Source organism: Myiozetetes cayanensis, unplaced genomic scaffold (assembly GCF_022539395.1).
Source record: "Myiozetetes cayanensis isolate MyiCay16 unplaced genomic scaffold, myiCay2020 scf3, whole genome shotgun sequence".
In the NCBI taxonomy this organism is placed as follows: Eukaryota; Metazoa; Chordata; class Aves; order Passeriformes; family Tyrannidae; genus Myiozetetes; species Myiozetetes cayanensis.
The window spans coordinates 54,266,215-54,395,290 of NW_026087521.1; the positions used below are offsets into that span (position 1 = coordinate 54,266,215).

Below are 129,076 nucleotides of genomic sequence, written 5' to 3' on the forward strand. Positions count from 1 at the left end.
ATAGCATTTCTAGAAAGGCTCTCCTGGACACTGTATACAGGGAGTGAAGAAGCTGCAAGGGAATGAAAGCTTTACGGTAGTTTTCTAGCCACGCACAGCTCCCTTACGCTGAAGCCTTCAGATTTTGCCAAGCGTTGCTCAGAACATCGTGTGTAATTCGGCAGCTAGACAGAGTCATGGCAGGGTTGATTTGGGCAAGTGTGGCTACGGCCGTACAGCCGTGAGCTGACATAAGACCTCTTTGTGAAGGCATTCACGGTATAAAAAGAGGGGGAGGGGAGACTGTCTGGGAAGATAATTCAAAGGGCTGCAAAGACGAGGCTCACCAGAGGAAAGCAGTGTGACAGCTCTGGGGTTCTGAGAACGTATTTTACCTCATCAGTCCACACAACATAATTTTTCCTGACTGCAGTAAGATTCCTTCCTTCAATTGCCACTTTGACCAACCATGTTCTAGGAATCCATAGTGGTTTATTCCATTCCTGCTGCTGGTTTTGTAATGCTTATTCCACTGCCAAGAGATTACTTGAAGGTGTCCGTTATGAGGGAACGTAGGCAGACTCTTAGAGAGAGGCAAAACTTAAAAAATCAGAGTTTCAACTCAAATTTACATTCAAATAAGCCTCCTGTGTATGTACAGGCTTAGGTTAGGCAGCTATGATGTGTAAATGGAACTGATATAGGTATCACCAGATTAGTTAATAGTGGGTGACCCCCATTTACTGCCAGACACATCTCATTTCTATGTTCTACTGGATGCATCATTCTTAAGGTTGCCCTTTTCTTCCTAAACTTCAGCTGTTACAGAGGATTTCCTTCAGCTTCACATAACCATTCATTCCCATGCTTTCACCAGCTTGAGGTAATCTAGCTGCAAGGTTCCCCCTCAAGTCCACACACAGACCAGTTCTCTCAACGGAGTTACTCATGAGCACACTCCTTTGCTCCTCCTCCATCTCTGCTGTACCTGATTAGATTTTCACATGTGTAACTGTACACACTGCACAGTCTTTCACATCCTGTAGCTCCAACCACCCAACTTGGGAGACCACTTTAGAGAGGACTAGCAAGCAAGAATCCTCAGCGAGGTTTCCTAGGTGCAGGTCAGCACGTAGCCTTAGAGGCTCACTCCCTCTGCTGGTGCTGCCGAGCCGCAGCTGGGCCATCTCAGGCACCAAAGCACAGGTTGTTCATTTGGTTGGGGCTTTTGGTTAACCTCTTCCTCCAGTTTGAAGCAGTCACTCTCTTATAACTCTTTGTAAATAACCCCGAGTTATTCAGATGCTGGTAGAGGTGCTTCAAGAGCTTTTCCAATCCAAATGTGCTGTGTTGACATCTGTGTTGTCACCAGTCCAATTGCAAATAAAAAGGGAAAAAAAAATAAGAGAAGAAAAGTAGAATTTCTTTCTTCAGACTTGATTTTTAAGCCCAAACACAAAACTACTAGTTCAAGCATTTTGGTGGAAGCTTAAAAAACAAGCCTACTCAGGCTGATGCTCATCTGTGCTCCTTAAGCAGTCAAGAGAACAGCAGCAACATGACTGCATGAACAGCGTCAGGATCACCAGGATCGGCAGGATCAGCATGCACAATTCAGCCATACGAGGAGCCAAAGAAGACTTTCAGATGATAGGCACTGTTCTGTATCCTCACTGATCCAGAGTGCTGCTTTGCACTGACGCACATGAGCATGCACAGACTTCATGTGGACTTCAGTGGGACCACTCCTTTGCTTAAAAAGTTAACAGCATGCTTTGCTGAGTAAGGGCTCAAGTGAGTTTAGGGTACTAAGTGACTCTTAGTTCATCCACTGCTTCAGTTCTAGGCTTAGACCTCATGAAAAAAATTCAGCTGTTCCCTTTCTAAATCCTTTCAGGTCGTTCAAACCTGCTTCACTGTCAGTGAAGGATTTCTTGTTCTTCGTATGTTTGGTTTTGTTCTTAAAAAGTAGCTATACCCATACTTAACAAAGTTCTGCAGCCTTATGACAGCATACATCATTACTAGTGTTTGCAGCCTGTCATTTTGGGGCTTTGAGCCAGTGTATTATCAAATCTACTACACTCAGTAGAAGCTGAAAGGGTATCTGTAAGCTGTATTATGCACTTGCTATGTATGCAGTCAGCTCCTCCCTTGAACTTCATGGAAACTGAGTACATTCAGCTGAAAGCAGATTACCTGCACAATCACACCACTGCTTGCACACAAATGCACCTGCACGTTGAAATTTCACTTAAAACGTCTGATATCAAGTTCTTGAGAAAGCAGTTTAATTTCTCTAAGCTTGACACTACTCAGGAAAATTTCAATGCTTTAACAAAACATTTTAGGAACAGGAAAAGGGTTTAGACAGTATAAGGCTTTACCATCCTCACACAACCATGAACATATTTGGCCAGTATTATTTAAAACATTTATTAGTCTTTCATATTACACTGGTCTGGAAAACACTTTTAACCTCTATGAATAAGATGTGTATTTGGCTCAGCTTGAGCCCTAGTCCAGCAAAGAACTTTTCAAAAGCAAGCATGGGATTGTCTGAAGTAATCCAAATGCTTTGCTGGATCATGGCCTTATTCCACAATTCCCACATGTCCTGTTCACGACTAATCAAGGCTTTTGGAACTGCTCCTAGTGTATTTTACTGATGGACTCTTCCATGTCAATTAAAAAATGGGGAGGATATGTAAGAAAGATTTCTTACTGTCTTGCACTTGCCTTCTACCCACTCAGGTTTCAGAGCTATTCCCCTTCACCAGAAAACCTCCCAGTTGTATATGCTGGATTTCAATTCTTAAGGTACGTTTTTCCATCTTTTTCGTCTTGTTCATTCATTGTACTTAGCTAGTTTTAGCCTAGGTATGATGTTCATTGACTGCAGTTCCTGGAATAAGAGTTTACAGGCATAAGGTATGCGCAGGGAAGACACGTGACACGACGATTTGCAGTAGTGGCACCTAGAGAAACAAATAAAAAGAAAGTCAGAGTTGGTCCATAAATTAATTTCTGCAGGAAACAATTGCCATTAGCTACTGGTTTCTTTGTCCACCTTCATTTAAGCAGTGGCCTCAGTCCTAGAAAGTGAAAAGTGCTTGAGACACATTTTAGCACGTAAGTTAAGTCATAACTTTAAGCCCTTGAATAATCTGACTACAGTCAACAGAAGCTTAAAGTTAAACTTGCACTTTTCTTGGAGGGCAATCACAATGCTCAGGAGCTGAGCAGGACTGACTTCTACTTCTTCACCACTCACTTAACTGTCAACACAAATTCAGCACTGCTTAATGACAGAAAGGAGGTGAACAAAGCAAAGTGTTTCTGAAAAATTAATTAATGGTCTGGTTTCTGTCTTATATATAGGTCACAAAAAGAAGACACAGGAAAAAGGAACATTCTTTATATGCAATTTCACCCTATAATTATCTCAAATAATTCTGCTTTCCAGAAAAGAGGCACCTCTCATCTTACATCTGTGTGAATAGCCACAGCTTTAGTCAAGCTAGAAAAACAGTAAAACTGCTTTAACACATATTCTTTGTGCTCTTTGCTCACATAAATTCTGGAGGAAAGGGATTTTCTGTCATATAAACTTGACTACATTAGGAATATATAGGTTAGTCACTCAGCCATCTTTCCAGTATCAGGACTCAAATTCAGTGGTGGCAGAAACTGTTTAAATGATTTATTTTCTTATTTTGTGAATAAGCAAAGGAAATTAAATATATTTCTTATAAATATAATTTTCCAACCTCCCTAGTTCTTCTTTCTTCTGTATATTCCACCTTCTAGTTTTGGAGAGTTGCAAAACCCAAAGAACTGGTTATTTTCCAAGAAAACTGTGGTTGCCTTGACTTTCAAATGTTTTGTTTTTTTTTTTTTTCTTTAAACCAAGAAAACTTTTAACCAATGGTACAGAAGTCTGAATTACATTTCTGCAGTTTGTGATGAGGAATTTAGCTTTATTTATTTCCAGTAACTGCTTTAGCTTTGTCTAAATCCGACTACAAGCAGAAAGAAGGTAATAGACTGAATTAGGTGTTTCCCTGGAACGTGCTCTCTGCTGTAGACTCTGTTAGGCAAGGGAAATGTTAGCATGCCTTTAAAACAGAATAGACCTCAACTGCAGGTTTATTGCTGGACTACTGTCCCAGTCCATATTTATAGGGATAGGTACATTTTTTTGATGGTAGGGAGCGACCTACACAGGAGCTGTTCTCCGATGACAAGAAGCAAGCAGTTGTTCTCAATAGGAACAACCTTTCAAGCTTTGGAAGCCTGATGAGATACAACTCTTCTGCTATGAGGAGATGTCTGGCATCTGATTACAGCTCCTAGAGACTGAGAGCAGAGACTACTCACTACACCATTCTGGGCCTGCTTTGTACTTTGATGGGGACCAGCCAGAAAGGTTAAGGTGCAGTAAGCACAAAACTCTGTCAAACAGAGATCACAGAAACAAGTACTTGAAAGACCATTTGGTACTAGAATTGATACTAAACTGGTTAGGAAAAGGCAACTGTATCAAGGCTGAATCTGAACCAGTAACAACATTTTTCTTCATGTGTATATTTAAATGCTCACAGTCAGAGCAACTCCTCAACGTATCACCAAAAAAGGACCAAATTCTCTTCATTGCATTCAGTGGAGTTCTGCCCCTGAGCATCTGTACAACAGCAAAGTTGGAAAATTTGCATAAAACCAGTACATCATAGTAAGTTTCAACTGCAATTTTTACAGGGACAAATTCTGTCACTGCCACAACAGCCTCCTCCTCCTGCAAAAATACCAGTTCAGGCCCCAACACTGATCTGCTGTCTTGCAGAAAAACATACCCAGCAGCTAGTCCTTGTCTGAGAGGAAGGGCTCATCTTCCTTAAGATGAGTGTCCTTAATGCTAGCCACCAAACAATGTTTCTAAAAGGTTTCTTGCAGCAATGCCTTATAAATGCCAGAGTCACTGAAAAGGCCCATTTGGAAGTTTCTCTTAATGACCTGGTCTCTACTGTGATGCTCATTATAGGGCCACTTGCTTCAGCTACTGGTAGACACAGCACATAATTTAGCAGAAACTTCCTCTTATTGATTACTCTCACACATCAGACAGCTTTTCATAGAATCAGATTGCAAGAATGTCTGGCTCTGTTTTAGACAGTAGTTTCTTTCACAGTTATTTAAGACGTTACTAAGCTCTGCTACAAACTTTAAAAAATAAAATGTATTTACAACACCTTAAAAATAAAATGTAATATTACTCTGAAGTTCAAATTCCTAATTTTCTTCAAGGCACCCTCACTTCCTGTGGACTCTGAAAATCTTCAAGGACTGCTCTGACAGTCAAGGCCTTATTAAAAAAATAATTGAGCTACATCTGCACGTGAGGGTTTTTTTTTAAGGCAATACTTTACACTGTTACAAGTGGTTGGTTGTTTGACTTACGGCATGTCCCTCCTTTCACACAATTTCCTTCAACTGTTATTTGCATTGCAGTAGTTTTAAGAGACGTGGATCAGGAAAAGGCTTCAGTACTGAACACACGCTCAAGCAAAACAGGACTCTCAAAAAGAGTTCTCGCACAAGAGCCAGCAGGGCCACGCCCAAGTAAAAATCACCAACCACAACAGGATGCACAGAGTAGGCCTCATTCAGCCTCTGGATTACACGTGTTTACCTACCTGTGTCTCAGCTTATGCTTGGTTTCTGGCCAGAAGCCACATGCTTAGAAGAACAGGCTGACCAAGGGCAGAAACAGTGGCTGTCACTCTTACACACCTACAAACTGAGAGCACACCTTACTTTCCTACTTCATTATATCATGGAAAAATCACTCTTGAAGCACTAAAGTGAATAGAGTCCAATTTCCTGCCTCTCCCAATAGATTGATATTGATATCCAAGATGTGGCAAGTTTCCAACAGTGTTTTTTTGAGGCGTTTAGAAATGAATCTTTCTCCTGCTCTTTCAAACCCTCCATCTTTCCCCGCCCTAAATATTAGAGTAACTTGTACCTTGAACTCACACCATTTATTGTTTCCTCCCTTAGTCATGGGATTCCAGGTCACCTGTTTTAACAAAGCTTGCAAGAACGTAGTATCTCAAATTTCTATCAGTCTCATAAGTCTGTTTTTCTGCCTGGCTAAAACAAAACCAAGCTAAAGCAAAATATTTCCCTCACCTCTAAAGAACATAACCAGAAGTTTGCCTATCTTCTAATAATAGTGATGAATTTTCAGCATGCTACAGGGCAGCATTAAATCTGGCATCTCAAAACTCCTGAAGAGAAAAGAAGGCTAAAGCAAAGCCCATAGTGTTACAAATGGTGAGCTCCACACAGCTTTGACATCCAGTTTTATGCTTCCCTTACATGAAAAAAGTTTGATTGTTGGAGACAAACTCAGTACTGGTTTAGGCCTCAAATTAAGACACCAAAACCATTAGCTAGTCTAGAGAGAAGCTGCTTAGGGACAATGGAAGTGGGCAAAGCCATCTGAATTTTCAAACAGCTGCTTGTCTCTCAAGTTCCAACATGGGATTGGTGCACTTCTCTGATGCTTCAAAGAGGAACTCATTGTTTTACAAGACTACAAAGGCATTTGGAAGGAGCACAACATATGCATGGTATGATGAACTCCACAGGTAGAGAACAGGAAAGCAGGGGATGTTGCAATTGAGTGCTTTGATTACATAGATGATGTAATTGGGTGTTTGATAATCCCTTGCATGGGTGGGATGGAAGTCAGCAGACAGACTGAAAGGAATCTTTCCCACAAGCACAGCTGGGTCCATGGCTGTGGATGAGAATACCTGTGCTCCCACAACAGGAGAGATCCCTGGCCCATTGACTACACACTCAATTTAGTACTAACTTCAATCAGACCACAACAAAGAACCCTCCCCTACCACCAGTCTTCCAAATATCAATTTAGAACATTGACACTCTTTTGATTAAGATGCATGGGACTGTTAATTGGTGTCTGTGAGCACCTGAAAACTGAGAAGCACTATAACCAAGGAGAAAGTTCTGTTGCACAGAGGCATATTTACTGTGTAGCACTTGACAACTTACCAGCCAGAGTACCCCAGCAAGCCACACTGTCCACAAACATCCACTTCAAAGGCATCACTTGAAATCATCAGTCTCTCTAATAGAAGCATGCTGGCTCCATAACCTATCAAACAATCCCGTTCCATCTCTCCAAGACGTAAACCACCATCACGGGATCGACCTTCAGTGGGCTGCCTTTGAAATAAATATTCAAAAAAACGTAGTAAGTATTCCAGAATATACATTCTATCACTCTAGGAATGCCTGTCTTCAAACTGCAGGAACAGCACAAGATCAATGGACAACTGCAGTCTACAAACCAGAGCTACTGATCTCACAACTGTGTTGCTCCTGCACTAGCAAAATCATGTAGTTTAGTTCCGTGAATGGCAACTGCAGCATCAGGTCACAACTCTTTACCTCACAGAATGTAGCTGAGCCAGTGAGAACAAGAAGAGACAGAACAGTAGCCAAGGCAATCCAGACACAGATTTGGCATTATTTTTTGACTAGACGTTCATTATAGTCGTAGCTAAATAATGAGTCAATATTCACCAGCTAATAAATCAATCATCAACCTAATGTTTCAGCTGAACTACAGCTACGTCTAAATTCTTAAAACAAAAATGTTTTTGATCTGGGAGAGAATATCAAAATAAATCAGCAAACAAGTAGTACACGTATTGCTAACTCATTGTTGAAATCCTACTCTTTTTATTTTTTAAGTAATATTTATCTAGTGTGTTTTTCTTTTTTGTCTTTTTTTTTTTTTTAAAGTATGATGGCTAACAGACTGATTTTTGTATTGTATAGGTTTCTGGTTTTCTAGTTCCGCAACACAAGTCAAACTCTTATTTATTGTTTGGGAAGATTCCCTGTCCTTATGGTGCTACAGGAAAGTTTTAACAAAGCAATGTATGTACACACTAAGAATGTTGAGGTAAAAAGGTGAGGTACAATATATTATTTAATATTAAGACTGCTTAAGCCATTTTTTTTTGTTGGACACAGTCAAAACCTTTAACGTGTTGTTTGTCATACTGCAATTTTGTACAGTATCAGTTCTACTCTCATATACTAGCACAATGTTGTAATACTTAAGCTGTAAATATTAGAGCAAACTATGAGGCAAAACCAATCCTAAATTCCTGAAGCACTGTTATATTGAATACATTTATTATATATTTATTAATATTTCAATCTCAGTATATTCCCTGAAACATGACAGGAAGGAGAAGAAATTTAAAAAACGTTACTGAGGCTTAACTGCTCAGAGAAACCTCCTTTTTCCGGGCTGTTCCTGATGCCTGTAGCACTGTACCCCACCTAGAATATTCAATGACAGATCTGGCCTATAACTTTTGGAGTATATTTTGTTTATATTATTTCAAACAACTGAATTTTAAAAGACATTTAAAAAAAAGGCTTTGCCAACTTATTGCAACTCAGAGAAAAGGATTTATAAAAGTTTTCAACATCTGTAACAAGTAAAAAATATATCTAATTATCAGACCGAAATATCTTCTAAAAATATAAGTTGTATTTGTTTTTAGGGAGAAGTAGTTTCTCTTACTTTGACCACAATGGAACTTTAAAACTAATCTGCTTGTAATTCAAATCATCCTTTTCATTCATGCAACCTTGTGTTTTTCCACTGTTGGGAGAATGGATAGAAGTTGTTTACATCCTGATTAAACTCCTCAGGGCCCCCTCCCCAGAGGATGGCACCATCACTGTTCAGATGTGTTTTAAAGGACTAACCCTGTGCTGAATGCAGTTTCTCTTCTGAAGTCCCAAGAGGCAGATTTTAAAAGCAGTTTGGACCTCCAGTGATACAGGCATTTGCTACAGTGCTAGAAGTGCCTGACTTCTTTTTATAAACAGACTTTTATAATATTATTTAATGCATAAGTCTACATGTAAGAAGTTTCACCAGCTGCTGTTCCACAGCATAAGATGGCAAAATAGCTTTATAAACGTGAGCCCAAATAAAGGTTCAATCCAACTATGGGAGGATAAAATCTCTTGAAAAATTATGGTGTCTCAACTCCATGGGTTGATATGGCATGGGTTTTCCAACAGATACAGGATGAAGATTTTCTAAGGTTGATAAAATCCCATTCAAAAAATACAAAAAGGCCCCCCCCCCCCAAAAAAAAACCCAACTTGAACCTTTAGCTTTTTTATCTTTCACTTCCACAGTCAGTATTACCTCATTAAAAGAAAACAAAACAAAAACCTCCCTACCTAAAAATTAGTTTTCTAAAGTACCAAAAATTTCAATGTTGAGACTCGGCCTTTGAAAGTTTATCTTCTGCTTCCTAAGTCTATCAGATGCTTCTTCCAGATCACATGACTTTGAAAATTCCTCACAACCAAAAGTTGTTTATTATGTTAAAACAATATTTATAAAGAATCTGAGCTTCCCCTCTCCCTCTGTACATATGTACACTGCAGCTGTTGCCCTGGGCAACTAACTTCTTTCTTTATTCTAAATATAACACCAGAAAACAAAGCAGACTCTTGAAAATAAGATTGGGAATATCACTAAAAAGAGACATTTTTAATATTAAGAAAAAAAGATAACTTCTTAAAATCCTTAAATGCTAAATAAAACACAGTGATTCTTTAAATAAAAAATGTGATCTTCATTCTATTTAACTACTGCCTTTAGAAAAAAGCATAAAACAATTAAGTTCAGTGTTTTTAAGCATGTTAAGAATTTATTGGCACTAATTCTGCATTTTCTGCAAGAACAGTGGGTTCAGCTTAATGGTCTTGTTCCTTGTTTCATTGGGTAGTGGGGAAAAATAAGTCTACCCTCATGAACAAAAGTAGGCCTCGTAGGTCTCAGCAGATCTCCCTTGTGGCTGTTAGGGAAAACCAGTGGCTAATTCAAAATGGAGTAGTTGGCTGAAACACTGATGTCCAAGAAGTGAAGTATTACCTAAAAAACACTTCCTGAAGCAAGAGGGAGTACTGTCCTCTCCCAGCCCCAGAGCACACAGAGGAGCCCTGATCAGTGTCATCGCATTGCTCCCCTGCAGTAGAACAGGAACTGGCTCTGACAATGTCCATCAGAACAACCATGCATGCAGAAAGCTTATATTGCTCTCTTGCAAGAAAAGCTAAAAGCAGTTTATCTATTAAAAAGATTTAGCAGGACTGGGTATCCGGGCAACACCATTTATAGAACTATGTTATAAATTAGTTGTCAACTACTCATGGCACTGAAATTAAGTATTGCAGTTTATTTAACAAGTACCAATTCAGGGGCAACATCCTGGTGGGTTTTGACTGTGTTGACAAAAAGTGCTGCTTTGCAATTCTACAAAGTCTTGTTTTAATCAGAACAATAGCTAGAATCAGTGATATTCAAGAAGCTCAAGTCTTCTGCCTTATTTGAGATGGAAATATAGCTTTGCTCTGTCAGTTAAGGTACATTTGATATATAATAAAATGCATTTTAAGACAGTGACAGCCAAATTCCACATTGGAAGCTGTTACAGGATTACTTTCAAAATCAAAAAAGAATGTTAGATGAGATCTACTCTCCAGGAAGTGCACTGGATGATAAAACAATAGTGAGTATGAAAGCTGGCAAAGCAGACTTTTTCCGCAGAGGCAACACCAATAACAAATGTTTAATTAGTTGAGGAGAAAAAAGAAAATTCCTAAAAGACTAGTCAAGAGGCAGCATAGATTGAGCATCCACTGGCTTTCCTGAAAGTCAGATAGAGAGTCGTAGTTACACAGTTATGATGCTACTGACTGGAACAAAGACTTCGCAGAAAGTAAGGGGTGGGGGAAATAACACCCCTTCATCTTTACATATAAACATCATGTTGACTTGGAATTTAGGTTTCATTTAAATTCAGTATCTCTAAACAGCTGAGAAGTTGGGAAAACAGTACAAAAGCAGATCGAGGGATTTGGTTAAGCCAGGAGTTCCAGTGAACCCTGTGCACTGTTAGCTAAGAAGACAGAGTTTTAATTTTCATGTGAAGCACCAGTAAGATGCCTAACACACTAAAGAAGAGAAAATGGGGTAGAGAGCCTATTATTTAGGAATATCATTTATGTTCATATAAGTAAGCAGCTGTGGTAGAAAATAATGGTTGTGCTTTCTCGATGGTTGCTTTTCTCGATGTGGTTGATGGAAAAGTTCAGACAAGAATTACGAAAACTTGCCATGATTTCTTTCCCTGGTATTTACTCTTGCTCTGTCTGTCTGCACAGTAAGTTAGCAAGTCTGTCCTCTTAGTGGGTGCAGTTTTAGATCACATATTCTGGACATTCATAACAACCTCCTGTCACAGTCTACTATTAGAGTTTTTAGTCTGCAACAGTGTAGTAACAGGTCATAGTATTTTGTGTCAAGTATGAGAAGGTAAACAAACTTTGGTTTATATGCATCAGTCAGCTAGGCACACTTCTGATCGGACACAAGAATTTTGTGCTTAGCCCGTAACAATACCTGGTGAGCACTGCTCTGGGTCCTCGAGCTCTTGCATGCATTTTATCCAACACCATGTGCTTTAGTTTCTGGTAATACACAGGGCCAAAATATATATATGCTTCCAAAGGTTCCCTGAAAGAATAAAAAACAAAAGAAACCCAATATTCACAGTTATCACATGCCAACATAAGAGAGACAAGAGCGTCGTGCACAGGAGAAATTCAAAACAATTTGGAAATCATGAGTCCTACAAAAATGTGTTTGGGCTTTTTTTTGGGCAACCAGTCTGAACCCTGCCCCCCAGGGAACCCTTCTGAACACTTCCAACACTGTATGCTGCTGTCTCCTCTCCAGAGAGGAACAAGCTCCTGAACTCTGGTCCTGCACTGGGCAGACACGTTGCTATAGCTGTGCCTGTCTCAGCTGTACCATGGTAAGTCCCTTCTCTCCCTGTACAAGAGTGTTTCAACAGTGTCCTCAGTAACCAATAAGGGCTGTAAATGTGTCAGACCCTGAAGAGTGACTTAGGGTATTTCTATTTACATTCTTTCACAAAGGTAAGCATACATGTAAACAAACATATGCAGCATAAATGCTCAAAACACCCTTTTTGTAGGAGCACTTCGAGAAATTTGCATTTGCAAGAACAGCTTAGCACTGGCACACTGTGAGCCTGACAGTGTTCTCACATCCACTAACTCTCCCTGCACTCCACTCCTTGTACAGCCCAAGACCCAAAGGGGCGAAAGCTCTCCTGGAGTGGCTGTGCATGAGCACAGCTGCCCCTGCAGCCCTGCTCAGCATCTACAGGACAAAAACTGCTGCCCTGGCTGGCACTGGGGGCTCAGATGAGCTGAGTAAAGGGCTCTTGAGGACCGTGTTTAGGCACTTGCATCAGCTTGGGAACATCTGTAAGCAATACAGAGGGTGTTACTCCATTCTATAAACTGGAGTAATGGCTAAAGATTTCTGTGTTAAAAACACCCCCAACTGTAAGAACTGTGTAAGCGCCTAAAGATCAGAAAGCAACAGTGAAAAGCACTCAGCCATTTCCCAGCTACCACATTCAGCCCAACTACCACCTTCAGCACTAGGAATGACCAGATTTAACACAGACAGACTCAGCACGGCCACTGGTTCATGTAAAAAAAAGAAATAAATGTCCGTGCAATGTAAAAACAAGCAGGAGACAACAGCATTGCACCTCCCTTTCAGAGTCATTAGTGACATTATGCAGCCTTATTCCAAAAGCTGATTAATGAAGAAAATAATGAAAGTTGATTAGACATTTGAAATTTGCAAGCTTTCACATTGTTATGAAATCTGCCTTCAAATTTCATAACAAACAGATTAAGCCTGTCAAATTTGAAAAAAATAACAACAGTATCCTTAAGCAAAGTCTCTACAAAGTTGAAGTTTTGGGATGGGGGATTTTTAGAGTTAAATGATTTTATTCTCCCTAGGAAACATGATTAGTCAGATTTTTTTAAAAGCTACCATGCCACATCAATAGAAAGTATTTCAACACCAGAATATTTAATATACAATTTATGGAATATGGAGTGAATAAGGAAAACAAAATCATATCTCTGAAACAAAAAGTGACGCAACATATGGAATAAGTTGGTAGGAAAGGCAATTAAAATAAAAAGTATATAAAAAAAACTTACAAAAGAGACCTGAACTCCTTCCTTGAGAAGAAGGGGACTGGAAGGATAATAAAAATAGCAGGAAGGTAGGATTAAGATACATTTTGGAGGGGCAGGCATGTGAAGCCATATGGCCTTTTCCTGTTCCTAAACTATCTTATGTTCTTTGAACTCTGTTCTCAGAAGCCAGTCTGATCAACACAGCAGGAAGTTTCCAGACTAGAGTATTATGCCAGACTGAAACACTGTATAATTGAAAGAAGAAAAAAAAAAAAAAAAAGAAAAAAAAAAAAAAGGCGTGCACACAGAATATTCCCAAGGAACAGATGCTTCCCTCCAAATCTATATTTACAGTATTATTAAAGTCAACATGAAAATGCTTATCTCATTCCGAGCATATAAGACTTTCTGCCAACACAAACTTGAAATTTCTTACAATCTGTCAGAAAGAAAACCTTGATTTTAGCTTTTTTGTCAGGCAGTAAAAGCTGGGAAATTTTCATATGTACCACAAGGGCCATTCCCATCATGCAACATATACACTAGTAATTCTTAAAATGTGGAACCACAAAATACTTCTAAGAAAAAATAAACTTCTGCCATTCTTCATCCCCTTTTCTCCATCTCACAGAGCAGTTTGCAAGTAAGAGAAAGTTCCTGCTCTGAGACATAAGAAGATTTTTCAGATGTGTCCCAACAGGATTTCCCACTTCTTCTGAAAAATCTAAATCTATACAGCAGATTCTTACCCAGTGATACCAGATGTTACGTAGTCCTTCCCTAGGTAGTTATAACCATGGCGAATAAGATCTTCACACACATCCTTAACTTTACTGCCGCCAAAAGCTGTTCCATAGTGAAATCTGCCATCGAGGACCCCGGCCTTTCCAGCTAGGAGTTCAATTAACTTTCCTACCTGTGCAAAGAAAAGCAGAGTTAACAGCCTGGTCATTAGTATGGGTACAGTGCTGGACAGGTCACAGCATGAGTTTGTCGGGCAAAGTGACTGACATGGCAGTCTGGGTTATTGCAGGTAACAAGAGGAGTGGAAGAAACCCAAGAACAGGGAAGAACCTGTGTGAAGGGGGGGAAACTGGACTCCCGGTAGGGTTCTGGGAACACCTCTTAAGGTCCAGAGTCAGGCAGTTCCACTTTTTTCAGTTGTGTGGGAAATGGGCATCCTCCAGCATGGCTGTCTGCTGTAGGAAACAGCCTCAGAGACTGACACGCTGCAGTGCAGCAGGGGGAACAGAAGGGAAGATGCCAACAAAGGAATAAAGATCAGAGGCTGTACTAAGTAATTGGTGAGATCCCATACAAAGGCCAGGTGGTGAGGTATTTAGTGTGAACCCCGCAGCACAGGTGCAAGACTTGCATCAGTTCCAGGAAGGCAGATATAATGTAAGAAGTCTAGATATACAGATATATAGGTCTAGGACTGTAATCGAAACTCCTCTCCAACCTTCACCTCACAGTCAGCCCCAGCCAACTTAGTGGGCACTGGCAATAGGGAAGGAGGTGGGAGAGCAAGAAATTTTCAAACAGAAAGGGTGCAAGTGAAGTATTCAAGTGCATTCCTCTTAGCTTGATACAGAACAAAATGAGAATGATGCATAAACATCCTGCATCCCTACTCCTTTTACAGTCAGATGTTTCAAAACATGTGAAAACAGAGGGCTGAACACTTATAGCAGAGCAAGCGTGCAGCATGATGACTGGAGAATACTGTCAGTGAAACATGCTTTGAGCTTTTTTGTCTCTTCTGGCTAACCTCCTTCTCTTTCCCTGTTAGGCGACACTGTCTCTTTAATTGTAACATAACCACTGACCGTCATACGCGATGGGAAGCCATGAGGGTTCATTATGATATCTGGACAGATTCCTGTATCACAAAATGGCATGTCTTCCTGAGGAACAATCAGTCCACACACCCCTGCAGAAGAGAAAACATTTCAATTCACAAAACAGCAAACCACCAGCAGGGCTGACGCTCATCACCAGATTTTCTTTAGTGTTTTCCTCCTCCTCTCTTTCTCATGGATCACTTTTTACCCAGATTCATTACCATGACCAGTGCTCCCAACCTGCAGACTAGAAGAGAGCCCTTGTGATAGGACTCGCAAAATTAGCATGCCCTTACATAATGCTCTCAGTGATTTGTGAGTTGGCAAATTAGGAAAGAAAGCTTTAGGTCCAGTTTTCAGAGGCAATCAGAAACTGCTGTCCAGCAGACTGGAACATCTAAAGTTGATGCTATAATTTCCTGGGAAGAAAGTTAAGAATAGTGGCCTCTTACAATATGCCTTTGGACATACAAAATTATTACTGATTTGAAATATGGTTATCAGATGTATCTTTGCTAAATACTGTCAATAAAAACATATCAGGTTGGGACTTTGACAGAGACTGAGAGGAGATAAGCAGAGGAAAATACATAAAAAAACCCAATAAACATTTTTTCAGGTAGCATTCATTTGCTGAGCACAGACTGCTTTTGAGAATTACAAAGTTACAATCCACTCCACAGACTGTTTTGATTTTGTCAGTCCACGAACACAAACTGTTCCTTTAAAAGTTTTGGAAGCTTTTTTCAGTCTCTATCAGTATTGGATGTAAAACAAACAAAACCCTCCAAACTCTAAAACTATTGAGGAAAGAGCAAACAGAAACATGAAAACTCATTTAAAATGGTCTATCACACATCCCAAGATTTTCTTTCCAACTCTTACAACTGTTTCTACAGTGAATTCTACAGATCAGCATACTGCAGCTATAAATGATCAAGAGATTTGACATTCAAATTCAGGTGCTAAAATGCAGCTGCTTAAGCCCATACTCCTTTGAACCAAAGCTACTGTTTCAGCTGGACAATTTCTTCCAGAAGCCCTTAGAGCTGAAAAAGTCTGCAAGCTATTTGAGATCAGCCTGCTGCAACTGTGCCAGAGCACGCTTTGGGAACAGTCCTGGAGTGGAGGGGGCTCCTGGAAGACTGAGGGTACTGGTTACATCCCTAAAAAGGCATCCCCCGACCAGCCAGTTCACAGGGGGATATTGGCGTCTGCTCAGGAGGGAGCTCCTCTTCCACTGTCCAAGCAAGACAGGGATAGGTGTATGGGACAGTAGTTAATAGAATGAGAATGGTTAAGTGTGGGGGAAGGGAGCAGAAAAAAAAGGATTGGAGAGTCTGGGGCAAAGGGGTGTGTGTGTGTGTGCTGTTGTATTTAGTTTTTAAACCTATTGAAACTAATTTTCATTGTTCTACTGTGATAAATCAATAACATCCTTCCAGCCCTCCCTTGCCAAGCAGCAATCATTTGCTGAAAATGGAGGAAAAAAAAAAAAAAAAAAAAGCCAACCAACTCCAAACAACCCGCTATCTCTTGTGTGCACAGCTTTTTGTTTTGTCCTAAAATTTTATACATAAATACTTTCTTGTATATGTGTTATGGTGCATACATTTTGCCTTATTTGCATTTACTTCTAAGAAAGCATTAGGTTGCATCTGGACTTCACGGCACCTGTAAGCCAAAAATTAAATCTTAGCTAACTTAAAATTACTTTAGGCTCTGAAAACCTTTTATATGCCAAGCTGGTTCCCATAGCAGACAGCCACTGTGTTGTTTGTTTTGTGTGAAAGTGAATGATAAAAGATCCATGAAATCGACACAGAAAGGCAGAACAGCAGAAAGAACTGAGGGCTCTCCATCATAGCGGCTTCTACCCTCCGCTGACTTGTGTAACAATAGGACCTACACACCCAACTGCAGATCTAACACAGCTGTGCATTTCATTAGATGAAGAGCACTAGTGACACAAGTAAATAATTAACTTATTCTGGTCCGCTGACTGTGGTTATGAGACCAGTCATAGCTGACAGATTTTAATACAAGTTAACACAAAGACAGCATAATGAGCTTAGAAGTTAAAAACAAAATATTTAGACAGAATCCAGCAATGTGAAGCTCACTAGGCCATTTATAAAGTTTCTATTTTATGGGGTGGGGTGGGGGAAAGAAGAAAGAAAAAAGGGAAAGTTAAAGAGCCTCAGTTCTAAGCTTCTGTATTTTAAGAAGTTGCTGAGTTTATAACAGATCTATAGCAAGTGTATTTAGAGGACAGAGAGAAGCTTCTTCCTCCCCTACGTCTCAAGAAAGTTCATTCTTACTCAAAAAACCTGTTAAAAAAGCTGAAAGGTACTTTTCCTATGTACAGTGCTACTTGTAGAAGCAAGTAACTTCAATTCACTTCAAAATGTAAACCTGATTTTATTTTGCGATTGCTTGCCTTCAGAAGCTCTTTGAGAGACTAATGCTTGCAGGTCTGCACTTTAAGCTCCTGAATTCACTACTCTTTTTCATGCCTGATCACTGAGCCGGGTTTGCAGCAGGGGAGTATCAGGCAAGCCAACAGCTGCAAAAAAAGCAATCAAGTGAATTAATCCACGTAAGTGGAATTATCATTCGCAACTGGCTAATAAAACAGTAAAGAGAAAAGAAGAGGCTGGATTTAAGACAGCCTAAAGTTCCAAATATTGCCCTGTCCAACTATGAACTGCGTTTCACAACTGAGCTGCCCAAGTACTCCCCATACAACATTCATAAACAGGGTACACTAAAACTAATAGGCAATTTTGCTCTGTGGTTTTACTACAGGCTAATATTTCTTAACTGTTACTGATTTAGACATCACATGAAAATTGATCCCCAGCATTCACAGAGAACATACAAAATCATTTGGTTTAATTTACTTCCCTTCCTCTCACAGTTTTTATACGCTGCATCTGAAATCGAGCGATACGATTTGAGACTAAATGCTATACTGCAGTGGGCCTGAATTGGCTCTCATCTATACACTCTGGAGTCTCATCTAGTACAAGAATCAAATATTAACAACCAGAAAAGGCTGCAGACAAAGCAAAAAACAAATTTTTTTTAAAATGTGGATTAACTAGAAGGTTATATGTTTGAGCAAGAAAGCATCTAGCAGTTTGCAACATCTCGTTTCTTTCCAATTGAAGAACAAATTAAATTCTAGAAAAAAACTTTATATATCAATTTCATAATGTCATCTTAAGAGGGAAAATCAGTGAAAATGCTAAGAAACTTTTACAATATCAAAAAGAAAAAAAATGCATTAATAAGCATGGCAACTTAATGCAAGGGTAACAGCTTAAATTAGAATAAACCTCAATCAGACATCTACAGTGGTTTAACATGCAAGTATAAAACAGCCACTGGCAGTGTTTTTCAGTGCTATTGTATGCCAGCCAGTAAATGACAGCCCCCTGACTATGCATGATGGCCCCCAGCTCCACACACGTTATCAGCATCAATGCCGACAGCATCTCCAATCCATGTACCTCCACAAGGCCCTGACAGAGCATAAAGATCCTCTCACCCCCGTGCTTTTGTCCTCTAAGAGTTTCTTTTCTTAATCAGCAGAAACTTGGGTTTCCAGGATTGCTACCTTTCATGTGGTTGGTTTTACAGTTTGCTGACAACCACAAACATACCCAGACTTGTAAAACCCCAGTTTAGCAGAGGGGGAAGGGGGGCAGCTGGAAGGGGGCAGGGACAAAACACAACAGTATGGGAAAGTTTTTCACCGGGCTATGATAAGATGCCTTCTATACACACACATGCCAAATGAAAAAAAAAAATCATCAAATAAGTCAAAACAACCTAATATAGAAAACTAATTACTACCAGCAGGAGGGACATTAGAGAGCAAAGGAGACGCAGTGAATAGAAGCAGCAGTAATACCAGTTTCTATCAGCAAGATAAAAAGAAGCACATTACTAAATGTGCTTGTTTACTTATTCTAATGATATGGTGTTAAAAGAACTAAAACTAACTTGAAAGGCATCCATTTTAGGTTTACCAGATTTGCCAGAATTTGGGAATGCTCTTGAGAAATAAGACTACGTCACATAATTAAGCGAAGTTGTAGCTGTAACACAGCGCCGTATATTATGGGCAAGTGACAAACAGATCTGCAAAAATCAGTAAACTAACTAGCTAAACAAAAAAAGTACAGCTGCTTCAAAACTCTCTAATTACATACTGTGTTGGCTAACTAAGCATAAAACAAGTCTAGAAGAAAAAAGTGCTGCATCACATAAGCTTTGTTCAATATTGAATCATTCACTGATCTATCATATCACTTGCTACATCCCATTTGACATAAGAGGTAAAGAACAGAATTAAAATTAACAGATAAATAATGCATAAGTAAACTTGATTAGTTTTCTTATTAAAAACATCACTCTAAATGAGAGGAGGTGCTAGAAGACAATACAGTTTGTACACTGCTTTCCCATGAGCTGCTGAATGGTCTGATGTGATAAATTTGCATAGTCTGAAGCACACAAAGAGCTGATTAATTGAAACCCTTACAATGCTTCTGGAAGCAGCTATTGTAAAACAATAACCATAGGAACTTTACAAAATACACATGGCTGAATGAGTCAGGAGCTTAATAAAATGTGTGTTCAGGATACACTATTTGGAAACAGAATTAGAGATTTTTATTCTGTGCCATAAAACGCTAAATCACCCTAATTTCAGAGGTTCAGTTGAGGATTTACTGAAAAGGTCAGAAGGTTACCTGTTTGCTGCTTGAGATAAAAAAATGCTGTAATTTTCTTCTTAAGACAGCAAGCTAAGCAGTGGTTTTGTTAAAAATAAATAGAAAAAATGGCATGAGAAGTTTTAATAGTAGTCTTACATTTTCTCATATTCAACTTCTGAAGATAAAAATAAGCTAAGAAATCCCTACCTTTCCTGATGCCTAATAACTACTAATCATCACACATTCCTGCAGTCGATAACACCAAATTCTTCTTAATGCCACTTCAACCATTTAATTACTATAAACCCACTGATGTTCTATTAGAGATAAGTACTAAGTCTGACTTGTAACATGGGGGAAAATGACACAAGTAGCCATTTAAAACTAACATCTTATTTTACATGTTCTGCTTATACACACTGCACAAGTGCCCATTAAAAGAAGAAAGATAAGTTGTTCTCAACTATGAAATTCAGTGAGCAGGAGAGGAGGCAGATGCTCAAACTAGTAAAAATTTCAGAAAGTAAGCAAGGTCAGACTTTGTTAGGAAAGTGGTATTGTCATGAAGTTTATGTAGTTGACAATGCTGTGAATGGATTTTGTTTTGACACTAAAGAACATGGTTCATTTAGGAAAACAAAGACCATCTTTCATGAATTTAAACTCGCTTCCTTGTCTTTAGAGTTGTTTAAGTGCAGATACTTCAGAAAGGTTTAATCCTTTATCTTAGATCTTCAGCTATTAAAAAGCTTCTGTTTGCCAGTTCAAACAATCTCTTGCTTAAATACAGTTTTTCCACTCCTCAGGAATACTGTTCAGTATTGCTTCTTAGTTCTGTGATCTACAGGACCTTTGTTGGAGGTGTTAATCCTTTTTCACATGAGAGACTGAGAAATGTTCTTTCAGAGAAGTGTTATATTGCTTTTTTTCACATCAAAGGAGCCCAACTTTTTCCTCATTGTGACTTGTAGCAAAGCAAGAGGAAATCTGGAAATATAATAATTTAGTTTGTATGGAACTCAGAAGAAGCTTCTTTAGCTTAACAACTCTTTAGCCTTCTGTGCTTTGAAAAGTGACTTTGCTTGAAGAATACAAGATTAAAACAACAAAATAATTAATAAAAAGTTTCTTTATCCTTCCAAAAAATATATGATGCAATATACCTGCAGCTCGGGATAAATCCTCTCTGGTAGGTTGCTGTTTACTTGTGAGACGGTAGAAGCTTAAAGACTTTACAGACTACAGGGACAGTCCCAACCCCAAAGATCTTCCTGCAAAACATCTAGTTTGAAGATGAATATTGAACTAGAGCAAAATATTTGCATTTCAGAACACAACATGGTGGCCTCACTTGTTTTGTTTTGTTTTTTCTTTCTGCCCATATACTTCTTTCTTGACAGGTCTTGAAGGAAAGGCAACCTTTTACAGGCAGTTTGGAAGGAGTGTACTTAAAGCACGGACTCGCGTGAAAAGAGGGTGTGGTGGACACGCCAGAAGTGGTGACCCTTGCCAATACCATGTTGACATGTGAGAGGACACAAAGAAGGTAGCAAATACAGAGGCAGTGACATAGATCTGTATCATTACAGAGGCCTACAAAATCTACCTACCTATTTAACGAAAGGCTTTTCTGTAACAAAAGGCTAAAGCTGGTTTGTGAGATTTAATCTGTTGTATCCCAGACACTTTCTAATTCCCTTACTCTGCTTCCTTCTGCCCCAGTGACAAAGCACAGCTTTGAAATACAAATCAATTTGGAATACAGGAAGAAGACCATAAAAAAACTTGAGACACAGTTTGTGCAATCTCTTGTTTTGCATGTATTTAATTATTTTAAAACTACTACTACAATTCCATAAAATGAAATCTCATCTTCATGCACTCCTTCTGGAAAATAAAAATATTTCACCAAAATAAAATTGACAATACAGATCAAAATGTGCTTTCTCTCTTCTTACTGAACCATGGTACTTGTTAGATTAAGCTCATCATAGGTTTAAATGGCCCTATAACAGGCTTAAAGCTAACACTCACAAATTAAACTTAGAGTGGTAATAGCCGGCATTCATTCAAAGATGAGAGAAGAATTCAGGGCTAATTAAAAATTCTCTCAATGGAAAAAGTTAAACTGTAAATATTATGATTTCTGTTTCATGATTCTCTATATTCTTCTGTTATGACTGATCCTTCCCTGGTTTGATGTCAGAGAGGGCTGATACTAGATATAATTTTAAACAGCTATCAAAGGAGACTTTTTTCTTTCCTTTTCACACCTTTTCTCCAGTTTTGTCATTGTCAGTATTTGGTTCTTCATTGTATATACAGTGAACTTCACTGTTGTTTTCAGTATTTTTTCTTAGTATCTATCAAAGGTATCTTATCTTTATTTCTCCTTTCTCCCATTTATTGTTATTTATTTTCCCATAACGCACTACAAGCCAGTGATCTGGGAGGTTCACTGCCAGGAAGGCTACGTGTCCTAGCAGAATGTAGTAATTTAGAATATGATCACTCCCCTACTCACAAGGGATCGCCCCAGACTGATGTACTGCACAGACTACAAGCACATGCCTGCAAACTCTGCAACACAACAGCTGCAATGTTCCTGATGCAATGCCAGGATAATCATGGGTGCTCTCAAAGTTCCCTACAGCATTTAGGATATTGTTTTTCATGACCATGGGATTTCCACAGTTATTGTTTGCTCTGGACTGTGAGATGCCTTATGTACACTTAGTGGTATGTAGGGCCCTTGGCACCCTAAAGGCACACTGCAGCCTGCCTGACACAATTATGTTTCCTTCTGTCATTCTTCCACTTTTTCTCCTCTGATGGTTCTAGATTTGTGGAGTACCCTTCTTCTTAATTTTTGAAGAGATATGAAAATCAGTTCCATTTAAATTCTGTTCAACTATTTCAAGAGGTGCACATCAATAGCCCAAATGAGGAGAAAAACTTAACCTGCTTAATTTTTTCATGTGAATCTCCATACATACTTCTCATGATTAACCAAGCAGCTTCTTTAATATAATTTGTAGGGTTTTGGTATTTTTTTAATTCTAGTAAGAAAAATCGTCCTGCAGAGTACCAACTGTATTGTTATATAATAACTTGCTGCTAAAATGCTGCTTACCACTTCTGAGGAGAAAGGTCTAATTACGTGAAGCTCAAAATACATCAAGAAATAGGCTTTGCTTTAACAGCAGTCATAGGCTTTTAAGCATTGCACAACTTCACTGTGCAGGAGACTAAAGAAGTACTTAAAAGAGACTCTACACAAAATCTTCCTGAAGGAAGATCCTCCTTGAGAAATGGAAGGAATGGGCCAGTTGAACCACTGCAACTGTTCAACTCTTTCTGTTCACCTCTGGAGCTAATGATCTTCCTCTCCTCCCCCTACCAAAACTATCCTATAAAGCTAAGAACTAGTTTGGATTTCATAAGGAAAGCCAAGAATGTACTGTTGCTTCTTTAAGTTTTTGAAACCTTCAACAGTACTGGTTTCCAAATCGCTTGGGCACTCAGTGAGAATAGTTTGCTACTTTTAGATCAAAAGACATCTTAAAAATACAATCAGGAGAAGTGTTTCAATGTTCATCAGAAGAGTTTCTATTTCTTAATGACAACAGAAACAATGGAAGCATTTCTTGAGAGTATAGAGTTTCAAGAACCAGTTTTGTGGGTCTGTGGAAAGACACTGTGAAGTATGGGTAATCTTGGAGAGAGCTGAAGGGAAACTGCATTGACTAGTCCTATAGATAACACACAAACTTGAGGCAACATCTGGTAACAGCTGATACTATGATGAACTGCTGCCTTCTGCATCCATTTTACCTCTTCTAACTGACAGGTTTGCTCTAGGTAGATGTCCTGATACCCTAGTCTGGAAACTGCAGAAATGTGGATTACTGTGGTTAGCTCTGCATCTCATGACAGAGATAGAGTCTTTCACTTCAGTTACACCTGGCCATCTCATTGCCACTGCCGCTTACGTACTTCCATAGTCCCAGAAAGTCATAAAGGAGTGCAAGTTTGACTTCAGGCTACAGACATGAGCAAAGAAGCGAACAGTGGCACAGAACACTATAAAAATGTCACATTCCATAGGAACCACTTCTTGCTGGTGCCTGGGGTCAGTTGTAAGCAACCACTCTTCATACCTCTTTCAGTCACACAAGCACTAAATATTCTGGAGGTGATTCTGTTTAAGCTTCATTTAAGAGAGCTCCAGTGCTGCACAGTGCCTGTCTACTAGTGACATATGCTGCAGTTTCATCTCTTATCGGGCTCAGATCTACATATGGATGTTGTCAAGTACCAGATCTCTGCTGACTCCAGGGCATAATTGCTCACACAGTTTTTTGGTTCTGCTCCAAGAATACAGGATCACAACAAATGAACTGGTGTATCAGCACAAGATCAAACTCAACGTGATGCTGGGAGCGGAGTGGGACTGTGTCACAAGGTGCTGACAGGGATGCTTTCAGGGAGCTCCTCCTAACAAAAAACACTCTCTCCCATGTGTCTTCTGACAAAGAGAACGCTGCTCACGTAAGGCCAGCTGGTTTGCAAGACATCCCTTAACTAGTACTGCAATTCAACTTATTTCTGCAAAGTTCATTAACCACGACTGGTTTTAAGTACTAGCTTTCAAATCTAAACAACCTCCTCTGTTATTTCCTCAGTTCCCTCCCTCTGCTTTCCACACAGACCTAGAAGACACTTATGTCACTATATGTCAGAGGCTGGTGTACTTTACACTCGATGTTCTGCTTCCGGTTCCTCAGAAGTCAAAGCAAGGAAGTAAGTTTTTATTGCAGTAGTTATTAAGGCAGGATCACAAGGGGTGTATGTGCTGCCATGAAAAGGATTTGGTAATATCAAACTCTTTGCCTCCCCACCACATCTGACAAGAGACCAAGCAATGCTCTCAAACCAAAATAAGACCTAAAAATGTAACAAGATTACAACATTCAGGTAATGCCTTACAGAAGATACTGTAAGGTAGAAAGTCATGCTACAAATACTAAAAATCTAGATTTTCCAAGTGCACAGAGAGATAAGAACACATCAAAACCTGTCTCCACACGGAGACCAATCGGATCCAAACATGTTTTTAAATCAGTCACAGTCAGACTGTTTTCAGTCACTTCTTTCTTAACACCCCTCTCACACCTCCCAAGTCTTTGAGATTCAGAGAGGATGATTTGAAACATTTTTTTTGACATTAGGGTCAAAGGGAGTCCAATGTAGATAAGGGAACAGGTTACTGATTTTCATCTTACTATTAACATTAAAATTTGAGACCTACATGTCACCAAGCAGCTTCCTAGCAGGTACCCATATTCAGTTTTTGCTGTGAAGATCCAGAGGTGCTCTAGATCATGTCCAGGTATATTTTCAAAAACATTTTCCCTTTCTTTCCAGTTTCTGCTGATGCACTCCTAGTTGTGTTTCTGACTTGCTCCCCTTTCACACCACTGCTCTGAGCTGCCTATCTGCAGTCTTTAGAGCAGTATGTCTGCACAGATGACTTGCAAACCTCCCAACCTCCCATTTGATCTCTCGTCTTTTCTATCTGTTAAGAATAGGCCCTTTCACTCTTTTCTCCAGTCTCTCTCTTGATAACCCATTGACAAACCTACGACCTAAACCGAAATTCTCACCTCAGAAAAAAACCACAACCAAACCTCAAACCCCCTTTTTTATTGTTGCTGTTTGCTTGGGGTTTTGTTTTGGTTTTTTGTATTTTTAATATTTTCCAGATTCATAAGTCAACTGAGAGCTGTGTTTGTCCATACCTGTCCTCAGTTTCAGAAACATCACTGCTAAATTAGTGAACTCAACCAAAAAAAGGAATATGGTTTTCTATCACTGTATTCATAAAAGATCTGAACCAAACCATTGATGATGATGTTGTGTATGTACAGTGGGCATACGCAACATGAATTTACTTTTATTAAATGTGTAGCTTACCTTTCTGCCCATGACGGCTGCTAAATTTATCTCCAATTTCTGGACGTCTAGTTTGCCTCAGCAACATTTTGATCAAGAAAGCATCCTCTGCATTTGATGAAATCATTACTTTTTCAATGTAAGAGTCAGTGGCACCTTTGTAGCTAGTAGAAGAAGCCAAAAACATTAGTTTTACTTCAGTGAACCAAACACAAGTTACAAACAACTATCTGTGTATTGGTAAGCTTCTGGCCAAACTATAATCTTCATGGAACTTTTATATATATATATATATAAAATCTTTACTCCCCATATTTAAGTTTACATATAACTTCCAGAGTACAGTATGTTTCTGGAAAATAAAAGGTTCAAGAGATACAACAGAAACTAAGGGAGAATTAAGCTGAGCTTGTAAAGAACAAGGTATATTTTTTTGTCACATGGGCACTTCTTGACAGCAAAAGCTTCCTTATATATTTTAAATTTCTGGATCTTCAGTTAAACAAAAAGTGCCAAATATAGATCTATAATTGAAGAAGGGAGTTTAAGGAATTTACCTTCAGTATTTAAAAATTACAAAAATTACACTGTTGCCTCACTTCTTAGTAATAAGCTTGTAGCAGTAAAACTAGAGCTTTCTACTGTTTATGAAACACAAAAATGTACAGCAAAGCTATTTCTGCCTTTCTGATCTGGGCACCAATTGCTTGCATTGCTCTCTGCTAATTTACCAAACTGTCAAGGCTACTCCTGACAAAACAGTGACAAACCCTTCATTATTTATTTATTTTTACATTTAATACGAAATTTTAATCTCACACCTCAGAAGCCCTTTCTGGTTCTTTCAGGACAAGATGGGAAAAACTCTTACTGATTGTTCTTTCCCATTCACTGGTGTCTTTCCAGCTGGAATGGCCATAATGAGCTGACTGTCAGTCCCTGAAATAGGAAGACTTCCATCTCCTGGCCTTCTGCCTGGCAAGGTAAAGGCTGAGCACCAGTCAGCACTGGTCATTTTCTGCAGGAGCCAGTATGGAGGAGATGTGCCACCTCACTGAGTACACACGTGTTCTCTGCCCTCCCACTCCTCCTGCTTTTCTCCTGTTTCTTCATCATTTCATCATGAGTGACATCTCTCCCCTATTCCACTGCTTTACCTCTCTCCTCACTTTCTCCTGAAAACCTACTCAGGGATGCCTCTCTATGCATCCCTCTTCAGGAGAGTTCCTCCCTTTCTTCACAATCGCAGCATTCCAGGTGTCAGTACCTAACTTCCTAAAGAGTAAGTAAGTGGCTACACACTTCTGAGAACAACCGAGGCCCTGAAAAATCCTGTGCAAAATCAAGGCCCAGAGAACTTGATCTAACTTGCAGAGGGAAGTTTATTCCTTTAAATTTTCTAGAATTTAGTATTTTCCCAGATACTTTTCCTCCATGTACCTTCCCCAACTATAAAGTTTGTTGCAACCTACGTTACTGGCACATCTTTGTACTGTGGCTGCTGAGGCACACTGCTTCCTTCCAGAGGTGTCTGGGTCACAGTTGGCATAGATTTGTTCACAAGGACTTGCTTATTTTCTACCTTTTCACCTACAAAGATCAAGAAAAAAAGCACCATGAAACCATATCCAGCTACCTGTGTTAGAAATACATTTTAAGTTTAAAAAAAAAAAAAAAAGGTAAGCTGTAAAACAAACTGAGGGGGAACATGTCCATGTTATTTTACTAAATATTGCATGTTAAGGGAATCATTAAACTAGCTTTCTTTAGTAAACCAAAACAGAACAGCTTGCATGCTGGGTGCACTGAGAGAACAGCTATTCAACATACCTTGGTCAAAAGCCATCTGTTTTAAGTATGGAGAATACTAACAAGCAACATTTTAACTGACAAATTTTAGAAATTTGCATCGAACTTCGTGACATCAGTCTCTCCTTGCATTTACATATTTCTGTTGATTCTGGTGTCATACATAGCTTTTTCCCACTCCACTCCCTTATCCTTCCTTTCACACAGAAAACTAGATCAGTAACATGCCTAATGATACAACTGCACACCAAGTACCTACCTCCCACTTTCTCCACAAAATTACACTGAACTTCAGTATGTGTCTCTTCTGTCCACATGAACCATCTCAAATAGGTTTTTACCTACATGCTGAGAACAGACTCAGTCTGGAGTCCAACCCAGTCCTATCTATCCTAATACTTCAGAAGATTCTTGCCTTTTTTTTCTTAATTAACTTTGAAAGCTCCATTGTGATGTGTTAAAGAGCAAAACCGACTCAATTGTGTAGCTATAATGGAATTAAGTTTAGTGCCTTTTACAACACCTTTCTTACTAGACCTCAGCAGATCTATTAAGCCATTTTCTAACTGAAGGATGACAGCATGAGAGGATTCCTTCTCAAATCCATTACCATTGGAAAGTTATACACCTATCCTCCTATGTAAATGTAGTTGTATTTATTTTCTTATCTCTCCCCAACCACCTTTCTAAAGTGTTAAAACCACACAGTTTTACTTCCTCAAACAACTTCATTGACTGACAGTATGCAAGGAAATTTTGACACATGAAATCAAAATAACAAGGAATTTATTTCTATCCTTAAAAAACCAAAAGGACATGAGAGACAACCCGCAAAAAACTGCAGTACTAAGAGTTTGCCAGTTTGGGGATATGTGAAGAATACAAGCTCTAATGCTTCAATAGATTCTCACTGTTAAAGACTCACTCTTCTACTTAAACATAAGGCTCCCTTTTCTAACGTAGAAAAAAAACAAACAATGACTGGTACCACACTGCTTTCAGCACCCGTTTTTAAATTTTCCATTACAATGCTCGTCAATCTTCACAACAAAACCCCAAAACACTGAGTGTAGAACAAGGCGCACAAGAAATACTAACGGAGCACTAATTTCTACTACGATTCTGAACATGCCATGGATGAACACGCAGTTTGACATACCTGGAGAGCAGATACCATCAGCATCTAAAATTTCGTGGCGCCAGATTGGTTTCCGGGTAGCTGCATCCAACATGGGACCCATAACTTTGTCAAACGTCTGGTTTGTGTAGCGCTTCAGCGTACACTTGGCGTTCTTGTATACAAGACACCTTCCAAAACCTAAAATGTAACACAAACAAGAAGGCTGATATGCCTACTGAGCTACAGAATATAAAATATTTTTTAAATTAGGTTATTCACTGGCTTGAATATGCACAGCATGGTACACGGACACCTAGTGGTTCACAATTTAAACGTCAGACCACATATGCTACTTTTTTCACACACTGGACTACAGTCCAATTCTGAATTGTGCTCATCTGCTTCTATAACTCTGCACACACGTGCACACACCATTTCTCTTACCTTTGGCGGTCCCCAGTGAGACCAAACATAGGAGAAGAGACTGTAACAGGACAAGAACAGCACCTCTTCCTTTCATGAGTTCTAAGAAACCTGAACTTTTACTCATGTTTGTGGCTGACACAAGCTAATCTACCAAGAAAGTACTGATTGAGTGTTCAGCATAATCATCCCATTACTCACTTGTTTTTATCCTCATTGAAAAAATTCTGAATTACATATACTATTATAAAATAAGGGGGTTTTGGTCTTCAGATGAGAAAAGTAGCATCTCTGGAATTTCTCTCCAAATACAGCAACTAATTATGATACCAAAGACTTTAATCGCATTTAGAATTACAGATGACCAAGAGCAAGGCTTTCTAGTAATCCTGTGTTATTTTAGCTTATCTGAAAGATGGTTGTGGCCACATACAGTACACCAATATTTTTAGATTATGTCAAGCAACTCCTGACAAGCACTACAGTTCTCCCTGTAAATGTTACCAGTCTACCAGAAAAGAAAACATTCAGTTTTAAATCATGCCTGTTGTTGTTTTAGAAAAGAAGGCATAAATTAAATGCAGCAGACATTAATGCCAAAGATACATGTCTAGGAATACTATCATTGCTGCCTAGCAACTAGGAGGAAGGGAGTTGGAGAGGGGGGAATAAAGTAATGGACGAATCTGATTTTGGCCACCCAAAACTAAAACCAATTTGATCACTGCACTGGGTCTGCTCTCAAAGGAATTTATTTAGAAAACAGAGAGAAGAGAGACTGAGTTTTCAGGCAACTCTCCTCCAACCCCAGCAGCATTAAGAGAAAGCCCCGAAAAAGTGTGGAGAGAGAGCAAGATCTACGCACACATGGGTTTCACTTAGCTAACCTTCTCTTTGGTGCTTATGTACTTTTACTTAAAATACACTGTGCTGCAGAGTTGATATTTTCTTAAGGAAGTGGGTCATTAGTTTAACTCTGAATAAATGCTGAATTACTTTGCTTTGGACAATACTATTAATTTCTCTCAGAAACTAGGCAATACTGCCATTGCTCCTTCAGAGCACCAAGCTCACAATGACACAAACTGCCTTGGGTTCTATTCCTTTCCTAAATATATTTACAAGTCTAATTTCATCTATTGCTTTTATTACTGGTGAAAATAATGAGACCTCTCTGTTAGTAAACAACAAAGGTTCAGGTAACCATCTAAAAACCAGCTCAACACAACAGACTAATTAATACCTTACATTTTTTGTAAACTAAGTATTTACACTTTTTTATTTGAGGTCAGAAGTTAGCCATTTTTTCTTATAATAGCCAGGCTATTTAAGTGTTGGTAACTTCACTGCACTACTGCAAGCATGGATTACAGTCACTATTCATACAGAAAACAAACAAAAGCATTCAAACCAGTTTTGGAATTCGATTTCTCAACTAAAGATCTAATGCTCATAATTGTAGTAAGAGTTATTCCAGGACAACACTACGAGACAAGAAGTTTATTAGAATATGTATTAGAGCACACACTAGAGAAGTGGGAAAGAATTGATGGTTCTTACCTCTGTCTAAAGAGGCCTTATTTAAGACAAGAGCATCTTCAATATCGTAACCACTGTAGCTCATCACAGCGACTGTGGCATTCTGTCCAGCAGGCAGTTTCTCAAAATCTATCAGTTCAATTGTTTTTGTTTTTACCATTGGCTTTTGTGGATAGGCTAGGAGATACATAAGAGTATCTATCCTGTTTCTTTGATTGTATCCAATAGTACCTGCATGTAAGAGAAAAACAAAAGTATGTGAACATTTGTGAGTTTTCAAGCAATGTTTTGGCAAAAAAATTACCTAAATACAAATTAACCAAAACCACACAGGAATTCTTCAAGAAAAGAAGGGGAAAAAATTCATAAAACAGACCAAATCAAAACAACTTTACATTATTATATTTAAATAAACATATAAGTAGTTTCTTAATTTAAGCTTCCAGAAAGAATTATTTAGTTTTTCTTGAGAAGGGAAAACCTAAGCATCAAAACAGAAAGAAGAAGAACAACAACTAACTAACTAACTAACTAAATAAAAGCCCTTTGACTGAATGCAAATAAGACATTTTTTAAAATCACGACACCGAATACTGCAAGTAGGAAGTTTGCCTTTACTGTTCTCACACACAAGTGAGGTTTTTTTGTGGAGCAGAACTTGTGTTTCAGAGACCTGAAACATCTGATCCAAAATTTCATGAGAATCAACAGAAAGACTATCACTGAGTTCAAGAGGAACAGTGGATCAAGCTCTACATCTTCCACATCATATTTCCTTCCTTTTTCTGGGCAATAATTAGTTCAAGAGCAGCCTGTGTTAGAATGTGACAAAGCATGAACAAAGCATACCACTAGCAGTAGCCAAGACTGATTTACTTTCTGAAATTAGAAGCATCATTGCTAGAAGGACTACAGTAGAAGTTAACTCATAATATATTTGTCTTTTTACATGAAATTAATTTTAAATTTACAGTTCAGAATTCAACCCTTTGTATAGACCTCCCAGCTTGAGACTGAAATTTTTGGCCCTGTCCCATCAGACTGCCAAAATGTCTTCTGAAATCTGAGGAAAAAATAATTAACACCCAGCAGGGAAACATAAACCGTTGTGTAGCAGAACAAAAGTTAAGGCAATGGTGTGTTATTAGAGTTTGCTGTACCATGACTATGCTATGTCTCTAAGCAATTAAGAAATTATAGTCTGAAGAGTTGTTTTAAAGTTTTAAGTGCTAAATATTCTGCAGTACTTGTGCTTAGGATGTAAGTCTTTCAAAGGCTTATTCTATTTTCTCCTGCAATTTCAGAGCCTGGCTGCATTCTCAGAAAGGTCAAAGTAGCCAGTGCATAGCCAAGACTTCACATAGCCAGAAAACAGCACATCTGAACACAAATCTGCTCATAGCGGAGGTCAGCTTCACACTTTATATGCAACTACTTGCAGTTTCCAAATGCCTGCATTTACACAAAATGTCTACAAAATTGAATTTCTAAAACTAGGCAGCATTACAGGCATTTCCAAAGACCTATCCTGTCCTTGCTACTAAGTTCTCTGTCCTAAACCACAAGAGGTCCATCCTTCCCAAGGATGAGAATGGAGAGATAGCTCGACAGATACTGTCTGAAAATGAACTGTTACAGTAGGCTCTTCCACACCTGGCTTTTTTTTAGTTCTAGCAAGTAGGTTTGAAGCCACAGACATAGCCTTTTCAAATTACAAGGAAAATCTGGTAGACTTGATAGGCTTTACTTGTTTCTTGTTTTTCAGCAGTTGCTTTTCTATCTTTGTCTTGGATAAGGAAATTAACCATCCTTGAACAGTATTTTTTGTCTCCAGTAAGACATAAGTTGGTAGGGCTGGATTCATCAGCACTGAAGACCTTTGCGGTAACCCCACTATTTGAATATATTTCTATTATTCTTCTTAGAATTCAATTAGACATTGTTTTCATTGTACTTTGATTAAAAAACCTGCTTTTTCCCAGTATACAGATAGGAAAAATCTACTTCCAAATTAAGAACTTAAAGATTTAGACCATATTTCCCTCTGCATCTAGAATGAATCATTTGTATGCTTTCAGAACAGGCTGTCTACTGTAAAGCTCAGCTTAAATGTTTCACAGATGGGTACATTTTCCTGATGTTGAGAGAAATCTTTTCCAGAGCAAGTCAGCCAAACCTCACTTTTGAAATTCTTGCAATTCTTCTCTCCTCTGAGGTGCTTATATGCAGCACCTGCTATGGTTCACTGGTTAGGGATGCTAAGACATGATGAAGTCTGGAGCTAAACTTGTTCTTTAGAACCCAGTAACAATAAGTCTCTTACAAACCAAAGATTTCAGATGACACCTTCACATGTTTCAGGTAATGCAAATGATTTCTCTTCAGATGTTTCACATATTTCAAAGCTGGTATTTTTATCAGAGGTTCAGATAAGTCCAACAGAACTGCTACTGTTCAGGAGACACGAGTGACTGACATTACTGAGATTTTAATCCTCAGTAATAAACTGTATTCAGGCAATTCTTCAGGAGTCGAATACCACATCAAATGGAAAACATAAACATACATATCTATGACAGATATCCTAGCAGGAAAGAAACTGGTTAGAGAGTGATTCAAGAGCACAAGTGAAATAAACTGGCCAAAAAAGCATGCCATATATATGCAACATTATTCCTAATTGCTAGGATTTAATGGTTATACAAATAATGTTCTCTCTCAACTGGGCTAACAAACCACAGCCTTAAACCACAATCTGTTTATTTAAAATAAAGCAGTAGCTCTCTTCTTCTGAGGACTGGTGTGTTGGGATGAGACCTCTGTGTGAGCATTGAAATGAAGGAAGTCACCAGCTTTATTTCTGTTTTCTCTCTGAAAGAACAGAGCCCTTGTTTGCTCCAGCCAAACAGCCAAGGAAAAGTAAAGTATAATTAAAGTTCACTATAACAAACCCTGCTCACAATGACTTGCATTTATAATTATCCCAACTGCAAGAACCAATTTTTTTCATTGGTAATTAGCCCTGGTTAAAGCAAAACACACAAGGTTGACCTGAATACAACAAAGATAATTTTCTTGCTTTTCTCAATACTTGATATATTGTGAATGCACGTGTGCATTCCTTCCTTTTTTTTCCATTTCCTGTCAGGTTTTTTCTCTTTTAAAGTATCGTTTGATCATCCTTCAGTGTGAATTACTCACTATAAAAATGCTATCTACTGATATTTAGCATAAATGAGGCATTGTTATTCTGATGCAGAAAGTTTTGAGAACACACCAGAACAAACAGCCAGCTAAAATGAGTGTTAATCCAATTCTCTGGTGTATTACTTAGAGCAACATTAAACTGTACAGTCACAATTAACAAGGATACAGAAATCAACCTACTTGAGTCGAAAGGGCTATTACTGCACATGCCAAGAAAAGAATCGCTGTATTTCTGTATTTCCCCTGTTTTCACTATGGATTTTCTACTATTCTGTCCTTTTATATGAGCACAAACCAAGACAGGAAGAAGTACAGTTTTTAAATGCTGCAGTAAACCTTGCGGAGGGAGTTCCAACTCAGCTCAGAAAGATTTTCACAGTACATGTCTTAAGTGAGCTGGATGTTAAACATCAGCAATTCTCCTTTCACTGTATAAAGATTAAGAAGTCAGTTAAAAAGATTATGGGTAAATGGGGGGAAGCAGTTTGGCTCATTTCTGCCTCAGCACTTCTGTGCCTGCTACCAGGGAGAGATGTCAAAATGAGACTGTCCCAGAGCACAAACACTCCTCAAAGAGCAGTGGCAGAACAGAGCTGTGGCCACAATGCACCCAGATGCAGCTGTGATGACCAGCAACAGCTGTTTTTGCTTTGAGGTTGTTTAGATTCTCTGTCCATAGGACAGCCATACAAAATTAGGGAGCACTCCGGCTCTCAATCCATCAACAAGCCTTTCACAAGACGAAAAAACCACCAGCCCTCAGTTCCTTGAAGCACATTATTTTTCTCTACTCAATTTTAACACATTCTGCATAACACAAAGCTGCATAAAAAGGGCTCTGTTACCTCACAGAAGCAAAGCAGAATGTACATGATACAGTAAGAGTTGGTTTTTTTTTTTAATATCACAACACTTCACAGTCATAGAGGTAGTGTGTAAAAGCTTCTATTTTTCCATGGAATTAAAAAGATCAATTTAAAACTACTTCTCTAACTGTAGAAGCCTTTGATCCTCTTAAGCATTATTTTAGCAACCCATGGTATGCAAACAGTATAGCATCTTGTGTTTTAATCTTAAATACTGCTGAGATTTTAAGCTACAACTGTTAACCTTGTACTGAAATGTCAACATTCAAGGTCCTTGCGGCTGCTGTTGTATTTGCCACCTAACTTCCTCTCAGTCTTACAGTTCAACCTATGATAAACATATGATAAATTATCTAGGCTATAAGTGAAGGATTTAATTTCAATTTAATATTACTGAAATCCAGTTTGCTCACTAAGTGCAGCCCTCGTCCTCCAAGATGATCACTCATCTACCCACGAAAGGGAGGTATTTTTCAGGACATTTAATGCCACCCTAAAGAAATATTAATATTTTAGGGCTTGTCAGGGATACCAGATTTCAGACCCCATTGCAAGCTCTGATGTCCATTCTCCATTTATTTGTGCCTTCACACCTTTTCCCGGCTTAATGTTGCTTAAAAAAGAGCAAAGACTGTCCAAAGCTGCTGGCACAGCCCCGTGATGTAGTCAGAGGGGATGGGTCAGTGTTGAGAAGCTCAAGGCTTTCTTTTCCCAGTCTGAACCCTGGGGCTCCTTCCATTCCCCCAGGTTTTGACAGCTGAGGGAGTGACACAGAGGTCTTGCACATACCAATTTCCACACATTGGACCAGGACCTGCTCTGCAATTTCAGTGTGGGGAAAGAAAGCACAAAAGGCAGATGGTTACTTAAAGGTGAGGGTTTGAAGCATCTCTTCATAAAAATAGAGAAAAGTATGTGCAATGTTTCAGGAATATTCCCTACGTCTCATTTGGTCAGTAAGTGTAGAGAAAATCTCTTCTGCCCCTATATATTGCCACTTATGGTGGCTTTTCTTAAAACAGTTATTAAAAAAGCTTCAGGTGTTTGCAGATGCTTCAGACAGAGCAAAATATAGCTCAAGTCATGTGCCAACTTTTAAAATGTACTTTTATCTAGCTGCTTATTCTTTCAGTCAGGTGTTTTGTCATAACAAACTGAAACAAAGGCTTTTTTTTATTGCACAAGATATTCAATGGCTTTTGTGTTCCTAGCGTCAGCAGGAACGTCAGAGGATTGTATCCAAGGAGCTAAATGTGCAAGACCTAGGGTCAAAGCAGCTGAATACACCAACCTCAGAAAACACAGACAATGAATTGCAAATGACACTCAAAACAAAACGGGGAAAAAAACCTTCACACAGAAAACTACAAAAGAACTCCACAGATACTGAATTGGCTTTCTGTACACACTGATCCTGCTTAACTGTGTGTGGTAACTAACCAAACCTTCTGAGACTAATAGTCATAAAATAGAGACTCTGGGGTGGGGGAAAGATAATGGGATGGGGGAGAACTGTAAGGAAAAAGATTGCATTGCTCCTCTTCCCCCCTCCTTTTTTTTTTTTTTTTAATTTAAAGGGAGAACATACATCTGTTGCTATTTTCTGCTGTTTTGATGCGCTGAACATGACAGTTCAGCATAAGGCAGTTACTTTGCTATTAATTATGCTGGAGAAGCCTCACAAAAGGTGCAGTGTTTCAGTTTTGAACACACAGAACAAAACAAAAGGTTTAGTAAACCCAACTGAAGTGTTAGTTTCTTCACGACACAAAGTTGTGCTACTGTAGCTCTCAACTTGCAAGCAAGCCATCAATAGGAGACATGATGAACATGGTATGTACAGCACCAGGCTGAATCCAGCTGTGTGAACTGATGTGTGACTGCTCAGGTCCTGCGTGGGACTCACTCTGGCTTGATCACAGGCTGTTATGACTTGGATGCTTTAATGCTACTTTAGCTGTGTATTAAAAGAAGGATTAGAACTTACTTGATGTCAATTACCCACAACAGCAAATTTACAAAACAGTTGGTTTTGAGTGGCCAGATAATAACACTGTCAAATTACACGACAGGGAATTAATTTTGTTTCAGTCACTTAGCTGTGGCATTAGTTGCCCTTTTCATCCAAACCAGAAAAAGTCTAAACTCTAAACTACAGCTGCAGGAAGTGTTCAAGTAACTAACCACTCTCTTTCACATTTTGATTCTTCTTATTCTCTGATGTCAATGACAACTATTCATATATTTATTTTTAGCTCACCTACTCAATATTCAGGGAAATGCTCTTCAATCTCTGCTCTGCCTCTCTTTGTGATTACACTTTTTAACTCTTTTTGTCTGGAAACACACAGTACATCACAGCATAAAGAGAAAAAATTCCAGTCCTGCAGCTATGCTGAAAACTTGAAAGTTATGATGATCATCAATAAAATCCAACAAAAAAAGCAGAGGTGTCCCAGTTTATCCAATTTTTCTTTTTAAGTCTTAAGACCTGCATATACGGTTTTCAATAAGTAAAACTGACTGGCATTTTTTTCATTTTAATTTTTCCAACTTTCAGAGGTAAACTCTTTTTTCCTCAAAGCTAAAGAAGTGCTCTTTTACTTTTCCTAGCGTAGCTTTCACGTTAACAATTTCTCTGTTCGTCACTTTTGCTACATAGCTTCAAAAACTATATAACACTTCAAAAAGGAATAAAAAATACAGTCTTACCCATGGCTTGTTTCCCCATGGCACACTGATAAGTGTTTCTTGGGGACTGGTTGTGGTGAGGATATGGAATCAGCCCAGCACAGACACCAAGAAGTGTGAAAGGCTCAATCTCCAAATGCGTTGTATCTCTTAAAAGAAAGAGTACTAATTATAGCAGGCTTGTGAACAAACAAGTAGAATTTATTTAATTTAGTAATATCTCATAATACTTCAATTCTGTTCAGGAAAATGTAAGTCAGTAGGACTCTAAAATATGGACTCACTATGAGATTTTTATTTTTATTAAAAAAAACCCCAACAGCAATTTTCTTCTGACTTTAGTTATTTCCATATGAGAAGAAATGAAGGACAAATAAATGAGGGTTTATTCCATCCTGAAGAGAAAGCCTCCAGATAACAACCATCTGAGGGAGCTCAGTAAGACAATAAAACATAGTTTATACAGTAAGACCTAAAATGCCTTTAGGAATGTCTTCTCACGTAATGACAGTCATTAGATTAGATTACTAAGCTCAAAGATCCAGAAATCTGATGAGGAGATGGAAGAAGGAAGAGCAAGACAAAGTGTGGTATTGAAAAAAACCAGAAGTGTAGTTCTGGTTTTCCCAGGTTAGTTATATAGTATCAGTTAAAGGGAAAACAGCTGTGTCCAAAACAGACCCAGTGCCACAGCTGATACAGCATAATGAAACAGTATTTGAAAAGCTCTGCAAATATTTTGGAAGTGATTATATTGTTAAAAGACAGTAGTGATGAGAAGTAAAAAGACAAGGGTAAAGGAGTAAAGACTGAGAGATGACAAAATTTGTTCTACCTGGCATGATGTTCAGAGGAGAAAGTCCATACTCAATAAAGACAATTAAATCATAGCATGCATTGGGATGCAAGTGGAGTGACTAATAACTAAGGATGAAGTGTACAATAAAGCTTGGCTGCAGCAAATATGAATTTAAATCAAGATAAGTAATTAGGAAATGGGGAATTATGAAATACAGATAATTATAACCAAACCTATTCAAAGCCTATCTTTCATGTCCTGGATTTATTACACAGAGCTTGGGTTTAGGCATACATTGCTTCTCCCACACATCTAAATCCAGTGCATTCTGAAAACTCCATCTTTAATGTTTGACTTCTCTTGGAAGTTTTTTTGGAAGACTTTAAGTATTTAAACACATTCATTTTTTTACTAAACTTTGAAACCTTGCAAAGGAAATGACTGGAAAAATCTTTATTACAACAGCACTACAAGCTCACAAAGGCTGAGGAATTACCCACAAGTACATACAGGCCTAAGATAAGTGCCAGCAGGAACTTACATAAACAATGTATGTACTACTGGAAAAAAATGTAATCTGAAAAGTGGAAAAAAAAATCTGGAAACCCTGAGGAGTAAGCCAATCAAACCCTCTATCAGTCCTAGAAATCTTCATAAATCACAAATATGCTTGAGCAACCTAAAAATCACCTGCTGGGCAGAGGATAGCCACTATTTCCTTCACTTGACAGAAAGCAGCCGTGTTAACTTCAGCCTTTCTTAAGAAAATAGAAATGGTAGAGTCCCAGTTGCAGTCAAGTAATTGCAAAATGGTCTCAAGAGCCAGCAGCAAACTTAAAAGCAGAGCCTGCTCCCCCATTCCTCAGAACCTCACAGACCTGCTGACACTTCTTGAACAATAAAACAAGAGGCTTAATTGAAACTTACTGATAGTGAAGTTCAACAATCTCTTCAGAAGGTACAAGTGCATGGAACTACATATTACAGACAGGGTATTCAACACAAGCCTTTTTCCATTTAGGTCAACCCTATTTCAATCAAAGATGATGCAACATATGCAGATTCTGGTATCTTATGAAGTATTCCACAGTGCTAAACAGAGACCTTCAAACTTTACAAAGCAGTTCAATGTCTGCAGGTCAAAAATGCCACTGGTGGAAACGGGCCCAAGAAAGGAAGGTAACCTTGTGAGTTTGAAAATCAGAGTTACAGATGTGTAAGGAAGAAACTGAACATGTTAAATAGAGTCAAATCCTCCAAAGAAAAGCCCCCTAATTGGATTGGAAAAGTAAAGAGAGGATACTGTAGCTAAAAAAACCCCTACATTACAAAAGCAGGAATGTTAATGGAATACTTCACAAAAGCGGAGAACAAGTTGTAGCTACATGGCCATGCCATTTCAAATGCAAGATGGTCATTGGGAAAAGGGAGGACACAAATTAACTACTCGGGATGTAGGGAATATCATTACCAAACACAAGGAGCAATGTACTCATACGATGCAAGCTCAGATACTTAGGGCACGTTAGCCACAAGCATTGAAGCTAACCTCAAAATGGACAATACAAAAATCTCCCAAACTTTTTGCCAGTTGTTTTGAAGTAATTTCCTCACACTAGTCCATTGCAGTTCACCGTCTCCTCCTACTTTTGCCTCAGCAGTGATTTCATGGGATACACTCCCATTAACCTTCTAAGCTGAGTCAGGTGTCCTGTAACTTACATTTTTCGGCTCTGGTATTCTGTGGAAATTACTTAATTTTGGCACAAATGACAGCAATTGTCATTTTGTGCGTGCTTTATTCATGTGCCTTTACTCATGTATATAGAAGTCAGTCAAGAGCATGCAAGAGTAAGTTCTTAAAGTGATAAAGTCTTCATAAGCCTGGGCAGGAGCAACGCAATTTAATTAGCAGAGTTAATGCATTTCATCTGGCAAAGGTTAAAGATAATTGAATCCAGCTCCACTGAAATCAATGGTGTATTCCAATTGGCTTCCAGGAGCACTTGACCAAGACAGATTATTCGGAAAATACATTTTCTGCATAAATCTACTGATCAAACATTTCAGGAGATAACTTCTAAAACCTCCTACATAGCCTTCAGTTTACAGAATATTGTCAGAGAAACATTAAAAAAATAATTAAAAAGACAGGACTTAAAAATTCTTTAAAAATTCTTCCTTCCTTTAATGTGGGCTCTTCAATCACAGTGAGAGGGGAAAAAAACGCACCAGGTCCTTCAAATAGGTGGAAAACACAATAAATCTGGAAATGTTTCTGAATCAAAATCACGTATCAAAAATGTTTTTAACACATGGGGTAAAGAATACACAGAATGATATAGACATTTTTATCGGGGCCTATTATACACCCAACAGTCAAAGGGAAGGTCTCATTCCCTTCTTGTAAGGTGGCTGTCTAAGGTCACTGTATAGACACAAGAGAAATTTCCAAACAATGATCATGACATGCTAAGATAATAATTTAACATGTGGAAACATTTGCTTTCCGGATACCTATTGTATAAAATTACTTACAATGAGCAGCCCAATGATTAGAATGAAAAAAAAAAAAAAAAGCCATATCAAAAAAACCCAAAAACGATAAACCTTGAACTATTCCATATTTTTAGGAGTTATTGGCAGGAACAGATCTCCCAGAACCAAAATATTTTTTGGTACCTATCCTGTGATAATTTAGGATGTGTGTGAACCGACTTCTTTCTTTAGCTTTCACCTGGAGTGGTTTCAACCACTCGCAGGGAGCAGTGTGTACATGTGAAAACAGTAACATTATTTATATGCTTGCATTTCAGAGGGTCACCCTATGAAAGTTTCCCCTGTGTCAGTGTCTGAATGCATACTTACTTAGTAATTGTATTTTCATATAGTGCGATGTTACAGTCATTTTCTTCATTCACATCCAAATATTCAACGAGGCCTTCATGCAAGAAGTCTTCGAAATTCCTACCGATAAATTAAAAATTACACTAGAAGTACTGTCTTATATTTCTGCAAACATAAAATCATAGTATGTATCTAAAAGAAGTGTATAAACCAGATAAATACTTCTACAAGAAAATTTCTGTGCATATTACATATTAAAAGAAAAATGTATTTTTTAAATAATCCTGTTGCCCATTCACTGCTTCAGTCTGACTGATGAATGTTACTTATTTGAATAAGCAATAAAATCTTCCTGTATGCACTTATCATCTCTATAAATGTAAGGAAATATAGGGGTAATCGGGTAAGTTTTTTTGATGGTTTTGTGAAATGTAATTAAGAGTTAAATTTAAATACTTCTGTGTGTGCTTTTTTCAAACAAACAAACTAAGAATTTGCAAGGACTTCCAAGACTAATTCTGAATGTGCCCATTTTAGGATGGTCAGGTCGATATTCCCTCAAGGTGTTAAATTTTTCAATCAGGAGAAGGATGACACTGCCTCAGGCCTTCCACTTGCAGAAAGATGAGGCTGTCAAAAGCATTTATTCTTTACAATCACCAAATTTCATAGTGGTAACAAAATAAGAAGAGAAGACTTAATTTGACTTAAATAGAAAATCTCCCTTATAGCAATGATTAATTTATAGAGGAGAGCAGACTTGTTCTCTTCACAGTGAACCCCACGATTGTGAACTAACGACTGGCTGAAGTATTTCGACACAGTATTTACTTAGTGAAGATTAATACGGTCTACTTGAGTTGTGTACCTGTATCCCTGAGCCAGTTCTTCCATATGCTTGTTTGTAACCGCAGGTTTTTGCTTCTTGACAATTATGTAAGGTCTGCAAATTAAAAAAAAAAGGATTGTCATAGCAAATTCTTTGGCAGGTAACTTAATATACACTTATATATTAAGAACTTATGCACCATCTATTTTATAAACTACTTTTAAAATTTGTTCATCTTTAACTCATACATCCACATAAATACAATCAGTAATTATTCAGACCTTAGTTTGACATATTGTCTATGAAGCACTTAAAAAGAGTACCAGAAAAAAAAAATCAAGATTTCCATTTTGAGGTGGAAGCTGTTTTTTTCCCCTTTAAATTTTTAAACTAACCTTTTTTTAAGTTTTACCTACAGATTTTGATGATGGCTTTAAAAGACTTGAGATTTCCCAATCAACAAAGCTAAGAACAGCATTAAGTACTATGGCTATTGCAGAGACTTTATAGAAAACTGAATGAACAGTTTGTGCTCAAGCGTCCACATGCAAGAATGCATTTTGTGGTTACCCACGTGATGTAAAGTACAAGCATTTACTATGGGTGATCTCAGATGAATCCATAAATTTCAACAGCACATGGATCTCTGAAGGCTTCCTTACTGAACAAAAACACTGACACAAAGGATGGGGTGCAAGAATGAAACGTCGAGGGCTGTTGCTATTTGGACAAGTTGCTTTTATAAAGAGCAGCAAATAGCTACAAGATACTCGTGGAGTCCCCTCTAAAGTCTAAATAACAATTAGAAGACTAATAAGTACTTTTAAATGGTTAATAGGGGTATCCGAACAATTGTAGGGTGAGGGGTGCCACAAAGCAAACTTGGTAAACTCCTGAAAATCTGCATAATTTCCCTTGTCTTTATCTTACAAATTGGAAGCTTTACTGCATCTCCAAAACTGGAGATATGAACCCTGACTGGAAAACGACTTCTCTGCCATTGAATACACCCCTACTCTGGATCTCTGGACCTGGTATGATAAATTGATGGTTTGTACATTTATTATTTTGGAGCCTCTAGCATGCCTCAAACTGTATTCAGCACACTCTGAGATTCAATTAATGGATAAGGTGGAATGCCACCTGCTGCTTTGTTAAAGTACACACAAAATATGCACATGTTAAAATATGTATATATTCATTAACTCATTTTGCCTCTCCCAATCTCTGCTTTGTTCATCTTTTATGCCTTGTTCTTTAGGCTGATTACTTGGGCCTGGAGATGTTTTACTTGTAAATAACCTAGCGCAGTGCTGCCGTAATCTGACTGGGGTCTCTCTATCTGCTACTATAAATCAACCTGATCTTCTGCCTCAAAATATTGTTATGTTCCACTCCTCCTCATTTTAGCCAGCCAATTCTTTTGCTTTCCTCCATGACATGACTGCTACTTGGGCACTCTTTCTATCTAATAAAGACCACAAGCATCTCAAGGTGATGACCTTCCTTACAGGCTTATCAAATTCCCTGTTTACTTAAGGGTAAGCAATGAAATAATCCAAAATTGTGAGACATCCTTCTTGGTATTACAACAAACAGGTATACATGCCTGAGGAAGTTCTGCACTCTCTGAAGACAAAGAGCAGCTTCTCAGTCTAAAATGTGATATGACACCCATGGAGTATCAGGTAAGTGGCTGCTTGTTTCTCACTTTACAGGAAGTTACAAAATGTTCCTCCAAGGACACTGAACATTACTGGAGTTGTCAATCAGGTTGATTATAATTCCCCCCCTTTTTTATTTTTAAAGAAGACAGAAGAAACATTTTGGTTTGACTTTTGTTTACAGGTAAAATGGATTTATTTGGACTTCTTTGTTTTATAAGCTGCTTGACTATATAGTATGTTTTCAGACCTGTCCATTTTGAAAGATGGCTATTTAAGGACAAAAAAGATGCTCAAGTCTTACTGAATTTGCTTGTATCTGTACAGTGCATGAAACAGTGCTTACAGTAAGTTCAGTAGTGAGATAATACTGACAGGATGTTTACCTGCACAGTCTCCCCCATCAGAGGAAATGTAGACACATCTGTCAGACAGGTTGGTAGAGATGGAAACGAACTCATTGATATAACCCGCTCGACGCATTATTCGAAATGTGTTGACTAATTTCTGATGATCACGTATGACACCAAGGATGTTACCTATTCAGAAAGAGAATAAATACCTGGTGCATCCTTTGCACATCTAAAACTCTATTTACATGCATAGAAGTACTTCCTGCTTCTTGCAAATAATAAGAGTTGTTGTAAAATTTCTCTTTGCTTACATGTGTAAGAATGGGCTTTTTTTTCCTCTCAGTAAAAAAATTGTCAGAATTTCACAGGTCATCTACCTGCACATCTCCAAATAGCTTCATAAACCAAATGATGTGCTTCATCCAGCTTTCTTCAAATCTGTTTCTGCTCCAGTGGCCATTCACCAGTTGGCATACAAATAAACAACAATTCTGAAATCTGCAATTTCACCTGAGACAGATCCAAGGTCTACAAGAACAGACCAAGGCACTGTCCTGTTGCCTGTCTGAAATTTTAGAAAGTCCTGGTATTTTTAATATATGTGATCATTCACAACAGCACCACAATTCCTCCTTCAGGTACTTCGCTCAACTTAGCTATCTTAGCAGGCTCATACTTGAGTATTCTGATGCATGATGAACAAATAGGAGAGTAAAATTCAGTTACAGAGTCACCTAACCAAAGTAATCTCAATATATAAAATAAACTAAGTGTAGTCACATTTGAAACAAAACTTCAAAAGAGAAGACAAGGGATGATAGTTTGGGGAGTTTATAAGACAGTACAAAGGTTTCTATAGCTTAAAGGATTTGTACTTAACAGATTTGCTGCCCTCTTCGATCACAGGTTTAAATCAGGATCAAGTAAGCCATTCACAAGTCTGAAATTTTTTATGGATTAAACCCACAAACTAGTAGATTGAACAGTAACTTGTTTTGCCTCACTTAGTACTAGTTCATCTATATTTGGGAAAACACTATCTTGTTCCATACCACATACTTCCTTGTGAAGGAAGAGTCCAATATTTTGGCTCTGCACTCCCCTTTGGACCACAAAACAAGACAGCAGAGAGTGCATATGGTTTCACTGAATCTTATCTGTAACATACTGCTACAGAAAAGCAGAGCAAAGGAATGCAGTTTGGTCAAGTGTTGCTTTTATGTTATTGGGAAAAGACAGAATTGAAGAACAACTTTTGTTTAATTCAAAGGCAAATGGAAAACTTATTCATGGTGACAGACATTACATACTAGTCCCTGGAAGTGGATGCTGTTGACAAAAGGCTATTTTTAAATCACAGTTGTAGTTTTAAAAATGTCAACACTTTGAAATCTAATATCACAGTACCTGTTGTTTTAGAAACACTAATATATCTACTGATACTAAAATATCAGTAGTAAAAGAAACACAAATGTACAGACGCAAAGCACATGTGCCAAATCATCCCTTTAACAGAGAAGAGAGGGCTGTTTTCCAAAGTCTAATTTTTTCTAATCATTCCCAAAGCAAAATGTCCCTTAAAAGGTGATCTTAAAGAGAATAGCATTGCTAAACTTTGCAAACAACAGATGCTTCTGTTCTTAAAGGCACTTTAAAGTGCATGAATATAAATAAAAACAAAGATTACAGAATACTAAACACATTCTGTAAACGAAGCTCTGAATTTGTAAATGTATTACAAATTTAGCAGTAGCTTTCTCTTAAAAGTACTTTATGAATGGCACCACCCTTGGTCAACGTCTGAAAAAAAATTCTGTAGTTCAATGTACATATTTCTGCAAGGAGGCTTAAAAACAGGGCTGAAATTTGAAAAAAGTTTCAGTTTCTCAGCTACAGACATCTGCAGTCAGAGTTCTGAAGACACAACTTCATGCAACTAAGTGTCATGATCTGGCCTGTCTACTTTGCCCAACCCTATCGAAATATTTACAGAGGACATTATTTACACGTGGAAAACAACATCTGCAATTGACTGTGCTCCAGAAATTGTCTGGAGGGTTTCCGAAGCCCAACTCTCCATCAGCAACACATCAGAGTCAAGATTGCTGAGAAGTAACATACCGTTAAGGAAAACAAGGAACACATTTGGATATGAAAGTTCTTCACCACAGAGCAAGTTGACATCTTCAACTCCAAGATTACTGGCTAATTTAATAATTGGGCCATCTTCCATATCTGTAGTAATATGAGTCATGAGGGCAAGATTTTTAACCAAACCACAAGCCTAAAAAAAACAACACACCACACATATTTTATTCCTTCTATTCCAGTGTTTTAGCATTTACAAAATAATAAAAATGATAAAAAATATAGGCATTGAAGCTGTAGTTCTTAAGTTATCCAAACATGCATAACCCTGTATTTCTCTCTTCATAGCAACAGCTACTCAACAACATAATGGAAATACAAAATCAGTCTATTTATCAATTTTCCAGATATTCTGTAAGTTCTGACACAAACATTGATGCTTTTAAATGAAAAAGATCCAATTATCTTTTACAGTGCAATTATATTTCAGCTGCTTAATGACACTAGCTCATATTGAGTACATACTAACACAGAAAGTTCACAGTTCCCCCCTTCCCAGTATATTAAAAAAAAAAAAAAAAGAGAGAGAAAAAAAGGAAAACAAAACGACTGTCAGCATCAATTGTTTGATTGAAATAAATGGATGATATCATTAAAGTAAAATATACAAAGGTGGTTTTGTTCCTCAAGTTAATGGCTACACAAATAATGGTTTCTAGAAAAATTGCAGGTTGACACTGCAACTTCAAAACAGAACTTTTATTACAGAACAAAGTGATAGGAGTTTAGGACTCCCTTCTTTCTGCTCTGATCAAAAGAGAGCAAGTAGTTCTGCAGCAAAACTGGGGGGGGCCTCATGTTGTTCTCATACAGCCAAATGATTTCAGAACTGTTTTTGGACAAGTCACTCAGGAGAAAAAAGGTGATATAGTAAGGAAGACCAGAATGTAAACAGGGTTGTCAGAAGACAGACAAGTTGCATTTTCAGGCTGAGGATAATCTACCTCTCCAGAAATTTCCTCTTCAGAATTCTTCCTCTGATGGAGGATCACCTGCTTCAAAATAAACAGGTGTCTCCATTCCTCAGGATAAGAAACACAAGAAGCAAAACAGCAGTTCCTCACCTCTCCTTCAGGAGTGTCAGAAGGGCAGAGCATCCCCCACTGAGATGGTTGTAGTGATCGAGGACCACTCACTTTCCTTGTCTTTTCAAACTGAGAAGAGATTCTAGTCATCATTCCCAGAGCAGATATATAAGACAAGCGGGACAATACTTGCGTCACACCTTGGCGGTCCATTTTGAATCTCTTTAGAGACCAATTACCCTGTAGAATAAAATTCATGTTCCAAAAAAATTATTCCAGTTTATCCCTGTCTCGACTTTTTACGGTATCTAGACAGAATGATATCTGAGAAGCTTTGCAAAGCAAATGTTGCCCATTTATATAAAACAACTTTCTAATTACCTATCTGCATATAAACTCCTAGTTACAGCGAATCTGTACTAAGTATTAAAAAAGAGTTGAAACCAAAGAACTGCTCTTTCAGATGACAGGATACTTTCGCTATTATAGATTCAATCACACAAAGATTCTTCTTCATCTGTCCCTCACAGATAAATCCATACTCAAATTTAGCTAAATTGAATTATTTTCTGTTCTCTTTTTATAGTTTGTTGGGGGTTTCTTTGTAAAAAAAGGTCTTTTGAGTGAAGTAACACTTTTACAATCGATCCCACCAGCTTTCACTTTTGCCTTTTTTGTGATTTATGCTGACATCAAAGCCCTCTGTACTTTCTTGAAGCCTTTTGTTTTTAGAATCCAGAGGGGAAAGACTCACTGATGTGTCTTCTCACAGAAGAGCGTGTGTGTGTGTGTGTGTGGTGCGTGTGGAGTAGATGTACCCAACTTCTCTGGTAGGATTACAAAAAGCATGAAATGCAAGATCCATGCACATATCAGAGTTTTCACGTTCCAGGACTGTCACAAGTACTATCACTTGTGGTTTTCATTAGGAAAACAGAGGAGTTCAGACAATGTTCTAGGACACAAATATGTTTCAATGCTAAGTAGATTTAATAGTCTCTACTGTAATCTTGAAATTTGGCACTACAATTTTTGCCTTCATGACATCTACTCCAGATACAGTTCTCACCACCTGAGTCACTGGGTACAGAAAGTTTCTGTCTGAAATACTACTATTTACCCCAGGCACCACGTTACTGGTCAGTTCAAAGATAACATTTCCCCAAGGATTGCCTTTGGCTAGTTCCTATAGCCTTTTTGATACACTCAGCTAACTAACAAATAATTTGTAGCTTGCTTGCTGTACTACATCAAAAATCTTTTAGAGGGTGATTTGCTCGGCTTTTTATTTACATATAAACAGCACAATCCCATTTAGTGATGAACAGCAAGGAACCACCACCCACACAACTGATTTTGCTATTTTCTTCCACTGAAGAGACTATCAAATAGTCTCAAATCTGTAAGAGAAAGTGGGAAGACAAAATGCCCCATGGTCAGGCAGTCAAAAGAAACCTGTTCATCTCAGCATTCTGAGATGATGACCATCATGACCATTTCATTCTTTAAAGACTAGGAGTTATGACAATGTAAGTGGAAGACCACAATAAATGAGCAGTTTTGCCTCACACTAGAAATTACTGCATCTGTAGTCTCAATTAGCTTGTGGTTTCTTCTTTGCTGCCCAGAAGAATCTGAAATCAAAAAGACTGGAGGAAAAAGGATGTAAAAATGCTGCCTGAGAAACATTACAAAAAATTCTTTGTGCTGAATCCTTCAAAAGTTGTCAAAAAAACCCAAACCAAAATGGGCGCAGGGCAGTTGTGAGACCACCCTCAGCTGAGAACACTCTATCAAGAACTCCTGTGAATGGGAATTGCTCCCTCAGTAGCATCAGATGATTCTTCAGATGCTGAAATTTCTATCAGGTCTGTGGCGTTATTGCCTGACCTACCCTCTCTTCTGGTATTTTCCAGGGCAAGAAGACAACCTGTAGGAAATATCACTGAACACCACTGTAGTTGATGCAGCAGGGCTATGAATTCTTTTGCATGTTACTGGTGTAATTATGAATCTGCCGAGTTATTTCATGCTCTTGGAGGATATCATTGAAGCATTCTGGTGAGATTGGAGATTGTCATTTCCAAGAATGATTTTTATGGTATTTGCTTAATCTCTTGAATAGTATGCACTGGGCATTGTTCCTGATAAATTATTTCTCAATGCTTAAGAGCAGATGGTGTTTAACTGCTTATGTGGCAGTAAAAAAAAGTCCAAAGACAGTGGAAGAAGGAAGACTTTACTGAATATGTACTGAATATTTGCAGATTTATCTCTGTCAGTCCAAATGGAAAAACTGGCACCAGCTAGAAGAAAGCACTAGCATTTAGTGTCTGTCAATTGTTTTGGTTACGTGCACTGTAGAGATTTAACTACATTTGGGGCACTCATAAAATTAAACGGTGATAAGCTTTAACACTGGGATTTGTAAGTTACAGACTGCTGGTGGCTTTGGATGCAATTTTGTTATTTTGTTCACAAGAACCAAAAGAGAAAAATTTTAGTTTCACACTAGGCAGAAAAGCCCTCTCAAGAACCCCAAAGATTAAAAATTAAGTTCCACAATTTTTACCAGCTCTTAAAATACTTAAGTCTAATTAATTTATTTTAAAAAATCATGGATTTCAAAGTCATTTACAAGCTAGTAGATTGTTCCTGAGACCTATCTCACAAATTGCTCTAGCAGATGTCTGAGGTAAAATACGAAGTTAGTATCTATTACTGTTCTTGTCCACTGGCATGAATGAAAATATCCATTCCAGCAGAAGGCAGACACAGGCTAAAACCCAGCTAAGACAAATATTTAAAGGCTAATTATCAGAGGTTTTTTTCAATACTATGGCGTGCAGCAGATTTCCCTGTTAAATAGTTCAGTATCATTAGCAGAGAAGTACTAACTTGTGTGCTGAAAATTTGTTCATACTAGCAACTTTAAAAGAAAAAGGCACTGCCCTTAAAGAGCTCAAAATTAGGGTTGTGATTTTTGGTTTGGTGTGGCGTTTTTTTGGGGGGTTTGTTTTGGGTTTTGGTGCTGTTTCGATTTTTTTTGTTTATTTGCTTTTGGTTGGTTGGTTCTGTTTATTTTCATGCTGTTCTCCAACCATCTTGTGGACAAATGATGTAACCTGACCCTAGCTAAATCCAGATAATAAAAAAACCCCAACACCACAGTCAAGTAGAACCTAGAAGACAGCAAGTTGGATAAATACAACGATCACTATTCTAAATTTGCTTGTTTCTACCCTTCCTTCACAAACGTAAAACCATCACTTTGCAGTAACAGTGGTTTGATGATTATTAATCCTTCAGTGAATTCCGAAAGCCCTGCCCATGACAGAATTTTGTAACTTTAATCTATAAAGAAAGTTAAATAGATGCCCTTTTCAAACAAAAACCATTAAATTCATCAGAAAAGAACTTACACATTTCCATAATTTAGTAGGGTGAAAAAACTTTACATACTAAAATGAGAACAAAAAGACTTACTGTGGAGATGGCATTGACCATGCCGTTGGTGATCTGGTCTTGACGCATATGCTTCACGACGTCAAACTGAGCTGCACGTTGCTTGGGGATTACCTGGTCAGCAATCTTCTTCAGTTCAGAGTTAAATTTTTTGAACAAATCTTCAAATAGAAGAGAAAGAAGCTGGAAATGCAAAACAGCTGGATTAAGGGAAAAATTGTACTTCTTCAATTTCAGGAAAGGGGGAAAGGAAGGGGAAACACCTTTAATACTTCTACCTTTATCCTTCTTGTCAGTTAAAATAAAACAACCCAGCAACAGAATCATTCAAAAGTGCTGCTTTTTAAACCAATTATTTCCTGTATATGTATATTAATAACTTCTAGTTGTTAAAATAGCCATAAAAAGAACAGGCTACCGAAGTTAGCTATCTGACTTTTTTCGCTCTCCAATTTGCTCTGCATCTTCAGTTTGCTCAGCCTTTCCTTGTAGACAATAATAGCTTTCCAAAACACTTAAATCTCCATTATATAATACATTTAAAGTGTTCAAAATGCTTAGGTTTGCAAGCAAGCAGGGTAAATTCTAAAGCCTGGCAGTCCTGTCCTGGGACTCAACTCTGTAGCATCTCCATGTGTCAGAAGAACTAAAAATGCAGTAGCTACCCATGCCAGAAATGGTAGTTCCCAGTGTACAAATACATTGTAGGGCTGAAAAATTTATGTATTCATCCATCACAAGCTAAGATATTCTGGAAACAATTGTACCATTTAATTTCTCTATGTGTAGAATTAAATTGAATTCCAACTGTCTCCATCAGACACAGTCACCACCGTCCTCACCTTCTGGAGACAAGTAAGCAAACCACTCATTCCTTCCTCTATTACTGGGATTGTCCACTAGCTTTCATTTGCCTTCCTCTATCTACATTCCCCAGCTGGGCCAAAAAATTTGGCAAATGACACTGTAAAGCATCTAACTTAAATTATAAGCTACCTCACTGGCATCACAAATACATTTAAGAATGTAAATATACCAAATAATAACTGGAAGCTCAAGACAGGCCCCTGATTTGCAACAAAAAGCTCCCACTGGCCTTCCCAGAGAGCTAGATTTGATTATCTTTGACAGTCTACTTTGTAAGACATAAGAAACACTTAAACTGTAAAACCAGTGGCAACACAAACTGTATGCTAACCCTTGACAAAAATGGAATTCTATTGCTACTCTGAACAGAGACTTTTTACCTGAAAAATGGGGGTTTTAGTGCTGATGTTTGCATGAGAAGAAGTTGTGGTAGACCTTCTTTCCCTTCTGATGTTTATAATACCCTTAATAGTTACAAAGTTATACTGTCACCATTGTCAAAAGAAATCCAGTCACCTGCATCTCACCTGCAATATCACAGGTAATTTAAATAAGATTTCCATGAGAAACAAAAGCATCTTTTATGAAGCATTGTATTAGGAAGGAGAACCCACTGGAGTCTCCAAAACCTAGATTATGAGGGAAGAATTTAAAAAGTAGGGAAAAAGTAAAAGGAAGAAACATGCACAGTTTTAAGATGTCTGTTAGTCTTGTTAAATAAGAACTGGACTCTTTTGAAATCAACCACGGTATCCATTTGATCTCAACTAAACATTTAACAACACATTTAATGGAACACTTAAAAGTCACTCAGAAAATGTCTACATATTTGATTCCTTGATCACAGAATTGCAAAAATCTCATAATTCCATATGCTATCGGGATTGCAAAGCCACACTATCCTTCCTGTTCCCTGAACTAAATAAAGTGAATTACATCCCAAGTACACCAACTTCTTGCTATTTGCTAGTCTGAAAAGTGTCGTACTTTGCTAATTTCACTCACACACTCTTGCTCTGTAAAAGCTCTGACTATCTGGCAAAGAAGAATCTCACAATAACCACATTATCTAGGTCAAGAGCAAGAGATTAAAGGAAAAGGATGGAATGCCACTGATAATATTCAATGGATTTCATAGTTAGTCCAGGGCCTTTCAGCCTGCTTCAGAAAGGAGCACGAAAGAGCAAATTATATTTAAGGAAAAAAAATACTGACAGCTCATCAATTGATTTTCATTGAAAATCCTAAGAAAAATTAATAAAGAAGTTAAGCTGCTGAAATACAGTTTCAGCAATTAGCTTAATGTCAGAGAATTCTAATTAGGCGCCTTGAGATTGCTATTTAGCGTTTAAGCCTTTAGAGTGCCAAATTCTCCCTTTCACACAAACTGGTTGCAAAATTAAAGACATTAGGCAGCCTTAATTATATTATCAGAACAGCTGGGATTAGGCAATCTCTGAAGTCAAGGCGGTATTCTTTTGTCACAGGGTAGAAATCCCTTGCTTTCCAGGGTGCCGGATTTTGGTGCTGTTCCATATCTCACCCATACAAAGCAAGCTGCATTAGAAACAAAACAAAAAAAAAAAACAACGAGGACAAAGAACAGAGTAATGCTTAGCAAATAATGAACACATTAAGGAAAGAGAAAAGGTAGGTGAAAAGATTAAGCCTGAAATCGGTAGGTTTTGCTAACACCTCAGCTGGCACCTGGCCTACCGAGCCTCTAGTGGCAGAAAGACTAAGAGAAAGCTCTGTAAACCAGCTTGGCGAGTGGATACAACTCTGTTATCTAAAGCTAAAGCACATTTCGTACTCTCTTGTCCCATGGGGTGTGAAATTAGCAGCTATTGTTTTCACACATTTTTATAAACACAATGCCTTTTATGTCTTTACATTGTTTAGACCGCTATGTTTTTATTCTCTCGTGGGAATACTTGCCTTTTTTTTTTTTTCTTTATTCAAATTGTAAATCAACAGGATTTTTATTCCAGGAACACGCTGGCATTAAAAAAAAAAAAAACCAAACAAACCACCACCAACCATTTTATCCACAGAAACTTTAGCTAAACAAAACCATTCAGAAACTGGAAAAAAATGTCCACACTTTTTAGTCTGTAATCCAATCAAATTAATATTTTACTGATAACATGGCAGAGAGGAATTCAAGTTTTCAGCTTGAAATGAGTATTTAAAATACTACAAGAGAGAAAAAACTACTCTTAGTCAAGTGTTACAATCTGAATAATTCTGAATAGTTACAAACTGAATAGTTCTCCTCCATGTAGAAAAGATACATATTGGCTTTGTTATGATGACCCTCTACATTTAAAACCTTTTCCCCGTTAATTTAAAACTATTTTGGTTAACATCTGTGTGAGCAGAAGTTTTCTTCTTACAGCTTGTAGAAAACTTTTTTACCTGTTCTACTTTTTTCCTAAGATTTTTAGAGGCAGAGATTCCTTCAGTCCAGTTAAGAACAATACAATGACAACAATTAATTTTATTGATTACAGTCATACTGAACTACAGTAACAACATTACACCTGAAACCAAATAAATTCATTACTGCTTAAAATATTTATCCCATTAGAATATTGCCCTAATGTCCACTTAATACCCCTTACACTTTAGAAATATATTCTGCCTTAGCAGAAGATTAAAAATTTGATTTACTGTAAACATACTAATTTGAAGAGTGAATTTCTTTTCCTAACAGGTTAGGAAGTTTATTCTCCCTTATATTTTTGCTTTCAATGCTATCAAGAGTGTCATCTTAGTTTCTTCAGAAAACTAGGAAGAAAAGCACATGTTTTTTATTCGAAAATGACTGCACGCTTTGCGTGTGTGTGTTCACATGTGTGCATGGAGGACAGGACAGGGTGGGAAGGAAGAATGTGAGACAATGTGCAAGCACACATCTTAAAAAGTACAATAAAATGAGAATTTCCACTGGGTATGAACAAAAAGGAACAGATATTGTTACATGTGCTTCAATACAAATGATGTGGGCAGCAGAGATGCAGAATTTCTGCAATCCGGTGCATTAAGTTTATTGTCTGAATTTCTGATCATGATCAATACCTAGGGATGACACCCACTACTAAACCTCCAACTTACATTAACACCAAGCCCAGCAAGTAAGTCCAATCCTAATACAAACTCTTTAACCAAATAACCACACATGGCAAGGAAAAATCCATGCCCTGGTAACTAAGCAGTTCCTTCATCTGATAAGCAACTGCATTAGGGGAATGCAGTTTGGCCAATGGCTGTGAACTGCCACCCTTCTCTGCAGAAGAACGGTGCCAGCCAGAGACCTCAAACCACTCCCTCCTTCACAGCCATTTGTTACTGCTTCCACTTCCAGTGCCAAAATTCTGCAAGCAGAGAAGTCCACGCAATCCACTTTCATTAGTTGCACCAGTTAACCTCGAACCACTTACTCTGTTAATTCATGCTACTCTAAAGACCAGAAGAGCAGCTGACAACAAATAAGCAATCGTATGGGCTCCAAATTACAGGAGGCTTGAGTGGCCATTCTGTGAGCTGCTACACAAGCTGGGTTCTCCACAATGGGACAGCCTGGACCTGACATGCAGGCACCTCCTTGTTCCCAGTTTATTCCCTTACCCAGCTGCTTAGAGGGGAATACTGGAAGACAGATCTTAATGCTGTCTTCTTGGCACTAACAGTGTCACAACAGAGTTAGAACTGATGCCATATTTGCACTGCTCTGTCCCTTTAGCTGGTATAAAGAGGCAGTACAAAAATAAAATGAGAGGAAAAACACTTCAACTGAGAGGACACAAATGCTCCCTATTCTGCATTTCTTAAAAGCAGATAATAACAAAACCCCAAAACAACACTTCGCTCTGAGGTAAAAACTCACCTGCCCTGCCAACTCCAAACGTTTATTTCCATAGTAGTCTCTGTCATCTACTTTATTTTCTCCTTGAGCCAAAATTACTCTGCGTACCATCACTGCTGTGTATATGCACTTGGCACGAAAATTGAATTCTTTCACCTGTAAACCAACAAAAAACCAAAAAAATCCTAAACAAAACAAAAACATACAAATGTTTCAGGATCAGTTCCTTAGTTCTTATTCAGACAAACACATGCATTTAAATCACTGGTAATCTGTGCTGACTGAGGAGTTACAAACGGGATTTGTAAGCTTTACTTTCTTAAAAAATGCAAAAAACCCTGTTATTAGTGACTTTGAAACAGATAGAAAATGAAAATAAATCAGAATAAAGGTATAGATCATGACACGAAGGTCCTGAACTAGCAGCTGATACTGCCTGGCAGCACCCAAAAAAAATGCACAGTATGATAAGTAGTTCAATGGTACAGCATTTCATAAAGATTTCTTTTGAGTCAATCCAAGTCTTCCCCTTTATTTTGATTTACTTTATCTCAGCTACAAAGACATCGAAGACATTTTTCTCTGCCAACAAAGCTCACAGCATAAATAATGACACAACCCTACCCCAGTTTAGAAAAAACCCAGACCATTACATACAAGAACATGGGTCAGAATAGTTGAAGCCAGCAGCTCTCGAGCTTCTTCCATCTTTGTTTTCTTTGGGCCTCCCCACATCCTTTGCCTTCTTACTTTGTTTCCAATGTACTTCAATGCCTGTCAAGAAACAGAATTACCCCTGAGTCAATAACAGAATTGTAACCTATATAAATATATGCATATGGAAGATCTGTATGTATTCTTCAACATGTGCAATCCCACTAGCCACAGATGATATAAACTCCAAGCAACCTGCAAAACAACAAGGATGTAAGTGATGCTAATAAAAAAAACCTCTTGAAAATTTACACAGTTTACTATAATTAAATTAACAACTTGTTGCTTATCATAGGTTGCTACATTTGGAATGGAAAGTGGTGAAAATGCATAAATACTACAATATTAAAAGACAGACTATTGCAGAGATACAGAAAAGAGAATTCTATAAATTCAAAAGATATCCAGTTAATTTATTAGAATTTTAATCTCCTTTTCTTTTGTGTACTTGCTAAGTTGGAGCCCCTGGTGGTCTAATGGAAAGGCGCCGCGCTGTCACCGCGGAGACCCGGGTTCGATTCCCGGTCAGGGCCACTCCCGGGCAGGTGGGGCTCGTCAGCCCTTAAAGGCAACCCACCTACGTCCTAAGGACCTCGCTGCCACCGTCCAAGCTCGCTTGGCCCCGGCAGATGAACCTTAGGATTAAAGGGTGGGCTCAGTTCCGCGCACACTGTGTCTCACCTAAAAAATCCAATGCGCAGGCTGGAAGGTGGAAAGACCTTCCCCGGATCTTCGCTCGCGAAGACTGGCCATTATTATTATTACTTGCTAAGTTTCATTCAGATATTAAACCATGAGGTGGCACTCACTGTTTAATATCCACAAAAGCTACTGTGTGGCATCCCCGACTGTCTCCTGGAGTACCTTGCAATGATTAATGGATTCTTACTCTCTTACCAGTTGTCAATCAATCTGCAGAATTCATAGTCAGAGTCAAGAAACTATCCAAGTCCACACAGGAAGTTCCTGCCTGGAAATGAAGCCATGAAACTGTGCAAAAGAATTACCCTCTCCAGTAAATGACAGACTATCCTTTCCATCTCTTACCTTCCTCAGCAAATAGCTAACTCTCTTAATTTCATCTGACATTTCTGGCATGGAGTAACTTCTGTATTTCTGTTTTTCTACCCTCCTGGATGCTTCACATTGCTCTATGTTCCTCCAGCATCACCATTTTACTCCTCTGACTCTGAATTAGGAGCTCTTTAAGCTACCTCTAACCCTCAAAAGCCCCAGAACACGAAAACCAGAAAGATATTTATTTTACAATACTCAGCGTCACACAGGGAAAGATCTGACAAAGTTTACAACGGAAGAGCAGAAGTAAGATTAATCTTCAAAAGCTTCTTCCAGCAGGTTAATATGTGCATGATGGAAATGCTCCCAGAAAAACAGCCCACGTTCTGGCTACTTAAAAAAGTACACCAACTAAGAGAATTCTGGTAAGTCTTTAGCAGGACAGAGGGTGGCTTCATACAAGAGATTAGAATTGGAGGAGAACATTTGCTCATAATGAAATGGTCATATCCACATTAATAGGGCTTCTGAGAAATGAGGTGTGCAATTCCTTTTTAAAAATTAGCATAGTCCTCAAAAAACCCTCCTAATTTTATGAACATTGCTACTTGTCATATATAGGCTCATGCCATTAAAACAACACCAGGCTTCTGAAAACAAAGCGTTTTTTGACTCTCACTTTTTTTTTACTTTGACTTTTGATTTTTCCCCAGTTAGGTATTGAAAGCAAAGTCTCACATTTGACGAGTCCTGACCCCTTAAAAAGCCACAGCTTAAAATAACCCCCCAAAACAAACCTTAAAACAAAAGTGTATGTCCATTGCTGACACAGCAAAGTGGTCAATACCCACTGTCTTTGCATTTTTATGGCCTCTGACCATGTGAAAAGACACACCTGCATCTGTGTAAAGATCTGAGCTTTCTGGCATTCTTCCAGGCTAGGAGCAAATGCAGCCATCACGTGTTCCTCTGTGCCAATCATTTGTACAATCTCCTGGTCACTCTCAACACCCATGGCCTAGGAAAAGAAGAAAAGACAGAAATAACACAGGCTTTATGTTAACTCACTGACATTTGCTTATGCTAATTTGGTATTGTTTGTCTGCATTACTACTAAGCAAGAGCTAGCTCTTCTCTAAGAAACTGTGCCATCTGGCACTGGCAGCACATATTCTAGCTATGGAAGAAAGTTAAATGGAAATCTTGATAAGCAGCAGGAACACACACACTTTTTAGGGAGCCATTTTCTTCCTTCACTGATAGCATTAAATTCTATGGGGTTTTTTTAAGGAAAAAAACAAAGTAGGTAATAACAACCCAATGTGTGTAACAATGAAAACCAAGTCAGAACCTACAACAAAGAAAGGAAGATGAAATTTGTTAAAAGAGTACACACAGTCTGTTACCACAAGCAATTTTGCAAACTCAGTTGACTGTGATGCAGCACATCATATTTGAGTAACGTTTACAATTTACCTCCTTCGCAGCTCTCTGCATTTAGAAGATGACTTCACTTCACAATTCCACTTGAAAGACATTCTGTTATTTCACTGATCCTTGGACACCTTGTTAGACTTTATACCGCGGAAAAAAGCTTAATAAACTAAGAAAGCTCTTAACAGGTTTAGAAAAATCTCTCTATCAGTAAGTGTTTCAAGGTGGCAGCCAGCAGTGAAGGCTTTTGTGGATTCCAGATGGTGCTAAAGCTCCCCCCTTCACACATTTGCCTGGAGCTCTGCCATACCAAGAAATGGAATAATCTCACTAAACCTCTTCTGGCTGAGTTATAATATGTTTCTCAGAACTTTGTGAGGAAGTTACGTTTGCATTCACATTATTCTCCAAACTGCCTGCCACAAAGACCATTGTAAATAATGGCCTATGTAGATCCCAGTATTCTGGTTCTCATTAAAAACTGGCAGTGTCCCAAAAAGTCACATTTGCCTCAAAAATGCAGAAATACCTTCCCTTCTTTTTGAGTGTCACTTTGCTTAACACCTAGCTAATGCTATTCCCTTGCAAAACTGTTGCTCTAATTGTGAAGTATCCAGATTCCTTTTTTTTTTCTTTTTTCTTTCATTTTTTCCTTCTTCAACAAAGAAGTGATTGGTTGAAGTTCCTTTAAATGCAAACTCTGTCTTTTCACCTTGTGATTTATTAGAAATTAAAAGGAGTGAAAAAGTACCACACATCCATAACAGGGTGAGGACACTCCTCTTTTAGTGCAAAGCACAGATCACAATTCCACCATCTCAGACAGACTCGAGTGCCAGATCAAGACACCATTACTTCACCGGGTAAGAGTGTTTCATCACAGTTTGTTCCCACTGAGTAGTCACCCCTCTGATCTCAAGGCTCTTTTCAGAACCAGAATTTGCCCATGTGATATTACTGCAGTTGAGACTTCTGTTTTTCAATTATTACACTTCCTCACCCTTTTAAAAAAGGTCACACAGTAGTTAAAAAACCTCAGCAGAGAAGTTAACAAAATCCCTCATTACCCAAGAGCCAGACTCGTAAGAAAGTCTACAAAAGCATGAAAGCTTCACAACAGTAGTTTTTCCATGTGTCTAGGACTTAACAGCTGACCAGCAAACTAGTTTGGGAATGACAACTGGATTCATAAAATTATTGCACTTAGCCTACAGAAGAACAAAATTCTTGTGCCATTATCTAAACCACATCAAATGCAAGCTAATATCACCCTATTTCTGTCCATCAGGCTAATTACGGGATGGCAACCAGATCGTGTCATAAAAGAAGTGAAAAAAACAAGTGGAAAAAAAGTAAATCTTCATTTTTACTATGCTCTTTTGTCCACTAAAAAACAGAAAGCCACAGTAAATTAAAGAGGATTGATGATTGTTTTCCAAGTTGATGAATTCTCTGATCAGAAGTCTCACAACAAAAGGATGAGAATAGGATGTTTTATTACATCAGCATAGATTTTCTAGCTGAAGTTTGTAGCAGAAAATTCACTAGAGAATTCTGAATTTCTGAGTGGGAAAGGCTAGGACCTGCCACCAAATAATATATGTTGTATTGTTAGATATGTGCAAATGGGGAGAAATTAATTTATGAGTAATGACTAAAAACTCAGGCAAATGATTGAAGAAGATGTGCTGATACAACATTTAAAAGTAAACCTATTTATTCTCCTCTATAGTCTCAACCATCCTAAGCACAGTTGCATACAAAAATCCACCTACATGCAACACTAACAGGGCAAGCAACAGGCCCATCCTGCTATCAGACAGATTTGTAATTTTAACACTTAGTTTTTCAGTAAATTTGGCCCCGATGTTACACTTCTAAAAAAAACCCAACAAAACCACAACTGAAAAACCAAACCAAAACAAAAAAGGTACTTCAGAATTAGCCTGTAACCTCATTAGGTCAGCAAGAAAATATTCCTTGGTTGTTGCGTGTGTTACAGAAACACTGAGGAATATGCAATGTAGGAATGGGCCCTAAGCTTAAAGCACTCATGATCCCAGGACAAAGCTGAGGGAAAGGGAATTAACATGAAAGCAAACCAGGAGACAAGATGTCTTGTTTCTTTTTGGTTGGAAGGCAATGTCACAAAGGGATAATTTTACAGGGAAGCAGAGAAGGAGTCACTGTAAAGAGAAAAGTTACCAGTGGCAGTTAAAGGATGAGGAGGGAGATGGTGGCAGAGCTGCTGAAGAGCACACTTGAAGGCCAGCAGCCAACAGACATAAACCAGACAAGTCAAAGCGAGCACTCAGAATATTCAGATCATCCTGAGTTCAAGTGGGAAAGTGGTCCAAATGGGGCCAATCACTTCTTAGGACTGGAGAGCTTCCCACTGACCAAAACGTGTGCACGTCCATATTTATGTGTGCACACACACGTACACACGAGAGGGTGCATGACAGAGTGTGAGCCCAGCTCTTCCTCCCCCAGCTGGTGTCTTAATGATGATGTCTAGGCGTTTCCATGGCACTTCCCTAGAATGTAGTTCTGCAGTCCATCAGGCTGAATTACAGAATGGAGACAGGCAGATGACTGGATTAAAAAGATGTCAGGGAAGTTCAAGGTTGAAATCACAGAAAGAATTGTCTGGAGCTTTCATAATTCAAAAGATACGAGCTATGAAACTACAGCCATGGGAACTCATAATCCTGCAGATCCAGTAAGACCACCATTCAGCTGTTCCTCTAGGGCTGCACCTAAACAGCTCCAAGACTAACACACGTTTGTAAAAATGAAACTCGACCTGCTATTCAAATCTTTTGCCGCAGGTCCTAGAGCAGCTCCTTATAGCTCCAGCATGAACTAAAGATACTTCATCTAATGATTCAGGTTGTAAAATTCAACTTTCAAGTCCCTCTAGGTTACTTATAATTCTCTTACTTCCCTCACCAGTTTTGGTGCAGCATGTGACCTTCACTTACTTGAGCTCCCAGGACTCAAGTCTATCAAAACAAGACCATGAACATAAAAGAAAACCAGCCCTTACCTTCGAACAGCTCTAACTCACTGCAACGTAGGGAGCTCCCTGCAAAACCAGCAACACCATTTCACCTGTAATCCTGACTTTTTTCAGGATAGAAACACCCTTACATGCTACACAAATATTCCACATGTCCTCTAATGCTCGCTGCTACCTAAAACTGTCCAAGCTCCCCAGGTAAAGCACGTGTATCTCACAGCCTGACATATTCAAAAAGCCACTATGCACAGTTCACACAGCCCCAAGTGCTGTGCACAACTGGCACAGCTAAAACAAAGGTCTCCCAGGGTTGCAAGTGAACTCGGGACATCCTAAATAGCCCTGTGGTCCTGTATGTATATTAACTAATGAAGAAGTGTTACAAAGTAAGCAGGAAGCAAATTAGAGGTGTCTGTTTCCCATTACAAGGCAGTTAACAGCCCTTTCAAACCGCAATGAATACATACTTTGGGGACAAAATCGTCCAATTTATATCACTACTTCAAACCAAAGATTGCATTTACATATATAGTGACTGCATAAATGCTTCTGTCACTTCTAACAAGAAAGGTTAGGGAAGATTGCTTAAGCTAGCACAGCTACAAACCTCTAACAACTCCACATCTGAAGAGCAGACACTCCAACGCTGCCCTAGAACAGACACTGTGCCTTTTGTAGCCTATCAAATTTCAGTTAGTTGTGGTCAAAGTGCTAAACTTCACAAAACCACAACTTATGTGTTTGGTACAAATGGCTGTAAAACATCTGAACGTGCCAACCCCGAAGATCCTTACAGGTCTGGGTGGCAGAAAATCAAACTAGCAGAACAAGGTCATTCTGGCTGGCAGCTATGGGTAAGAATGAACTGCAAGGTAGATGCCTCCTTCAGGGTGACCCTACAAGATCCAGTCCCCCTACCTATCCAGATCAAGGGACATTTAGATCCACTCTATTTCCACCCCTCCCCACAGCTTCCCTCCTCAGCAAAAGGAGGGACAGGGAACACTATGTTCAGGTTTTGTCTTAAGACATAGCTGTGTCCCTGACTTTATGCCAGGAACACAAGGGTGATCTTAGACTGCAGTCTAAGGAGCTCTTTAGGAATTTCAGGTCTCAGCTCTGTCAGTAGGTGGTATTTCACAGCCTTTGTTTTTGACAAAGATTTCTAAGGGATATATTAGTACATCTCCACTTTACAGTTGCAGTAGCTTTAAATCCACTTAGATGATAGATCTGCTAATACTTGCTCTCTTTTCTCTAACATTACAATGGTTTTTTGGCACCTGATCTACTTCTTAAGTAATCTGCAGGAACACCATGTTAATTAAAGCTATTGGGACTAGAAAGACAATTCAAAATTGCTCAGCTTTTTCCCACTGAGTCTCAGGGAGTCCCTGACAAAACTGTCCCCCCTAGCTGGTCCATGCACTGCATTGCAGCCCTCTACCAATAACTATTTGTTTTCTTAGTCAAAACACAAAGGTCTGTGGAACTTGGTCAGAGACTGGATGCTGGTCTGGAAGGAAATGCAGAGCAGTAGATATTTGACACTGCTTTCTCAGTTTATTTTTAATTAGAAATTATACGTGCGGCAGCTACAGTAAAAGGCAAGGAGTCAAAGGCAATCAAAACTTCAGAACTTAAGATTGTCTGTACAGCTTAACTCTGCCCCTTGCAGATGTGAATCTCTACATGCCAAGAAGCAGGACATCTACTTGTAAAACAAGGAAGACACATGCTTCATGCCCAAGGCTTGGTGTCAGCAGAAAGGAATTATTTTCCTTGGTTTTCCAACAAATCTCTTGTTTATAATACTGCCACTGTGATAGAGCAGAGGTTAGACAGGGATCCCTAACTTAGGGATTCTACAGTTTCAGGGCTATTGTGCTTATAACCTCGCTTTTAGTAGTTAAATAGAACAAAGCAATACCACAACACAGCAACGTCCGAGAAAAGAAAGATCAGAGACTGGTGACTGCTATAGTTTCCAGCTGGAGAATCACAGAAAGTGGACAGAAGATCCATGAATTTCACGTCATTAAAGGAAAGGTAAGGAAAATGACCACTCATGAGAACAGTTAAGAGCCAGTCAAGAATGGAACATTCAGCTAATTTGCTACTTTGTTAAATCAATATAAATAACTAAAAAGTACTACAGCCAAGAGCTCCTAAAAACTGTAACCTCTTATTCAATAAATAAATGAAAAACTATGCAAAATTATTTAAATTATAAAAGATACATATACAGATAATTATAGCAAGCACTGTCAGAAGGTGATCAAATACAAGGTGATCAAATAGAAGGTGATCAGAACAATCCTGCCTTAGAAAAATAACCCAACAACCATCTCCTCAGACTTAATAACCCAGAGCGGTTACTCTACATGAGCAGGTATTTGTCTGTACCAGCACGGGGTGACAAAATGTAATAAAAGTCTGTAAGTGAAGGTGGAATCCAGCTGTTTGGTACTGGAGCAAATGAGTTAAGAGCCACATTAACAGTTCCATGAAACACAGAAGTTTTTAACTTAATTCTGGCACTTTTACATGCATTTCCATCCATAGATAATTTCTCAACCTCCAGTAACCCTGTTCACTAAAACCTCCTCCAACTACTTGAAGAGATTTGCTTAATCAGAGATAGCAGATATTTATTTCCCAAGTCTAAACTCAATTATTAAATTATTTCCTCGTACCAATGCACTTCCTACATGAAAACCGATTCTTACAACTGTCACCCAGCCCAAGAGCTGTGCTCATATTCACAAGCCTGACGCCGACACATCAGCACTGCAGGCACGGACTGTCTGGATGCCGTGAGCACGTGCTGCCCTCTCCTGGCAAATCATTTTCTCGAGCTGATACTACCTCTTCAAACCTGTGCTGTAAAACACTACAGCGAAGACAAAAAGAGGGCTTTTCCTTGATCCAATGAGAGGCGTTTTAGTGCCCTAAGCCACCTTCCCTGCAAACACCACCTCTAAAGCTGCTGCCCAATTTCCTTCTGCACACACAGTGTATCAGGCTGCAAACCCACAGGCAGCAGCAGAGCATTATAGGACAGGAAGGAGTTGGCAGGACAGGCCCTACTGTTTCCTCCAGCAGCCAGACAGCACGTGTCCACCCAACACCTCCGTGGCTGCAGTCTGTGCATTTGACTGCACAGAGAGAGGAGCGAGCAGCCTGCTCCTGGTCCTGCTGGGCAGCTAGGCAGAAGTCATCGTTATGTCACACTGATCACACATTCAGTGTGTGCACCCTTGAGTGAATGAAAATGAAAGGGAGAAGCAGAGAGTGAAAGAAAGCAGTTCTGGCTGTTTCACAGGCAATCAGGGTCAAGGCATGGCCTTGTCACCAGCTCAGCTGGAAGGGCAAAGACTCCCCAGTTCTTGTCCAGAATTAGAAGAGGATGTCTCTCACAGCCCTTTGTCAGTCCCACCAGAAATCACCTCAAAGCTACAATGCCTGTCCATGCATTCACTGACCTGAAGATACTGGTGAGTGTTCCTGAAAAGGCAGGGATTCTGAGCTATTGGGATTCAGGCAGGGCTCATTCACAGGCAAAGAGAACTGTTCAGGAAATGCAGCCACTCTAGTAATGTTATCTGATTTAGGAATAGGTCTAAGAATTACAGGCCTGCCCCAGAGGCTATTGGTTTTGTTTACAGCTATGACTGGAAGTCATGTATAACTGAACTCATGGCTATGCCATATCCCTGAACCTGAACCAAAGGGTGTTGAGCTACTCAGCACTACACAAGTCACAGCTGGGGACAGGCTGGGACCAGAACCAAAGACCCTTACTACGAGCTTGCAACATAACTTGTAACAAACCAAAACCCTTCTGACTTCTGCAGCAACAGAGGGACCCTGCAAGGCAGCGAGGGGGTGGCAGGCATTTCTCTTGGCACAGCAGTGCTCTCCTCCCAGAAAAACAGAGCACTTTTTCTCCTTTTTGCTGTACAATAAAGATGACTTCCCAGGGGAAAAAAACTTCCAATCTCTAAGCCTTGCCAAGACCTCCTGTACATATTAACTTGAGAGCTGCTGCCAATCTTCTTTCTTGAGCTGCAGCACAGCTTTTTTCTGCCTTTTCTTTCTTTTCCCCCCGAACTAACAGCTGTATTACCTTAAATATGATAGCAATGGGAATATCTTCTGATAGAGTGTTGTGCCTCAGATAAAATCTTCCTTGTTTCACAACCATATTTGTTCTGCTCTTCTTCTCATGAGTGGAACTGAAGTTAAAAAAAAATAATATTATGTCAAACAGAATGCCTGCACTGACTCCTCAAATCTTTTACAGAAAACTTAGCAGGACTGAACATTCTTTCAGCTGAATTAATCCCACTCTCTCCTCTTTTGAAAATTGTATTAAAACAGCCAGACATCAGCCTGTAACTCCAAGATAATAGGGTATTATCACCTGTGACGGGGACTATTTGGAATATTTGACTTAGGCAAGTAGAAGTCTGCACTTTTCAAAATCACCTTTGCATGCTTTTATCATCAATTTCGATGTAACCAACAGGTCAAACTGTGCACAAGTACTGCTGCAACAACAGTAATGAGGTAACAGTACTTAGGTGTATATTAAGCCTCATCTAGGCTTACTGTGAAACAGTAAAGTAGTTAAAAGAGATGTGTGAGAGGCCTCTGGAGAAGAAAAAACAGCCCTCACACTCAACAGTGACAAGCCCCATATTATACCAGATGCAGCTTAAAAAGAAACCAACCAGAAGGTAAACAAAATATAATTAAAACTTAATCAATGAGGAAAGGCCGAATTTAAACTACCTTGCTATTTTCAGTAATTTGTGCAGCACAAAAATATTTGTTTCCTTCTCCACTGTCTTTGCCTTTAAAAGTTTTTATGTCAGTATGATGTAGAGAGGCAGACAAAAGGTTAGATCCAACTTCCACTGCAGTAACTTCACATTACTTGCTGCAAAATGCGACCAAACATCATCGGTTGGGAAGTGCACTGTTATGTTAAAAATTCAAAATTGCTTTTCCTAATCTGGGGTGAATCCTGAAGCATGTGAGCAACTCTCACAGATTTTCATGGGAATATTGTACTAACTGATTTTGGGACTGATATTTAGCATACAAAATGACAGCAGCAAAAGAGGGACATTGAATATCTACATCTTTTTCCTGTTAAACTACACAAGAAACCTGCACAGCTATTTCAACTACAACAGTGAAGTTCTAAAGCTTCGGGTTTATCTCCTTTATGTAACTATAGGCATTTACCATACCTGGTAACAGAAGCGCCAACTGTGCCCTTTCTATCAGCTTCCACAATGATTCTGTTTTTGGATAACTGTTCTTGAATAAGAATGACTTTCTCTACACCTTTAACAATGAAATAGCCACCTAGTCAACAGAAAAGAAAGACTTTACATATCAGTACCATTGTGCCTTACTTGCCTCCTTCAGTATGCCTTTGAATATAAATTATTAAAAAGTAAACAAAAGTGCAAACCAGAAGAGTAAATTCGCCCTTAAAAGAGTAACGGAAAAACTTGATGTGGAACTTATGGTAAGTACAAATATGCTTCACTAATCAGGACTTTTGGTAGGCTCACACACGGTATTTGAGATCCAAGACTTTATTTGGGAAGTACTCAGACAAAAAGAACACACAGACACTGCAAAGTTGTAAAAAACCCCTAAACTATAACGTAACCATAATTATTAAAAGACATAACAGAATTGTTAGTTTGATAAATTAGGTAAAAATACTGCCTGTCAGAAGAGCATATCATAAGGACATCAAATAAGGATAAAAACTCTTCCATAATTATTGACTTGCTCTCTTCAGCACTCCAGAGAAAAACTTCTTATATATTATTTTTAAAAATGTATTTTAATACCCTTGTTGTATCTAAGACAATACTAGGAATGTGCACATGAGCCGTGTTAGATTCCTCTCTAAAACTGTATCTACCTATTAATGTTCCTCTAGCACATGTTGCTGTACCTTGGCACCACAAGCAAGCACAGGTCCAGTGCATGCTTCAAAGGCAGCAGATAAAAACCAAAGCAGCTACTTGTTATAACCCTTCATCTCCTCTGTACATATCAAATATTACCATGTAACACTTTATTCTTGATTTACAAAAGGCAGCAAATGAAGAGTTTCCCTCTGCAAGACACCATTATACTCCACTCTTCCCTGATCCACTTAGATTTTGTGAATGAACTCCATCTCTGTTCTCATATGACAAATCACTATACAATACTATATACAAAATTCAAAATACAATGTTAAAAATTTTTGTATATTGTTTTTGTGGTTGAAAACTTTGTCTATAAATACAAACTATCCATGCTTTCAAGCATGTCTTACTATTCTCAAATTTCTTTCAGTTACAAGCATACACTTGAAAAGTTTCCACAACAACTTCATGGTGGCAGGAAACATACCAAAGGGCTATTTTTTTGCTAAAAATTATTTAAAACTAAAAACACAGATGGCAAAACCCCAAAACACAAGTGAAAATGTACCTGGATCTAAAGGACATTCATTAAGCTTGGCAAATTCTGCTGGAGTTTTGCCAGTAAGAACACAATTGGAGCTACGCAGCATTATAGGCATTCTGTAAGAAAAACAGTTACAATTTTACTCAAGATTCAGATAGAAAAACATGAAGAGTCAAATTCAGAACAAGAACCATGCTGAACAAACTGGAGAAAACACATTTAAGGTAATTAGAACACATGCATGCTATAACCAACAGGTTTTTCCTTTAAACCCACCTTATTTCATTGAACACTTAACTGAAAAGAGACCTGAAAATGGACATCTACAAGCAGAAACCACAGACTTTCTACTTAAAGGTTATGCAGCTACTACAGGCATTGTGACAAGCAGAGTCACCAAGGCCAATGATAACTCGTGCAAAAACTCCTGGTCTCCGAAAACAGGCTGCAGTGAAGAACATGTCCCTGCAAATCCAGCTTTAATTAGATAAAGCCAGTTCATATCTCATTTCCCATACAGGATTGACACCTTCTGGCTGCAGACAGATAATGCCCCTAGTACATGACCTAAGCATGAAGTTTCCCCAGTAGTAGCTCTGATTTCTCTGGTGTCTTAGCACAGAAGTCTGCAGCAAGCATTTTGTGATGCAACATGTGGTGGAAAAATACTCCAAGAAATTAAAAACTAATTCATAGCTTAGGGAATTAAAAAAAAAAAAAAAAAAGAAACTGAAGATGCACAGACTGGATATGAGGCAAAACTTCTTCACCATGAGGACAATCAAGCAGTGGAAAAGCTGCACAGGGAAGCTGGAAAGTCTCCATTCATGGAGGTCATGAAGACCTGACAGGATAAAGCACTGAGCAACCCGGTTTGATCACAGAGCTGACTCCTTTTTGAGCAGGAGCTTATACCAGAGGTCTTTTCTACCCAAATTAGTCTACCACCCTGTGATAAATCAGGGAATGTTCACTTTCAATTTGGCTTATTCAACAACTAACCAGCAATGACTTTGCAGTAATTATTAAAAAGTGTACTTTTATAGTCAGCTTCATAATGTACCTTTCCACTCTCAGATTTCCACTAAAACTTTTGAAAGAGATCACAGTTTACTTACAAAGACAAAGCTGTATTTTGCAAAAGATAAAAACAGGTTATCACTACATCAACCCAAAGACCTCCACTACCCCTTAGTCTCTTCTACAAAAAAGTTGACTTTTGATCCACCTTATAGAATTTCACTCCTTGGTGGACAGCCTTTGTAAGATCTATGCTCCAAGTGGTTTTGAAGACATATGTTGACAAAATTTATTCATGAGTTCTACTATTTGCAATCTCTGAGACAATTAATTCAATTTTACTACAATAAAACATAAGATTAGGCTACATTTCTTGTACTCAAACATTATAAATTATTTTCTTTGCTATTCTTACGCATTAAAACCCTCAAATTTTGTATTTTTGCAGAGTATAAAAAGCTATCTTGTCACTGCAGTGCTCTATGCAGATAACCTACCTGCTCCAATCATTTCACTAAGAAAGTATTTCCTAGAGATAAGAAGCTTCATATAACAAGCAAAATCTTCTACCACACACACAATCTTCCATCACACACAAGGCATTGGCTATTTATACCAGACACAGGAACCAGTTAGTACAAGGTAATGCAAAATGGAGCACTCACATGCCATTACTGGAAACTCCAATAAAACAGATGTCATAAAGTATCTTATTTATTTCACTTGCAAACAATAAAGTATTTTGCTACTGCGTTAGAGAGAGTAGCCATTTATTCTTTTTTTTGAGGATATTTTAATTTTTTTTTAAATATCAGAAGTTATCAGGAAGAAAACTAAAAAAAGGAAAATAAAGTTATTGAGTTTCTGTGCATAAAAACACAGAAAATTTGGAATGCTACTAAGCATTCAAATGAAATTTTCCTTTTTAAAGGCACAAAGGTCCAAAAATGCTGCATTTTTTGCTTTCTTTTTTTAATTTGTTTTGTTTCTGAAACACGCAGATTATCAGTGACTCTGCCAAACAATAGAAATAAGAGAGTAAAGAACATACAGCTTTCCTGTCCCAGTCTGAACTGTATATCAAACAAGGGCATTGTATATACTCACCTGGCAAAAGGAAACCAGCATAATACTAGGGACAGATGAGGAAAATTATTTCCCATGGAAATAATAACTGGATATTAACAGTTTCTAACAGCAAAAAGACTTCTTATGCCCTTAAAACTGTATGCCCTTAAAACCATTCTGATGACATAACTGTAGTTTTTAACTAAACCAATTTTAAATGAGAACTTAACCTTGTACAGTAGAACTAATGCTTGCTTTACTGATTTTACCACCCACCTTCCACAAATGTATCTCTACATATTAAGAAAGGAAGACTGAGTAATTTGGCTAAAAAGCAAACATGCTTGATTTCATTTTACAATAATGCAACTTGCAGCTCCATTAGTCTTTCATGTATTTCCCTCTTTGGTTTTATATCAATAGAATCCTAGACAACATCTTTGGAAGGAGACAAGATTATCAGAAGGTTTTGCAAAACAAAATCTTGGAACCTAAAAATCACATCCTGTACAGCTGTTTATCAAGATTTGCCTGCTCACTGTTACTTTTAACAAGGAGGCAAGGTTAGCCTACATTTATTTTGCAGTAAAAACTCTTCCCAGCACGGCAGCAAAAGAGAACTAATACCAGAAGCTCACCATATGGCATCTTACCTGCCAATGGGTAACGCATTGCGTATGATCCTCTGGCTACCTCGTGTATATTCAATATCCACAGTAATGGGGGCAGAATAGGTCATGTCTCTCAGGCGGCACTAAAAGGAGAACAGTCATATTGTTATATGTTGACTTACAAGCTGAGGAATCTCTCTTAAACCATCCCGTGTTTGTCCTGTGTCCTCTAAGTCCTCACAGAGAAATCAAGCAAAGCAAAGCTTGACCAAGATCTTGAACCTGAACTGTGTTTGACAGACTCTCCTGTTTAAAAGAAAACCCAAGAAAACCCAAATACAATTAGTTATGACGTTTCAAAAGCAGCCAGTAGATCTGTGTCTTTAGAAGACAGCACTGCAGAGCTAACTTCTAAAGTGCTTAATTAAACAAACAGGTTTAATCAGCACAAAGACCATACTGTGTCTGAGCAGTGCTCAGCTCAGGGACATTTCTATACAAAGACTCTCAACAGCTGAAGAGTTGTGCTGTCACATGAAGTTTGACTGAATGGAAGAGTAAGAGTGACACCATGTGATCTTACTAACAGAGTGAGCAAATGTCACTATATGGTACCGTTTCTAAAGATGACTTACAGAAGGTTCAGTACAGAATCACTTCCTGTAAAGATTCACAGAATCTGTTCGCAAATTCCTCAGAGAGCAACAGAAGCAGGATACACATATCTGGGACATTATATAGCTCAAGGCTCAGTCATTTCTAATCTGATCTTTCTGGTCTGCTCTCCCCAGCCTCACTCTAACACTCTGATGTCAGCCCTTAAGGTATTGTATATCCTCACGCAAGACAAGCCTTATTGCATTTGCTGAACACAACAGAGCACTCACAGCAGGTCATTCGTGACTTCACTGAGCATTCTATACCTTTCAGGTTCAGGATTACAGGTTTATCAGTGTTCAAACTTGCACATTTATGGTTCTGTAGTCCTTCAGTGTGTTGATTATGCAGTTATAAAAGGAAACTAAGATTGTGCTGTGCATTGAAGATGCAACTGCATGGAAAAATACACCTCAAGAATCATCACAAATCACACGTTCCTTCTCTCCACATTAAAAAGTAAACCACTTCTCTAGTAATAAAATACTGATGTGCACCAGCAGTTTTCACACTGGGACTTGTAGGAAATTAGGTCCCATTGTGCTCGCAGCAACTTCATAAAATTTAAAAGTAACTGAGAATATTCCCATTTTCTAATTACTCTAAATTCATCTGTATGAATAGTTCATGGCATTAGGTATCAATGAGGATGTATCTGAGATGCAAGAGTAAGTTATTCTAAGCTCAAGGTAATATCTATGAAGCATTTATTTTGCCTTCTCCTGCATGTACAGTAACTTTAGTTCTAAAGTAATCAAGCATTTTAATACCTGGGTTATTGGATATGAATTGTTGGCCACAAATAATTTTTTGCATGCAATTTCATTCATGTAGATCTCTCTCACTGCATTTTGTGCACATTCATATCTACTGACTTAACATTAGCTACACACTTGTGAGATGCATGAACTGTCATGTGTTGCATCTGATTGCACTGTTGATGGCTGAGTGACTGGCCCTAAAAGCTTTCTATTGAACCAAACAAGATGCTCAGTTCCAATTCTGAGGCCAAAATGAGGTTGTCACTACCTCTGCTGCAGTGGTATAAATCTCAAAGCATAGTAGCAGGAGAGAATTTCTGTGTTCCTGAGCAATCTCCCAAGAGAACTGAAAGGCCCTAGATACCTGAAAGCAATCCTAAAAGGTCCAAAGCTTATGCTAGTTTATGGCTTTCTTGCACATACAGAAGCTACCTTATATTCTGTTGGTCAAAACCAACAGACTTTCTGATTTCAGTCAGAGCAGCATTTGTTCTCCAACATGCATCTTTATTCCAGAAGTACACAGTCCATTTGCTAACCTACATGCCTACAGCAGTGCAGAGAAATTAAATATACTCCCCATAAGGCTAATGTTCTTCTGCAGCTTCTTATAATTTTATCAATTTCCGTTTCTGCTCAAAGTTTCCACATTTGCTTTCTGACCCAGATTTAAAATACATGAGCAAAAAGATCAGATATATGTTCCCAAAGAAGACCAGAAGGGAAAGGGAGACTGAAGTGACTTATGGTGCAGGCAGTAGCAAGGCTAACATTAAAAAGAAGTTAATAAAAATATCAAAGAACACTACACTGTAATATGAGGACTTAAGCTTTGCCGTAAGAAGCGCCACAAGATTAAGCAAGCGAAGTACTTTTCACTACTTTCATGGAAACCCAGTCTAATTCAGCTACTATGAATTACAGAATACAGCTATTTTCAGATACCAGAAAAAAATACAATTAAAAGAAATAAAATTTAAAAACTTTATTACATGATGTTTAAACTGCTGAGACAGTGGCAGGCATTGTATCACCTCACATAGCATGCACTCAAAATAAAATGATATGCAGCTACTATCCAGGACATTCCCAAGATCAAACAAACAAACGAGACAGACACAAACATTAATACCTCATGAGGTGATACAGGTCGTGTCACATTGAAGCTTTCTTCCACATCTGGAGTACCCACATAGATATTGAGGTACCTGTAATACAAACAGTTTCAAAATGAGTCAAATGTTTTTCAGGCAATCTGAAGGGAGCAAAATTTTACATATATTGAAAAATGAAGTTACTTTGATGAACACAGGCTGATTAATAATGATAAATGATTCTTCCCAAAGTAAGTCATGGTATTTGAGTTGTTGTCTGGTTAGTTAAAATTTAACCTGCACATGCAATAAACCCCAAGTTACCTTTGCAAATAGACAAACTCCAATCTGTCATCTGAGATTACTGAACTACAGAATAATGGTGACATAAGGTATTGTTAACAGCTGCTTATTAAGTCTGCTTCAGATGATTCTTCTTTAAGTCTCTTATCTTTCATTGCATCAAATAAGAGACAGTCCATGGAATATCCTCTCTGATTTATACCTACACAAGTGCCTACAAACATTTTATAGCCAACAACAAACCCAGGAGATAGTATGATGGAAATCATTTCATGCTTACTTCAGGTACCACATTGGGTCAGCGTCACTTGTGACTTTTTCATTGGCCTTCATGATTTTCTTTATCTGGAGGGGAAAAAAAATAAAACAAAACCATGTGCCTTTTCTGAGTACTGCAAGCTCCTCTCTTCCCACCAGGTAAGCACATACCTCCACGTTGATGAAATAGTTGAATGAGTCTATGTGCTGTTTCACCAGACCTTTCACCTGAAAAATATGTGTATGCAGCAAATAAAATTAGCTTCAGTAGCATTAATCATACAAGGCAGAAAATAAGATATAAGCATTTATAGGTACTTTTGGATCTGTGCTAAATTCTTTCAGTTGACAAACTCTGGGAAGTGCCTGGACAATCAATCTGGTTCTACAGAGTATATGTCCAAGTTTACACCAGAGTTGTCACTGTTCTTTGAGTCAGAAAAGTAAGGTGGTAACTCTAGAAAGTAAACACCCACTATAAAAACAAACAAGAACCATCGCAAGTCAAAATATTTTATCGCTTTTGACATTATTTTGAAATTATTTTGATCATTTATAGTACAATTAACCATGTGTGCTGCTTGAGAAAAAAGGTGTCTGCACCCTAATAAGAGCAGGTGGTAGAAAGAAGAATAAGAGAGAGTGCCAATGAGACAGGGGAGACGGAACAGAATTGGGGAGTGAAAGACGTAAATCAACCAGCAAGGATACAGTCACAGGAGGGCAGGACACTTCTAAGAAATCTGAGTTTAAACTATAGGCAGCAAGAGTGAGAGACCATGCCCAGGGCAATATCACACAGAATAAAGAGTACTCCCTCCCTCAGCTAATGAGCTGATACAACACATTTCAAGGATTTGAGTTTAAGGTGCTTAGAGCAATCAAAAGAAGGGCGATTATATGAAGTGATCTGGGATTAAAATAAAAAAAAAGTATTTTAGTTTGAAGGAATACTAGTAGAAACATTCACTTTGTTAATAAACTAGTGTTCATGGAAATAAAAGGTGCAACCATCCTAACTACAGTGCAAAAATCCAGACTTGGCAAGGAGAGAGTGCTAGCTGATACCTCATGAGACACATGCTTACATGCTCTGAGGGTTTCAAGCTTTGAAACACCTCATGACAACTAACACATTACAAGACTTAAAACTTTATACTGCAAAAAGCCACTATTTCCATAGTTCAAACAATAGGTAATGGTTCATTCTGAAATAATTAGAAAGGAATAGGAACCTTAGAAGGACATATCCATCTGCACAGTGAAGCCTCCATGGGTTAAAACAAAGGAAGAGTGACTCCAGAGCAAAATTAATTACGTAAGAGTTTCCCTGATTTACAAAAACATTGCACATCATCTGATATAGGCAATAAAGTATTGCAGAATTATTGGTGTCTAAAAATCAGGTCGTTCTTTCCAATTTTTATGAGGTGATATCAACAGTTTTATTGAAAGAAAACTCCACAACAGAAGCTGCAATGCACAACATCAGCTTTGTGTAAGTGTATCACTGCTGGAACGAATATACCAACATGTAACAGAAACGCCAGACCACCATCAGCAGCCCTAGAGAAAAGGGCTCACTGGCTGGAAACAGTGTGGGATGGATACAATTGGCATAAAGCACACAGCAAATTGCACCTCTCAATCAGCAGCCCTCCCCATTTCAGGGTCAGGAATTCACACAATATCACTGGCTCAAGCTCATGACGGAATTTCATGTGCTTGCCAGGAGAGACACAGAAATTGTTTTAATTCATTAGGGTCCTGAATCCAAGTGAAAACATCCACAATCCGTAACTGACTTTGGAACTTTGTGCTCCTGCCAGGATCAAACACTCAAGGGCACAACAAAAACAGAAGCACAGGATTTGAAACTGGGAAGAAAAGGAATTACAAAGTGAGGTTGAAAAGAACCTTGCTGAAGCGGGCAACATTTCCAAAGACTGATGATGGGTCTAAAGGGGGCTGTCACTCCCTGAAGGTTCTCTGTGCCCATCACAGACTTTACCTGCCACATTTATGGCACAATTTTCATTGCTGCCTTTCTCCTTCTTCTCTTCCAACTATCTGTTAGTGCTGTTACTACGTCAATGGCATTTTATACAGAACTGGCTGGGCCTTCAACTAGTATCAGATTAGAGGAGCAGCACTGAAGTTAAGACACAACTAACTTTTGAGTTCAGTCAGGCTCTGACTTCATGAGGGAAGATGTGTGTGTGTTCAAGCCTTTGCAGAATTCACATCTGTGGCTATACACCACCTACGACAAACACAACCATGAACCTGGCACCACAGCCTTATGTAAAGACCACGAATAGGGTCTCTGAGTGTCAGTAAAACAGTAAAATAATCTGGAACCACTACACATATACACTGTTCATTGAGAATATAAAAATGCAAAGCTCTAAGAGGATGCCTCCACAAAATAATCAGTAAATTAACAAGGAAACTGATCTATGGAATGAGTTTATCCATAACTCCAGGGAACTAAAAAAAAAAAAAAATAAAAAAATTGTGAAATCCACATAAAAGGTGAGGACAGGTATTCTGGGAATAGCAAAAAAGAACAAAAGCTAGAAGAGGGAAACATAAAGTTAGAATGGAGGTGAAGCACTTACGCCACAAAATAAGTGTGTGTCACTAACCTTTAGAAATGCTGGAAGAAGTCTCCATTTTTCCTGAAAACAAAAAACAGTTTGAAATATCTTTCCAAAGAGTAACCAAACACTTCAGATGCTTGAGCTTTTTTGATTGTTTGTTTTATTATTATTGTTGGGTTTTAGTCAGTAACATTATTTCAAATCAGATCCATTTAGGAAAAAAATAAAAGACTGTCTAAAGCCAATGTAGAATGATAAAAATGACATGAATCAGCTTAGTAAGTCAGATGTGCTGTGCAGTATTTACTCAGGATGCACTGAGTAACATTTACTCAGCACACTGCCTTTTCCAACTGCAACTTCTGTGAGAATATATATTTCTTAGAAAATGTCCTCATTTCAGATCAACTAGCTTTTTTTTTTTTTTTTTTTTTTGGTTAACACTGCAAATTATATTCCTAGGAAGGGAAGACTTCCTATGACTTTTACTTTACAAAATACAAGCAAGAACCTCAGTCCTGAGAGCAGCACTTGTAGACACAAGTCTCTGTAAAACCCACTCCTACAAAGATTCAGCAAGGCTGATGACTGCAAAGCGTATCAAGGTTCCTACAAACCTTCCTCTATTTCTGTTCTTCAATGATTACAGGGAACATCTCTTTAAATCAGCCCTACCTTCTCTCACCATGGCATGGGGAGAGACCATCCCAGATTTGGGAGGAGAGATACCCAGACAGCACCGAGTGAGGCCGCATCACTCAGCTCCTGCGCAGGGTACACTGTAATATCCACAGAGCACCAACACCTCATAATCCCGACACTCAGCATTTAGGAGCACACGGCCACGGCGTGGCTGTGGTGTGACGCTGTCGCTCGCGGTGCAGGAGCACGTGGATGAATCCCTGGCAAAACACAGCGCCAGGCACCCTGGACACGGAGATTCCACGCCCGGCGAGCTCTTCCTACAGGAAGAGCCCCGTGCAACCAAAGGGACTCGAAACTCGGCCCCCATCTCCTCGCTGTGCCCACGCGAGGGAACCAGCTGGGTTTAAAGGGCTGAAACCTCAGCGCCCGTGTTTGCAGGACACGGGCCGGGCAGAGGCTGAGGACGGGGCGGCACCTCAGCAGCCGAGCGCAGGTCCCCTCAGCCCACCCACCCCGGCCCGGCCCAGCCGCGCTCCGGGAGCGCCCGCCGCCCCTTCCCCCGTGCCCCCGCGCTGACCTCCACCGTGTTGACCGGGGCCGCCGCCTGCTCCGGGCTGAGCGCCCCCAGACCCAGCGCCTCCATCTCCGCCCCGACACCCTGGGAGCGCGGCGCTGCAGCACAGCGCGTCCCCCGCGCTCCGGCGCCGCGCCCGAAGGTTCCGGCGCCGCGGAGCCCGGGCGGGGCGAGGCTGAAGGCGGTGAGCGCTCTCCAGACCAGCCCTCACCGTGCCCGGGCTCCCTCACCGTGCCCGGGCTCCTCCCGCGGGCCTTCAGCGCCTGGCGGCGTGCGGGGGCGTCCTCCCTGAATCCCGGAGCCGGCAGGAGGCGGCAGGGCCGGAGGGGACACAGAGCAGTTGGGGTGCAAACTCATTTCTTGCAATTTTTATAATGTAAAGCAACACGGGGCATGAGTTTTAGCATTATTTATTTATTTGTTTATTATTATTAATATTGCCTTTTTTCTGATGATAATGTTGAACGTTATAGCTGGATCACCTACAAGCTCTTTTTTCCCCCCCTCTCCAGTGCTATGGAGAAACCATAGGGGACTACTCGTCTTCCCCAACTTAACGAGAAACATTAGTGATTTCTGCACATTTCCCGTGGCAGTAAGTTTTTCCCAGTTCACATATAGTAACTGCCAAGCACACTTCAAAAGCAGTGTAAAAACAGTGCTTACGCACGTCTGCTCTGCCTCAGGTTCCCTGTGAGCGGCGTTCGCGGAGCTGGGTCTGCACTCTGCGCATCCTGGAACTTGAAGGCGCAGGTTAAACATAAAGAGTGGCAAAATTTCAGACCACTTCCATTTGGTTTCCTGCCTAAAGCGCGCAGTCAGTCTGGAGAATTTGTTTACTACGTGGCAAGTCTTTTTTCTGTAGGACACAGGGAAAGCTTCTAGTAGCTTCTCACAGATGCCAACCCTATAGCCCAACCCCTCCAACTTTACCATGCAAACCAAATACATTCTCCTTCCAATTACTCAAATTTAAGCAGCACCTGTTTTGAATGTTATTTGTGCAGCTGCACTGAAGTCACTCCTCTACCTTTGAGCTGCTCCTGAGAAACTACAGAAAAAGGGTCACAAAATATTATTAGTCATTTATCTTTGGCATTTAACAATCCACAGCATTAAAGAAAGTTTATATAAATAACTTTTCACCACTGATGGTATCACAAACAAAATTTAATGCATCCAAACCCTCAAATATTTGTTGGTTGGTTTGTTGTTTTTTTTTTTAACAAAGAAAGCTGCTACAGAATGGCATCTTGTTTCACAAGAACAACTTCAGAGCAGAAGCAAGTGCATTTCAGCCACAGTAGCGTAAACAGCATGCAACACATGACATTAAACAGATGCAATGTCCATGTTTGAAACATTAAAAAACATTAAACAATCACTTGAAACATAGCCCATGCTATAAAATGCCCTTTGCAAGTCATCTTAATCACCAAAAACCCCAGATGAACCCTACTTTTTGATTACTGGTAAAAACTAGTATGACAGTTTTCCCAGTTCCTTACAGATCTATAGTTTGATAATAATTTGTACAGTAGAATGTATATGAAATATTATGAGAAAAAGTTCATAATCATGTTAGCAATCATCTTCAAATGTTACAAAATTCTCTTTTGACTAAAGGTCAAAATCATTTAGGTATTTCTAAAGACTCAGCAAATTGCTAGGATTTAATTCCCCCTAACTGCTTTTGAAATGAATTCTTCTCTTGGTGATTGTGAATTGCATATCAAAATTCCACATTCATGTGAGCAAGCCTGGCTTAACTAGTGGCACAATTATTAGATGCTAAGAGTTCCTTTCTCTCAGGTTTTCCAGGAGACAGTTCCCTTTAAAATATGTATTCATCTTTATTTTGTGCAATGTTTTCACAAGGGATAGAACAGAAGTGCACTGGCAAATTTTTTCTAAAAAGGCATTTTGAAGAAAGTTTCAGTATCATGTACATGTGACCAAAGTCCTTGGACACTAAGAAACAACTGACTACAATTAATTTCTCTTACTATAAAGGGTACAGAATCCTGTAAAAACGGACTACAAAACCACAGTGCTAATAATGCCCAGTTTTTTTAGACCTCTATGATAGACATAGTAATGTACACATACAATTTGTGTGACACATTAAGCTTTTACAGGTTATTTTTGTCTCTTCATAAAAAATAGATCGTAATATAAAATATTAAAAACAAGCTATAACTTGTACCACACTGAGGTTTTTTATATATGACATCTTAAAAGGACTATAATATGGTAATATATTAAAATATCATTTTCAAGTAAATTATTCAATTTCATAGACATGAACATGTCTACAGTATGTATTCCAGCAGTGTCTAATCCCAGTAATCTGAAATATGCAAAATAAAGTCTGTGTAAACTTAGAGAAGTTCACTTCTACATTTCTCAATTTCAAGCCTATTAATTTTCTGTATGCAAGATTCCCGATGCCTTAAATGGGAACTAAGTATTGGGGCCTATTCCAAAGGAATTTGAAGAAAACTGCAGCATTTCTCAGAGACTCCATGAAAGTGAATCTAATCACATTTTCAAGAATGACTATTTATTTGGGTTCTTGCTTTCAGACCTAAGAAGCTGTTGTGAAAAACTAATATTCTGTTGGATGAGGGCATAAAAGGGGGAATTGCTCTGTGGTACATTGTAAGTACTTTGTCAGCCTTAAGTGCTTCAGGGAATAAAGGTCAGAAACACCTCACTTGAAAATACTTAATACCCACCATCCATTAAGATCAAAGATCAGTACATACACATATTAAAGATCTGTATGACCTCCACTGAATAAACAAAATGCTTATACACATTATATACAGAAATTTACTCCACCACCTCTCCCCAACATCATGTGTCCTAGGTGTTTACAGGTGAGAAGTTCTCAATGATTTCTACTTGAAGTGGTGAATGCTGTTTCTGTAACTGCTATACTGCAAACAGCTTATAACACTGGCATTCCTTAATGGAACAGAGGCAAAGTTCTGGTTCCAGTAACTGCAGGAGTACCTAAACTTGGCCTAGTATGAACCTGGGTTTGAGTGAAGCAGTTATGCTATACTTTCTTCTTCAAAGTATTTTCAGAAACATAATTGTTGTCTCTGATGTTACTCTACAAAAATACAATGTAAGCACGGTACATTTTATCTACACTTGTTTTGTCATTTCATAATATGCATTGCTATATGTAAATATATTTGAGTTGAAAAATAACATTGTTTTATTGGTGGCAAAACAGTAAATACTTTGCCAGCTCTTTCCCACTGCAAATCTTAATAAATGTTTGCCATGAAAATTAATAACTTGCTGGTTATTGTAAGTAACAATCCATTAAACAACTTTTTTTCTATTAAAATATATATATGACCTTGAAATTAATTTTTTTTTTTACAGTGAATCTCAGAAACTATCTGTATATATTTTACAAGACCTTTTATGATCAACAGTCACTGGTGTAGGCTGTTCTTAGAGATCTGCCTTCCCCATGGTCTTGGAATATAAAAAAAAAAAATGTACAGTTTTTAATTGCCAGCTGTTTCTGCTTCTGATTTCTCCATTGGTGCCTCAGGAAAAAGTAGTTTTCTAAGTATGTTTGCATAGAATGGTCCATAGACTTTTTTATTGAAGTTTACAATGCTTGCATACTGAGATCCAACAAACTCCATCTCTGTCTGAATTACAGAAAGGCCTCCTGGCATAGTAGGCATACATTTCTGGAAGCTCGGAAGAGCAAGCAAGCTTCTCAGGAAGAGCTGGATCCGTTTGTCTGAAACGGAATACAAAGTATGCTCAGAACAAATATAAACCCAAGATGAAGCCATAGTGACTTTGTAAAAGCACATCAGCACAGCAAAAAATCCAACCATGTAAGCAATACCTCTTTCCCAAGACTGCACTGGCATTCCTAAACTTGGCTACCCCAAGGTGGACACAGCATAAACCTACTGCAACAAATTACATTTAACCTAGTGTATTTGGTTTTGTTTTGTTTTTTTTTTCCTTTGAGTCTATTTCATATTAGGTAAACCTAGAATGGACAGAAAGGATACTGAATAGCCCTCATTTTCCTAAATTCTTCTCCAAAATACCAGGCTGTCTAGGCTTGTCTGTACAGGCACTTCTAGAATTATGTCTAGCTGTGACTAACCACGCTCTGCAGCACATCAAGAACAGCATCTATAGGTGAACAACATTTCCTTGGTCTTAATTGAGCCAGTATTTTACTGTAGTAAGAAAGTGCTTCTAAAAGATAGCTAGACAGCTGATTAAGCTTGCTGGGAGTAAGTTAATACACAGTTATGTAGTATCTTACTAACCAATCAAGGAACAGACAGGATTATTCTTCTCAACAATATGAGCGATTTGACCCATTAAATTACTCTGCATTTCTTCACTAAGAATGGGAAGACCTCTTTCAGTTAGAGACTTGTTCACTTTGCTGCAAATCTGGACACCAATAGCATTCAGAGCCTCCTTCAAATCAAAAGATCTGGAAGAAACAGAAAAGCATTAACTTCTGCAGTTTCTGTGGCATAGCTTGTAAGGTGACCTTAACTGTCTCCTTCCCATTTTATTTATTTTCAACTTGCTCTCTGCAATGAGAGAATTTTGAAAAGTTATTTTTTACCATTACAGATTTATGTTCATCTACAGATACATAAATCTCTATGTGGAAGATAAAATAAGGCCCTAATTGTGATTCAAATGGTGGGGAAAATTAATACCAAATATGCAGCAGGGGCACCAGTTCACTTTGCCCTTGTGCCTGCCTGTTCTTCTGGGCCACATGTATAGCACTTCTTGAGAAAAGGGCAGAGTGGAAGAGACAGATTTTATAACATCAGACTTGTTTGTAGTGCAAGAAATAGGCAAACAAGTAACTTGAACTACCTACAAGTTTGAAGCAATTGGCAAGACAATTTAGTGAATGTATTGCCACAATCTCTCCAGTATTAGGAGTGTATGAATATACTTTATTACTAGGCTCCAAATTCTGTACACCAACATCAAGATTATTAAAATCTAACTTTGAAAACATGTGTCTAACATATAGTGGACATATATTATAAAGGGAATACATAGATTATTAAAATTGGGTATCTTCCTATTAATAACAAGCTATGACACTAGAATTGTTCACAACTATTTCCTGTTAAAAAATAAAGAGTGATAAAAACAAGGCCTTACTTCTTGTTCATGCCTTCAAGAAGAGGAACAGAGATCCTTTTCAGTTGGTCAGCAAAATCAGGCACATCTACAATTGCTGCACCCACCATATTGTTTGTTATGAGAGAAACACAAGCTATGATTTTTAATTGATTGAGCTTTTCTCTCAACTCTTGAAGACGAACTTCATCTGTTATTAGAGTCTAGAATTGAAACAATAATACTCATTTAGGAATAATGAGGGAGAGAGACAGGAAAAGGACAGATCTAGGATGTAGTCATGAAGCATTATTATTTTTAATCACAAATACGCAAAGCCAGAAGAGACAACAGGTGAGATATCCTGAATATGTAATATAGCACTCAGTGGCATTATACACAAGTAACCAGAAGTAAGCCTCTAGTGGGAAGAAAAGTAATGCCTTTAGTGCAGGGGAAATTGAGGTCATTGCATCTCATTCCTTATCACTGCTGGTAAGTCTGCAACCAGCAATTCAGCCCACGATGTGGAATGCTCAGAGGATCCAGAGGACATTGCAGTGACCAAGGTTACAGACAGAATAGTCTTCTAGATTTGGCTGTCCTTTGAAAAGTGTCAGGATTTGTAAGTGACAGACAGTGATGAACAACTGTGCTTGACAACTACCAGAGCAGGTTCTGTAAGTGATACATAACCTCCTAAGAATCTAATTCACACAGCAAGATGTGGCTAGAGTGACTTATTTTAGGTTAAAAAGAGTTAATCCTAACCAAATCCCTCCACTGAGCAGCACAAGGGCATTAACATTCAACTGTAGCTGGTAGCAATTTCTTAGTCTAGCAAATTAGACCCATCAGAGGACATCTCTGTGCATCTCCTATTCAAAACTCTTCACAGAAAGGCAAGAATAAGGTGGCTTCCCTCCTATCCATGAACTGAGAGCATCAAGAGCATCCCCATGTATTTAGTAAATTCTCTGCCAGGCCATCCTAAGTGTAGTTAAGGCCCTTCCTGCAAAGGCAAATTTGAGTCCTGACTGATGGAAAATTTCACACGGGCTTTATGGAAAGCTGTAGAGGTCAGTAATCAGGAGTTGGAGGGAAAAACTGAACACTGGTTCTTGAAACAATAGTTTACATGAATTGAGAAAGGAAAAACGTCTGCTTGAGAGGGCTTCAAGTTTTTACTTATTCTGTTCTAAAGAGCAATCCCACCAATTCCTATTGCTGTTAGGAAAAGAGGATGCTAAAATCAGTTATTTTAAAGACACAGAAAGCCAAGTACCATGAGTATAAGGCCCAACCTTTGACCACAGCCAAGACTGCTCTTAGGGTGGAGCTGGTGAGCAATGATTGGAGAGAGGGAAAACAACCTTTACCTTGTTCTTTTCTAGTTGTTGACTTGCCCATCTCAAATTTCAGAAACTGGACTAGCACATAATCTCCAAATTTCAAACCTACTGTGCAGAAATTTAAGGGGTCCAAGAGAACATTCACTTATTGGCATTCAATAGCAGGATTATTATTTACACCAATTATTTAATATAGCTGGAAACCTGTAGGCACCAAAATATACTTACCTCTGGAATTGTTTTGCAATAATCCCATTGTAACAGTTTCAAGTAGCCATTGTTTAGCACCAGTGTAGGACTAATAATTGGTTTTGAACTACTGTCAGCACCGGGGGATGATGAAGACTCATCAGAAATAGATGACAGTTCATCTTCTATAGATTCCTTTATCCATTCTGTTGTGAGATTCAGGGCACCTAAGCATTGCAAATAGCACAGATTTACTGCATGCCTTCATCAAAATAAGCACTACCTTGAGAAAAAAAGAGAGTTGTATACATAAGAGAATTGAACTTTTGAAGAGTCAAATATAGTGGACAGTTGAGTCAATTCCCTCCATCACTTTTTTCCCCACTGATCATCTTCCACTGATCACCTGAATACTCTAGCTAGTTTGTAGAAACCCAGCGATAAATTATTAGATTTCAAACAATATTTTTAGGTAGAAAAAGTGTCAAAGTTTGAGTTCCCAAAGCACTGTTTTTTCAGAGGCCACTTACCAGTTGGAGCATAGGACAGAAAAGTACAGGTGAAGGGAGATAGAACTCTTTAAAGCATTTAATTTGCTATTAATTGAGTTTTTCCTCAGGTTGCATAGACAAACACTGCAGGCCCTGTCAGTGGCTCAGTGCGTTTTAGAAGCCCCTGCTCTAGATTTTAGCAAGCTTACTTATTCTTCTTGGACGATGTATTTCTGGACACTATTTAACCATATTACACAAAACCTGCAACAGTGGATCAAGTTGACTTTGCATCATCCAAGGAGTTTTATTCAGAGCCTGCCTTTTGTTTCTTAAAAAACTTGATCTTACCCCTTCTCATTTTCAGACACACCAACTGGTTTACAAGTTTACTTCAGACTAACAACAGAATTGCTGTGCACGAAAGAGAGAAAAGTCTCATCCTTACATAGGGCTTCTGCATCCAGACAGCAAGAGTCACTGTTTGTTTTTCAGATACCAACCAAACAGGCAAATATAAGTTTGTCTGAAAGTGGCCCAGACTACAGATAAATAAACTTTATAGCAAGTTAAGCAACCACCCCGTGGTAGCTTGCTTGTCAAAAATTTTTGCATTAGTTAGAGACAAGAAATTGAAGTTTTCCTCTAAGTTAACTGCAACTTATAGATTTTCACAGCATGTCATTAAATGGTCCTCTTTTTAGATAAAAGTTTACGTTAAATATAGCACAATACATACTTGGTGTTTCTTCAAGAATTTCCTGGAATTTTGTTCTTTCATAGTCCACCAAATTATGCCAGAGGTATGGCCTAAGGCTTTTAATTGTGTAGTTTGCCATATCCACTTTCATCAGGTCCAAAACATGAAATATTTGTCTGAAAGGAAGAATTGAAAATCTCAGAGTTTAATTTAGTCTATTGATTTTACCCAGCACGTGTGAAGTATGTGTACATTGGCACTTTAACTTCTGAGAGAAGTAAACTCCTTCATTGATATTTCAGAGTAACAGATATGTTGCCTATCATCTGGAATACATGAAAGAGTAGTGTATATAAGGCTTGGTCTAAGTTACAGAGAACAGGACAATTGTAGCATCACTAAATGCTTCAACCCCCTAAGGGTAAGAGAAAGGTTTTCAAGAACTACATCAATTTCAATCCCAGTGAAGAGATTTTAACCTTTTAGTCACCCTGACTGCACCAAGAGAAACAATCCTTCTGAACCAGTTCCCTTGGTCCTTATATATACACAGAAGAGCAACTACCATTTATTCTTAATATTTCCGTGTACCTAAGGAGCAGTAAAGTGGTTTATGCCCTTTTACGCAAATGTCTTACTCAAATTCAAGTAATAAGATCTTAACTCAAGAGCTTTTAATCTGAAGTTTGGCCTGCCAGAGAAAGAATGCAACAACCACTTCAAGAAGGAACAATAAAAATGTGCTGCTTACATTTTGTAAGGATGAACAAGACGGAAAAAAACAGTTTCTGAAACACAGTCTATTGCAAGAGTTGTTTGCTTAGATATTCAGAGCTGCCTAATTTCATACAGGTATCCTACCCATGTCATTACAAAGTAAGATACACAATATGGTAAAGGTGTTAGGACAGGTGTTATGTAAACTGAGACAATTTAAGACTTGTTAAGGCTTTACCCCCTACTTCCACTGCCCATAACTCTTTCAGGGAAGAGGTTTTTCCCCCAAAAAACCCTCAAACCTCACCCCAGTACCAACCTCAGCAATTCTACGATATTGTCAGTTGCCTTTAACTGTTTTATATCGTTGTCTCTTATTGGAGCACACAACTTTCCCATAGTGTTGATGATATAGTTAGCTAGCCCAGGAATATCAACAGCATTATGTTCTGCCTGCTGTCTTATAAGATCCGTATCTAGAACTTCACAAATTTGATTGTGAATCCTGTTTGCTCCAGGAGTCAGAAAGGAAAGAAGAATCTAAATTAGGGAGGGAAAAAGAAAAAACTTATCAATAAAAAACAAACCACTTAGTAAACACACTAAAGTGAGATTTTAATACTAATGTCAAGTATATGTAGACTATAACCAGACATTTCAAGACTGAACATTATCTAAGGTAGTTGGGGGAAAAGGACTGTTAAAAGAATCACAGTACAGTTCTCCAAAAATGCTCAAAGTCAGTAAAACAGAAAGCAAGTGCACAACTAGACTCCTTCAAAAGCTGGGAGGCTGCCCTGTAAAGCAAACATTTACTAACTTAAAATTCAGGAAGACTTAGCATTGTGCCAGGATTGAAGATTTGTATGCTCACCTGTGTGACAATCAAACAATGAAGTCTGAGTAGGCAGGTGCAGTCATGTTTATACTTCTATTCATGCCCTAAGCTCACAGTATGTGTCTGGAAATAGGCTAGCAGAGATGTGAAGCTTTGTGAAAAGAGATCACTTTCAACTCCTCTTCATGCAGTGAAAGCCAAGTGAACACTGTGTGTTTGCAGCCATATTCCTGGTTCATATGAATATACTATCAAATGCAAACCATGGCTTATCTTAAAAGGAAGAACTTGAACGTGTTGGCTTGACTAAGTTAAGCAGAGCCTTCAGTGAACTAAGAGACCTCAGACCTAAGCTGACAAAACAATATGGAGAAGGAGGATTACCTCCTTAATTTCCTCAAAGAGCTTGATGGCATGTTCATACTCTGGAGGATCTTCGTTCAGTTCCGACTCCAAATGATCCCAAAATGCCTTGTGTACAATTTGTTTCACTGTGCCTGCAAAGCTGTGGAGTAAGGCAATTAAATACAGAAAAGATTCCCAATTAGCTTTCATCCTTGGTAACCTTTCTAGATGAGCCTGATCACTTGTTGGGAAATGCATCTCACCAGATATTATGCCCTGCAACCACATCTTTCTTGGGCTGTGGATCGCAGCTCCCAAAACATGCTCCCTTCACTTCTCTTCCCAACACCAATGCTGCTTTTTGCAAAATTGAGGTCCCTACCTGTTTTGTGGGAAGTCTTCATGTTTTATGCAAAAATTTGCATTTACAGCAATTTCATGAGCTAGAGTCCAGTTTGACAAATTTCTTGTAGCTGCCATCAGTTCATCAAATGTAATAACCTTGGGAGGGCTTGCTGCTGGAACAAACAAAATCAATTCAATCCTAGTATCTGTAGCTGGTAAGTGCAATTGAAAAATACTGAAACACAAGAAGTTTTACTGCCTACTAACTGGAATCTAGTACTCCAGAAGAAACAACCTAAGATTACCAGGTCTTTATATCTTCTTAAAACACTAACTCAGGAAACTCCCAGCTTATCGGGGTGTGTGTAGGGGTAACACCACAAAAACCTCAAAACATTTTGTGAAGCAATTTCATATTTACACATTTGAACTAAGATATCTTTATTTCCCCTTTAAAACAGGATCTTCCATTCCACAAATTTCCTATTAACTGTTGTGAAAAATCTACCATATCAAAAGTATGGTCAATAACAGATATCAGATGTCCATTATAATTCAGAGCACATAATGGCTATATTGTGGTTTTATTGCCTGTTGAGAAAGGTTCTGAAGTTACTGACTTGAGAACCCCTCACTTACGGTCAGCAGATCTTTCACCTGCTGTGGAACCTAAGTTAGACTCATTTTTTACAAATAAGCAGTAACAACAAAACAGAAACTCTACATTGAAAAACAAGGGCAAATTCCCAAAGTTTCTAAAAATCCAAATTCTATCATTTAACTTTAGTATTTGGAAGACTGGTAACAAAGAGCCAACTGGCAATTGCAGTTCCACTAACAAGCCTTGTTTCATTGTAAGACTTCACTTACACAGATGTAAAAAGTATGCACGGTCTGAGAATGCTTACAGACACAAACATGAACCACATCTTAACCAAGGTTTTATTTATCATTACGCAAACTATCTTCTTTGTGCAAATGCGTGTTTTCCTTTTGATTCTAATATTTATGAAAGAAAAATGTGAATTAAAGATTAATTCATGTAACTTGACACAGTATTACAAATCTGTAAGTTACAGAATTAACTTTTAAGCACAGGGATCAAACAGAGGAAACCCACCCTTTGCACAAAGCAGTATCTGTTTGAGTGGGAGACTGCTACCAAAGTCAAGTTTAGCTCAAAAGCAGGGTGTTTGTGGTGGCACACTTTTCTTACACTTTCTGAAGGGTAGGAGTGCACAGGGAGACCCCCACGGATACAGCTGCTGGTGGTGCTCCACACACAAGGAGATGCACTGCTTCACAGCAGAGAGAAAGCCGTGCCTTTCTCTTAATACTCATAAACAGATTCAGAATCCCAGGCTCTACCCATGACAGCAAAGAGAAACATAGATAAGTTAGCCTTATTGCTCTATGCACAATGCAGCTAAGGTTGAAATAGGCTTACACGCTGGGGAACTGGGTTTGCTTGAAGAATCACTGTTAAAACTCTGCCTTGAATATTCAGAGTCGCTAGAAGCTGCTGTGCTTTCCGAGAGGCGTGAAGAGTCTGAATCGCTGTTCTGGTCGTCATTGAGAGGCATTCTGATTCCCTTTAGCTGCAACAGTCAACCAGACCTGGAAAGACAAATACAGTTCCCGTAAAACCAGCACTTAATTTTTTGTTTGTTTTTCAAAAACGAGTCAGATACTCATCACTATGTTGTGAATGGAGAACAAATAGTTGCCTTTCTTAAACAGTTGTTAGATAAAGAATCTGGCCTGACATGCAGAATCATACAGCTATCAGCAAACTGCATCTGTTCTGTAAGAAAGTTTTGTACCTTCAGCTGTTTCATAGCTTAATGATTATGTTAGAGACAGTCTGATCATATTGATCATATGTAAAAAAATTAAAGACTACCCACAGTAATCCCTGAAGCTGCTTGTTGGAAGAATTTTGTAAGTTTTCAATGCCCACAAAGGCATCTCATGATGTTACCATCCCCCATCTGACTTTATGAAGTGATGTTTAGCAATGAGCTTCCTTCCACAAACAGACAGCATCAAGTGTAACATTTGTGAAGCAAACACAGAAGTTGCAGGGGGAGAATTTGCAAGTACTTCAGAATACTACATTTCTGACAGGGCGTAGCTGAAGGTCTGCCCTGCTGCTTTAGGTAGGTCTGTGCTCAGAATCAGATCAACAATGGCATGCACCCAAGAAACTCCTCCTAGGGGTGAGGGTGGATAAGTTTTCTGTTTTCAGTCAATAGGCAGCTCTGAGCCTCTAACATTATATTTGGCATAGACAACCACCACTGAAGAGTAACACTTCATAGTGCTTCTGTCTATGTAAAGAAACTGCCTTCCAGGTATATAATCTGCAATTGCAGAAAATGTGGACAGCTGACAGTGTCATACAGATGATTAACAGCTGTATGACAGGAAGTGAAAAATATGTTCATTATAATATTAAAATGAGAAGCTAGGAGTCAGATGTAATTACTACCAAAGGAATTTGGCCCAGATACCAAAAGTAGCTGTCCACCTCTAATTATGGCCATGAAGCATTCTGTAGTAGACTTTATGAAGAGACACAGCCAACAACAGTTTCTGTCAGCAAATTTAACTAATATAGTTTCATTTATGATTAAACTGCATCAACTTCAGTAGCAGGGAATACTGTACTCTGCATCTGCTGAACTTGGAAAAAGCCACTTTTGGCAATAAAAGGATGATCTTTGTGTCTACTTATGTGAATCAACATATTGTGGGGTCCTGGGATAGACAAAAGGTAGTAAGAAGGAAGATTTCTTGCTGGCACCTAGTTACAGCTTAGAGCATTTGATTTTTTGGGTACCAGCTCATCCTGAATAGGCCTTTGTAACTTGACAAGCTATTACACTAATGAGCACTCCCCTGTTAATTGAGATGATTAACAATTCTTAAGTGCATGTTTACTCTTCCTCCTCTCCCAAGAGGAAAGATGATGCACTTGAGCCCCTTATTTGTGTCATACTTCTTGCTGTTTCTTTGTGAAAAGAATTGATCCTTTTCAAGGTTAGCAAGAATACAGCTAATAGTTTATTATCCTACTGGAGAAGCCAGTAGAATACTGAGGACAGACTAGGACGCAGAGGTCATGCATTCAAGACTTGCAGCATTACCTGTGATCCTTAACATCATAACCCTTATTAGAACAGCAATTTTGTAATTTCTAACAAGCAGCTGAAAACAAGCAGATATTTAAAACAGGAGTGACCAAACAAGACAGAATCGCAAGGGAACCTAAAAAACCCAAGAGGCTGAGATATTTTGGGTTGTGAATTGTATTATGGTATAATTAGAAGTGAGTCACTAGTTAATGCTACAGAAGAGAAACTATTTCTTCAATTAAAATGCACGTTACAGACCTCAAAGTCAGTGCTGACCAGAGACTACCTGTGACAAGTAATCCACCTGTTGAACACACTCCAGGTTCTTGATGTGGAACCACTCAGTAACACTTCAGAGCCTGCAAAGTTCACTCTACTCTCCCACTATTTTTTTCTGGATCAGTATAAGAACGCAGTATTTCCAGGTTTCAATCATGTACAACACCCCATTATTTACACACAAATAACTAATCTCCAAAAGGTTAACGTTGCTTGTGGTCCATTGAAAGATTTGATTAACGTTGGTAGCAGCGAACTGGCACAAAGAGTCTTGTAAATCACTCGCCTAGTATGAGCACTTCAAGATGAGTCTACTGCTTCAGTCCCGGTGTTAAGTACATGGAAGAAGTTAAATGACCATTAAAACCCCCGAATTCTCACACAATTTATACATCATCATTCCAAGAACTTCCTAAAAACTGGAAGTATGATAATACTAACAAATATTCAGATTTGCAAGGTGCTCCTAAGAGAAGTACTAAACCAGCCATGAAGACAAGTCAGCACTGCCATTTTCCACTCAAATCTTGATTCCCAAGAAGAGCAAGTGGTTAACGTATATAGATTTCTAATTTCTACCTTAAGTCCTTACACACTAGTCCCAGCAAAGGATTTTTTGGCAATAAATACTTCCATTTCAAAGAGGCCCAAGACATATCTTGATGTACCAGGACCATGTCTGCTCCTACAATAGGCACACACATGCAGATAGCAGAGCTGTCAGCAGAGTGCTTCAGAAGGATTCATTTAAATAACAAGTTTCAACACTGCAATAGAGGATGACACACAAAAATTACTGCAATCTTTTGCCACAGTAAATACATTTCCTAGGAGGATGCCTCAAACACAATAGGAAGGAAGAATGGGTGTGTTCTGCAAATTCAGAACATTATTGCTAAATTCTAAGCTTAAAAGATAAACACATCAAACTAAACATACATGAACATACAAGCAGAATCTGGATGTGCTATCTGCAGTTTTTCTGTATGTTGCCCAACAGCTAAAACACTTAGGCAAAAGTAGAGCCACTGAGCATATCAAAGGCAAGTACAAACCAAACAAGGCATTTCTAATTAGCTACAACAATAGACAACTGAGTCACTTAGTCCTTTCTTTATAGCCTACAGTAGAAGAGCTGATTTGCCTTACACTTTTTTAGACAGCACAGAGCTTCTCATTAATTACTAATAGCCAAGTTCATAAGTAATTTTAAGTTATATGTATAATGGCCATGTAAAATATTTCAGAAAGCTCTTTAGCCTTTTAATATCTCTTTGTACCTCACCATCTTGAATAGACAATACTTTTTTTTTCTTTGAGTTGTTCATTAGGTATTACATATTAGGCTGTTGTTTTAATACAAAGCTTAATATCCTACCTATTCTATTAAAAGAGTCACACTGTGTTTTCAACCTGCTTTACTCTTCTGCATTAAAAGTTACTGATGTTTACATTCCTATTACGTTGGGTATCTTCATAGGGGGTTTCATTACTATATTGCAGGTTTTTTAATGATAAACTCTCAGTGGAAGACCAAACTTAAAAGTATCTTCTAGATGTACCAACACTAAGATTCTAGTTAACAATGAAGAACTAAAGTCTCATGTTTCTGCTGCTGTTTAGAAAGTTGCAAATTTTTGTTTTTACTAAAAATACAATGAATACAAAATTGTAGATGCTTGAAGGCACCCTGCTCTTATATGGTCAGCATTTCACCCAACTGATGGCTTAGAACTAATCAAGACTGCAAAATCAAATTAGTTTTACAGGACACACACACTTTTTATTCCTGAAGGTTTGCATTAGAAGTTACTTTGTGAAGCACCTAGGGGAAAAAAAAAACCAAAACCCACACACAAGAAAACCTGTTTGGAACAGTTTAGGTTTTTTTCGTTCAGATGCCATCTTCAAGAAAAGGTTTTCCACAGCCCTGCTTTGTTCAAAGGAAGTGTGCATGGACACAGGGACTTACGAGTGCTCAGTCCAGTTTTACCACTATGAAGGTCTTAACTTTGTTTATTCTACTGGGCTCACATTCTTACTGTCTTCAAGCTGGCACCGACTGAATCTCATCTGGGCTCGAGTTCCCCTTTCACCGACTCCACCTCTGCCAGCACCCCCAGCACAGGAGCAGAAAGGAGCCTTTGTTAAGAGTTACTTTCTCGTTTTTCCACAGCTTACAGCCAGCATTTCTCCCCTTTAGCTTTTTAGTTCCGCAGCTCTTCCCTCTGAACAGCGACTTCTCTTCGCGAAGACTTAAAAAACTGTGGGTAAGAGCGGGATGAGTTCGTGTCCCGGCGTCCTGCCCGGCCCCGAGGGGAGCCCGGGGCCGCCCTGCCCGCTCCGCTCCCTGCGAGGGACGGGGGGAGCGGCACCGAGGGCAGCCGGCGGCTCCTCCTCTTCCTCCATCTGTTTCACCGCCTGTCTCCTCCCCCGGCCCCATGTTTTTAACAGTTACCAGAGGCAGGAGTTTGGCACTCGCCGACCAAAACAAACAGCGTTTCCAAGGGCAGGCCCGGGGGGAAGGGAGGCGGGGGGAGAAGCGGACAGAGAAAGCTCTCTGTCAGCCCCAGAGAAGGCGAGCCCTGCCGCCCGCCACTCAGTGCCCCGTGTCCCGGAGAGATGGCGGGGTGCCCTTGCGCCGCTGGACCGGGGCTGCGCGGGGGGAACACCGCGGCTGCGCCCCGTGCCGGCGCGCACCAGAGGACGGCGAAAGCCCATGAGACACGGGACAAAAGGAGCACTACCGACCCAGCGCAGGGACTGCGGGACTCACCTGATGCACCGGGTGCCCTACAGGGGCCAGTCCGCCGCCCCCCAGTCACCCGCACCGCACAGGTGGGCGGCAGCCCCTGAGCCAGCCCTGACCCGGGCTCACCCCGCGGCTCAGCGCCCTTGCGTGCCCGGACACCCCGCCGCGTGGCACGGCCGCCGGCCGGCGCAGCCCTACCCTGCCCCGCTCACCCCGGCCGGTCACTCCCCGCGCTCCCTCCTCGCCGTCCTCCGCGGCGCTCGCCGGAGCCTCGAACAGCCCCCCCGCATTTAAAGCCCCAGCCCGGACTATTAGTGTCTTCCTCGGGCACGCCCATATCTGCCAGCGGCGGGGGGGAGGCGCGACACCTCTTCCTGACCTGCCAGCGGCGAGCTAGCCCAAGGACGCGGGTCAACCTCCGCCTATCCCGGCACGAACTGTCCTCGTCTCTTCATTCTGCCCGGGGCCGAGCACTAAGCATGGAGAAACATGAGGCGACACGGTCAGACGCTCCCGCGGACTCCCCCGCGCTGCCAATGGGCCGTGCCGGCGCGCAGGGGGAGGCAGGGGAAGGGCTGCGCGGTGTTTACGGAAGGGCCCCGTGGGCCCGGCGGGCCCCGCCCTTCCAGCGCCAGCCCCGCCCCCCGCGCCGCCTCGGGGCCGGGGACAGCCAGCCCTGCTGAGCCCAGGGGTGCGGGTAAAGCGCATGTGTTCGGCAGGGAACGGGGCAGCCTCAGGGCGGGTTTAAACCCATCTCTGTTCACTGCACTGCTGGGGAAGAGTTAAATATGCTTAGTCTCTCGATGGGGGAGTTGTGAGGTGCCCCCCCCGCCATCTTGGTCCCCCACTGCCACCTCGCCCCCTCAGTTTCAGAGGAGCCACTCGGGACAAGTTTACTCACCCGCCTGGCTCATGGCTGCGGCGTTGGAGGCCTGCTGAGCTCCTGCTGAGGAACGCAGCATGGGGCAGTGCAGCACTGTCATTATAAATGCTTTGCTCACTGCTGCACTGACCTCATGCACTGGGCAGCTTCACGCACCCCCCGGGCCAGCAGTACCTGTCAGGGTCATCGTCTCTTCCTGTCGCAGGAGCTACGTGCCACCACTGCCTCACCCACCAGGAAGCACGGAGGGCAAAACTCTGGAAGGTACCTCTGAGGCAAGAGCTCACTAACTCGAGCTTTGCTCATCGAGAAGACGGAGCTCCCCTTCCTGCAAATAACCTTTAGCATGCGTGGCGACCTATATGGAATAGGTTTGTATTCACCCATTGCAGACCAAAGCCACCTCTAGATCCCATTAACCTCTGCTATAAAAGCAAGGGCTGAAAGCAGGGAATGGAGTTTGGCTATGCAAGTGCCAAGTGCCCTGCTGGAGTGGGAGCGCTTGCTCCCAGCGATGCAGAGCACCTGTCAGCCCTGCTGCTCTGAGCCGGGCCTCCAGAGACATTAAATGGGATTAACTCCAACAGCCTAATCCGATATCTTCTGTAAAGAAGACGATGTTTTAAATAACTGTGTTTGCCCCACTTTGCCCCACTTTGTGCATGTCACATGGCAACGACAGTCTGAAAGAAGATCAAAAGAGCTTTGGAGAAGACTCTGATGGTATACAGATGGTCTTCCTTGTACAAGACTGTTATCACTTACAAAGGTATTATTATTTTTTACATCCATTTTTGCTTAAATACAATCTGAAAGATGGGGAAGACAAGTCCTTGCTGTGATGGCTGCTGACACAGCTTTATTAATTAATTTATAAATTAATGAATTTATAAATTAAAACTTCATGAAGAGTACTTGTGGAAACACCAGGGCCAGTGACTCAGGGTCCACTTTGTGTGCTGTCCATGTGGATTGGCAATTGTGGAAACCTGTGCTGCTCAGTGGCCTAGCTTGCACAAGAAGGGAAAGGGGTGCCTCAGCCTCACGAAGTAAATTAGCTTCCTATATGAAAGATCAACTTTAAAGAAAAGGTTTATCAGGGATATCACCTAAATCATGGAATAAGAGATGGGATTACAGAAAGAGATGGCTTAAAAACAACTTTTTTTTCAGCTGTAGCAATGCCCTTTTCCTTCAGCACATCAGCTGTTTTGGAGTCCACTCTTAAGTGCATAGCTTGCTCTATCTATCTATCAATCTGTCTATCTATCTATCTATCTATCTGAGAGGTACATCTGCATGCATAGCTGAGGCACCAAGGACATGCTTTGAGATTCCAGTCCAAAGGCCAAGAATAAGTTAGACACTGCAGTACTCAGCATTTAACCTCCTTTTTGGTTTCAATTCCTTCCTGATCCAGAGGCACTGAAGCTATAGGCCAGTATATGGATCTTGAAGTAGATTATCTACTGTAGAGATTTTCTTCACAGAGAAATGACACTCATTTCCCATTGTCTGAGTGTCCACGATGTCAGCCAAGAAAATAATTGTACAACCTTTGAATTTGTTCTGCTCAATTAAGAAGATTAATGTCCTTGTGTCTTATATAGCACATGCATGTATGTGCTGGATTTGGCTGGGGTAGTTAGTTTTCCTCACGGTAGCTGGTATAGAGCTGTGTTTTGGATTTGTGCTGAAAACAGAGTTGATAACACAGGTATGTTACTGCTGAGCAGTGATTCCACAGTGTCAAGGCCTTTTCTGCCTCTCACCATACTCCACCAGTGAAGAGGCTGGGGGTGCACAAGAAGTTGGGAGGGGACAAAGCCAGGACAGCTGACCCCAACTGACCCAAGGGATATTCCATACCATATGGCATCATGGTCAGCAATAAAACCAGGGGGAAGGTTGGCAGAGGGGCACAGCTTGGGGACTGGCTGGCCACTGGTCAGTTGGTGGTGAGAAATTGTTTTCATTTGCCCCACTTGCCTTTCTTGGGTTTCATTTCTTCTCTTTGTTATTTTCCTTTTCATTACAATTTATTATTATTTTATTTCCATTTTTGAACTGTTTTTATCTCAACCCACAAGCTTTCTCACTTTCACCTTTCTGATTCTCTCCCTTATCCCACTGGGCGGGAACTGGGGGGTGAGAGTGAGCAGCTGGTTGGTGCTTTGTTGCCAGATGGAGTTAAACCACAACAAAGGTACAAATTTGGAATTTTGACTAGTGTCTCAAGTTGACTTTAATTCTTGGCCTTTCCCTACAGAAGCACTGTTAATTGAAATGAAGGACTAGTTTGCGCTCAGCCTTCGCAGCAGGTTGGTTCATAACCTTTCCTTACTGTTACCAGTAAAACTGGCAAAGACAGTAAATCCTACAATTAATGCACCACTTTGACCAGCAAACAGCAACGTAGCTACTGAGTGGGTAAGACGTGCAGCTGCATTTGGCCCTGCAGGTCAGAAATGTCCCAGAATGTGGCTAACTGGCGGTTAGAGTGGGAGGAAAGGGCAAGGGCAAGGCATGTTATTGTTTATGCCAGGGCCCATGACAACTAAGTTGAGAACATAACTTGAAGTCACAAGATATTTTGCTCTAATCCTAATAACTGAGCCAGGCAGACTGGCTTTAGCACCAACAGATGGATGTTAAGACTCTGGGTTGGCTGAGATCATCAGGCCCAGATTTGATAATAGGCTCAAGGACAAGACAGAAAGACTACAAGGCAGGTGTAAGGATGCTTTATCAGCTTGTTCTTCTGTGGAGTTTCCTGTATTCGAAGGAGAAATAACTGCTGTGAGAGGCAAACAGGATTGCTGCTTCTCCCCACTGAAGTACTTAGCTTCAAATTCACACAGAGGCAAAACAGAACATTGGCACTTTTGAGAGAAAAATGTACATCAGTAAATTCCCCAACCACATCAGTCTGCAGTGTCTAGCAACTTTACCACCTCAGCAAATTCCTAATGCACACTCTCCTCAGCACTAGTGGTTGGTCTTTCTGTACATAGGAAATAAAGAGTTTTACCCACTGTGTCAAATACAATGAGAAGCTATAAGCTATTTGTAGAATGGTATTCTTGGTCAGAAATAGTTTGTATTGATTCCATGTTGAGAAATAGCCTTGGGTAGTACATCACTAACATCTTCCTTGTCACTGCCAAGTGGGAGCAGAAATGGTATGAGTTACCTATGCTGCCTTACTACCTGAAAGAGATTTACATCCCTTGATACTTAACATTGGTCATCCTCTTGATTATTACCGCTGATGCAGTCCATATGGCTCAGTTCTTAGAGTAAACTCTGAAATAAACGGCTTCAGAGCTAAAATCCTGGGTCTTAGGGTACTGCTACAAATCCTGGCCTTTCTAGGTCCTTCCTAAATAGAAATCCAATATCTCCTTTCTCATGAAGTGTGAAACAACTAATGCTGTGGCTAGATCTTCACTGTGGAAACTCTGCTATTGTAGCCGTCCCAGGGTGTTTTGTTTGCAGCTGAAGATTTCTGCTCTCATGCTGTTGAGCAAGACAAGAGTATTCTGAGGGGTCCTTAGGTCCTTATCTCTTTTAGTGTAAGCCCCCTCTTATCAGCTCCAGCCACCTCTGGGATGTATTTAAGACAACTCCTGACCCCATGCAAGCTCTGTGTTACTAGTAAGGCTCACAGCAATCAGTTAACCCAGTTCTGTTGTAGTGCCCATAACCTGCAGTCACTCCAACATCCTCTACAGCTACTGACTTTTGGTCTCAGGTCTGTGTATTTGACAGAATTGTGCTGACAAAATACCTGAGACAATTCACTATAAATTCTGCTCTTTTCACCCATTCTAGTAGTTACTCACTAGAACACCATGTACAGACCAAACAGTTCAGTTCACCCTAAGCCTTGGCAGAAGTATTGAATGGAACTGTATTTCCATGGCCAGGGTGCCATCAGGGGCTCTCATTCTGCTAGCTTTAAGATTCCCTTTTTCTAAATAATACTCAGTCTAAAGTTTTATATATATGTATCTCTCTATAGAAAGAATGTATTGTAATTAAAGGAAAGACCAAGAAAAGGTCTTCCAAGACAAAACTTGATTTCTTGCTGTAATCAAACAAAGAAACAGATACATGAGTGCCTCAAGTTTTTATCTTGTGAGGAGTTACGGCTTACATATTAATGTAATGAACTTCCAGTTGTGGAATGCCTCTTGGCCAAACATTTCAGTGTTAAAAGCATGAGAAAGAAATGAATTGAATTTGCATTAACAATTCAGCAGCCTAAGTGTAGGATTGTAAAGAGCTTGTTGCTACTGAGATTTTTATGACTTAGAGACACTGAAGCTACATTTCTAAGATCATTGCCCAGAAGGCCCAGTAGAGCCTTAAAGCATTATTTTCATTCATTGACTCTGTGTCTTGAACAGAATTTGCTTTTGTTTCACACAGATCTTTAATATGGGCAAATATTAAGGATACGAACATGAATACAGACTTTTTAAAAGCTAGCTTTAGCTAGAAAGATTAAAATACAGAAGAGGCATTACATGTCTGAGGGAGAAACCGGTTGCCAAAAATTTTCATTGCTTTGTTCTTAAAAAAACAACAAATCCTTTTGAAACTACCACCATTAGTACTGGCTGGTTGCTTTTAGTCCAGGTCTAAATTGATTTGCATGATCCTAGTCATGAAACCCTTGAGAGAATGCGAGGCAGAGGCAGTAATAGAAGTCTGCTATAGAAGTGTCTCTAGTCTTAATAATTGTGAAAGAAAGGGGCAATATGGGATCAGCATACTTTGTTGAATGATTGTCCTGTAATGATATGAAAGCCAGTTTTCAAAAGTCCTTGAGAGTCCGTCCTGACACCCTTACTACTCAGCATGTCTATCGGATAGGAGAAAGGAGATGCTAGAAACTGAGTAGTCTCCTTGGTCAGGCAGTTCAACTATATGATTGTTGTATGTCCCTTCCAACCCAAACTATTCTATTCTGTTCTGCTGTTTTCTGTTTGAAACACAGGGAAGTGCAGGGACCAAGCAGTGGAGAAGATTTTTACCATGTTTTTTGGCTTTTAGGATTTAGACTTTTAGGATTCTCCAGTACAAACTCTGTTACATGGGATGCTGTTACAGCACTGTCTTAGGGCCAGAATCCTGAATTCATGTGCCTCACAGAAGCTTCCAGCAACATGTAAACTCCACCTAATTGCAAGTCATCTTCTATTAACTCCTAAATAGCAACTTCCAATATGCATCTTCCTTTGAATTTTCAGGCACTTTATGAAACAGAGTTTTGGAACAAGAGGATAAACACGGCTTCCAGTTTCAGAGGAAACAGTGAATGAGACATCAGCACAGGGACTCAAGAACTGAAGATGGCGAAGCAAATACAAGTGCAATCTACTCCATCAGCTAGTATATTAAAAAATGTATTAAAAATATATTAAAAAATGCATTGCTGTTGCCTGCAATTTATCTATTACGCTTATAAGAAAATATGTCCCAGTCCCTTCTTGTAAAAATTAAGATTCACAGAATTGTAACCTAGTTACAATAATCAGATGAGGTGGCACACCTTGGCCGTGTACTGTGCATGTGTGGACAACTTCACATAAAATGTTACAAACAAATCTTTCCCCTGTAAGCCACAATAAGGGTCTAGACCCAAACCACCCTAAAACGCATCAGTGACCTGGCAGAGCAGTTAGATGTCTGTCAGATGATAGTCACTACATTAGCCAGTTTGGGCTGAAGGACAACACTGATGAAGTCAAGATGTATTTTTGAAACAGTTAAGTTTTTCTGTGCTAACCTGTCTTATAGTCTGGTCCAAAGCAGCAGGCAGACAGGAGAATGTCATATTTTTCAAGTTTCCACAATCAAGAAAGTCTATGATAACAATTTAAGACACAACTACTCAGTTTCTCAAAAGGTTTTAAGCAGCTCTCTGTGATGCTGGAAAATCTATGGGATTTTCAAAAGAAGTTTTAAAGTAATTCCCATATGCTATCTCCATTTTACCTGAAGAGAGGTGTAGTGCACGTTCTCCTCCCCTTTCCACCATGTAGAAATATCCAACCCTCTGTTACCAGTGCCCTAAAATTGCGAGTTGAAGCCCACCCAGTTCTTTTCCATAAGGATCCTCAGCAACACGATCAGATGCATCGCCCCCCCCCCCCGCATTGACTGCTGATTAATATAATGCACAATAAACTGTTTCCTGAACCATCATCACCTTATCCCTCTGATCTGCCCCGCTCTCTCCTTCCCTACGCTCCTTTTCTTGCCGGCATGTGCTAATCACTCAGCTTTCACCTCCCTCCGCCTCTTCATTCGCAGGAGAAAAACGGAGAGCACGAAGAACTCAAGCGGGAGCCTGTGCTGCGCACACGGGGCTCCAGCTGGAGCCAGCGGCGCAGGGAGAAGGCCTGCTCAGCCTTCCCTATCCTGTCCTGGGCCGGGACTCGCTCCATCGGGAAGATGAAGGCAGCGGGCTACTGTCGGCGTGGGGAGGAAAAGGAGCACGCTCGGGTGGAAAGGCTCCGCGGGCACTCGCGGTGCTGAGCCTCCTCTCCCTTTCGGACAAAGCCGTCTGTGAGCGGTGGGCACTGGTGTCGGGCCAGGAGCGCTCCTGCCAGCCAGGGCAGCTGCTGGGAGCCCCAGGGACCAGCCCGATGCCAAGTCTCTGCTCTACAGCTATTAGAAACGGGATGGGGGATGGAAGGGTTGCGGATGGAGAAAAGAACTTTTTCTCCACGCCTTGCTCTCAGCCACTCCGGAGCTGCTGCAGTCACTCCAGCCAAAATCATAACCCAGCAGTACACAAGTTGCGTCGGCGCAAAGCCGCTGTGCTCTGCCACCCAAAACTTCACGGAGGGCTAAAACACTGGCAGCGGGACCAGGCTGGGCTGGGGGACACCCGGGGGCCGGAGGCTGCGAGTGTGGAGGCCCTGGCGCACCCCGCTCCCAGAGCCCCGCGCCAGGTGTCGCGGCCGGCAGAGGGTCTGTCACTGCGGGGTGGGGCAGGGGCCGTCTCTCCGTCCCGCCCGCCGCTCCCCTGTCCCGCTGCCTCCCGCGGGCCCCGTGTGCGCCACGTCTGCCCCCCGGCCCGGACCGCAGCCCATCCCCGTGTGCGTGGCGGCTCCCCGGGGCGGGGGCCGGGGCGGGGCGGTGAGTGCGGCGCTGCCCGGGCCGGCGCCCCCGCCTTCCCTCCATCCTGCCTCCCTCCCTCGCCCGCTCCCGCTGCTCCCGCTCTCCGCACGACGGCGGCGGCGTCCCGCCATGTCGGCCGCCAAGCACCGGGGCGCGAAGGGGGGCAGCCCGCCCGCCGCCGCCAACGAGAAGGGCGCGCAGCCCGGCGGCGCCGAGGAGCCGGCGGCGAAGAAGCCGGCGGCGGCGGGGCACGGCCGGGGCGGCAGGGCCGGCGGGGGGGGCCGCTCCGGCGCCGGCCCCCGGCGCGGCTGGGCGCTGCTGCTGGGCGCCGCGGTGGTGCTGGGAGCCGCTCTGCCCGCCGGCTGGTACGTGCAGCAGCTGCGGGAGGAGGTCGGGCGGAGCGCCCGGGAGATGGAGGCCTCGGTCCGGCAGCGGCAGGAACTGGCCGGCACTCTGGACGCCGTGGTGCAGAAGGTAGCGCGGCACCGGGCACCGCCGGGGGCGGGCGGGAGGGGGCCGGGCGCCGTCGGGCCGCTCGGTTGCTGCTCGGTGGGGCGGGGGGTAGGACGTGGGGTTCGCCCCTTGAATGAGGAGCTGGGCCTCGGTCGCATGGCCCGGCTTGCGGGAAGGCAAATCTGTCCTGCTCCCCCCCCGGCCCTCCTATCGCCTTCTGTGCTCCCGCAAAGATGCTCTCATGGCATTAGAGGGGCAGATGGAGTCAGGGCCGCGGTTTCCCCCGTGCCTGCAAACGTGGCCTCAGTGCAGCAAGAAATCCCTGCCAGGCGGCGGAGCTGGGCGGGACGGGGCGGGACGGGACCCCGCGGCGGTGGGCGCAGCCCCCAGCTCGCTTTTCCAGGGCCTGGGCCTGAAGCCATTTTATGGAATGCAGCCCGCACGCTTACGTGTTGGCAGCGGTGCAGACCTGCCGGTCCGAGAGAGCCTGCGGCCCGTAATTCTGAATCTCCGAGGCCCGAAAATCATTCAGCCCAGCGGGGCGGCTCGTTGCTGCCGCATCGGGCGGGCAGCCGTGTGTGCCAAGGGACACGGTGTGGCAGCGCCGTCAGACGTGGCAGGGTCCTGTCTCGATGTCTCTACACGCTCTAGAAAACAAAACCCATGTCAGTTTCACCGAGCAGCAGAGGCTGTGCCAGAAACGCTGCTCCTGCTGTACCCTGCCTCCCACGTTCCTGCTGCTGTCTCCGGCCAAGGGAGTGAGATGCAGTGTTCAAGGCAGTCCAGGACCCTGGAAGAGCCGTGAAGTTGTTGGCACAGGGTGTGGCTCAAGTGAAGTGAAATAAATGCTCATTTCCCTCCTCATTTTTTTCACTCAGGCCCTGACTAGCCTCTCATCTAGAGTTTCACAAACAGCGCTGGCCATCTGAATACATCTTAGGGTGCCTAAAACCTTCAAAAATGGCATCTATGAATGCATATCATCAACATGCGACCAGGCTCCTGTCTAGGGAGTAGGTAAATTGGTTGGAAGGCAGTATGTAAAGTTATGACTGAGTCAGATCAAAGAAAAGGAAATTTTTGTCTCAGCTTGACTGCTCTCTGCATGGCAAACCATGCAGATTCCCTGTGTTCCCTGCGAGCTTGGGCCTGGTCTGGTGATGGGGGGACAGGGAGGGGGACAGGCACTCTCAGAGATCCTGTTCAGTAGTACTTCCACAAGCACAGCAGCCTGCACACGTGGAGGTCAGTCTTGGTGTTTCCCATACAGTGAGAAGGGAAAGGAAAACTTGCGTGAGGACGGGAAAGGTGGTGTAAAATTCAGGGCTATAGTGCTGTTTCTGAAGCTAATTTTAAATCGTGGGGGTTTTACTCACTGTTGACAGGGCCATGATTGGAACTAGCAAAGGTTGCTTTTAACTAGTTTTTAAGGCATTTTTATAGACTGTTTGTAGGAAGGAAGAAATTGCAATTGCAAGATGTAAAACTATAGTACATGAGTATAGAACCCAGATGTATGGGCAGTATATAAGCACTTCCAAGCAAAGGAACGGGTACAATTTGCTGCCTCCCATCTCCATATCATTGCAGAAAATCATAGGTACATGTTACATATTCTAAGAGAGTATATACTGTAAATATAGGTGTATTTATAAACTTCCTATATTCTAGGAAGTTTATAAATAGTTGATTTCAAAGAAAACTGAAACTTATTTGCCTGTGTACAGCAGATGGCTGATGTTAGACATACAGCAGTGCAAGAATTAAAGGTGGGCGAAAGAGGTCACACAGAGTTTCGGTGTAACCTTGAAAGTTTTGCTTGCTGTGGGTTTGGTGTTATCGTTACAGAAGAATGTACTTGAAGGAGGGGAGACCAGTCTGTATTTCATTGCTTTACAGAGGTGAAGGATCTTGCATTGTACTTGCAGAAAGTGGTCAGTGCAGGTTGCTGTGTGGCTTTGCCCTTCAGTCTTTGACTGCAGGGAGCTCCTGTCAGGAGTAAGCATTGTGTAAACTCATCTGCTTTACACATCAAGGAGAAAGGAAATGATGTGGCAGTTTAGTCGTTAAGGTAGCACCATTCTCAGAGAGGCCAAGGTCGTTTAGTGTTTAAACACGAGATAGTATGACCAGTTAGGGAAGACACAGTCGTTAGCTGTAGATACATTTTTATATCCTATATGCGATGTTAAATATTTCAAGGGCTATAGCTTCAAACCTTACCAGCCAGGTACAGCAAACAGGCAAACTCATATGCAGGTGCACACACAAACCACTGCGTAGTGAATATGAACTACTGCTTTGAAGTTGTGAGTTTTACCCCTCTTGTGCAAGGGGTTTGCTTTGGGCCCTGGTGGCTCTTATTTTGGACATATCAGATTAGAAGCTGGTCTAATTTGAAGACCCATTTTATTATATCAGAGCTCACTGATCTCCAAGTGGCTGGTCCAGCTGGAAGTGTGGGAGAATAGCTTCAACTTTTACACCATGAGCGTTGCCTGAAGGCAGTGGAGGAGCAGGTACTTCCACTGTGGAGGAATGGGATCTGTCTCTATCAGTCATACAGCAGCAGGGACCTGGCCCTCTGGAGCATTCTGACTATTTCTGATGCCTTTTCTTAGACTAACAATTGAAGATAGTTACTTGCAAATACAAATTTGATGATTTAGTTGGAGTGCATGAAAGAAAATAAATTCTATCATAAGAGGGGGAGAATTTTCCTGTGCCCTCCCGTAAGATTTCTAAAGTCCATTTAGAGTGATACAGAATAACCTCTCTGGGGAAAGAATCAGAATGAATGACAACTAAGATGTAATGAAAATGAGGTTGGTAAATCTGTCTAATAGCTGGTGCCCAGCTTCAATGTGTATGGCAGTACTACTTTCTCCACCCCTTCTCCTTAGCTCATTTCTAGTTTGGTGTGGGAGCACTAGAGAATTGTCGAACGCTGAAATGTCAGTGTAGGGAATGTAAAATTATTAGAAACCTTTTTACAGAAGAGTAGGAAAAAAGATGTCACCTTTATGGATATTCCTCAAAGTGGAGTGATCTGTTGAAGCAAGGGCAAGTCTCATGGCAAACTCTACAATCCTTACACAATGTAGACTTCCATGAAAACTAAAGAGGATATGGCCAGGGATTTGTAAAAATACATAACAATAACTTAATTTCTAGTTAGGAGGCCTGCTAGGTCTTTTGAAAACAATTTCTAGGTTCAGAGTCAGACTGGGAACTGCTGGAGCTTCCTTCAGTTGCAAAGAAAAAAGAGAGAGCTCTGTATGTTTCTTTCCAAGACTGTATAAAATATACTTACTTCTATTTATAAAATAAAACCACCCCTCCAGCTGTGTATCTAATCAGTAAACATGGCAGTGCATGTGGCACGACTGATTAATATACCCCTTAGACACAGGGAGTAGTATGAGGCAAGGCAACATGCATTACTCAGCACTTGCCATCCTGCCAAAGCCTCGAGGTATTTTCTCTGTGATGGATTCCTGTTGCAGCCAGTGGGAGTTCTTACGTGTCTTTACAAAGTTGAAAAAGGTACAACCCACACACCCATCAGTCTTGAGACTCATACTCTGCTTGGCCTCAAAATGAAGTAATTCTCTGTTTGAGACTTCTTTGAACGTGAAAGTAAATGAATGTGGTGGCCGCTCACCCCTTGACCTTCTCCCTCTTCCTGCTACCAAAACCACTTGTGAAGATAGTTTTTGTAATTGGGAGGTTTAATAGCCTACCTGATCCAGTGGTAGCAACTTTCTGTTAGCCTGAGCTGGATGCAAGGCAGGCCCCTTGGCAGCTGCTGCACCTTTGTTCTCTGCCTGTGTACAGGGGTGAGCCCTGTTCACTGAGAGCACGTGGGTGTGTGCAGGAGCGAGAATAATGAGGTACTAAGTATTTATAACATTAAAGCCTTTCTAATTTTTTTTATTTTAAAAAATACTCAACAAGAAAAATCTGTTGTGTCGTCATTGGTGTCTCGTAGCAGGAAAATGTCATGATTACTGCTGCCATTCCTCAGTCCATCCTAGCTCTCTTTTCCCCCTAATTTTTCCTGTCGCTCTTTTTTGTCTACTGTAAAACTCATTTTTCATGATCAGGAATTGGACTTTGGTATTATTGCCTGATAAAGTGTAATCCCAGCTTTTCTATATTCAGAAGCTGATGCCAGATGTTCTTTTGGCTTTTTTATCCCCCCTCCCTTTCCTCCCTTATGGACTTGTGGTCTGTATGCAAAGTCTGGAGACTTGAATTCCTTTTTCACTGCCATGGACTTGCTGGATCGTCTATGACAGGTCAGTGAGGCCAGGGATCCTCAGCAGAAGGTGTATGTATCTATAATAGAGCTGTAAGGCTCTAGAAGCCGGCCTTTTTATGCCTCCCATACCTGTATGCCATAGGGTCACTTCAGGTAGGGAGCACGAAGGATTGCAAATTGATCATTTTTTTGGTAACAAGGACTGTAAGGATCAAAAGGGAAAGGATAAAATTACAGGTACTAACCATGTGTATTTTTGTTTTAGGTACGTTCTCTTCAAACCACATTTGGAGAATTTGAATCCATGATGAAAATTGTGCAGCAGAAGCAGGAGGTTACCGAGAAGGCTGTTAAACAAGGGGAGAGTGAAATAAACCGGATCAGTGAAGTGCTTCAGAAGCTGCAAAATGAAATTTTGAAAGACTTGTCTGATGGCATCCACATGGTGAAGGATGCAAGGGAGCGAGACTTCACATCTCTGGAAAACACAGTGGAAGAGAGACTAACAGAGTTAACAAAATCTATAAATGATAACATTGCAGTATTCACTGAAGTCCAGCAAAGGAGCCAAGATGAAATCAATAATATGAAAACAAAGGTTGGTTCACTAGAACAGGCAGATGTGTATAAACATGAAATTAAGGTGCTAAAAGATGCTTTTGATGAGATGCAAGCATCCATGAAAATCAAAGAAAAGGACATAGAGACCTTGAAGAGTACAATAGACTCCATGGAGTCTGATGTCTATACTGAAGTGAAAGAGCTAGTCAACCTCAAACAAGAACATGAGAAGTTCAAAGAGGCTGCAGACACTGAACACCTGTCATTAAAAGCTTTACAAGAGAAAGTTCTGAGAGCTGAGGATTCAATTATGCAGCTCCCTAGTGACATTAAAAGACTTGATGAAGATTTACTGCAAGTTAAAGCTGACCTCAACAAATGGGAAGATAATGAACTCTTCAGAAGAGCATTAGAAACTTTTGGGAAGAACAGTGAAGGACTGGAGTCTCGCTTGAGGCATATAGAAGACAGCCTGGAGTCTCTAACTTCTGTTGCTGCTCAAAGCAGTGAAAAGTTGCAATCTTTCTTTTCTAAGGAGGCAGAATATGAGAATAAACTCAGTACCCTACAACAAAGCATTAGTACCCTTCAGGGTCTCTCAAACACTGATGTAACTTCAGTCACAGACATTCTGAAAAGTCTTGGTGAAGCACAGACCTCGCTGTACAACGATGTGGAAAACTTAAGGAGAAGCATCAGTGACCTGCCATCCTCTGATGCTCTCCAGGATGTCCAGAAGCAAATTAGTACTTTGTTGGATCAAGGAAATCTTCAGGCAGATCAAGCACATTCTCAAGGCTACCTTGAAAAGTTTTCTTCTGTGGAAGGCTCTGTAGATGAACTGAGATCTTCTGTTAGCCAGGTTGATTCCGATTTGAAAATGATAAGAACTGCAGTGGATAGTTTAGTCGCCTACTCAGTGAAAATAGAAAGTAATGAGAACAACTTAGAGTCTGTGAAGAGCTCAATAGATGACCTGAGGAATGATCTGGAAAGGTTGTTTGTGAAAGTAGAAAAAATACATGAAAAAGTTTAGGCAGCAGTGCTTCTTGGGCACATAATGGATAAAGGAAAATAGCTTTTGTATGCCCCATTTTTTTACTCTTTTTAAAAGCAATTTGATACCTCCAAAGAGAATGAGAATACTTTAATAATAGAGACAGTTCTGCTTATTTCCTTTATATCTCTTCTGTGTAGTGTTTTGGGGGGTTGTTTGTTTGTTTGTTTGTTTGTTTTTCCTTAAATTCTGTTTTAAGAAAACACGAGTTTAGTTGGGGGTTGAGTTTCTAAGGGCTCGTCTTCTCTATAAAGTTGTACCGCTGTAACTGTAATGGTGTAACTAAGGCATTACAGCCTCGTTAGCATGGGCACACATTTAATGGCAGGAAGGTGTTTCACACTATGACACCAGATATCCCCCACAGGAGGGCTGCAGCTGCTCTGGTGCCAAAAGCACACTGCTGTACACACTGAGGATTTTACTGGTATGTTTTGGCTTCAGAAACAAATGAGCAAAACTACACCCTGTCTTAAACTATTTACTGTGGTAAATTTAAGTGTGGAGCACGTTTGAAGCACCTCATCTGTTTCTAGCACTGGGGACTCGGCCATGTGTCCAGTTTACCAGGTGTCAGCTGAGCTGTAGTAGATTTCTGTGAGTCCCTAATCTGTACCGGGAGCTAACACAAGTCTGAGGTAAGCGGCACTGCTTGGGGCTAAGGCCTAAGAGATGGGTTCCACCACGTGGCTGGAGAGGTTGATTCTTTGTGATCACAGGCTTCTTTGCCAGCATCTTTAGCTGCTGGTGCAGAAGGTTGGTGCTTGGAAGGGACATCGGAAGGATGGGGTTAATTACTTTTGTCATATTTTTAGACTGTTTACATGATGAAGCTGTGTCTTTCCTGGGTAGGCCTAATTTGGTCTTTGATACAGGATTTCTCTGTAAAAATGATCACAGATTTGAATGAGAAAAGAGAAGGACCGAAATTGCACCCGTTGTGTTCCATATATAACAAGCATGCTAACAACAATAATAATACGCTCCAAAACACACAAGAAGGAAAATCACCATGAAATCAGCAGAATTGCTTCTATGGCATATACGTTTCCAAGTTTTCACACAGCTGACAGTGACCTGAACTCTTGTTACATATTCAGGACTTGGTGCCTGATTCTTGTCACCATTTTTGTCATCAGGCTGGGGCATTGGTAGCAAAGGATCCTTCTAGGAGATGGCTGAGAGTGAGGAGGAAGTGTCATAATTCTCTAGATGCTCTTTTAAAAAACACTTTCTCATGGAGGTTTTTTGGATTTCTGTTTTTTTGGAGAGGATTTATAGTATTTCAAGTTTACTTTTGAACTCTTTCCAAAGAATTGGTAAAGGAGTGTGCACATGAATACCTTGGAAATAGGTCATGGGCATCATGCCCACCTCAGCCTGCACTAGATAGATCCTTGACTATGTTAGATGAAGAATTCCTAGAAATTACATCTCCCAGAAGTAATGTGCTTGTGGGAACAGCACAGGTGAAAAGGAGTTCTCCTAGGTAAATAAGATACTGAAGCATATCTAGTTTTGTTCCCACTATAAACAGGAAAGGATTGCTGGCAAAGAAAGAGGGACCCATGGCATTAAGGTAACTGTTGTCACTGTTGGAAGTGCACTGTTCTTTGTTGACTTCTCGAGTTCTTGAACAATGTTGTTTAGGTTACTGTGAAATTAATTGTATGGCTTATTTGCAGTATTTTTAATACATAATAAACATTTGGAATATTCTTTGCACATTTTTTTTGATTACTGCTTACTTACTGTTGTGTTTCCCAGGATGCTTCTAGTGGGGTAGAGGAAAGGGCTTGGGGAAGCAGCAGATGTGCTGCAGCCCTGCATTTGGTCTCAGCTGCCATGGGGGGATGTGGAGGTGCTCTTACCTCTTGTGGTTACAAGCCCATTCTTGAAAACGGGGCTTTAGTCAGATCAACACAGCAATGTTGACTCCTGGGCTTGGAAGCCCAAGATGGTGGTTGTGAGGTGTGAAATACATGACCTATGCAATGAATGAGCGCCATGTCAGACACACTAGCGAGGCCTTGGTAAGACTTTCACCATGCCCAAAGCATGTAGAACAGAAACAATGTGCTGCAAGAACCTGTGCAGTCTTTCCAAAGCTGTTCCTTCTGCTTAGCTTTGAATGCTGGATTGTAAGGCCCATAAACTGATACCAGGTGCATGATGGATGTCTGCCTTTCGAAAGTTTGGGAAAGGGTGTTTTCAGGAGTATGGGCATCATCATATCCTGGAAATTCTTGAGGCTGAAGTCACAGAAGTAGCTAATTGTTACTAAAATACATACGCTCAACAGGGCAGGTGAGCACCCAAGCTCTTGCGTTTAAAGATATTTGATACAACGTGTTGACAACAAGCTGGCAAAGGGCACAAAGTGACTTTAAAGGGTAGTAGCTGCATGATAATGGAACTTAGGCTGTAAAGCCAGCAGTGCAGTAGGGCTGTATTTGATCTCAAAGATTAAAAAAAATTACTATTTACACTTCTAGTAACTTAATTTTTATGGCAAGCTATTAAAATTATTTCTTTCACTAAGAATAATAATTCTCCATAAATAATGATGTGTCTGGAGGCAGGCACAGAGACAAGGATCCCTTGGCAGGCTGGAAGTTCAGTTTTTATATTTGGCTTGACATTTTCATCCGATACAAACATTTTCTAATTCCCTCCTAAATGCTCACAGAGCACGTGCAGTCCTAGTGCTGCCCTTTCCTGTTGTTCTTGCACTTTGTAATAAAATAGTAGAGAAGGTCTCAAGCAAGACACTCTATTACCAGTGTTCCTTTATATTATTAGTAGTTCATCAGTAATGTGCCGTTACAGTAACAAATTTCAGCTGAAACTGTCCACCTGATTGATGAGGTATTGATCTAGCTGGTTCATTAACGTCTGCCTTCATTTTCAGTTCTCATGCAGGGAGAAACCATTGCACTGAGGCAATGTGGACTTGATTGCTCTTGAAAGGGCTTGCCCAAATAGCTGTGTTTGCAAATGTGGAGATAAATCTTGTGCTGCTGCCTGGACTTCTCCCAGCAGGGTTTCAATCACCGCCTCAAGTGAAATAACCAAGAAGGGTGTCTGGTGGCCTAAATGCGTGTGTTAGAAGTTTCATTAAAACATGGATTAGTGATTTAGTCTTTTTATCATCTTATTTGACATAGCTGGTACTGTAAACAAAACTGCAGAGAAGTTAAATGACCACGGGAGAAAAGTCTGTCTGAGATGTACAAACACCACAGCAGCCCAAAAACATTGCTCGGCTCTGTCCAGTTTGAAGCACTGCAGCAAAGGAGTGGTTGGGCTGGAGAGACCCTCCAGGAGAAAACTGGTGATGATCAAAGGTAAGATATTCCAAGAGAAGAGACTGAAAAACTGGGCCTATTTAGACCCGGGAAAAGCGGAGGGAGGATTGAAGGGAAGGGGGGGATGAAGTGAAGGACGAGCCCCGTCAGGGGCGGAGGGCGCGGCCCGGCTCAGGGGTGGCGGCGGGCGCCCCCCGGTGGCGGCGGGCGGGCTGTGCTCCCGCCCGTCCGAGCCTCTGGAATTCCTTCTCCAGGCAGGGCTCGGAAAGATGCCCGGCCCGGCGCCTTCGGCTGGCAAAGGCCAGGCGCCAGCTGCCCCCCCACTTCTCTCCCCAGGTCCCTCCGCGGCACCCGCCCGTGTGCCCTGTTTAATGCTCTCCTGCCCTATTACACTATTACCTCCCCCCGCCCCAAAATATCCCTCATCCTCTGCTGGGCTGATTCTAGAAGCAACTGCAGCTTTTTTGCCATTTTGCTAATAAGTGATCCCTGGCCCATTTATCGTGTCGTCATCAGCTTGGTTTATAAATGGTTAGGTAAGGGGAAGCTGCGGTTGTTTTGGGTTTAATATCAGCTTGTATGTGATACTTTGCACCGTGAGATGATAATCCCTGTTGGTCCTCTGAGTGCTTGTCCTGGCCTTCCTGCGTGCATGTCACTGTCCACCAGCCATGAGCAGAAATGCACCGGTGCCAAAAATCAGAGTCAGAATATTTACACTCGGGACTTTGTGTACAATTATTTTTAAATCCCGGCATGAGGTGGTCACAGAACAAAGAAAGTGATTCTTTTGCCCAAGAACCTACTTGATCTAACACTGTCCGAGGATGCTCAAAGGGCAATTCTGTCTTGAACACCAAAGCAAGAAATGTATTTTCTGCTTGGTCACATAGCAGAACCTCTCCAGAGTGTCTAGTACATAATCTATTGCAACATAATGTAACTTCTCTGGAGTCAGTGCTTGCTCATGCACACAGTGAAAGAACTTGGAAATCTCTTTATGTGAGCAGAGCTCGATAATTCCTGCATTTATAATGCAAATACTAAACCCCAGAGCTATTCAGAGTTAATACAGCATCACAGTTGTAGCTTGCTAGACCTCAGACAAAGAGACCCCTGAACTCTGCCTTTTTTTTTTTTATATTGCAGCTTATGGAGCAGGTGTTCCCTTGGCTGCCACGGATATGCAAATAATACATCTCAAAATATTTTCCAACATGATGCTATCTTGATGCTGTGCTTAGCATCAAGGGGACAAATCTTTTCTCAAGTGATTCCAGTTTCACTGTGACAGGAATAAAAGCCAAAGAAGCAGTCTCTCATTTTACTGTGTATCCTATTTAGAAAAAAATAGTTTTGAGGAAATATTTATCATACAGTTAACTCCTGGGCCTCACCCTGATGTCCATCCACAATTCTAGAGGAAGAAGCTAGTTCAAATAAGGCCGGCTTTGTTCCACTCAGAAAGACTTTCCTTTGGCACTCTCTAGATGTAAATATGTCAAATTCCAGCGGATAATCCTTTCCTGTCAATATTGCTTAAGTTGAGGTTGGGAAGGAATCCTAGAGTTATGAGTAAGGACGGAAAACATAACAAGTGGAGAAAGAATCAGGGTTACCTTGAAATTTTCAGGGTTTTTTTTATTGCTCTGACTTTCAAACAAAATTCTGATAATGGTTTCTTTTCCCCTCCTTTTTCTCCCTTGTCACCAAACTTCACATCAGGATACACATATCATGGAGATGCAGAATATTATGCTTAAATTATAATTGATTTACAGTAATAATTTGAAGTCACAAGCAAAACCAGATGAGATGAGAGCCACTGCAGAGCCACTTGTTTAGAGAGAGCACTGCAGGAGACGTGATCTAAACATAGAGAACCGGCATCCTTGTTAGTGGCATAAAACCAAAATATTGCAGTTCCCAGAGTGTGTTTGCATAGTTCACACTTTGGTGTCACTCAGGCCAAAAAACCTTACTAAGGAGTCCTTCCCTGCCCTGGAACCTCAAAATGTTTTTGCAAGGGAGTGAGATCCAACCTGCAAGGTGGTGTGCTTGTGAGGCAGAGACCTGGGAAGGGCAGCAGGATACATCCTATCTGTGCAGCCTGGGAAGCTTCCTTTGGACAACCTCTGTGGAGTGCTCAAAGTCTGTGAATTGAAACAGTGAGGTTTTAAAGAAAATTTCCACCCAGATGGGAAACTGCAAAATTACTGAGTGACAAGGGTCCTGATCCACATCCCACTGAATTCAGTATCTACACTCTTCTTTCCTGGTACAAAATTAAGACCAAAGCACTTCACCCAAAGGCACAGAGAAAAATGTGTAACATATCCAGCAATAATTTCCAATACCTCAAGTTCAAAAAATCCTCTCCTTTCCTAAGAGTGCATCAGAGTTGCTACCAGAATACCTACTAGCTAACAGATCTTGCCATACTGAGCAAGCCTTTCATTTTTCAAGTTTCCTTCTCAGGGTCTCGACACAGCAGCATAAGAACATTATCAGAGAAGATAGTACTGGCTTTTGTGGTTTATGATTTAAACAAATGTGGTTTATGGTGTTGGGGAAGCAGGCTGGGCCTCAAGGCATGTTTACTGGCTATTTCTGTTCAAAAGACTAACAAGTGAGACAGTCCAATGCTCATCATTAAGCTCCAGAGTAAACACCTCACTGAGGGACAGCCTCCTCAATAATGCTGTTTCCAGCTGCCTGGAGTTTCAGGCAGAGTAGCTGCACTGGTACATGTTCAGTTGATGCCTTCAGAGATCCCATCACAACCCTCAGAGCTAGAAACAAAAGGGTTGATGAATGTAGTGCTCTGAATGAATGAAGCTGTTGTTATTCCTACATCAAGCATATAATGCCAGTGCCCAGAGGTTCAAACCCTATCCTAACAGGCGCTGGATGAGAAGACTTATTTAGGCACCTGTCCACTGGAATGCTCTGGGCATCAAACTGCTCTCCCAATTGCATATTTTGTAGGATTAAATGTGGACTTCAAGCACCCCATTCTGATCATTTTTACCTCATCCCCATACCAGATTTCTAACATCATACATTCAGGTCTGAAGATAGTATTGTTTTTAGCACATCCATTAAGGATTATACATTCTTAGGATGGTTTCTAAGAGAGGAAGAAAACCCTCTTGGTTCTGTCTAATGTGTTTAACATTTAAAAATAAGATATGCAAGAAAAAGAGCAGCTTTTCCATTCAGGAAGGAGATATTTGTACTGCTAAAAATAGCCCTACTAAGCTTTTGTGAGCATGAGATTGATGGAAGGATAATTAAGGTTTGCCAGAGCCTGAATCCTTACAGATAATTAACTGAGGTGATAATAACCTCTTAGAGCATGAAAAGTACCTCTGTAGTTGAATGTGTTCTGTGATCAAACTGCATTACAGCATTCCAGAAGAATGTCACAGCCTCCCAGTGACTGCAGGTTATGGACACTACTGGGAACAGCCCTGGTCCTCCTCCCTAAGTCACTGGGGTTTTAAAGCTGCAGCAGCTGTAGAGACAGTGGGATGACTCCTCATGGCCTCCTTGGGGTTCAGAGGAACCAATTTTATTAAGTCGGGCCATGAGACAGTGTAGACCATTCAGAGTGTATTATCACACATGCACATTTGAGTTATCCGCTAGCAACACAGGGAAAAATTCAGCTCTGGAGCTGTAGGAAGTGAGGGTGCAGGCTACAGCTGTCCTTTATGTCACTGCTCCCTCAGTCCACTGTATAGTCAGACATAAGACTTGCTGCCCAAAGGTGCTGATCAACCAAAGAAAGAAGAGGGACAAAGACAAGGTGTGCAAAAGCAGTGAGGCACAGCAGAGAGATCCAGTCCAAGGCGGCAACCATAGCACCTGTTACATTTTTATGTTAACTTTAGGTGTTTCTGCATCCTCCCCTCCTTGTCTTCAGTAGAATCACATCTTTCATGCAATAAGATCCAAGGTCCGTAGACACTGATCCTTCTCTGTTGATTTCCTTAGTCATTGGAGTGGTTACGTGTGGGACAGGGATAGGGGAAGGTAAGGAATTCAGTTACAAAGCAAAATTTGCAAGTACCAACAAGAATAGATTTGTACTGCTTTCCAGCCTCATGTTACATTTTCCAGTGCTTTGGGAGCTTTATTGGTTTATAAGGCAAGGGATCTTCTATTTCCTCTCTCTATTCTTTCAGTATGGACAGGGAATACTTATAATGCAGTTGGCAATAAATAGATAGTGGTATTATTTGTTAAATACAACCCTTAAAAATGGGGGGTTAACTACGTATTTGGGCAGAGGAACCCAGAGGAGCTTCTTTCCTCTCTTCCAGTCTGCATCCAGAAAGCAGAACCAGGGGTTTACTATGGGTTTGTATGGACAAAGGGGGGCTGGAGGCTCAGGCCAGCAGCTAACTCTCCCAGCAGCAAGTCAGAACTCCCAGCCAAAGTGCTGACACCCAATTTGAAGTGCTTAGGTCCCTCTGAAATTTGTACTTAGTAGAGATAAACACATCCTGAAGTACTTTGTTAATACCACAGGGACGGGCTTGTCAGGGCGACCTGGTTTGAGAGAGGAGTTCTTCACTACAAATGAAAAAATCTAGTCACTAGGTGATTTATTAGTCTCTCTTCAATGATACTTTTGTTTTAAGAGGGCTTCAGTTACCCTCTGCTGACTGGAATTTTTCATTTATGTTGGAGAAGTATTGCTCCTTGACTTGAAAAATTACTTCCAGTGAGCAATAAATGCTGTGGGCCTCATCCTGTGGCTTTGGGCATGACAGCTCACCACCGGTCACTTTGCCACGGGATCCTTGCCATTCTTTCCCTGTTTTCTTTTTCTTGCCTTATGCTTTACACATGTTTGTAATTAACTCTCTCTTTTTTTTTTTTTTCCCCTTTTTTTTTTAGTTGCCTTGTTACATCTCCCTCTGTTCCAGGCTGTCAGCTATGGGTTTCCCTGTACTTAAATCCCAGACATTCCTCATCAATGTGCTCGCTGAAATGCTTTTACCGCTAGAAGAAATCCTTTTCTCATATTATTTCCAGTACAGTGTGGCAGAGTGAGTCCTTGCAGTTAAAGAAAATTCCCTCTGGGGAAAGATCTTGAGTGCAGTGAAAGGCTCAAGACCACCAATTAAGCCGCTTTCAAAAATAGAAACATTTTAGGTGTAGCTGAAATTCTTCCTGTACATTTTTATCTTATTTGCACATTTCTGACAATGAAACCTCTATCTGTCTGTATTTTTGAGTCTCCTTTGCAGTTATTGAGAAAAAAGGTTGGGTGTTTTGGCAGATCTCTAATGCAGGTTCTACCAGTAAGTTTATTTATAACAACTGTTTTCTTTAATATGAGTCCTGGTCTTGTGGAGAATCTTAATACTGCTCTGCCTTATATTAACCCTCAGTAGGGATCTGTGTGGTCTCTCTGTTCTTACCCTGCTTTCTCGTGCTCCTTTCAGTAGGAGCATTTGGTAAAAACAAACACTCTATTTCAACTCAATTTACTCTTTTCAAAGTCAAAATTAAACCATTTTAAAGTAGGTTTTTTACTTATCAGAGAAAAAACTCTTGCACATTTACAAATGAGAAGATAACAGCACGTTGTTGTGATGCTCTAACAATATTCAGTGTCTAAATGTGAGTAAGCAGCTGTGTGGGAGACCTTCCCAGGGCACTTGGGTTCAGCAGGGTGCAGAGCTTCATCTCTGCCTGATCACCCTCCTGCACTTCTCCAGCAGCACACAGCAATGGAATACTGTGGCACCCTTAGGAAAAGATATAATGCTGAAGCCCCTAATTCTGCAGCTTGGTTTGTTGAGACATCAGAGCCCTTTCTCATCACTCCAGCAAAGTAAATGTACTTTAAAGGTAAAACAACTCCATAATCGGTCAAGAACTTTTATTACTGAAGATGTTGTATAGAACAGGTCTGGCAGTGCCCATCTTTGGGCTAAACATGTTGATTAACTGCCTATTGCTGTCCCCAGTCCCACAGTATTCTCAAACTGGGGCAGAATTTCCCATCTGCTGCCCTAGCAATGCATAGGGAAGCCAGCTTCTGCTGACCAACCTTTCTGTGGTAAATGAAGAGATTACATGAGTTATTCACACAGCATTTGTTAAAGTGCCTGTGGATCTCTGAAGAACACTGATCACTTTTTATAAATACAGTATAATTTATAATTTACAGTATTTTTAAAATATAGTATAAACATGTCCAAGTCTTCCCAAGTACAGGGATATATTGCAGTTACCTTTCTAGCTGATTTGCCTGGACAGATCTGGATAGATCTTCAACACTGATAATATCTTCTGACAATGCTTGAAATTCTCCTTATTTTTCTTTATATTCCCTTATATCCTTATGTAAGGTAATGGGAGTTGTGCCTGGGGATCCTTCCACGGCCTCCAGCTCAGCTACTGCAATAGCAGTGAGCAGTACTCACTCCTGTGGGAGTAACAGTGCCTCTTGCTTCATGCAAAATTTAAACTTCAGCTTTGTGCTGAGCCCTCTTCAAAGGAGGCCAGGAAGAGCAAGGTTGCCAAACCTTGTTGCAACCCTAATGGGATTCAGTCATCCAGTTCCCCACAGCAGCTGTGAAATCCCACTCTCAGCTCCCTATCTTGCTCTTTGCATAATGTTCACACCCCCATGCTGCAGCCAGGCTAGTCAGTCCCAAGGCGGCAACTTGTCTTTGGCTGTCTTAAAGAGCTGCAGTTTGGTTATTGTGCCCAAAGAAAACACAGGAAACACATCAGATTAAAGAATGAAATCAAGAGAAAATCAGATAACAACTCTCATCCTCTTCCAAGGCATTTGCCTTGGAAAAAATGAGATGCAGAGAACAGAAGGAGCAGCCACCAACTAAATAGGTCAGGTTGCCAGCATGAGGCTGTTTAGGCAGAGATAGCAGGAATGGTGATCAGATATGCAAAGGTTTTGAGATGTAGATTAAAATTCCCCTGGTCAATGGCATGGCTTCAGATGTGCTCTAGTGTAGCAGGGCAGATTTTTTTCCACTCTAATCCTGCTTTCTCCTCCAGGTTTCACTGACCATAAACTTTTCATGAGTGCCCTTAATATGAAGCACAAAAGGCTTTAAACTAACACCTGTTGCATCTACTTTTATAAGTTGTGGGACCGATCAGTTCTACAGGGGATTCAAGAATAAAACATATTTAGTAGCCACAAAGCTTTTCTATTAACTTTATGTTTCTTTTCCTTTCAAAAGTTGGGACTATATAACCTATATGTGCTATCTGCTGCCGTTCCTTTTTGACATAAACCTCTCTTTGTTTTGCTACTTTAAACTTAGTGCCAGATTCTGCTCATGCTTGTGCCCCTGTAGATCCAAAATAACTCCTTGGGCACTAGTAGGCAATTCCAGGTTCTCTCTAGGGTAACTGAGAATAGGACCTGGCCTTTGTCAACTCAAATTTACCCTTGATGCAACTTCATTGAGAGTGAAGGAGCTGCCATGAGGGTATTTTGGCCTCACTGCCCTGTGACACTGAGTGTTTCCTGCAGGCTGCTAACACTGTCCAGCCAAACGTGGTGAGTGCAGTGGGTCACATACCTCTCATAAAGCTCTGGAGCTAAACTGGGTCAGTGGAGGCACAACAGTCCACATCAGCTGCAGAGTGGCCCGTGTTATTTATGCGAAGGAAGAAAAATATGTGCGCACGCATCCATCCAAACCTGTAACTGGAACTGACAGAGGTGAGGGGAGTTCCCCGCTCTGCTCCCTCATCAGATATCCTCGATAATAACCCCTGACAGAGAAAGCCTCTTCCTGGGCAGCTGCGGATTTAATTTTGGTCTTTGTCCAGCCCAAGCAGCTCAGATCTCTAAAGACATGGATTTTCTATACAATAGGGGTGGGATGCACCGAAGCGTGAGGAGGAGGCGGGACACCAGGTGTCTATGAATGAGCTAACCAGGAGCCTGAAATGCCTCTGTAGCCCTCCCCTGCCCCCTCGTCCTGCCCTTGGACTGTAACACGGAGCAGCACAATGAATCACTATTAGCCCTGGTGCAGCTGTGAGAGGTCAGGCCCTGCACTTTTGTATGGGCATCTTTAATTTAGGCTCCTCGGGGACTCATTTTTAAACTGAAGAGAAGGCTAATGCTCGAGCTATCAGGGGAAATTACATCAGTTGGTGAGAGAACAGGCTTTCAGGAAAGGCAGCTTGTACTTTAACCTCTCCTACCACACCCTCAGTGTGGTGCTTAGGTAGCCTTTTCTGCCTTGGTCTCTTTTAAGTAGCCTGTATGAAATCAGCAGTCCATATCTGTTCACCTATTTTGCCACTGACCTTTGGGAGTGCAAAACTTAAGGAAAAAGGTAATTGCTTTTGGTGGCACTGGGTGCAAAATTAAGTCCAGAGAGATGAAGTCTGACAGTAAAAAACCAGAGATAGATGTGTGCTTTTGATAACTGCATCATAGGGAGAGTTGAGATTATCCTTGTTCTGGTCTACATTACCAGCTGCTAAAATTTAAGGCCTTTTGTTTGGTTCTGATGCTCTACAATGCTACCTCCTATCTCCACACTATTATATTCTACCTGGTTGTGGGTTGGCTGGATAACCTGATTTTCTCTGGAGAAATAGCTTGCAGTTAATATCACCTGTGTTATTAACTGCAAGGTATTTCTCCAGAGAAAATCAGGTTATCCAGCCAACCCACAAGGAAGATAAGGGATGCCTCATGCACATGAAACAGGACCCCTCTGTTTCCAGTCTTTGGGCAATTAACAAGTAGCATTAATGAACTGGAGGGCACAGGCCTTCCTGACTGGAATGGTGGCAGTTGGGATGGTGGCAGGAGGGAAGTGCTGGTGATGGCAACATGGCAATCCTTGGCATCAGGAATGGGATATACACTGGGGAAAAACATCCACTCTAATGAGCAGGTAGTAGATGTGGGCACTGATGCCTGGTTGCCTTCTCTTTCAGACTATGGAAATCTGAAATAAATGTAAAAAATCAGAGGAACAGCACCTGCAGAAAAACTACAGTAAAGTAGGAAAGGAAACAGGCTATGAAAGTTGTCAGCCGGCATCTACGCTGAAAAGCAAAAATAAAAATTTTCGCCGCTTATACAAATTAGTATTATTCCTACCCAAGTGGAATTACACTGGCACAAACACAAAGAAAAGTGAGGTCTCATAAAGAACAACGGTCTCTGGATTAAATCCATTACTGGTGTAAACAAATGCATTCCACAGACCTCAAAGGAGCCATGGCTGCTTGTACACACGGTGAATTTGGTTCATTTTCCCCAGAGGCCTTTTTCCATTTTAAGTATAGCGTGCATGCAGATGGCCAGAGCTACAATGGGGTGCCCAGCTTTGTACTGAAACAGTCAGCTTGACTTCAGCTTGAATGTTCTGCTGCACTCTGCTGTGATCATATTGTTAAAGCTATAGATGAACAGTATTTCAACTCCTTGTTAACATAAACATAAAAGGAGCTTTAATATTGATAGCTAATGTTGACAGATCCCCACTACAGCTGTTCAAGCAATATGAGCAACATGAGCTTTCATGCATATATACATACATGTATGTAGATATTGTTGCTTACATATATTCATATATATTCATATATATATACACATATGCTGCTGTTCGTTGTATCATGGACACACATCTACAAATGCACAGAGTTACTATTTATTACAATAATCTCTTGGAAATTAGACTCTGCCATGTGTTTTGACTCAATTTATCTACTTTCCCATAGGATGAATCTACCCTTCCCCTCAGGAGTGCTGAATAGCCATGCTCTGATCCAATGTCATGGCAGCTGTGCATAATCACCTGCTCTGAAAATCACACTGAGCTCTCACAAGCTTGTTTAAGATGGGTCCTGGTCTGTTGGTGCTTCTATTCTTTTCAAATATAAATATTCCCATTATATGTCTGCAGTATTATACTGGAGGATGAGTCCAACAAACAACAACACTGGGAGCTGCTGTTCTTGAAATGGGAATCTGCAAATCTTTCCCTCAAACTTCACATTAGGGCCCTTTCATCTTTGCCCATCATACTGACAAATGTATTTTTGAAAACATATCTCCTTCGTTAGGAATGCTGAGTCCTGCTGCTGCTTCTCCAAACAGCGGCACCTCGGGCATCTCTGGCTGTGTTGCAAGTTTGCAGGCAGGCAAACAGAATGGCCACTGAGCACCTGCTTTTTTAATTACAGAAGCATTAGCTGGTGTAGAAGAAGGTGGCCTTTTATTCCTCCTGGGGCTCTTTTCACTTGAGCAGCTCCTGTGAAGGGCAGAGATGCCTTTGGTCCCTGCTGTTCCTGGAGGAAGAAGGGAGCTAAGGCTGCTGTGGCACTGCAAAAGGTCAGTGATGAACACAAGCTTCAGTGTCCAGCTTTTTGGCCATAAAACAAGTAGGGATCATTGGCTGAACAAGTGATGAACGCAGCAATTAAAGGAGGACATGATACCTGAGAGGCATATTACACCGCGTGCCTTCCTAAGGGCTAATTACTGCAGATGCAAGGGTTTTGTTCCTGCATTGAAACCTGCTTAAATCCATTTTACACAGATTTATCCTGATGGTCTGTCCCAGGAGCAGTACTTTTAGTCTTTCTGTGAGTCAGATTTGTGGGCTCAAAGAATCTGTGAACAGGACAATGCCAGTGGTTTGGGCTCCTAAGCTGGATGCTCCTGTGCTCCTGAGGACCATGTTGGGACCCAGGCTTTACAAAGGACATCCCAGGCAATCCCTTTCCCTAGAAGTCTCTTTGTAGTGGGGGTGAGCTTGAGCAACAAAGATGTTACAGGCTCCTCTCCATCATAGCAAGACTCAAGGTAAAGGAACCCTCCTTGAATAGCAACCCTGAAGATAGAGCCTATAACATGTCATATGAAAGAGTTTCACTGGTCATGTGTAACTGGCACATGTCAATTTTACACCAGGAGCCTTTCGTGGCACCAGGAACCAGCCTCTGTCTGAATTTCTGTCACCCTTTCATAACTGTTCAAATCTGATTTATAAATTCACACAATATCTTTTTTTTTTTTTTTTTCCATGAGAAGAAAAGTAAATTCTGCTAAAAAAAAGCATCTCAAGATCTCGCCTACCACTGATTCTTGATACCACTTACCAGTGAAAAAAATTTGTCAAACAGAGACCTGTCTCTCACTCTGTGCCTATAGCACTCCTAATACATCCATGCCCTGGTTCACAGCTCAAGACATCTGCTGACCCACACCAAAACCCGATAAGCATTGAGGTTTTGTCAGTCTTCATCAGACAGCTTTGAATGCAACACATCTAACACTGTCTTCACCCATACTCTGGCCAGCTTCACTGACATTACTCCCAATTTACATCCATTTTACAGGCCAAAAATAATGTTTACCACTTAAAAGACTGTAAAGTAGTTAGAAAGTGTTGCTGTGAGGCACTGCTGAAGTTTGTTTTGCAGACAGGTTTTTCCAGAGATGCTCAACCACTTGGTGGTGCTACAGAAAGGGTCTGCTTTGCTTCCTAAAGCAAAGCAGGTTTCTTTTTCATCAGCAGTAACCAGAGATCGTATTAGATAAAGCTGTGGCTAGCAGCACCTTTCTTCCTTTCTCTTTTCTCTTTTGAGTATCATCATTGCAACGGTCAGGCTGAAATCTTAGAAATCTAGCTATTGTATTTCTCCAACAAATGTGTGTGTAAAGTTACAACCTCAGCCAATTAATTTCCCTCTGTTGGATATTTGATCTACCTATTTCCCATGGAGCTGAAAACTGGAGGAGATGGGATGTCCTGGTACAATTCACCAATTTGAAAATGAACACGCCCCATGCCAGGGTTGCTTTTCTTGATGATCCAGCTGTAATATTTCTTTTTCTCTGGCATTACTATTGACAGAAATCAAACAGATTGCAGGTTCAAGAATTCACACTGTGGTGACACAGAGCAGAGGATGTGTGTCACTTGGTGCAAAACCAGTGAGATCCAGGCACTGACACCCCTTCACCTCCTTGAAATACCCAGGCATACTCTGTAGATGCCAGCTGGAACACAGGAATGAAAGGTGAAAACTTTCCTTTTTATCTAGCCAGGACAGAAAGGCGATGAAAACCCTGATGGAGCAAACTGCCTATGTCCTAAGGGACAAAATGCCCCCAGTAAGCCTTGCATCTGTCCCAGCAAGTGGCTTGGGGACTGAGGGAAGGGAACAGAAGTGCAGAAGGATAAGACAGAAGACTTCAGACAGTATCATGGTGAGGGGGCATGAATATGGAGGGAGAAGAATAGTAATTTCCAGCCATTTTCCAGCAGCATCTGATTGATTCTAGGCAGCCTAACTAAGTCATCATCATCTTCGGTGCTGGCAAAGGCTCCTGTGCATGGAGCCCTCATGGAGATTAGCACAGGCTGAGGTAAAGTTTAAAGGATTTGGCCTTGCTAAAGCAATGGGAAGTATGCAGAGGTCACATTGCTCCTCTTATTAAATTTGAATACTTTTTTCATTTTAGTAACAGACCTTCAAACATCCTCTTTAGAAATGAGTGTCCTGTTCCATTAAAAATAAATCTGTTTCTTTCTTATAATGCAATTAGTGTCAGCAAAGCATTCTGCAGATCCAAGAAGATTTATTTTTGTATAATTCTTGGGAGGCAGGAAAGAGTACTCTAGTTCTTCAGGAGAGATAAGGAGACACAAGTTTAAAAGTGTTTTTAGGCCCTGGGCCAGATTTTCTGATTGGCCATAGATCATGGAGGAGATGGAGGCATCTCCTCAAGCCTCTGTGGACTTGCTGGGGAAGGTGGCTCTTTCATACAGGCATCATTGCCCAAAGTGCTGTGCACTTTGCATTGACAGAGGCAAGGTGGTGGCATCAATGTGTTGCCTTGTTTCTCCCTGGGGGATTGGGGCTGCATCTTAAGATACGTGTTTTCTTTTTGGGGTTGTTTAACTGGGATTGCCTGTGGCTTCAATGCAGGTTAGACAAGCCTAGGGGTAGTGGTCATGTGGACCAGCTAGCATCAGCTCCAAAGAAAATGACCTGTCAGTGCAGCAAGAACACTCTTTGCCACCCTTGAAACCCTCCATCCCAGGCCTGACACTCACCCTTCTGCGGGCCCGGCAATGGGGACAGCACTGGAGTCAGAGGGGCTGTCACTGTCCTCCTGGCGGACAACAGATGGAGGGCTGGCATCCTCTCTCTGCTCCCCTCTGCTCATCTAAAATCTGTGGGGATTTTAGAAATTTGCAATTTCCTTTAAACTGCATGAGAAGCACAAAGGAAACACAGAGAGCCACAAAACCTTCCCCCTCACAATGCCAGAGCCAGCAAAATGAAATTTTCATGCATAGTGAGGCTTTGATCAGGTTTGTCACTTAGCCAATTTGCTATTGATTTAAAGAGTCCTCTCTGCTAGCAAACAAGCATAAAGGATGGGATTTTAAAAAGATCTAATAGAAAATTATATTTGGTTCTCAGGCATCTATATGCAAACAGATCCATTTTCCATTTAACTGCTCTTTGCAGCTTGCTGCCCCAGAATTCTGGGTAGTCTTTTTCCTGTGGATGTCATGCTGTATCATCCGTAGACATCCTAAAGTTGTAACATTCTGTTTATACCATTCTAATCACTTGCCATAAAATTGTTATACTGCCATCAATAGTTTTTATTATTTGACCTAATTTTATTTACTTTTATTTACTATTTTCTAAAGCCAGGAAGTGGCTGCAGACAAATGAAAAATAAACAAAATAAAGCTAAAGGAAGCTGGCAGCCTCTGTGCTGAATCTATTTTATAATTTAGTATTGTTTTGACTCTGACAAACTAACGATCAGTGAAGGAAAAATACAGCCAGTCTTACAACTATGAAGCCATGATGCACACTATGCTGAATTCCAGTATTTCAGTGGGAATTTAGGGAGAGATGGGGAGATGATTTCCCCATGTCAGATTGTGCCTCTAGGGTGGGGCCTGTGGCAAGGTGTGGAGTTGTCCACCATTCCCCAAAACACCTCCAGGAGGGGAAAGGGCTGTCTTTTGAGAAGGCACAGTTCAGTCCTTGCTCCCCTTTGTCTGTGGAGGGAAGGAGGTTACCAGCCAGCCTGCAGCACGTGTGAGAAAAGAGGGAATAGAGGACTATGTTGTCATCAATTCCCTATAGATTTGTCTCCTGACAGGAGTCAGGTGGCCCACATTGCCCATTTCTCCACTATATTTGAACTGCATACCCATGCTGTCAAAGGAAGTGATGCATGTTATCAGTCTAATACAACAAATGCTACTCTGTCTGATGGGGTAAACTGTATATCTATCATAACATGGTAGATGATCTGTTTTAAGTGTCGTGGGGTCCATTTTTGGTAACTGGGCAGCATTTGCTGTCATCATCCCAGACACCTGCCTGTCAGTGATAGTCGTGGGAAAAGTCTTGTTCAGGTAAGTGCATCCAAAGGTATGAACATCCAGTAACTCACTGGTGTCCAGTATCACATACAGCATGACTTTTAGCATCATATCTTGTGCTTAATCATCTTCGCTCTAAATAATACGTATAAGAAAAGAAAGATACTTATATTTTTGTCTTTTTTACTCCCTGTATTATTGGAACAGTTTTACCCTTGTATTTGCAAGGAAACCGGTTATGCATCAAACAGCTTCATGAAAAGAGTGATACAATCTAGACACAGATCCACAGACCTCAACATCAAACCAAACATCCTGTGCAAAACATTTGGTTTTCTTCATCATAGGTGTCAGCACAATGAACACCAATGCAAAAGCCACAACTAAGGCTAATACCTCACGACTTGCAGGATCTACCCAGTGGCTGTGATATCTCCATTCGGACTGGGCAGGAAATCCCAGAGTCCTGCAGGGATGTATCTGTCCCATCTCGTCCGTGAGTCATCCAGGATGAAGGGGTCACAATGGCAAAAGTTCATGCTTCCCCATTCTGTTGCCACACAAAATCCCTAAGTGAAGGCCCCTGCGGCATGCAGCTCTGCAGCACAGCTGGCAGGCCCCAGCACCTCGTCTGCATTTCGCTTCCCCTGCTCTGCCCTGGCTGCCTCCCAGCCCCAAAGCAACCCGCGGCTGCACAGCTCCACCCTTTTCCACCACAACCCACAGGCACCACTGAGCACCACCCGTGTTTACACGGTAAGGGCCCGTGGTTTCACCACCAAAACCCAACACTGAGACACCTCGCTTGCCTGCACTGTTGTGCTGGGGGAGTTGGGGCTGGAGGAAATGGTGCGAAATGGTGGCCAGCGATGACCACCCCTGGTGATGCTGTGGAGAAGCTGTGTGTGTATAAGCTATGCTGAAAGCAGTTGTTCCAGGTGCAAGAGTTGGCAGTGGGCAAAATGAGCTGGGTGGAGATCTGGCTGCCTACGTGTGGCTAACAGGCTGATGGTAGAAAGCAATGCAGTCAGTCAGTCTCTCAAAATAAGGGCAAAAAACCAGAAGGGAGGCAAAGGAACTGAAGGCAAAGAAGGGAAGCGATGAGAAGCAGGGAGCGTGCTGCTGAGCGACTTAATTACATTTTAAATTTATTTTCTTGCACTTCGCATTGGTGGAACGAGCAATCCACTGACTGTGGCCCAGTGCAATTCCCTGCTCATGGTGATGGAACTTGTACATGGACTTTAATCCCGAAAGTATGAATGTGCAGGGGGACAGAGGAGGCTGGTAGTTTGGATTGTATTGCTAATTTATTCAATAAAATTAATATATAAATAACACAGTAAAGACACCATCACAGAGTTTTACATCTAAAGAGCATCATCAACTGAATGAGAATAGGAAAGCAACAGAAGAAGGAATTGAGTGTGCTCAATCCTTCTGGAAACCTTGCAAAAGAAGAGATGCTGAGACTCATCCGTTACATTTCAGTTTTGTCTCCTGAGCAGCTTGTGTTGTTTCTTTTCACTTCTCAGTGGTGTTGAGGGCCCCATTTTAGCAATAACAGTGAGGAATTTTGGTGTCATGTGGAATTGTTGACTGTAGAAAAGCAGATTTTATATGGATAAAATCATGTGACATAAGCATACAGGCACATGTGCTTATGTAAATGAAGCACATGATGTAAATTCAGCAGGTGACTGCTATCCTCTGTGCTGTGGATATTCCAATAAAACATAACAAGCAGAAGAAGAAATGACCAGTATTACAGGCAAAAATTGTAACTCATTCATTGTTTAAATTCTCAGTGAAAGTCACTGAAGCAAAGGCTTGAGGCTTGGAAATGGAATTTTAAGATATTTTATGAGCATACGGCTCCTCTCCTGTCGAAAGTCTTACAGTCTTACGAAGTACCCCAGCCCAAATTCCAGATCCCTCTTCAAACAGATATTGCAGACATTATTCAGTTTCTAAACTGCCCGTAAAGCTCTGTAATGGGTCTGGGATCCAGATTCAGAGGGCTTAACTTCACCTAAGTCTCTATTTTTCCTATTGCATGGACATCTCAAGAGGCCTAGAGGCAACAAGAGGAGACACATGAATTTAGAGAAAAGTTATAACCTCTGAATCTGGGCCCTGTCAGTGCTCATTATTTGACTGAAGTATTGTTTTAATAGTGAACCGACACCTGTGGGATGCAAACAAAGCACACCTCAAAAGACCACTACTTGTCAAGGTAAAGTTTTTTTTATATGGCTCACTACAGAGAAAATCAGCATTACAGTCTTAATCCTGAACTTTCTGGACTCCTGCAAGTTTCATAAAGCATGCAATTACAAAGATTGGATGTGATCTGCCAGGGCAGATAATATGCAGATACCTGCCACAGCAACCAGATGGATGCCAGCTGTCTCTGCCAGCCGCTGCTTTCTAAAGGATAATCCCTATTCTTGAGTGGAACACATTAGCATGCTTTCACTTCATCAGACCAAAAAGCTCTCTCTCAGCAGGTACTTAACACAGAGGAGAAAGTTCAATTGAGAGAATGTCCTGTGGTCATATCATCTTCAGATTTGCAGTCTGGACAATGCTTAGCACTCTAGCTCGGTCCAGCAAATGCATACGCCTACACTTACCTTGATTATCAAGCATGAGCAGCCAAAGCAGCTCAACAGACTTAAAGAACTGTGGTTATATTTTTCTTTGTGTACAGACTATAGAGCTCAGCAGAGAGGACTGACACCTAAGAGAGCAGCATCTAAGTAATATCTGAAAACATGTCTATGGCATCTATGAATCCCTTTAGTACTCGTTTCTCCCCTTTCCTCTATCTTACACTATAGGGAACAGTCAAAGAAGGTATTCCAGCTCTCCAACAGCCCCCCCTGGAAGCCAACCTTTTGGATGGCTGGTACCAACACTGCTGAACATTGGCAAACACTAAAGAGTGCTTATGAGCAAAAAGTCTGAGTACAAATCACACCATCTCACCAAGTTAAGCTGCAATGGGCATAATCATTGCACAGAGAGAACCTGGTCTCAGTTTGTAAAATAAGTATGTGTAGTAAGCATCTTTGAAATCCTGCTGTTTTTTTGCTTTGGGTTTTTTATTTAGCTAAATATATGGAATGAACTAAAATCAGCTCTATGAAACTCATGTCTCATTTTAGATGCTGTCAGCTTTCTGAGGAGACCTAAATATTTGACTGAGTACTATTAAGCCAGTGGGTTTTTTTATCTTGAGTGTCTCTATGCC

At 40.5% G+C, this 129,076-nt stretch overlaps 3 protein-coding genes and 1 long non-coding RNA gene across 9 annotated transcripts; 2 read left to right on the forward strand and 2 right to left on the reverse strand.

The window, feature by feature from the left end:
* Nucleotides 1-2,390: 2,390 nt before the first annotated feature.
* Nucleotides 2,391-77,561, reverse strand: POLR3B (RNA polymerase III subunit B). Its single transcript, XM_050324664.1, has 28 exons — nt 77,469-77,561; nt 76,292-76,324; nt 73,815-73,871; nt 73,666-73,730; nt 73,121-73,196; nt 70,613-70,713; nt 67,896-67,987; nt 66,644-66,761; nt 65,512-65,620; nt 57,822-57,944; nt 55,853-55,969; nt 55,217-55,351; nt 50,482-50,643; nt 47,035-47,235; nt 45,944-46,106; nt 43,864-44,008; nt 41,845-41,928; nt 40,998-41,096; nt 37,352-37,479; nt 30,588-30,797; nt 28,644-28,802; nt 27,148-27,265; nt 25,697-25,839; nt 14,979-15,082; nt 13,899-14,065; nt 11,519-11,632; nt 7,063-7,236; nt 2,391-2,957 (listed from the first exon to the last, which is right to left on the reverse strand). Exons 1-28 carry the CDS (start codon nt 77,532-77,534, stop codon nt 2,828-2,830), a joined length of 3,393 nt encoding a protein of 1,130 aa, XP_050180621.1. The 5' UTR covers nt 77,535-77,561; the 3' UTR covers nt 2,391-2,827.
* A 1,056-nt stretch (nt 77,562-78,617) lies between these two features.
* On the reverse strand, nt 78,618-94,159 carry TCP11L2 (t-complex 11 like 2). 6 transcript variants are annotated; one of them, XM_050323997.1, is made up of 11 exons: nt 94,144-94,159; nt 91,206-91,329; nt 89,044-89,213; nt 87,634-87,769; nt 87,291-87,411; nt 86,388-86,608; nt 85,391-85,527; nt 84,200-84,387; nt 82,662-82,843; nt 81,791-81,963; nt 78,618-81,240 (listed from the first exon to the last, which is right to left on the reverse strand). In XM_050323997.1, the coding sequence occupies exons 3-11, from the start codon at nt 89,177-89,179 to the stop codon at nt 80,996-80,998; spliced, it is 1,539 nt and encodes a 512-aa protein (XP_050179954.1). In that variant the 5' UTR covers nt 89,180-89,213; nt 91,206-91,329; nt 94,144-94,159; the 3' UTR covers nt 78,618-80,995. The 6 variants fall into 6 exon arrangements, with proteins under 6 accessions (XP_050179954.1, XP_050179952.1, XP_050179953.1 ...); XM_050323995.1 differs by lacking the exon at nt 94,144-94,159 and adding an exon at nt 93,977-94,095 and having other exon boundaries at nt 91,206-91,326; XM_050323996.1 differs by lacking the exons at nt 91,206-91,329; nt 94,144-94,159 and adding an exon at nt 93,977-94,084.
* Nucleotides 94,160-94,433: 274 nt separating this feature from the next.
* LOC126644521 (uncharacterized) lies at nt 94,434-100,132 on the forward strand. The gene is made up of 3 exons (XR_007629947.1): nt 94,434-94,455; nt 94,853-95,416; nt 99,906-100,132. It is a non-coding gene; the product is annotated as an uncharacterized LOC126644521 (long non-coding RNA).
* Nucleotides 100,133-101,872: 1,740 nt separating this feature from the next.
* Nucleotides 101,873-109,849, forward strand: CKAP4 (cytoskeleton associated protein 4). Its single transcript, XM_050323992.1, has 2 exons — nt 101,873-102,258; nt 106,767-109,849. Exons 1-2 carry the CDS (start codon nt 101,914-101,916, stop codon nt 108,096-108,098), a joined length of 1,677 nt encoding a protein of 558 aa, XP_050179949.1. The 5' UTR covers nt 101,873-101,913; the 3' UTR covers nt 108,099-109,849.
* Nucleotides 109,850-129,076: the final 19,227 nt, after the last annotated feature.

What these genes read in the sequence shown, in the direction of transcription:
- POLR3B (XM_050324664.1), bottom strand. Translation starts at nt 77,534, where the DNA reads ATGGAGGCGCTGGGTCTGGGGGCGCTCAGCCCGGAGCAGGCGGCGGCC. An exon ending in GACCTGTATCACCTCATGAG is followed by an intron (nt 70,714 to 73,120) that starts GTATTAATGTTT and finishes TTCTCCTTTTAG; the next exon opens with TGCCGCCTGAGAGACATGAC. An exon ending in TGATGGTATCTGCTCTCCAG is followed by an intron (nt 27,266 to 28,643) that starts GTATGTCAAACT and finishes TGATCTTTGTAG; the next exon opens with GTGAAAAGGTAGAAAATAAG.
- CKAP4 (XM_050323992.1), top strand. Translation starts at nt 101,914, where the DNA reads ATGTCGGCCGCCAAGCACCGGGGCGCGAAGGGGGGCAGCCCGCCCGCC. An exon ending in TGGACGCCGTGGTGCAGAAG is followed by an intron (nt 102,259 to 106,766) that starts GTAGCGCGGCAC and finishes TTTTTGTTTTAG; the next exon opens with GTACGTTCTCTTCAAACCAC.
- TCP11L2 (XM_050323997.1), bottom strand. Translation starts at nt 89,179, where the DNA reads ATGCCTCTCAATGACGACCAGAACAGCGATTCAGACTCTTCACGCCTC. An exon ending in GAAGACTTCCCACAAAACAG is followed by an intron (nt 87,412 to 87,633) that starts GTAGGGACCTCA and finishes CTTACTCCACAG; the next exon opens with CTTTGCAGGCACAGTGAAAC. An exon ending in AATATCGTAGAATTGCTGAG is followed by an intron (nt 85,528 to 86,387) that starts GTTGGTACTGGG and finishes TCTTCCTTTCAG; the next exon opens with ACAAATATTTCATGTTTTGG.